We start from the raw sequence: 144,179 nt of genomic DNA, 5'->3' as shown, positions 1-144,179 counted from the left end.
GACACATACATGCTAAGTGTGCTCAATGCAGTACAACTCAGAAAGCAGCTCAATGCAATACTGACTCAGAAAGCTTGTCTTCATCAGTGCTCCCTGTCCTCTTGTGTTGCAGCTCTTAAATCTCTTTGACCAAAAGAGCTGACTGAATTCTGTTTCTCAATAAAAAATAGCTGGTATTGGATGGAAATTTAACAGAGATTGCTTCTCCTCTCTCTTTTTGTGTAAGAGGACACTACTCAGGATCACAGTGTTAAGATCTAAAGACTGGAATGCTCAAACCCAGTGTGGTTTGTGTAGGAGCACCTTAAAATTTGTGTGGGGTATCCCATAAAAGTTTGCTTTAATGTGTCATGCCAAAAACTGAATTAAAAATCAGGCAAGATGTATGGGAATGATGGTAAAGAAATGCTCCAAACTACGCTTTTCTTTTCAGCCGCCCTACCCTAGGGCTGGGCAACCCCATGGCTCCCACACTCATGTAAAATCTGCCACTCGAGACAGAAGCTCAGTTCTCACTGAAGTCAGCAAGGTCTTCTACAACCCTTCACAACCAGCACATGCCCATCGTCCGTCCCTCCCCTCAACCAGGTACACCATGCAGAGCACCCTTGAAGTGAACAGGAGTTTTGCCAAATTAAGATCTGCAGGTTCAAGCCCTGCTAGCTATAAATAATTAGCCTTAAAAATATCCTCACAACAAAATTCACTGCCTAAGGACTTGTAAATGCATGTGGTAGAAATAATTCTCTTGCTGCCTGTACAATGTGTTTCTTATTAGAGATCTCTCCTGACCCCAAGAGTGCCCACACTGTATTTCTCTCTCTCTCACGGACGCATGCGCACGTGTGCACACATACTCTGTTCATTTCTGGCAGCTGTAGCAGTAACAGCAGTTGTAGACATTTAGAGTATTTATTCATCCCCCATATGATGGGGAAGTCTTTGGGGTTTCAAACTCAGATCCTTTGCTCTCAGAGAGAGGAGAAATATATTAAAAAGAATGTTAGAAATTTGGCAAATATCACATCACAACATCAATCCAGACCCTCATCAGAGCGAAGCAAACAACAATGTGAAGATTTTATTAAAAGTACAAGAATGAAAAAAACTGTTTCCCACAACTGAGGAACCTAAAGCCAAGAATAAGCAAGCCTGAACTCTGGTTTTGCCTGCGGTAATGAGCTGTTCCTCCCTTGGCGAACTGCAGATGACTGTTTGCTTCACCCTGCATTGCACTCCTTTCACTGAGAGTTGCCAGTGAAACAAGAGATTGCTCTGACCAAAAAAGAAAACATTTTCTTCAGTAGCCAATGAATCCTGATCCCCTCTCTGCCCCAGCTTTAGATGTTCTCTAAAGCAAAAATAACATTTCTATGGATGAATGCTTTTCCATGCGAGGTGTCTTCTGTTCAGTTTGCCACTACACGGTGGCTGTTCAGTTTCCACAAAGATGAAGCATTGCTTGATCTTAACTTTAACCAGTCCTGATCAGAACTAAAGGCAATTTATCAGCACAACTGGACGCAGAATAAGCACATGTACGTGACCGTGTTCTGGGTGCAGCCAGAACACAGCTCAAAACACTTTTTGAGGAGAAGTAAAATTCTTTCTGCTGTCATTTGGATTGTAATCACTGAGATCAGGCATAAGAGGGAGACGTGGTCACGTAAGAGGGCAATTCAGAGTTTAATTCCATTCTATTCTTAACTGAGGATAGCATGAGATCAGGATTTCCCCAAATGAAAATATGGAATAACTATTGGTTCCACTGAGGGTGCTTTGATTTATGCTGATGGAAACTAAACACTGTCTGGCCTTTGGGGCTTTAGCTTTTTAAAAGGACTTATTAAAGGGGTAGAATGCAGCACAAGAGAATTAAAAAAAAAAAAAAAAAAAAAAAAGACTCGAGTTCCCTGCTCTGGATAGCTTCAGCCCAAACAAGTTCTGGGATTGATGCTGAAGTCACAGAGGAAGCTTTCAGACCTGTGCTCTGCAAGAAGGCAGATTAGGTGATCACAGTGATTCCTTCTGGCTTTAACACCTCAAATCTATGAGATGAAACTATATAAACCAAGATAAACATTTTTTGAAAGATCCTTTGCCTGGTTCCTCTGTTTTCCTTTCTATTTCTGATTCATTCCCTTTGTCTCTGCTGTACTTTGTCTTTGCATGAAATTAAATGTTCCTCAGCTCATGAGGCAAGACTCTGGCTAATAATTCCCAGTAGAACTCCTTGGTGGATAATACTTATTTATCAAATTTGACATTGATTTGCAATTTTGACACTTGCAGCAATATGTTCTCTGCAGAAACAGCCACCTTTACGTTGTCTTCAGAGCTGGAGGGTGTTTAGAATCATTCTTCAGATGCAGTAAACCAAGCTCCTTATCCCACATGAGGATTTTACATAGAGCTTTGACTGCAAGTTTGAATCAGTTATATTAAACCTGAACATTTTTCAAGCAGACAAGTTTAAATTCCAGTGGAGCCAAAACATTTTTAGCTGTATAACAACCAGCTTTTAGCTCTCATAAATGTCATTTTCCTCCTGTCTACAGCATGTCACTAGATTCCCCCAGCATGAAATGAAACTGCTCCTAGAGAATGCTAACAGAGACACACAATACATTTTACCTCTTTGGACTCCTAGAGTTGTGCAGCAAGGGTAATTTGGGGGTACATTCCAATCTGTGGTGCTTATAAAGTAATTTTTCTTTGTCCTCAAGACCACGGTTGTCTCTCTGATGAGGTCAAAATGATGACTGGGATGGAAGGACTCCTGAGTGCAGATCTCACCTCCATCATAGATGGGGCTGATAATTCTAGACAGGTTATCAGGCTCCTAAAGGCCAAAATCAAAGAGAGAGTCTACAATGTTTTAACATCTACTACCAGTGGCTACTTTCAGCTCCCTCTGTTATTCCACACACTTCCTCTAGCTTTGTTCAGACTTGGACTCACTTCCTACCATGTAAATATATGACACACCTTTACAGAATCAACTGAGCATGGTTAAACCAAGGTAGTGCCTATGGCCTTCAACTGCATCTGGCTGTCTGCTGGCACCCCTTCCCCTACATATATGTATGGAGTCCCACATGCCAATAGTTCACACCAAGCACAGAGCAAAAACAACTAGCAAGATGATGAAAAAAGTTGTAAATTAGGACACCTATTCTGACAAATGCATGCCAAAGTAGATCCTAAACTTCACTGGCTGGGAATAAACAGATCTATGAGAAAATTAATGTAAAGGAATCTTAATCAGAATATTGCACTACTCTACTGGATGTAGTCAAAATTTATTTCCGAATTTACTGTCTGTAGCCTGAGCTAATAAGACCATGTTACCTCACAGTGAATTGATTACTTGGCTGAGTTTGAACTCATGCCTCACGGGCCCTTTTGGTGAGCTCTCAAGAGTGTTGCCCCAGATGTACTATCCAGTGTAACCCTATTAATGGAGAGTACACTATGATATATCAGAACAAGGCTCTAACTGTAGATGAAAAATCTGTTTGTGTCTACTAAATGCATGCAAGCAAATTCTGGTGATAAGACTATATAAGCTTCCAGGTGTAAATTCCCAGGAAAAAGATACTACGGTTTCTGAAACATTAATGATTGAAATCTTCTAGGCTCAGTTACTTTCCCAAAATCACTTGAAAGTTTAACCAAAATGTTAAGCAGCTTCTAGAACACAAGCATAATGAAAGCCTTTCCCAAACTTATTTTAGTTATTAAAATAGAGGAGGAACAGGAGATTTTTTACTAAATTAAAGGCAGTAAAATTTTGCACCAAAACAACGAAAAGAATTAAAGCTCTTCCTTGAACATGTGTACTACAGATCCTACATTTCTTGTCCTCTCCTCCAGTCAGGCCTTGAGACAGACAGGAAAAACAAAGTAAAAACATTCATATTAATAAAGCCACAAAGCACAATTGTTTATGGGCATGTAGCCAGTACCCACCTGCCATAACCTGGAACTGCACTATGCTCCCAGATAAGAATGTGAACCATGATCCAGTACAGTGCATGTCACAGACAGCTTTGGGGACAAACAAAATCCAGCATTTTTGCTCCTGTTTAAATCTTCAAATAAAAGAACACGGCTCCAAATTGGGGACATGGCTTTTTGCCCTGGCAGCTAGAGGGCTGGCTGGGTCACTGAGGAATTTAAGACCGTGTGAAGGTAATAGGCAACGTGAACAACCCTGGGACTCAGGCTGGACGCAGATGCTGATTCATCCCTTGGCAATGATTGTCCACGGAGCCTATAAGCAGCAGGGAAGCAGGGTAAGCAACACAGGGGAAATTATAAATACTTAAATATTCTACAGCGTTAGCCAGAGGATGTGAGTTATATTGATCTTGATGTCATGAAGTTCTAATTAGCCATTTCACATGTCACAGTGAGAACTATGAATTCAGGCAGACATATATTCACAACAATATTTTATTACACATCTCATGATTTTGCCCTGAGGGGGAAAAGAATTTCAGTGCAATTTCAGAACCACAGTGTACACATATGTAACACTGCCTCTGTGTCACCTCCTGATATTATTGTATCACCTTTCTACTGAGGGAGAGAAGCTCCTTTCAGAAACCACAAAACCACAACAGTCACTCTAAGATGTATGCAAGAGTTAAGATGAACATCTGATCCTTCAGATAACCAAGCAGGTAATACAACAACTATTAGATTTGACTGAAATGCTAGCTGAACGCTTTTGAGTCAACCGCATGGAAGAATTTCAGTGAGAAAAGGCACCTTAGTCAAGTGTGGAGTGGTATGTATCCTAAGAGGAGATGGGGTCCAGAACCTGACTCTGAGTCTCTGAGTTCCTAGAAACATAATTTTGTTCTCTAGGAAAAAGACAATTTCTAAGAAAACTTAATTTCAGATTTCTCCATCAAGAAATAAAAGCTTCGCTGTAGGGAAATTAGAAAAGGTTTGGCACAGGGTGAAGGGTAAGAAAACAAAGACACACTTTGTTCTCCCTTCTCTGACTATCCTTGAGCTTTTGTCAGTTGAAAACCAGCTAACTTTTTTTTGTTGTAATTCTTGCCAATTGAAACAGACCAGTGGATCTATGTGCAAGCATTACTTTCTGAGTAGAAATAACACTTCCACATGGAAATGAAATTATCTCAAAAAAGCCGTTCAAGATAAATAAAAGCTGCAATTAAGCCTTATTTCATTCTGGTGAAAAATCTTCATTTTTGACAAAAAGCTTTTACTTTCATTTAAAAGGTTTTCTAAGCAGCTCTGCCTACAGAAAATGTTTTACAGATCTGTTTCACAAATCAGCACGAGCCTTGCTAGGGCTCATCAGTGAGGCATGCACTACTTTGTCCAAAGCTATTACCCTCACCCAAAGCTTTCTGCCTCAGCTCTCAAGCTGATCGACTTGCAACCGCCTCATTTCATACTTGAATGCCTCATTTACACCAATGAAAACACATGAGAGCCATTTGTGTTGGCTCAAGTCATATTCTGCTCGGCACGAAAGAACCAAGGGCAATTTCACCATAGGCGTAACTGGCCACTGTGCCTACGAGATATCACGGGAGCTTCCGCCTGCGTTATTTCCAGCCCCACATGCTCCGCTGCTGCTCTGGCTGGGAAGCCCAGGCTTCCTGGTGCGGCTGCTTTGCTCTGAAAGTTTTGGTGTCTCCAGCAGGAGATCAGGGACAGATCGAACACACAGGATCCTCCTGCTGAGCAGAGAAAGGGCCAGGAAGCACCAAAAGGTCACTCCTCCGTAATGATTTGGGTGGGAAAAAGACTCTGCATACTTTCTCTGCAGTTATAAAAAGTCGGAAGAACAAAACGTAAAAGATATAAATGGAGTGGTTCACATGACAACAGCCAGAGCTTAGGTTAAGTGCCGAATTCTCAGTGCATAAAAAATGCCAGTCTTTATGAGGAATAACTGTCCCAGCCTAAGACCAGATGCTACCCAAAGAAATCCATGGCAGTGCTCTAGCAGTGCAAAACTGGTGCCGAAGTGTTAAGGGAGGTATTCTTTATTACCTAGGAGTCAGTAGCAGGGCTGAGAGGCTCTGCCTGAGATCCCTGAATTAATCCACCTACATCCACAGGTCACACAAAAGGCTTAGCTTTACAGATCTCAACTTCTAGCCATGTCAGAGACTGGGCTCGAAGCAGAGCATAGGAAGAACGTGAAATCAGATGGAGTGCTCTGAAAAATAGCTGCTCTCCATACCTCTGATGAATGGACAGATCGGTATCTTTTTTTCTCTGGTGAAAGAAATCATTCCTCAGCCAAGACAGGGATTGTAAACTTTGCTTAATTTGGCTCCTGCATAAGGTCATGCCACCATTCATTACCTTCCTCCCCTCTCTGCTCTGATATTTGCAAGCTCTCAAGCCTTCCTCTGTGACAGGGCTGGAAAGGAAGACACTCCACTGCAGCCTGAAACAGCTTCACACAACAGCCTTTGTCCTCCTTGGGTTGCCCTTTGGCACAAGAAGTCACATTACAATTGTCTCGTAGGTGGGAGAAATATGCAGGAAACACCTAAAGAAAATATCAGATTCTGTTTTTTTCTTTTCCGAGAGGTACAGGGAGGAGGAGGACTGTGAAATTCCCCAGTCAGACTAGTTGGAAATCACTTCAATATGCAGAAGACTGACTCTATTTTGAGGAATTAGCCAAGCACCATTTAACAAAATTTAGAATAACGGTGCATCTTCTGGTAATTTTTTTCTGTTACTGTTCACCAAGAATTTTTCTATTTTTTCTTATGACTTTTTTTCTCAGTGTTTCATACTGGTCACTAGCAGAAAGAAGAAATGGGACAAACTATTTGACAGAACTTATGAACTATTTCTATTTCCTATCTATTCGAGCAAAAGCCACCATCAGCCCTTAAAGGACATGTTGACACCTAGATGACGTTGGTGTGAGCTCAGCTTTGTAAATGACCGAAGAATCAAGGTTTAAATTGCTTCATAGGTAAGCACTTTCCTGAAGAGAGTCCCCTGTGTCTCAGTTTCCCACCTATTTAACAAACACAATAGACTTGCCACTTCACAAAAGCCTTTGGGCAAAGAGAATTATGTTGGTTCCCAAAGGGTGAGAGGGCCTTCTCCACCTGCTTCTTTGCATCCCTACAAGGAAGCAGAGGGAATCAGCCAGGTGACCAGTCATATTTTGAAGAAATGCAGGTTCATAGTGGTAGCACTGATAATAAATCCTCTCAGCCGCCCCTCTTTCCTATCAGCAACAGGCTTTCCTGGGACTTACAATGCACTGTGGCCCTTGCATGCCAAGCAAAATGAGGACCTGATTCTCAGCTGAGAACCATTTTGGTATGCTGTGATAATGACAAATAAACAAAAGATCAGTTTTAAGCCATGAAGCCAGATGCACAGAGCAATGCCATGAACAGCTGACTTCAGCTAGCTTCCTCCCAGAGCTGATGTGGGATGGGATATCGTCTTTTTGAGGTTGCGGATAGTGAACTCAGGAGGCAAAGACAAGCGAGATCTCTGCCTGGTGTTGGAAAGAAGTTAGGGAAAGTTAGAAAAGCAAACATTGTCTCCACAGAGAGAAGATAAGTAATGAGGACATCCACCTGAACTGAGTATTCACATTCATGTCTGAGGGGAACCTGAATCAACCCCCTAGATGCAAGTATTACCTAGTTTTGGAAGGCACTTGCCCCAGGATGCATGCCTCAAAAACACCCATTCTAAAGAGGGTGAACCAAAACTTGTGTTTGAGTTTCCAATGCTATGTGGTAGCAGAGAGAAATGCCAGACTCAAATTCTGAGCTTGATCCTCTTCCACAGATGAGATCCCTTAGGGAAAACTAGGAGTTCAGCTTGGTTGCTTATCCCATCATCTGTACTTAGCACAGTGGCCTAGAAACCACGACAAGCTTGGCTCCCCATTGGCACTGCAAGATTTCTGCTAGAGTTAACACTGGAAAGCAACCAGAAATGGCCACAAATCAAAACCACAAAGGGCCTGCTGCAAGTCTCACAGACCTTGGTTTTGTACTAAGCTAATAGCAGCATCACTGAAGCTATGTGTGATTTGTAGTCTGTAAGTGAGAACAGAAGCTGGCTGTCTGTGCAGAAAAGCTAAATCCCTTTAATTATTAAAACATATCCTATTGCTGTTGAAAGTCCCATTGCCATTGGAAAAAATACACTTGTAATAAATGTATGCTATACATCAAAGGCCTCTTTTATAAATAAAGCCCAGGGACTAAATTAATGTTTGATCTTTTATCTCAGAAACTTTTTAGAGTGGCAAATTTATCTGCTGTTTACATTTTTCCTCCTAATACAGCAATGAATTATTCTTGTTGAAAAGGGGAAACAATTTAATATAAATGGTTGGTGGGTCCTCTTCTGAAGCCAGTGGGAGATTTGGCTGAACAGGAAAGGCAGCAGCGGGTAGAAAAGCATTCCCACAGTCCCAAATGCATTTCACAGAGCATAGCACCCATGCAAGCCTGCCCCATACAGTCTCTCAGACGTGAACAAAGCTGGAGCCCTATTTCCAACATGTACAATGTTTTGGTTGTGAAGCAGCAGTTGTGCAGTTGCCTCTTATTTATTACATGTTACGAATTCATGGCTTATTTCCAAAGGAGCCAATGTCCCATATCACTATAAACACCAGAGCTGAGTATTTGCTTTTACTTTGGTAAAACCCTGCCTTGACATTGAACTGCGCAGAGATCTAGACACAAGAAGCTGAGGTTCCCAGCTCCCCTCCCAGCCAGTCAGCTAGGCAGCATTTCTGGCAAGCAGATCACAGTCAACTCTGCTAGCCCTAGAGCTATACTCAGCCACCTGGGTGGGCACGATTTGGCCACAAAGACCAGCGAGGACAGCTGGTGAGTGCTGTGCCTCCAGCAGTAGGGGCAGTAGGTACTACTTTTACTAGCTGCATCTGTCTTCCCGCACTCTTGCCTCCTCTGCCGGTAGCAGACATGCAGATTTTTGTCCCCGTGTCCCACGGTGGGTTCACAGGCTTCCTGCCATTGCTTCCTCTGCTGAAAGCAGGGTCTGTGCCTGCCCCATGCACCGCCTATTCTCCCCCAGGTCTGCTGGCAGAGTGGGATGGAGCCACAAGCATGGCCCACAGCCCCTGATGCCTCTGTGTGCTGTATCTCCCCACTCCATCCCAGCAGCCCTGGGCACAGAGCCAGGCTACGACTTTCCCTCCCACAGAGCACCACAGAGACCCAGCCAGAGCTGCATTTATGTAATGCTTCATAAACAGGACTAATCTAAATAAGCAATATGAACACAACATCTGCTACCCAGCCCTACCCATTGTTTTTATGGAGACCTTCAATCAGCAGCACCCCCACACAAATTCAAATTAGTGTAAGGATATTGACTGCACATTTCTGCTTGGACCATGTTTTACACTGCAAAGTTGCACGGCTGAAATAATAGACCCTCAGGGGCTGACAAGAGAAATATATTCCTGGAGGTCCCATGGGCCTTAAGCTCTGCACCTTCTTGCTTGCTTACAGCCCATTCCGCTCTTCTGATCACAGGGGAGGGACCCTGCCATGGCACTTTTCCAGGGTGTCCAAAGGGAAGATGCCATCTCTCCTCCACCCTCCCCATGCCCTTGGTGGAACCTCCAGGGCACCGTCCTGTACCTGGAGACTTCTGGAGTGTTCTGAATTTTGGCCATGCATACCCTATTCCCTCTATAGTTCTAGTATATCTTCCTGATGTGGTCTTTCAGTGAGGTCTGCTGGGAAGATCTCTAGCCATCACAAAATGCTTGCATCTGTCCCTGTTGTCTGCTCCATCCCTTTGTGGTGCTGGACTGGCACAAAGGAAATGGATCTAGGCTGAGGACTCACCTCCTGCTTGAGTGTTGCCTGACCCTCACCCTGCCTGAGCTGGATGAACTTGAAAGAACTATGAACTATAAACTATGAAAATATAGGCTATAAAAACACAAGGAGAAAATTATAAGTTACTTCTCCAAACAGTGAATCTCCCATCTAGCTATATCAGGCACTGATGGAGCTTTAAGGTAGGTTAAGTAAGCCACTTGAAAGCAAAGTGTCATATTTGGAGCAAGTATCAAGGGTCTCCAGAGAGTCAGAGGAGGACACAGGTACCTCCTCCAGAGTCTGTTCAGATTACTGATATCTGAGCAGACCTCACAGGACCTTTCTGGAGATGCTGGTCTCTCTCTTGTCTACAGAGCCTCAGTGACTGCCTTGGATTTTATGCCAATCACAGGGCTGAAGTTGGCAAAAAAAAATAATAATCCAAACACCTATTGTAGTGTGAGCCTTGCCAAGTAAATCTACCAGCTGTGGGTGGGGAAAGCCTGGAAAGAAATTCTATACCAGGTTTTAAGTACCATGAATATACTCCTTCAAACCAAACTCAGATATAATTGTTCTCCACTTAGGCCTTTCCACTCCACACTCATTCTTACAGTTGTTATTTATAAAACTCTGTTACTCCCTGCCTGATCAGATCTGCAGATGAGGAGACCCTCCTGTGTTCCTTTGCCAAATGTTCATACAGTTCTCGTCCCTGAACTTTCAAGTCATTCAGGCAATGTTTAATTCGATGTATAATAAACCCTGTTTTGACTGGCAGGGCATTGCACGTACCCCATGAGCTTTCCTGCTACCCATGGGGCTGAACTGAAAGAAAACCCACAATCTGAGCAGAAGAAACAAATGCAGAGATTGCTTTTGGGTAGCTGAGAGAGCAGGATCTATTTTGGGAGTAACTCAATGAGAAATATGTTTATGAGACTCAGGGGAGGAATAGAACTTATGTGTTATAAACCAAAATAGGTCTTTTACCCTATTCCTAAATACTGTGCACTTGAAGGCTGCTTTAGTGTGGAAACACATACAATCCTTGGAGACAAACCACAGGAATGAGAGTAAAAAGAAAAACAGAAGAGTTCTGCTCACCCACCCCTGTAGCAATATCCCTCTGAGATACCTAGTGCCTCAGGGCAATGGTTAGGAGATTGCCTAAAAGGACTTTGGTCAGGGGAAGAACCATGGCAGCGCAAATACTGCTGTGGGTTGAAATACAGACCTACAGGGCTGAGTTTTAACCAGAAGCAGTTGGTTCCTTGTGCTCCTAGTTTCCATGATTTCCAGGGTGGCTGCGGGCCACCTCCCACCCTACAAGAAACATGCAGGGACAGCTGCATGGCTCTGTCTTCTGGCAATCTGGCTATTAGCTATTTCAGCAGGCAGGCAGTGCAATGATTTATGATGCCAAATATTCACTAGAAAGAATACAGTGAGATCTTCATGAAAGAACCAGTGGCAAAAAGTTTCATTGTGGTTTTCATAAGAGGTGGGTTTTTAGCTTCCTTATTGGATTTGTAGCTCTCTGAAGCCTCACAAAGTAACAAACTGGTAATCCAAAGTATACATCCACATCGAGTCGACGCACATTCACATGTTCTACTCCATATTATTGAGATTACAGAGGCCTTGGTGCTAAGCTCTACATCACATATCCTCCTCTTATTCTAGACCACATCATGTCCTCAAAGGGATCTTTACAGCTACCAGCAAAATTAGATCAAATAGGTTGGACCTGCAAAAAAAGAGATTTTTTTTTTTTTAAATATTCTAATGACATTTTTTAAAATGAAAGATCTCATTTTGAAAATGCTGAAGCATTTCACATGTACATTTTAAAATTTTATTTAGGTCAGAGTTTATTTTCAAAATGGAAATTTTAATTTAAAATTACCTACACTTAAAAAAATATTTTAAAATTGAAAGGGTTTTAACAGGAGCAAGCTAACTCAAGAGCAACTTTGTTGAAGATAGATTTGAATTTTGCTGGAAATGAAAATATTTCCTTTTTCCCCCACTCTATCTGTTTACTAAACTCACAACAACTGCATAACTCAGTCTGCATTGAAAGATCCACTTGCTGCTCCAGCCCTAAGTGATATTCATCCTTCAGCTATCAGTGAGATTGGACATCTAACGAAGTCACACACAATTCAGAGAGTGAGGTCACAGCAGTCACACAGGATGTCATAGCTCATACCCAATCCTCTCTCTTTTCCATGCCTCCTTCCCCCAGGGGTAGCATAGCTATGGGGCGGAAATACACTGAATGCCAGAGATATGCAGAATACTGGGAAGGCCCTGATGGAACACTGGAATAGCCCCCAGTCGTAATAAAGGTTCCTTTCCATTGCCCCGATTATAGCCGTCATTGACATCAGGTCAATAAAAGCAGGAGCTGGACACCCTCCAAATCTGCTGAACAGACACCAAGATGCTGATTACAAGGGAGATGGCTCTTCATGGCTTCTGCTTCAGCAGGACAGAGGCAGCTGTGTGAAGGATCGCACAGAAGGGCCTTACAGCCCCAGAACTGCAGGAGTTTGCACTCTGAGGTCCCTCTCCAGGCCCATCAATTACCCTTCATTAGAGGGGTGATGATTCTATGCAAAGCTGATCTACCTCCTGGGAAAACCAGAGCTGCAGCAGTTCACTCCAGAATACATTTCCACTTTACTGCTCCACTTAGCCCCGCAGAACCAAGTACATAAAATCATTGCACTAGTGGGTTAGCTAGGCCAAAACCAGGCAACCTGGAGTCTATTCCTGCTCATGTACTGGCATAAGATCTGTCTATTAAGATTAAGGTAATCTTCTTGTGCAAAATGTTAGCCAGTTTGACTCTCAGATTCCAGGCGGATTGGCAGGGCAGGTGGCTGAAATGGAACATGCTTCCTTCATGGTAAAGTGGGCATATGTGAATTGGGCTTTCCATAATACAATAACCAAGGCACATTTTTACTGCCGCACTTTTCAAAGCAGAACCGCACTTAACCAGCAGATGCTCAAGTTAAGGAGCAGGAAACTGAGAGCAGCCCTGATATCCTAATTATAGGCTGCTGCCTCTCCCAGCTGGAATAGCCATGGAAGGCCCTGCAGGAAAACCAGCCACCCCACACACAGGGAGCTTGTCATCAGGGGCCAGCCAGTCCCGGGGCTGCCATTCCTGCTGTCATTCCCTGGCTGTATTAAAGAAGGCAGTCTCTGTCTGCTCCACTGTGTGCACTCTGCGCCGGGCTGCTGGCAAGTTACCAGTTGAAGCCGTGGTGGGAAAGCCTGAAATTCCTCCTTTCCATCTACATTTCCCCTTCAGTTTCTCATGCTCTCCAGACAGTCACTCCTACAGCTTTCCTTCCCTCTTGCCCCGACCTGCTCAGCACCCCAGCGAGGTGGTGACGGCACTCTGCCAGACATGCTGAACCTGAACGCGTCCCCGTCTTGCCCGGCAATCACCCAGGGAGGGAGGCAGTATTTATCACCACTCCATCGGCCGCTGCCAGACACTCTTGCCATTAAGATGTCAAAACAGGTTTCTCTTTGGAAATCCAACAGCCCTGCACACTTACCCTTGCCGGCAGCAGCTTCAGTTGGACATCTGTTCCCTTTCAACCTCACACGTGCACTTAAAATGCCGGTACTGTCCACTTCTTTGGGGGATTAGGCTCCTATTAAAGCTGCCTTCCGCATGATTCATTGTTATCTCCTGGTGTTGATCTGATTTATGGATTGGCCTGTGTTAATTAAGGTCATAAAATTGGGAGCGGGAAAAGGCTTCCAGCACTATGATGCTGTTTAATGTTGGGTTATTTTCCAGCCCCTATGTTGTTTTGCAGGGGATGAGAGATGGTGCAGCTGATGTCCTGTGGTCAGAATTGAGACTTCATTGGGACGAGCTCTCACTGCTCTCTCAGCCCTGGGAGAAGAGGCAAGTCATGAGGAAGGTGAAACCATCTCTGCTCAGCACTGATTCACAGACACCAATGAATTCATAGTCAAAGCTGTTATTATTCAGATTAGGCTTGTGTCTATAGTGTCAACTGAGATTGGAGCTCCATTGTGCTAGGCACTGCATAAGTAGCCTGTAAAGATTATCCCTGCCCCATGAAATTTTGCTGTCTGAGCATCAAAATAACCCAATGGGCACACTACAGTCTCCTCTGTGACTGCAGCTTAACAAAGACAGACCTGAGCCTACTTTGGCCAGCTCAGGAATGACCAGCCTGACCACTTCCCTCAGGACCCAGACATCAGCCCAGCTGCAGTGATGCTGTCCTGTCATTTCAACATACAATCTTTTTTTCACACATAGCTTCGCTCTTTCAGTTTGGAATTGGGGTTTTGGGGTTGGGGAGTTTTGGTGAAAAAAATCTTCAAAGCCCAGAAACTGTTGTAAAGAAAAAAATTACTAATGAGATTGATCTCTGAAACAGTACATGCACATTTGGCCTCATGCTATCTATGAAAATCAATTAAATAGGCAGATAAATACACACAAATCCAGTGTTACACATTTCTATTTGTAAACTTCTATGCTTCGTCTCATTAATTTGTTATGGTTTGTGAGTTCTTACACTTTCATGACAGTCCCTTCTCTTATTTTGTAACATACTTGCCCCCACCAGTAGTGCAAGTTTACCTTTGGCACATGAACCTGACTTCCCCAGAAAGGGCGATTTCTTTCTGTTTCACTTTCCTCTTCCATCCCATTTCATTACAAGGTTCCCACGAACCAGCTCAGAAATTTACTTGCTGTGGCCATATTAGCCACCAGGGACTTCATAAGCACACGCTTATTACACTTTTATATTAACATCAAACTTGGCCACTGTAAATCTGCTATGGCTCCACCATCAACTGCAGCAAAAATGTTCATTTGCTGCAAGCATGATGCTATTATATATATTTCCAGTGCTAGACAAAAATATTTCATATACCATAAAGAAAAATGAAAAGTGGTGCTAAATATTTCTATCTGAAATTTCAATTTTTAAAAAATCAAAAGCAACATATAAATAAACTTAATTCTTCTGTTAAGAGTTTGCAGACTTTATCAGAGGGATACTGCAGTAAGAAAAACTAAACCTGGTAAATTTTTCATCACATGAAGTCTTTATTTAAAGAATGCATATAAAAAAAAAAAGGTAAAATTTATAGCGTCCTTGAAGGAATTTCTGAGTGAGTTTCTGTGACCTTTGTTATGCATGAGGTCAGATCGATTATCATAATGGTCCCTTCTGGCCATGAGCTACAAATCTGTTAATTTTAGCTCAATATCCTCTTTCTCTGGGGGCTAAGCTAGCTGAAATGATATCACATTTTCCACTTTAGGACTGAAGACACACACACAGTCCCTACAGTTGAGCTGGCATGCAGTGCTGTACTATCAGACACTAACTTCTGTGTACATCTGAACCTTTATTCAGCTAGTTGATAAGTCACATTGTCCTCTTTGCATCATGAATTATTACTGATATCCTTGATGATCAAAATCAGACTGAGATATCCCTTCTTCTTCACCCTCCAAAAAATAGGGCATTTAAAAATGATTAAACATCCATTTTACTTCTGACACAAGTGTTTAAGTTCCTATTTTGGAGTTCCCCTTGTATTCTATTTACGTATTAGCACAGTTTACTTATGTATTTTAAGAGGACCTGAAATTCTCTCAGTCACCCCATCCCATAGGTGGAGCTTCAAAAAAAGTAAACAGATACAGTGATACTTAACAGTGCTGCAAAAAGCACTACAATTGTAGATTATCAGAAAATGGATTGAACAATCCTGCAACTAAGCACACCAATGTGTTTCATGGCAGCAAGGCTTCTCCATGGCGAAGTAAAAGCCACAAATTTCATTTCCAGATCCAGCCGTTCATATGATATAATGTTTTAAAAAGGCTCTTTTTCAACACAGATAATCCACCTGTAGTTAACTGAGAGCTGACTATTCCATTTCGGGCTCCTTAAGCTGAAATCAAAACATTTTGTCTTGGCCAGCCGAGCAGAAGTATTCTGCTTCAAGTCAGCCTAATGCTCCTTTGCTTTTGGCCCTGGTGCCTCCTGGCTGTTTCACAAAGGGGGGTGCAGCACACCTGAATGCCTTGCAGACTGCACCCCTCAGCCACTTTGAGATTTTTTTATTCCACGTATTTTCTAATGGTACTTTCTGTGGGAAACAAAAGAGTTATTTGGTCTCTTTCTCCCAACTTGGAATGAAAACTAATAGTGATATATGAGGATTTCCCTTGAGAGAAAACATCCAATTTTTGTACAGTGTCTATCCAAGATGTTGAACTTGGATAGAAGAAAGCTTTGGTGAAAGCAGAGAGGAGGTCTTTAGCCCAGGAAAAAATACATAATGTTTAATCCTGAGCAGTTCCCCAATCCACTCGTCCACAGGGACATCCAAAGAGCTGTGCTGGTGCAAAGGGAGAGGAAGACATGTTGGGGGCAGAAAAGTGTGGCATGAAGCCAGGGCAACTTATTCCAGCTCTCATGAAACTACAGCCTCAGAAAGGGAAGGTCAAAATGGGGTTTACAACAGAAATGCAGACACAATATGATGATGGGGAGACAATCTGCTCTCCATAATATTCTTATTATCCTAAGCAAACAGAAGATGAGAATGAAAAGTACCACGGGGTTGTTCTGTTGTGTTTGTGTAAGAATTCCATTTTAATTCACTTTCACCACTGCCTTCAAGTCAAAACTTTTTTAGAGCTACATTCTCATGTGAAACCTATATCCTGGCAATTTGAATCAAGATTGCCCCAGGTCAGACACCTGTAAAGCTGAGCTGCAACAGGAAAGAATGGCACTTTTGTATTAATAGGCAGGGGACAATTCAGAGTCATAGTTTTCCTGTTGGACCTCAGAAGTCAGAAAGAAAGACTTGTCATGCGATTACAAATGTCCACATCATTATGCAACTTCTTATGAACCTTCCCCCTTCACTTATCTCCAAACCCACTTGCAGAGAGGCAACTCAGAGAGACAGATTCCAGGGCAATTTGGCGTACAACAGATACATGCCAAATCTGTCTACAAACAAACACTTTTGTAGGTTTAATTAATTTTTAAGGACTTGCACTCCAGGTTCTTTGCCTTTCCCAGACTTTGGTCTCCAAGATTTGTCTGTGGCTTTGTCACTCAACTCTACAGTCAAGCAGGGGATTGGGAGGAGGAGGGAAGAGTCCAGTCATTTGCAGTTCATGCCAATATAGAAGTACTGTAGATGTCCTCAACACTGAGTAAAAACTTCATTTCATCCAAAAAAATCCCACAGCTAGTGCCTTGCCCTAACAGTTCACAATGCAAAACATGCTGTGGGTTCCTAACCACCTTCATCCTGACCAACCAACCCTTAGAGGATGCTCTTATATGTACCCACAGCCTCTAGATGTTTTGCCAGCTGAGATTAAGCATGCAGAAAGTAATCTTAGTGAGGTGTCTTTATAGCCCACACCATCCCTGACACCTGCGGTGAAAGATGGGAGACTTTGCTCACAAGCAGTAGCAGACGGATTAGAGTGGCTTCTTGGGTTACCCTTTTCCACCCTTCCACCCCCTTGTTCTCTCAGAGATTGCTGGCACTGCAGCATGGTTGGTTTAACTGCTCGTGAAACTCTTCCTGAACTATGACAGTTCACTGCCTGATGTCTTAAAGGCTTTTCCAGACGTGCTGGAAACAATCTCCAAGAGAGGGATGAGACAAATAGCTGAGAACAGCAATTTCACCGCCCATTCCAGCTGCCCCCATGGATGCCTGTGACTCAGCACCCTCAAGCTCTTCAGCTTTGCTCAGAGGCCAGGGTCTCCCAGCAGGTAGCTCAGCAGTGCTTGAGTTGGAAGAAGAGCAAACACCCACAGACCAGGCCTTGAACATGCCACCAGGAAGGGCAATTGGTGGCTCAGAGAAGTGCTAGTGACACCCTCGTTGTCCTGTATCTTCCAGCAAATAGCTAATGCTAATGCAGTGCAGGAGGCAGCTGCAGGGAGTTAGATGTTGCTGCTCTGTACATCTCTGCTGCTGCTGCAGCCTGGACAGTGTCTTCTCTTGCAAAAACCTGCTAGGATTCTCTGACCAATTCTGCTATGATTTACAGTAGAGCTGCTAATTCCCTGGAAATGCTAAAGAATTATAGATCCTAAGGCATAAATCATCTATCAACCTTCACTCAAACAAAATTGCTGTATATTATTATATAAGATGAAGCCCTATTATTTTCCTCATGCTGACTGCCCCTTAATTGAAATCCCTGATTGTTTTTTCCAGGCCCTTCTCCAGCCCGCCACCCAAAGATTAGCGATGCATGTAGTAATGTGTTGTTAACATGCAACAATGTGTGGTAGGGATTGCCCACAATTATTTCACCAATTCCCTCTGTGGTCTGGTCTTCTTATTGAAGCAAAACGGTCTTGCCAGACTTAATTGAAGTTAAATAAGAAGACTTTTTTCCAAGGGCCTGCCTCCACAAATTACAAATCATATACCTGACACTCAATTTCGCAGCCCATAATCACATTAGCAATGCCACTGAAGTGAACATTGCTCCTTGGGTGAGTAAGAGTTTCTCACATTAAAAAGTATTTCAGATTTGGTTATAGCTTAGGGTGGAGTCATTCTAAATTGGAAGTTTCATATGCCTAATCTTGTTCATAATTTTAGGGCAAAGTTCATCCTTTTAAGAAGCGATGCCAATAGTATATCAGATGAGTGTGGGCTTTCTGTTTAAAGAATGGAGCATTTCTAGTAACTTAATTCCACTGATATTTTATGATTACAATCCCAAGAACTGGTTTTGCAGCTGGCTTATTAGAAATTAAATACAACCAAAGCATCTCTGTAAGGTTGAGACTTTTAGGCTGCACTGCATGCCATGCATGCACACCTTCATGAGACACAATAGAAGACATACATGCTGAACAGACCAAGACAGAGTCGGTTCTGGCACCAAATACTATTTAACAGAATTCATGTCCATGCAAATGGTTAGGCTGGGATGTTCAAGCTGAATGGAAAGTTGTGAACCTTGTTTCCAGTATAACTTTCAGACACCAGTGTGTCCTAGGGCTACAGGGCTAGGGCTACAGTAGCCCCAGTAGTCCTCCTGTGCAACACCACTGCAAAGTCACACAAATAATGGGTCCTTTGGGATTTAGCATCTAGTTCTCTTGGGATCCTTTTATTATAGACAATGCTGAAATCAGTTCAGCCATCGTGGCCTATGTCAGTGACTGTATAGCTCTCCAGAAACAAAACCACAAGGTTTCAGACTCACTTGAGCCACAGAGATAGCCTGCACAATGAATGTCTGCATCACACATATCCACAACGTGTCAGAGCTGAAGGGGCCCTGGAGAGTCATGAAATTCTCCTAATCACACAGAAGTTTGACTTTTGATCTTAATCCCCATTTTCTTGGGCTGGATCTGCTTGCTTTCTGAGGCAGAAACCCAGCCCTGGCTCACTCTGAAGCTGGAACCAGGCCCCCATAGCGTGGTCTCTCTTTCAGCAGGAATTACACATTATGCTACAACTTTTGACACTCCCTGGGGCTTTGCAATGCTGACATCTTACGTAAGGTGCCCAGACATTCAAAAGAAAAGGGCTTTCCCCACGAAAGAGGTGGCCAGAATGGCCAGGTGGAGCTTTCAGAAAATCTACTACCAGGAATGTCCTTCCCACACCCCAAATGCCCCCCATAATACTGCAAACAATAAGTAAAAGTTTGCTTCCTATGAAGGATCTTTGAAAGTCCTTTGGGACTACAGTACAGATCAGGACAATATAAGCCTTTGGGATTGCAAGTTCAGGAAACATTGAAACAATGTTCAATTTTTTACTATTTTTTAATAAAATGAATTCCATATTGTATTGCAATACTTCTATGGGACTGCTCCTCAGTCACTCATGGCCCTTTGCACACCCTCTTCACCTTCCCTGGGGGCACCTGACATTTTTAACATCAGCAAATTTGAGCATGATTTATTCAGTCTCTTAAATATAGCACTTACCTAGTTATAAAATTCTTCCCCAATTCTTTTATATACAATAACCATTGTGCTTACGATGACTTAAGCCATGCGTATTATTTTTTAAAAGAATGATATTTACATGGAATGTTTAAGAAAAGAATTTCCCAGATTCCGGAAGTGGAACCTCCTTCAGAACAGGAAGGAAATCATTAATTTTTACCTTAAACCCAACAAGTGTAATGGTTTATTACCCAGAGGGAAAACAGCTAGAGAGTTTCTTTTCAACTTGATGAAGTGAGTGTTTATATTAAGAGACTGTTCTGAAGCTCCAGTGCCACCAGAGAGTGAATAACACCACTCAGATCATACCTCTAGCTCAAAACATTTTAGAGATGAAGTCAGTAATAGTTTGGGATGGGGGTTACACATGAGGCATAGTAAAAGACAGGGACTTGCTCAAAGCCACCTCAAAGGCCAGTAGCAAAACTGAGAACTGAACTCAAGACTCCAGTCCCTCTCTTCTACTGGTCTGACCACAATCCCTTCCTCACTTCTAAAGCCTCAGTCACAAAGTCTTTTTCTGTAGTGATTAATTCCTCCTTAATGGACAGGACTTTAGGGATGCATTCTATCATACTCCGAGGTTTTAGTACACTTTGTCCCTGGATTTTGAGCTCAATATAGGGAGATTTGAGGAGATTGCCAGTAACTCAGAATTTGACAGCATTTTGGAAAGTCCTCTTTAGAAACTGAGAGAAGAGAACAAAAAAGATCTACTGTCCTGCTGCAGCAAAATGGCTGTATGTTCAAATCTTTCATGTCTCCCAAGTGACTCAATTTATGGAAATGCCCAATGTGGATGTGCAGGGATTTGAGGAGGGTGATTAGAGAGTGTGTTTTCCCAAGTAATTTCTGAATCACTGTTCTTGCAAAGCTGAACTGCCCCAACTCCAACATAAATTAAGAGCAAAACCTCATTCCTCATCAGATCTACAGGATCCTGCCCAACATTAGGAGACTTATACCACTGCAAGTACCTTCTTTTGGCCAATAAAATCTTCAGTACTTGTGCTGTCAGTAATCATTCAATGTATGTGAGGACCATGACACCAACACTGATATCCTGGCCACGTAATGATCAGGGAAGTGCTGTCTAGCCCCCTTCCACATTCCTGCTGGTGATTCAGTTCCCTTAATACCCAGCTTTGCTGCACAACTTTGACAGTAAACAGGCTGTCCTGTTGTGTCCCAGAGGTGGGGCTGCATTTCAACAGTGGTGAAAGTAATTCCTCAACATAATTTTCTTTTATTTCCAAGCTTCAAAGCACTTTGAGATCCCTCAGAAGCTAGGGAGATATTACTCCTTCCATGGAATATTACTCCTTCTATAGACATGCACATACCCCTAGGACCAAAAGGCAAGCACAGGGGGAACTTCAGTCCTAGAGCTGAACTCCAGCTGCATTCATCACCTCATCTGTTATTCGATGGACTTTTGCCAATGGGCATTGTCAAAAGGGAAAAAAAAAATGGAGGGAGGAATTAAAAAAAAACTAACAACTTTCCAGCTAGTATTGTAAGGCTGTGAATTACATGCCATTTCCAAGAAAGGAGAAGTACAGATCTATTGAGCATGTGTTCCGTCTCGTTGGACATGGGGAAAGGTATGTCACTGTATGACTGGTTTTCCAGTATGAGCATTGCATTAATCAGTCAGGAGATCTGGGGTGCAGGGGAACTGCAGCGCCTTGAGCCATACCTTCTGCTCTGTCAAATCCACCCCTTAATGAGAATACAGCAAAAAGATAACCAGTAGAGAAGAAGATTTGATTTTGGGGTTTCCATCACATCCAGATATGTCAATGATTTTAAACGATCACCAGCTAACATGCATCAGTGAAAGCAAGCTCCATGCTGGCACTGATCCAATGCTGTGGGACATTTTGAGTGCCTCCACAAACACCCATTCACCTCTGGCAAGGAAAATGGGCCGCACAGCCCCTGATCACTAATCTCAACTCTCAGACATCACTTTTAGAGAAGTGTCGCCCTACCTTGAAAACAAAACTAAACTTAAAACTCAAACATTTTCATGAATGCTTGTATTCCCTAAAATGCCACCTTCTCAATCTTCTCTGTCCCTCATTTATTTCCCTTATTTAGTCACAGTTTTGCACTTCGTATCAGTGACAGCACCGCATTGGATCAGGCGATGGGTACATGTGTATGCAGTCGCAGGCAAGTGCCTGCACCCTGAACTGGATAAGATCAGAATTGCAGGACAGCAAAACTGTGTGTCCTGGACCTTCTGTACTGCAAAGGCAAAAATATCATTCATGTATCTTATAAAACCCTGGAGTCTGAGCTTCTGGAGCAATACATTTTATCTTCCTTGTTTCTGTGAAATAAGACGCAGCTACTGGGTATGTAGCTGAATCAGATATTGAAATCAATACCCTTGTTACAATTCGTCCTCTGTGGGATTAGGAGTTCTCAGAACTGGACACCAGCATGACACGGGCCAGCAATTGGGATGGGTCAGCTAACCTGCACTCTCTGTATTTCTAACATCTGTGATTCAGTGCAAATAAGATTCACTTTTCGTAAGAACAGACAGAATTTCCTCGTTTGCCACCGCTTACTGTTGGGCTTTAAGAGGCAGAGCACCTCCAGCATTTGTTCCTCAAAGGATCAGAGCTGCAGATCCTCTTCCAGTGACTCACAGCAACCTCCACCATCTCGGCCTGAAGTTTTGCAGAACACTAGGGACAGACATACCAGTGTGTGACTGGACACTGATTCAGAGTTTATGTCTGACCTCATTGTCAGAACTTGGGAAAAAGGGGGGAAAGTAGGAAGGGAGAACTGGATTGAAGTCAAAGTCATTAATATCCTTCTACTTGAAGAAGGAGTCCAGAGAGCAGAGGAAAGTAAGGTCAAATGTACATTAAAGTAGTGAGATATAATAGCCACCAGGCACAGCTGAAGTCACAGAGCAATACTTGCCTTCTTTTTCCCCCTCCAAACTGAAGAATTCTTGTCTAAGCAAAATTAAGTTTCTGGGAAGAGACTAATCTATATTTATGATCCTCTGTGCTGAGGCAGAATGAAGCAAGCTGCCAGATGCAGGGGGGAGGCAGCTGAAAGTGAGCTGCTCCAGGCCTTAGGGATATCAGTGCTACTGTGCCACAGTGGTGTCACAGCTGCACAAACTGCTGCTGCAAGCATGGTCACCTCTGGGCTCCCTGTGGTTTCCAGAGCGGCAGAACACCCTTGTGCACTACCGACCGAGATGTTTGGGAGCTCTGAACCCCTCTGCTGTACTTCTTCCCAGTTTGGGGGAGATAGGGTACTCGGTAAACAGAGACGACTCAAAATAAATGAGCAATCTTTCTAAAAGCTGCTCCTCATTCCCTGTTACTAAACCAAGAAGCCCCTTCCCAAACCACTGTCCAGATCTGACTCGTTGTGAAACCAGTGGGAAGAATGTCTGTGCTTTCACTGGCAGGTCCTTCAAAAACTACTGGGAAATACATTTTCATAAACATCCGCATTTTTCACAAATCTGGTAGGGACGTCTCCATCTAGTGGTCTGGCCAGGCAAGACAGGCTTACAGACTCCACGCTCCAGCTTGCTCTTCTGCACCGAGCAAACCCACTCTGTTTCAAGTGCTTTGGCTTCTCCAGCTGCACACTGATACAGCAACATTTCCCAAACTTCCAGGGGGTCCTGTTAATGTCAGAGAAAGGCCTGGAGATTCTTGGCTGGACACTCTGCTGTGAGCTGCAGCCCAGATTCCACCCACTCAGCTCAGCCAGAGCAGGAGGGGATCAAATTGTCATCTCAACATCTGTTTTGAATCCAGTAAGAGAGATGCTGTAGTGTCACACACACGCACACACATACATACACACACTCAAGTGCTTACAAATATCAGGCTGTGGTGACATTCAAGTGGTTTCAGGAGGTGGAGGTGTGAGTGAGGGGAAAATCTGGCTGTCTATCAATCCCTAATTGGCATTTACTTGTCTCTCCTCAACAGCAAGTATGGCAAATAACAGCAAGTAACAGCAAGCAACACCAACATTAATGCCTTTATCTTCTAAGCATCCCTAAGAGGCAAGGCAGTACTGTCAGCCTTACTTTACAGCTGGCGAACCAAAGGCTAAGACTAGCCAAAGTGAGTCAATCTAAGTCACACACAGGCCAGAGGCAGAATGAGGAGGTGAGTGTAAGTCCTTCACAGTTTAGCCCAGCCCACTTGCTGAATCCAGGCTTAGTGTCTCTCTCTGTAGCCTGGCAGAGGGTCCAGAATGAAGCTACATCCGAGTTTAAATACAGTAATACAGCTTAATTCCCCAAGCTTTGTGTAAGGTAGTATCTCAGCCAGGGGACACACTCAGACACACTCAACAGGAGATCTTTGTGTTTTCACCAAGTATGATGATGAATTGCCTGCTCAAAGGTAGATTTCACTCTGTGTGGCAGATGGTGAACAAGCCATAAAGATAGCTCACAAGAGTTGGGAGGGGAGTGGGGCTGGGTCCTCCTGCTGACCAGGCACAGTGCACTGCCAGCTGCAGGGGCTTGGCCCCAAACCGAGCATTTTGAGGGGCAGCCAAAAGGGGAGAGTGGAAATGGATGGAGAGGTACAGAAAATGGCAGGGACTTCACACAATGTAAGCAGACACATTTAGGATGGAAAAAGCAGCTCTAATCAAGTGGAACTCTGAATTTCCCTCTAGATACAGGGTATTAAAAATAATCCCAGCTGAACTTTACCCACCTCTCTCACAGCATCTCCCAGCTGCTTCAAAAATAAACAGCTCTGTCTGGGTGGAGCTGCAGCTACACATGTTTTTGAGCTCCCAACCTGAGTGCAGAGATGGTGAACAGAGTTTCCCTGGCCCAGCTGTCCAGGGGAGGTCAGCTATGTACACTTCGTGACTGCAAGGCCAACTGCCCCAAGGATAAGACACAGTGAAATGAAGGACTAGAAGGGCTCTGAGGCCACAAGCCTGCTCCCACAGTGTCACCACAAGCTGCTCCTCACAGACCTGCAGCCCCCCACCCTCACAGACACCCTCCTGCTCTGCAGCCGCTGTGCTCCCTGCCCCAGCACAGCCTTCATTCCCACCCAGCCTCAGGCTGGCCTCAGCCCAGCTCTGGTGAACACTTCATCCCTGTTTCCTCCTTCCCAGAAACCCACCACATGGACAGGCAGCCCCTGCTCCATTCCCAGGCACCGGCCCACCCTGCTCTGCACAGCACTTCCAGACAGCCCCCACCCACTTGCCAGCACTCACACCTCCCTGCTGTCCTCCATCTTATACCTCCCTCCTTCCCACATGCACACATTCCCACGAGCAGCCTCTGTGCCTCCAGTCTCATCCGCTTTTCCCCCCAAACCCCACTTTGTGATGCCACTTGACCTCAAAGCCACAGACCCCCAGCACACCACTCTTTTCTGAGATGTGTGGTCTTCTCCCCTCTTCCCAAGCCTGGGAGTCTGTGCAGGAACATTTTCAGGTAATCTTGTGTTTTTCCAACAATGCTGCCAGTGGCATCCCCTCTCACCATCCCACTCCAGCATCCACATGGGGCAGCACCTTGCCAGGTGCCTCAAGAAGAGGTGGTGTTAGACCTTCCCAGCATGCCAGGATATCACCTCTGTGTTACAGACTGCCAGGCAGCACACACACTGCGTTTTAAGAGGCTTTAGCAGAAGTTACACAAATTCCACTGCCCATGAGACTGTTTTTGCCCACAGGCTCTCCAAGCCTGGGACAAAAGTTTCACCACAAGGGCACGGGTGCCTGGTGGAATCAGGGCCAGGGTGGGCTGCAGGCTCACTGAAGACGCAGGACCTCTCAATTGCCATGTTTAACCACAAACAGTTTTCACAGAGTTTGCATCTCTCCTCTGGAGCTGGGCCAGCAGCAATTCTGGCAGCACTAGAGTTGGGGAACACAAAACCAAGGCTTTATCAGTGTCAGGGAAGAGGACACAGTTTTGGGTGTGAAACAATTACTGACTGGCTCTTGGGTTTTAAGTGGCTTATGTTGCGATATCTGCTTCTTTAAATTATCTGAAGTTAGTCAAGTATACAAAATTTCCTACATCAGGCTCCGCTGATCTTCAGACACCAGAAAGCTTTTCATTTTTGAACAAATTCTCTCCCAGGGACTGCAAGATCTAACAGTACCTGGCAGATGACAAATTAGCCCATCCCAGGCTGGAATGCTGTGCTCCATCACTTGTCTTTCTGTCCCCCTCTCAGTGTAAAGACCAGGATCCCTTCCACCCTTGAACCCTGCCAACTCCTAACACTGTACAGAAATCCCCAGGGGAGGTGGAAGCCACTGGCTCTGGCAGACTCCAAGTCTCTAGCAAGTTCCGAATTTTTGAAGGTGTTAACCTTATTTGAAAGGCGAAGCAAATAACAGGGCTAGTCTGTGGCAGAAATAATCAGACCGGGTGGGAATTACAGCTCCTTTTGGCGGGGCCACACTATCCGCTCTGCAACAAACCCTTTGTTAATCTCCCACCTATTTCCTGCAGCAGCATTAATTGTCGGGCGTTACTCGGAGGGAGGCAGCAGGCAGCGGCAGGCTTTCTCTTCTGACCCAGCAAGGGCCACCGCCACCTCCTGAGAGCACACCACGGTGCTTTGGAAAGCTCCTTTCTGAGGGACTTGGCCAAAGGAGTGTTTCCAATTCTGGCCACTCTATTTCAGGCAGAGCACGTACACCCACCCTGGGGTCACCTTTTTATGTTCCTCAAGTTCTGTTCAGGCAAATTCTCATTGACCACTGTCCTCTGGTCCTTCTCAGAGAGCAACTTAGCAATGCTCCGAGCTGTGCCAAGGCAGAGTAGCCCACGTCCTGCTCAGACGCAGACAGTTGCCAAGGCAGCCTCAGTGGGAGATGCAGCCATGTGCTCCCACCCACCCCATCTGCCATGGGTCCGCAGTGGGAAGCTCAGCGGGGGAACCCCCCAAAAGAGGCTGCAGTTGCTGTTCCTCCCAGGATGCCCATGAGCTGAGAGGAAAGGGAACAAGGCTGGGCACATTCCTGGTCCCAGAAGAGGTTTCCCCAGCATGGACATGGTGAGAACACAGCTGTGGTAGCAAGACTGTCCCAGCACAGGCATGCATAGAAGTGCCCGTCCTGGCACAGTTCTCCTTTGGTATTTTTAGAAATATCTTTCTGGCTTGAGTGAGGAGCTTTTCATGCGAGACGGACAGGGCATGGGAACAAAACAGGCATGCACATGAGAGAAAGCCCTCAGGCAACAATTGACAAGGGGTTTGGAGAACGTGACAGAGATTGAAAATCCAGCACTGGTGAGTTCATGAAGCAACAGAAAACCATCAGTAACAGTCAGCTCCTTCAAGTCCAAGGCCTCACACATGCTACTGAACCTGTCACTCCTGTCAGCTGTATTCTGACGTGACAAATCCAAATTTTTAACATACCACCGTGCTTTCCCCACCTTTCCTATACGGATTGCTCATTGTTCTCTCATTCCTCATGGCAGGCATTGCTCCTTGCAATGCAGATGTTAAAGAGTCACAGGTTTCCTGAAAACTGTAGCACAGACTGTGAAACTAAACAACACGTGCTGTACAATAAGTCATAAAGCATGTGTGAAAAAAAGTTGACAGAGAAGCTGTCATGGAAACCAGTGCTACCAGAGAGCGTGCAGCCACAGAGCTCCCATTAAAGGCTGCAAAGTTGAACACAAACACTAATCACCAAGGCAGAATATATTAAATTTACCCACATGCCCCATTCATTCTTCGCAGCAAGTTAGCTGAAAACTGCAACCATTTCCGCTAGCAGCACTGGATGGTAGTTAGTAGTAATTAAATTACCAGAAATCTTCTCATGGAGAAAATCCTTTCATCTTGTGTACCCTAGAAACTGTTTTTACTGACTAGGCATGGCTCTCTTCCCAGGATATGTCTGTTTAAAACGGGCTACATGTATTTCCCAGGTTTGGGTTATATTCTCCCACTTGATTGTCTCCCAGCTCCCCTCAGCAACAATACCCTGCAAGCCAGAAAAAGCTCAGGCTGGAAAAAGAAACATGGTGAAAGCAGATTAAGCTATTCAGGCAAGATAAAGAGACTGCAAACTACACAATACCCTGCAAGAATTACAGGTCTGTCCCACACCATGATCAAACCTGTGGTCCTTAGATACCCGCTAGAAGGAAGTAAGCGATCTAAAAATATTTGCATATATAGATACCTTTTAATATCCACCAGGCAGAGAAGGGCTGGAGGAACCTTTCCACTGACACTGACCTCTGTTATGAAGAAAAAGCCTCACAGCCTTTCCTCACTCCCCAGCCTGGCACGTTTCTCTGGTGGCCTCAGTGGCTGGGCTTCGGAGATGCATGTTGCACGTGCTGACAAAATGGGACACACTAGAATTCATCCCTGATGGCAGCGTTCACAGCAAGAGCAATGCTGAGCTGTCTGGTGTGCTCTGGATGGAGGCGCAGGATTCTGTTCATTCGCTCTGCTACTTGCTTCAAAAGATGTTGATGTATCCAAGGGCGAGAGCTGTGCATTTAGTGTGTTTTGTGTGCTCTCTCTTAGGGCCTGGTCTTTATCTCAGTGACTTCAGAGAGCTTCAGGATTGCACTGGTGCAGGCTGTGAGGAAAGCCAGCTTTTTCTGCTGACTGTACAAACATCTAGCGAGGCTTTTACTGACCTATAAAGGAAGTGTCTAGGTGAGAGTTGTCAAAAATAGGGCACCAGCAAACTTATTTCACCTTAGTTTTAATCCACCTAAATACCACAGTTTGAAAAGTTCATCTAGTACTGAGTTTATGGTTAAGGGATCTTATTTTGCTCAAGAGGATACAGAAAGAAAAACGGTGGAGGAGAAAATAAAAACCTGAAGAAGAAAAATTAGGACTGATTAAAAACTCCTGATGAAGAAAAATTAGGGCACGTTGAAAAATTTGTTGGAATTCTTTTTCTGGACATGTCAGATCCTCCTATTAGTGAAATTTTCAGAGTATATGAAAAATATGTGTTTTTTGTAGAAAACAGAGTGTTCGTTATAACCTTCTGACTGAAAAGAAAGTAATTCTGCCAGACGCTTCTGGCTAACCCTTCTTGGTTTATAGGTGAAAAGCAGACTTGTTTCAGAGGGAGATGCAAGAGAAAAAGGAAGGTTCAGGTAGAGAAGGGTACAATTACAATTTTACAAGAAAATATTTTAAAGTAGAGAATGCCTCACAACAAATGAGAAAGGAAGAAGGATATCCTGAAAAGGGGAAGAGAGCATAAAGCGTAAAATTAAAGCACAGATTCAGATTCGATGCAGTGCTTAAGACAAAGTCAGTGCTCTTTTAATGCAGGAGTCAGAATAAGGTCTTTGGCCAAGACTAAGGCCTGTTACACATATTCACTGCCTTCTTTAATGACAAGACCACATCCCATTTTTCCTACAATGCTGTTTAATGCACATACCTTGTTATTATGCTCCAGCCTATCAAACTACAATATGCACATTTTTTATGACACATAAAAGGTGAAAGCCTAGCTAACAGAGACGGCTATGTGACAGTAATGATGAGAAAAAGACAATACTTTCCATTAAACACTGAACCTTCAGTACACAAATGTCGAAGTGTGACACAAGATCAAGATGCAGCTCATCAGATTAGATGCAGTTTTCCCTTAGACTCACTGAAATCCCAAGTTCTGTTGCTGATTCCACATCAGCCTAGGTTTGTTTCTTCAAATGAAGGATGTGAATGACAAGGCTCCAAAGAAGTTCTTACCTCTTCATGTTCTCTTTCCCCACATGAGAAGATGGGAAAGTGGCTGTATTTCTGACATTTCCCATTCAAAGTTGAAATATTTCTACTGATGCTGCCAGGACCTATATGGACCAAGTCATTCTTACCTATGTCAATACAGCGGGACAAATTTACACCAATGGAACTTGTGATCCAAACTGACTCAGACCTCAACATTTTTTTCTATGAGAGAGATCTCAGAAATACCAGTTTTATCTCCCAAGCTTGACAAAAGCAGCTAAAAGGCTTTCCCATCACACTCAAAGTGAGAGCTGATAAGGCTCGAAATCCAGAAATTGCTTACTTTACAACTCTAAGTCCCTTTCAAGCTGACCTTCTGCCCTGAAAGCCTAAAACCCCTCACCAACAACTATATTTAGGCAATGAAAGAGTTGGAACATCTGGGAATAATAACAACTGTCTCACTTGGAAATGGCATTTATATACCATTGTCTAGAAAGCATCACCATGCTGCGAAAGCTTTGCAAAATCCACTTTGTAGATTTCAGACTGGAAAATTACCTGCCAGATAATTTTTGTGTCATCAGAGGTGATGAGTGACAATTACATGTAGGAATAATCAGTTATTAAAAAAAAAATCTTAAAACAAGGCTCAGCAATGTGATATGGAAAAAAAATCCTTTAAAAACATCCAAAACTTTCTTCAACCAGAATGTTTTTCATGATCTTTTGAAGATGTATTTCAACACTGCCCTTCCAGCACTGAAAATGCAAAGCCATCAACAATTGACCAACGCCTGAGAAAGAGGAAATCAAACTGATGGGTATTTTCACCTCCCAAGCTGAGCAGCATGTGAAAAAACAAACAAGCAGACTTCAGGATCTCATGGCACTTTCTTTTGATTGCTTCCTTTTAAGGGGGGCTGCAAAGTTAAATGGAGCTCTGGGTCAATATTAGCAGCGTTAGTTGTTTGTCCAGCCTGCTCTTCATCACAGCTTGCCTAGGGCTATGCATGTTCAATACATAAGCAAGCAAAATAACTAATCTCAGATAAAAGTTCTTTGTAGATATCCAGAAGTCTGTTGGTCCGCCCTCTGATTCCTTGAGAATCCCTAAATGCTTTGGTAGCTTTGAAAAATAATAATTAACATGTCTACTTCATACAGCCAGGGAAGAAGCAGCAAAGGTGGATCTGACTTAACACTAGACACTCAGGACTGTAAGCCAGGTGCAGACACTAGCTACTGGACCTCTAAATGACCCCAGTAAAGACCTTTTTGCCAGACTGTCCTGTACCAACAGTAGGTGATGATTTGCTGAAGCCAGTGGCTAAGCTTGTGGTGAAGTGCAGTAACAGCAGGTTACAGTTACACAGGACATCACATTCATTGGCTCTCTAATGTGAGGACATCCTTCTTCAGGTAGGTGCTAATAACTGTATCTGGGTAGACAGCCAGAGCAACCCAGGCAATTTCAGTTTGATGGATCAAGCCCAGCAAACATCTTCTTGCTGTGGCCAAGAGCTGAGGTACAGTCAAGAATTCATTTGCATCCAGACACTTCAGTTGAGTATTTAAAAGTATTTGATGTAACATGCTGATACATGTAGAGATATCCAGGACCAGAATCTGACCTCCATTTGAGGCCAATAACCCACTGTCTGTGGCTGAGATACTCACATAGTTTTACGTCTCCAGCTCTGCCTGCTTGCAGTCATATCAGTCCCATGTGATAATTAAACGCCTGTTACACTAGAGTACTAGTACTAATTCCTGCACTAGTAGGAACATCCTACATTTAGCGTCACAGCATCAACACAGACAGCCGTGTGAGAGTGTGGAACTTGTTAGCATCTGCAAAAGTCAACGCACAGGCACTTACATACCAATCTCCATCGGAGCAGAAAGTAAAGGCTGGGCTCCTAAGTCCAGCAGCATCTCCACACTAATAACTGGAATCAACCTCAAGGTCACTGTTAAGCTATGATCCAGTGACCGTCTGAGCTGCAAATCCCTTTAGTCTTTGTCATCATCACCCAATATTGTCAAGGGGTGTTTTTTGAACGGTCAGAGGTGAAGTCAGCACCACCCCTAGTCTTGGTCTTCTCTACTGGGTATTTGGAATTTAGTCAAGAATAAAGAACATTAGCCCAAGAAGACGCCCTGCAACTCCACCTCTCTCCCACTCCCCTGCACCCCACTTCCTCTTCCACATCCCCATAAACAGCAGCAAGTATGCAAGGGTAGGTAAAAGACTTTTTAGATAAGATTGCTTCCTCAAGGGGAACTCTGAAAGGAATCTGAAATACATTTTTTGCATGGAGCTTAAAAACAGCTGAAAAAAGCTGAAAAAGCAGCATCATCTGGACATCCCTGGTGTGCGCTGCAAGAAGCAGAGCCTGCAGGGGAAGGGCAGCTCACATACTACTGAACTGGTAGATCCAGGTCCACTCAGAAATGCTTGCTCTGCCTGCAATGTCACATTTCTTCTCCAGCTCACCTTGGTGACTGTGCAGTGTCTACATGCTTGTTACGTGCCTGGCAAGTGCTGAGGTCAGACTGAATTCCCACTGCCTCTCTGATTTCACCTCTAGGATCACTTAAAAATCCAAAGCTGTATCAAGTAGCATGCATTCTTTAATTTGAAAATTAACTTCTGGGGGACAAAAGGTGAAATAAAGTATGGAAGTAGGACAGGGAAAGGCAAAGGAAATTGCTTTACTGGAACGCATTTTATTAATTTTGGTACTGTCTCTTTTTCAGATGGCCAAATAATTGTCAAGGTGGTCTCAAATCCTGCAGAGGAGTTTGTGGAGACTTTAGTGATATGCACTTGTCACGACTCAGCCAGTCAACCCAAGGTTCCCAAGCGTCAGCCTCTAAGCCAACAGGACACTTCATGACTCCACTAACAAAACCAATAATTAGAATTACAGAGAGTGACAGCTATGAAAAATAAACAGCAACAAAGATTAAAGACTTCATAGTTGCCCAACCAATAGGAGCCAAAGTTTATGTACTCAGTTTAAAAAAGACCTCTTCATGCTCCCCTGTGGTCTTCTGGCAATTTGATTTAATTTAGTCTGTCCCTCCAACAAATAATTTTTAAATTAGAAGAAAAGGGGAAAGAAAAAGAAAAAAAAAGACCAACCTAAACACTGCAGTGCATTTGTCCAGTTCTCAAGCTTGTTTGATTACAGCTCTCTAGCTTCCAGGAAATCCTGGAAAGCTTTAAAAGCCATACTGTTACTGGGTCTACGAATTCTTCTCTTTTGCAGATGTCTGTCCCTTTCCTTATATCCCAATAGGGCTCACCACTTCCGGTCACAGTCAGCTAGGAAGATGGGAGTCTCTTGTCCCTGTAGGAACTGACTATAAGCATATACGTGGCCAATATGTATAGGCATACAGGTGGGGCAGGAAAAGCTATTGCTGGTCCTGTCCCCAGCACCACTAAAGAAGTAAAAGGAGGATTTAAACACACACTTTGAACTCAAACACTGGAGCCCTTATTGCTTTTAGCAACTGTTACACACAGGTCAACTAACACTGTTTGTCTCTGGCCCTCTTTTTTGGGCACTTGGACTTGCCTTCCCCTGTTCTGTATATTCTTTGATCAGGCAAATCACCTGACAGTTCAAAGGACTTTATCTTTTTCTTTTTTTCCTGCTTTTTGTAGCGTGAAACCTTCATCTTACTCCTCTGCAGAGATCTCCCCCAGTTCTCCTTCAGTCCTGATCATGCCAAGGGGAATCTGCAAAGCTAGACATAAAACTTCAGCTTTCCTCTCTGCTGCCCTTCAGGGTTACAGCCCTAACTTGCCTTTCTCCAGCCCAAGTCTGCACCAATTCTAGCATGCACTGAAATCTGCTGAAAGGAGGTGCAACTCAAAGAGATAGAAAGAAGCAGGAGAACAGATGTCACCTTGACAAGCACACAAATCTCTGTAGCTAAACATCACAAGCTGCAGTATGAAATTAAGCTCTCCAGACATGTTCTCAAACTGGAGGCTTACACCAGCCTCAAATCACACAGGCTGGACTGCATGTGAGTGCTTGGTGCCAGAGCACTGAGCTCCTTCAGCACCACGGGGTGTGCTGGCCTGCAGCTACAGACGAGATCTGTGAGCTGAACGCCATCTTTTAGTCAACATTACCTAAAGATTTTGAGTTACTGAATTTTCTTCTCAGGTGCTTCCTTCCAGACAGGTGTTTGTCAACAACTCATCCCATGCTCTCTGAAGCCAGCAGAAAGGTTAACAGGCACAGGGCCAGACCTCAGCACTGCAGCACTAGCTTTATATTTTCATGGAGCAAATTGCATAGTCAGTTTCATCCTCCTCCCAGCTGTATTTTACATTATACAAACAAAACACCTGTCACATAGAGCTGGATCAAAAAGTTTAATCTATCTGCACTCACCCAGGTCCTCCTCCTTTAGCTTTTAAAACACCTATTGGTACACCATTGTCCACTACATATTGAAAATTCCTGATCTATTTTGAGAGCAATGTCAAATGCTACTTGTACTATTCGTTTGAGAGAAGGAACGTCTAGTGCAATGAATATGAGGAAGTAAATTTCAGACATGAAAACCCTGAATGATTTATTGTGTCCTGAATAGGAACAAGTATTACCTGCGTGACTTTCTAGAAAAATTGTGGTATTTAAATAATTCTTCATTTTATGCTGGAATATAGTTTTCATACTTTTTCTTACCCCTTCCTGCCAAGTAGGTTCTTCCCTACTCCCTCCTTTCTCTCTATTCGTTGTACCAATGGTGATTTCGCAAGCTTGCTTGTGAGGTTCTTAATTTTAGAGCCATGTTTTTCATATGAGACCTTTCTGTTGTTTATATTCTAGTAACTTCTTCCACTTAACACTGGGGGTTTATATGATGAAAGAACAACAAAATACAATTCAAAAAACGTTAATGCTGTTGGCTATCTCTCTTGTGGAACAAACACTCCCACTTTCTAGATAAATCAGCAGTACTCAGAAGACATACTGCTTCCATGCCAGCACACACACGACTACACACAACTACACTTTATATAACGGACCCAACCCTTGTGTGTGGCCAGTTTGTGACCAGCACAGACTCAGCAGTGGCTCTAGGGATTCTCACCATACCTTGATTCTTACAAATTCACCTTCCTGATCCATTCAGTCAATGTTTCATATAAACAGATTTCAGCCTCTGATCTGTTTGTCTTCTGAATTACAGAGCATTGTCATAGCTACACAGTGCAGAAACCAAGAAGAAAACTATGAGAAAAGTTACCAAAGCTTATTTGGCAAGGATGTCAAAGCAAACAAGGCTATACTTTAAAAAAAATATGGTTTCCTTTTACCATAAAAACAGGACTTCGGTATTTATATTGCCACCAAAGCAACTCCAGTAGCACAGCGACTGTAGAGCTTTGATGGGACATTGATTTAATAAATAAAATATCTCAATAAAACAACACCATTTCCTGAAACACCTGTTCTTGTCTGCTTCCTGTCCAAGTTTTGGCGTGATTGACTCTTGCTTGGCATTGAGGTCTGATGAGATCAAAACCCAAAGCAATATGTTGAGAATTAAAGGGAGAAGTCAACCAACATCATCAGAAGCCCTAAATTCTCATTCAGGTTGACACTGGTGGGCTGCATGCTCTTTGGAAGTAATTACTATATAGTTGTTGGCAAGGCACTTAAGAAATCACCTTTTGTCTTTCAATTCATTTTTATGAAGAAAATAACCAGACAAAGAATGACCTTCAGTTGTTCAAGTCACTTATCTTTTTCTAGATTAAAATGGAATAAAAAGTGAAACAGTCATTTTTGCGGTACTTCGAAGGCTGCTCCATGCAGCAAAAATCAATGCTAACATTTTGAGTCAGTATTACAAGAATCAAGTCCCTTGCTGTACTAATGACCTACAAGTAAGTATCACTTTATGTCCTTCATATATTATCTCCCTTACACCTAATCAATCCCACTGTGATCTCAATGTAATTTGTAGAATCCCTTATTATTTGCCAGTGGAAGGGGAGTGCCATAGTCTTTGGGGACTGCTCCATAAACCATAAGAATATGCATCAATTGGTAACATTTGGGGACTGTTGCAATAATTCTTTATAAATTCCACATTAATTGCTAGGCTGCTATTGACTATGCTGCATGCCAACAGTTCCCGGTAATAGGCTTCTTCACATGAGGAGTGAAAGAGATCTGGCAGTAAGTGGTAGGTAGTGTCAGTGGCTTTCCTGAGTAATTTCCTGAGTCCCTACAGAAAATGAACCTGTAAGACAGCTGCCTTAAAGTTCAAGAGGCATAATCAGACACAGATGTGAAACAAGGGCAGCTCTTTGGGCTCAGTGAGAGGAACACATCATTTTGAACACACTCCCCCATTGGTGGCTAATTAGTTCCAATAAAATTGGGTGTGCACTGTTTGTCAGGGCTCTGAAAAGCCATTCGCTCCCAGAACATAGATAACAGAACACTCTGCCTGGGCCACCTGTGCTTCATTGAGGCAAAACTGCTCACATTGAGATTATTTTTTTAAAGATGTCCTATAAAAAAAAATCTATTTAATGCTCATTGGAAGTATTTCCACCAGCCTTTCTAACTACATCATTCCCTCTCTGTCCACTACATAGAGCCCCATCCTGCTGCTGTGATGTGTCTGGATTTGCAAAGGCCAGTCATAGCTGAGATATGTGAGCCTAAGTCCAGGTTTTCTGAAAAGCCACCTCCACCTCTTCCAGTGACAGAGCATTGCAGTCAAGTCAAAAAGCCTTAGAAGATGAAGCACCCATTAGTGGGCACCACTAAATGCCAGGAAGTAATAACCTTTGTGCAGGTCAGCTGTTCTCCAATGAAAGCCACCTGGAAGAGCAGTAGAGGAGAGGCTCAGGTAGACAGAATATGCAGCATCTTATTTACAAGGCCGCTGCTCTCAGAAAATACTGCTTATGACCTCATATGGAGTCTCTGTAAGCAATTCAAGTGTCTGAGATGGGTATACCAGAATGTTGCAGTTTTGCATGAAGTTGATAATTTGCTTTAACTGAGGTGTTTCTTATTTTGCCTTATTTTTTTTTCCATCCATAATTAAAAGGAGCTAAGATTTTGCCTAAGACTTGTTACATCAAGAGAGACGAACCCCTTGACTACAAAGAATGATGCATTGGTCTGTTTGCAAGGACACATTGTTACTTTGACTCTAGTACTGTGAGCAGATTGAAGACGCTTACATAATATTTACAGAATGATTTACCCCTTGGAAAAATCCCTGAATTAATCCTGTAATGCTTCCCCTTTTTGTGAATCTTAAAGATAATTGCTTTGACATAAATCAGTAAAAATGGATTTCTTACTAGAATAATCATAACCTTGAATGAATATAAATAATTAGTATTTGGAGAAGAGATGGATCTTACGTGTTTTGCTCTTGTTCAGTGAGCACATTTTTCTGCAGCATTTCACCTCCTCCCCTTCATGAGGAAGCCTGTAAGTGCAGGGTGGGATTTATTTTGCTGGGCTTTATTCATCAAGCCAAGGCACTGTTCAAGCCCAGTACACTGACAGTCTGATCTTTTCACTGTAGACATAAATAAGAACAGAAGCTGCTGGCCCTCTCTTTAATCAATACTGCAGTCCCTGAGAAGGCTAGAAGCCAGCCAGGAGAGAAGCTGTGGTCATTGCAGGTCATGGTTGTATTCGCCTTCTGGCTTTCTTCCAAAGTAATACCTTTTCTTGGACTAGAGTTTATTTTGCATTCTGAAAATATTCTCAACAACACCATTTCCCTTTTCAAGTTATTTTTTGCACAGCCCTTTGGGAAACACTGCAGCATGCTGGCCAGCATGTGTGCGTGAGTGCGTGCATGCCTGGGTCTCACACCACCGCCCGGGACAGCCCCAGAGCGTCCCCAACAGCTTATGACCTCCGCAACCTCTATTAAGTCTTGAGTGGTTGCTCAGTTTCTAGGCAGCTGCAAATGTAACTAGTGTCAATAGAAACAAATACTGGTTTAGTAGACCTGCGCCTAAAGTGTGTCTTGCCCTCTCACTCAAAACTATATCTTTTTTTTCAAACACCATATACATCACATTGTCAAGTTAAACCATGCAGGATACCTGTCCTAGTGATTGAAAGAGAAGCAACCACAGTACCAACACCCTGCTGACATTTAGGCTGGGCCTGTCTGGCCTTTCTGATACTGTTCTCTGTTCACGGAGATCACATACACCTTAGCCAAGGTCCTCTCCTGGAGGTCAAAATGTAGATATCATGAATGCAGTTGCAGAAAAGACCCACATTCCCACCTGGCATCCTCTGATCTCAGATCTCCAGTTCAGTTTTCATAGCTCCACTCATGCTGAAGCCCAAGAAGATCCAGTTTGCATCGCATTCCTGTAGCTTCCAGTTCTGACACCAGACTTAGTAAGCAGTCTCAAATCTTCCACTTCTTCATTTAGGAAATGGAAGATTAAACAGCACTTTTGTTCCCCCAGCAACAAAAACACAGGGCATTTCCTTCAGCCCCATGCTTTAGTTTTCAAGAGGATGTTTACCCACACACTGCCAGAGCTAATGATGTACTGCAAGTTTGAGGACTTCTCATGAACCAACCATAGGATGAACTCCAGGAGCAGATTGCAACCGCATTGTGTTTCTGAAGGTGAAGAATGGCTCAGTGAGTAGGAGCAAAGGGGGTTGATTAATCTTACTTAAAAACTACATAGCTTACTTGTCCCTACAGAGTATTTCTGTTGTACCAGAAAAATAGCAGTTTGAAACATACAAGACATCCCATTCTGTATTTAAAAATGCCTCTCTATATTCTTTCTCTCTCAGTCACCTTGGGGCTAGATCAGGCAATGCTTTCCATGAGTGCTGGACTGAATGTAAAAAGTCAGGGCTGCTGCCTTAGCCACTGACTCCTGTTTCCCTTTTAGAAAATAAATAAAAAGGATGAGCAGGGATTAGCAGGGTCACTGTGGTACCTGTTCAGTATTCTACTGTTGGAAAATGTAGTTTTCTTGAATTTTAGATTTTTTTGTTGGAAAAAGACATCAGTAGAATTGACTCTGGGGAGAGGAGGGAAGCATGGAGGAAGTCAAGGAGAAACATTTCACTTCAAAAACTTCCTTGTATCCACTCAGTTCCTCATATCCCCATTTTCTCTAACAGACCACACCAACCTCTCAGATGTCTCTTAATTTACTTGTAATCAGAGGCAGTGTGAGCTGCATCTTCCTTTATTCTTCCTTGTTGAAATGACCTCTTTAATGCAAAGCTAGGAAGTATGGCTGAACATTTCTTTATATTTCCCTGGTGGTTTATGTGCATAGCACTAGTCTGAGTCACTGTACTGAAGAAGGAGAGCACAGCCTCCCCCACCAGTTCAGGACACTGCGTGGTCTCTACATCTGTGTCACAGGTGTCAGTATTAGAGGCATTTCTCTGGACACGACTCTTGTTCCAGTCTGCTTTCAGCTGCAGCTCACTTCTGTTTTATTTCTGCTTTCAACTCTACCTTAAACATGAACTCACACACAACATGATTTCCAAACAACTGTGTAGCGAGTGAATGTGCTTGGTTGTTTAGCTGTTCAGAGTGTCCCAGCTGGGCCAGACCAAAGGAAAAGACAATAACAATATCATCAAATGAGCCACACAATATTACCACACCGCTTCGAGTGAGGCCATCCTTATCAGAATAGGCAAGTCCCAATAACAGATTTAATTGCCTATGTCTGTGGGCAGCTTCTCAACAATATTAGAAACCTTTTGGTTTTCTTCCCAAAGAGTGGGTGGACAAAGTGAGAAAAATATAATTTCAGGAAACAAATCTTCAGGACCACCACAGAATGTGTGATCTGTTAAGCTTTCCGAAATGAACACCTTCCACAGCATGTATAATTCACTAGCCATTATACACACTCTGCAGAAAAAAAAATCTCCCCCACCATGCAGAACACCCACAGATAAATGCCGTGCCTCCTTCACTTCCCACCCTCCCTGTGTCTGCATCTGCACCGTGCTGCACAGGGAGCAGGGGAAAGGGCCACTACATAAGTGAAAGTGTCACACTTCTACTTGTGTGGAGCAGCTGGGACTTCTCAGGATCTCAGGAACAGTCAATTCCTTTTGCTTTATACCTATTTCTTGAGCCACTGCTTTAACCAAGTGTACAGTAGAAGGTGGCCTTACTGTGATAGTTGCTTTCCCACAGCACTCCTAAAGCTCCTCTGCTTAGATTGATGTTCCTTCTGTTAAATAAATATAACAGCCTGCACCTCTAATGGTGACTAAGCCATGGTTGGTTTGTGTTTAGTAGAAGTTTAGCTCTTGACAAATGGAAATGGTCAGATAATTATACATCTGAACTGGAGAGTAATGCAATGCTAAACGGCTTAATGAGATGGAGGAAAGCAAGCTCTGCTTAACCATTGTTTTTGCAGGTCTGATAATATCTATAACTCATCTAAATAACTGGCAGATAGATGATCTATAGCAGCCGAGTAATTCTGCCCATTCCCACCTGGACAGTAAAAACTCTTGATGATTAAACAAAATGTCTGTATCTGTTGGTGGCAATAAATCCTTGTGTGTTGACACAGGATCTGACCTAGCAGAATCCATGGAGACCAGAGACGTTCTATGCTGGCTAGATCCCACCATGTCAAACTGTGGTTGGGCTGGCAAGACAAGTAGCTACAACATTATCCTTGATGAAGTGGAGGTGGCAGAAAATAAAATGTTAGCCTCTGAGCATTTGCTGCTATTGCTTATATACAGCTTTCTAGAGGGTAGAGTTGTGTAGCCTCTTTGGCCTGACTGTGTCAGCCATCGTATGAAGTTCTGTCAAGACTGAGACTTACAGAAAGACAGATGTGCCCCCATACCCCACAACTGTCTTCCAGTGTGAGGAGCTTTTAGACTGTTGAGTAAAACATGAGAAATAAGTATGTCAGAGAAAAACAAAACCACTCTGACTTTAGTGAAGCCTCATCGTTATGGCTACCACCCACTCAGCTTCAGAGAAATAAACACTGCAAAGTGGACACACAGCCTCCAGTACCCAGACACTGACGGGGTGCTCTGGAATGTATTAAAACTTTTTGACAAAGAACAGCAACACCAGTTAACTTGTAAGGGTAACAGCAAAAATACACAGAGCTAAGCACTGGTCTTAGGTGCTGCTAAGACAACCAGAGCTGGGGTTCCCTTTCTGGCACCGATGCAATATTTAGAAAAATGCTGCTGTTAGATGCAACTCCAAGTCGGCTGTCAACACCATCTAGCTTCTGGCCTACACACTGTTGCTAACACCTGCCTCTGAACAGATGATCTGAGCCACCATAAACTCTTTTGAATGTAGATAGTGACCAAGCTCATGTCTCAGATCCATCTGCAGTTACAGTTAACAGAACCACTAACGTGCCAATTGTGCTAAGAGAAGGGTTTACCATTAGCAAGGTTCCAGGCTTTGGATTCTTTCAGGACACATGACTGATGCTCCCTAACATGGAAATCATAACACAAGCAAGACTTGACATTGTAGAGAATTTCCCCTCTTCACCTCAATAAACTTGTATTCTTGGTCTTTGAATCATTCCAATTACTTCTCGAACATCACCAGAGAATCAGGTGGATGCAAATATTCTGGGCATGAAAATAAGTAGACAACACCTTGGAGAGGAAAACAAGAGAAACAATTTTATTTCATTGTGATCTATTACTTTTGCAGACAGATGGAAACTAAGCTACAAATCTAAATGCCTCTTCTGAGTTTATCAGTTGACACAGGCTACAAGGACCAGAAACAGCTACAAAACCCAAGATATTCTTGATAAGAACTTTCACTATTGGCCATTGAGTTAAAAAAAAAAAATCAACAGTCTGTATTCATCTAGCAGCCTCAGAACAGCCACTGGAGAAGCCCATTCCAGAGTTAAAACAGTGTAATCCAACCATCTTCATTTGCTCCCACACATGCTGTTCAAAGCAAGGCTTTTCCTGTTCTCAGGAGCACATAACTTTACTTTCACAGTGGAAGGACAAAACACCATGGATTTGATGTGCACTCCCAACATGTTATTATTTGTTTTGAAGAAAAATGTGCACAAGAAACCTCAAGCACTTCTTCAATAGATTGCAACTCTGTTCTCTCTGCATCTGGTTTACACTTGCTTTCATTCCAACTTAGTTGAAGTTAAGCCTCCTGGTTATTAACTGGAACAAATTGCTCTCATGTTCCCTTCAGCTCAGTAATCAGGGAAAGATTTCATACCCATAAAAATGCATTAGATCGTTGTGATAACACTTTTGGGGGAAGGGGAGGTAATAAGAAACTCCTGACAGCTTGAATACATTGGATACTTTCTCTTGGGCTAACTCGGGAAGATGTGCTCCGCACCTCCAATAGAGTGACTCAAGCTAGTGCCGTCCACATAAACCAACAACAAAGCATAAAGAAACTTTCCGACATACTTCCTAGCCCTGCATTAAACAGGTCCTTTTGACAAGGAAGAGTAAAGGAAGGACGTTGCAGCTCACGTGCCCTTGATTATAAGCAAATCAAGAGACAGCTGGGAAGTTAATCTCAGATGTAGCATTTGGAGAGCATTGCCCTGATGCAACACATCTCTTCCTTGTGCTATACTGCCTTACTGTAAGCAGCTGTGAGTCCTTTGAAATACTGCTTTCCTAAGGGTGATGTACACAGAAAATAGGTAGCTATTTGAAGCACATATCGGTATGCTTTAACTCCAAAAAGGCACAAAACCTATGCCTGGGCTGTTCCATGTAACCACATGCAAGACTGGAGCCCAGAGACCGCTCCTGCAGCACACACGTCAGGTGGAATTTTGCTGTCAACCTCAGGGCTAGCAAGATCAGGTTCCTAAAGGCTCCAGCAATTTCCTCAGCAAACTAAACTGATCTCTGGTCTCACTGTTGCTGAAAGAGTGAAAGGGTCTTGCTGACCCTCTCCACTGATAATTTTCACCTACATTAGTAAACTGAATCAGATCACAGACAGGCACAACTAGCAGCAGAGTTGGCAGAAGAAAGGGGGTGGGATGACACAGCCAGGCGCAAGAGCAGGAGATACACACATTATCTCTCAACAAAAGCATGTTAACCAAAACACTGTCAGAGAAGACTTCATGAAATGAGGTAAAACTGAGGAGCAGTTGCATAATGGCAGTGTAAGACCAGGCTTCTGATGGGAAAAAAAAAAAAAAAAGAAAATACAGTAGCAAAATACTCTTGTATTCCTTAGGCCAGACAGCTGAGTGGCTGTGGAACAGACTGGACCAGCTTGCTCATCTACCAAGTCTGCATTTAGCTGACCCACCTCATCCAACGGCCACAGCACCAGCACTGCTCACACAGCGAGGGTGCAAACGTCCAGTCAGCAGCAAAGGGGTGCACAACAGCCCCCTGTTCACCCACTGCACAGCTGTCAAGTAGCTTTAAATCAGCTGTGAACCTCTGTCTGCAATACAAAGGTCCCAAGTGCCAGGAAGGAACTATTTTGCTCTGATTTACCTACCAGCTGGTTGTATTAGTTTGTCACAATTTAAGGCTTCGGGGACTTTAAGAGCATGCTGTGTTTCTAGTAGATAGCATGTTTAAGAACATGCTCTGTTCCTATTTAGTCCTAGGTCATTATTGTGTAATTTAAGAATCGTAAGTTGTCAGGCTGCCAGCAGCCCACTGTACATGGGGGATGATGTTGTTTATTGTTTAACCATTGTTTAATTTTAAATAAATCTTAATTGCAAATGGAAAAAAATCTGCCCAATCAATCAGGCCAGGTCTGTTCTGAAGAGAGTTTCCAAAGCCTGTTCTGAGTTTAATAATTGGGTAGTTCAACACAGTCCAAAAAAAATTTACTGGAATTAACAATAACAAAGGGCTTGCTTCAAGCAGTTACCAAACTCCCACTCAAGACTGAAAATCAGCGGGAGAGCACCATCTATTGGCCAGAAAAAAATGCTGTATTGCTATTTTTTCGCTTTCTATAACTCACAGCCAAATGCACCTCCACCTTAGCTGAAGGCAGGATCTCCTGCCAGCAGTTCCTCTTGCTATGCACAGCAGGGAATGCCCAGGTACCACACAGCCCTGCAGTGAGCAGGAAGGCTCTCGAACCCATTACACACCTATAGACCCCAGGCAGGGGCAGCTCTTTTACATTTAGGGCGGAAATTTTGGCTTGAACATATGTGACTCAAGGGCCAGCTGCTGACAGGAGGACAGTCCAGGCAGTCCCAGTGCTTTATTTCAGTGTCATTTTCCCCCCCGCCAATGACCTCTAGGTTTGGTGAATTCATGGATCAACTAAGCTACTGGTGCTTTCTGATTCTGGCTTTAGGCAATCACCGACCCCTCACCTAAAGGTCTACCTGTTACAGGAGCAGCATCCCAGACCCATGAAACCAATGTCAAATTGGCACATTGCCATTGTCTCTGCATGGTGCTGAGCAAATTCGTCAGCCCCTTGGTCCCTTTCTCCCCATGCACTCAATAGCACTTTCCTGTATGTCTCAGTACAGAAGGGGCAGGAAAGGACTAGCCTACATCAGTGTCTGTATTTTTGTGACATTCCATCAACAGACCCACAGAATACACAGAAAGTTATTTCTGACTGCAGAATTCCGTTTCTGAGGCTTCCTACTCCAATCTGGTCTTATCTTTAGACTATCTCTAAATGCCTAAGTTTAGCTTTCAAGGGTTGGCCTATAAATCCTACTTTTAACTGCAAAACACAGCTCCCTGGGGAACACTTTTATTAGAGCTAGCTAACACTTTTGGCCAGAGAAGCAGGAAAGAAATCTTAAGTAGCTTTTCACTACTTTTTGCCTAATTGCCATTTGCTTTTATTAGAAACACCATGAAGGCATAAAAATGAAGTTAATGCTGTCCTTGCATGCAGGGAGGCTGGCCCAGGCTGGGTCCAACAATGCAGGTCACCACCATACTCCGTGGCACTGGTGCTCTTCTGGAAGAGCTCCTTAGAAGTCAAATAGCTTGAAAAGTCTTACTCAGTGTCCACCTCCAGCAAGGTCAGAGGGACCTGGCTGTGTACAAACAAGAGAGAAGCACAGTCCCACAGCCAGGCACTGCTGCAGGTAACTCAAGTTTGGTTTCCCAAAGCAACACCAGCAGTTCAGATCCTGCCTGGCCATGAGAAAGGCTCTGAACTGCCCAAGCAGCGAGTCACAAAGGGACTGTCTCCACCACATGTACATCTCTGGAGCAATTTCACACCCAGTAGTTTTCCAGATACTTTTTGCAGAAGCTGTACAGAGTAAAGTTGGATAAACAAAAGTTATTAGCAATAACTGTGAACTAAACTATTGGTGATATCAGTGAATTAAATAGCCAGTACAGACTGTGTTTTGGTTTGAACTAAAATGGAAATTTCCTGTGAAACAGAAGAGCTGTTCTGGTCAAACCTGAGTATGTAATATGTATTTTTTCTAGAAATAAATCAGGGGGGGTTTTGTTTTGTTTTGGTTTAGGTTTGGGTTGTTTGTTTTTTTAGGGGGGGGGGGAGTAAGAAGTGAAGAGTGGCAGTTCATAGATAAATTCTGAGTGGATACAAACATCAAACTTCAGAGCAACCAAAATCTGGATCCCAATCAGAACATCTCAGCCCAAACCAAACACTGGCTGAGAAAGTAAATTTAAACAGTGGCAACAACTGCAGTCCCAACATCTCTGGAAATGTCTGCCTACCATAGCAAATTTCCTGATCTAAAAATGCAGGATGAAACAATACAAAACTAACTGGATTTCATGGGAGGGAAGGGCATCCTCGTCTGTCAGAGCTCTTCCCCATGATCTCCATTCAAATTGGCCCAGGATACAGTAAGGGATGCAGCAGCACAGAAATAGAAAGGCGGGCTGTGGTAAACTGCAACAAGGGCTCAAATAAATCAGTGCCAATAACCTAATTTCTTCTGTGGAGTAGAGAGAAGGTAATTAAATCAGAAGCAAAAAATTATAGCTGACAAATAGCTTGATACAATTAGGATAAAAATAAATCAGCCTGTTAGTTACTCCAAAAGAGGCAGGCGAAGAAATCTCCAGCAGACAGCACCCTGTCTGAGCTGCTTAAGTGGGATTCCCCTGGGAGACAGCCAGCAGGCCTAAGGTGTCAGAGCCCAGAGCACAAATTGGAAAATAATGAAGCTGGTCTGCTGCAATTGCTATAGAGGTGACAGCGCTGCAAAACAAAGGGATTCTGGAGCCTGAATAAGGGCAGTGGGAGAGATCAGCTTGCACATACGGCAAGGGGTTGGGTTACATGTAATTGCTCCTGTGAAGAGTGGGTGGTTTGCAAGTGTTATGACAGCTGCGGAGCAGAGGATGTCTCTGCTATGAGACAATACAAAGCTGGACCAGAAAACAGGGAGGAACAAGTCACCAAACTCTAACACAGGGCAAGTACTTTGTCCCAAGGCACTTGTGGGGACTCCGGGAGCAGATAAGTTTATCAGCACTTACACTCATCCATTCTTCCCTCCCTGCCTCCAAGGAGCACAGGGCAGCTCTACATAGACAAAGAAATAAACTGCAGGGTAGCTAATGGGTCCGTTCACTGCACAAATCCATGCATTAACCATATGAATGGAACTTTCTTCTCACAACTTGCAGGGCAGGGCTGGGGGACAGTGATTTTTCAGTCTAGGTCTACCATCTTTATCTGGTTTTCATCCTCATCACTTGAAGGCAAAAAGCTTTAATTGCATGTTCTTAACATGACAGGTTGTCTTGACATTCTAATCTGTATTCAGAAGTTCTTGGAACTGCACAGCTAATTACAACATGATTTTAACCTTTAAATGACTAATACACAACCTCACCTTTAACTCCGTCTTTACACCTTTTATCTAGCAATGCATTTGGCAATCAGTCCCTCTTGCCCACACTTTCTGTTTAAGAGACTTAATACGAATGAGCCAGCAGCAGGACAGCTAGCCCATTCCTACACTAACAGCTCCCATGCACACAACAGCTAGCCTTAAGTCTTGCTGCTTTTAAAAAACTCTGTATCTGCACACCAGTTTGGGTGCAGTGCTCACAAAGCATCCCCTCGTGCCCCAATAAACTGGGCACTAGTGCCTTGTAAATGCACACTCAGCGAGCCTGGTATGCTGCTTACAGCCAAAACACGAGTGTGTTCCTGGGCTCCAGCAGCCCAACCGGCCAGAGTGCTCCGCTGGCACTGCCGCTACCGCCGGCTCTGCAGCCAGCCCCGCCGTGCCTCTGCACCATCCCCATCCAGCAGGACCCTGTGGGTGCTGGTTTCTTCCCCGCTGGCATCATCATCCAAAATCCTTTGGAAATGCTTCACAATGGATGAGTTTGTGGTGCAAGCAGGGTGCATATTCCCTTTCTGATTTTATTCCACTGAATACTATTTTGCCTGTGTAGTGGTGGATCTCCTAAACCTAATTAGGGAACCACCTGGTTTTCCTGTTCTGGGGAAACTGACAAGTGAAAAAGAGACTTGAACAAAGTGGGGAAAAGTTGCCTGGAGAGCAGGACAGCTGTTAGACTTCCCTCTGCCAGAAGGAGCTGGACAGCATTTTTAACACAGAGAGAAAGATGGAACTCCAGCTTAACAGCTTGATTTTGCCTCTGCAGCAACAAATGTTCTTCTGCAGTGTTTTCCACACCAGGTCTTGCCATGGAAATGAAATGGGGACCCTACCCACCCACCTTCCTGCCCTAGTGCCCAGGATTCCCAACACTTGACACCTGTCTGTCCATTTCCTACATGCCACTGTTTGGCCAGCTTTTGTTCATCCCCCCTCCCGAGCCTTGTGGTCATTTCCCCAAGGATATAAGCTCATTACAAACCTCAGTTACAGAGCCCACTTTAGCTCAGTTTGGACAGACCCAAGTGTTTTCAGCACAGAAGGCTTCTCATTTCAGTCCTGGGGGAACCTGCCTACACAACCACTGCCACTAAACTAGGCGAGGCAGGTTGTGCCTCTAAGGCTTGGGCCCATGTGGGAGCATCATTGAGCTGCATGTCCTGGGCAGAAGCTTGAAATGTGATTCTCCAAGAGGAGGTGCAGTCCTTCCATTGACTGACAGTCATGTCTGCCATACTGAAGGCACTATCCCCTTCCCTTGATCAGAGTGAGGGTGGCTTGGGCCAGACAGATCCACTGAGCTCTGAAAGTAAGGCACAGAAAAGTTCTGGGGAAAGAACCAGCAGGAAAGGAGCACTAAAAGGATAAAGAGGCTGTATATCTGTCTCACTTCAACACATATTTCTTTAAAAAAACAAGACCAGCTATATCTGCCTCACATCCTGAAAGAATAGCTCTCAGTTCTGCTGATGCACTTTCAGCTGGACCCTGCTGAGAGCTGTCTTTGATGCAGAGTAAAACCATGCCCAGTGCATCACAAACTTCAACTGTGCCAGGAAATCTAGGAGTAAAACTGAGAACACTGCTGCAGAAATCCAGTATCTCTCCTTCCACTTCTCCCTGTCCTTGCAGAAAGGGCAGAGAGCTAGCACAGTGCTTTGGTGCAAAGGGAGACAAAGCAGCACACCAAGCCATTGCTGTTGAGTGTGCAAGAGAAGAGGCGCTTTTGCATCAGGTCACTCATGCACATGCTGCGTGGAAGGGGAGGTGACCAGGGGACCTGCAGGCTGAGGGCCACAGCTTTACACTTTGGTGGCCACTTCTTCCCCTCCAGGCCCCTCATTATTCAATTGCACTATGGGCGCTCGCAACAGTATAGGAAAAGCCTGTCTGACCCTTAGTGAGGAAAAATACTTCTGCCTGTGGTTTAGCAGATACATGAATAGCATTTTCAGCAGAGAGAATCAGGCTCTTTGGTCAGTTGTCACTCCCATTTAGTTCTCTGAGAGTTTACCTGAGTAAAAGTAGAGAAAGTCAGCCCTTCCACTGTAACCCAGTAAACACAAACCACGGGCAGAATCTGGCCCTGCTAAGCTCCACAGGAGCATTGTCACTGATTTTGCTCAGGTCACAATTCCACACAGTTTTCTATCGAGAGAGGAAAGGGAAGCACCCCCCCCCCAACTCCTACCCCTTCCCCCCATTCTCGCTAGTGCTTGCACATTCTCCAAATCTACTGCACAATTTGCACATGAGATTCTTTATTATTTTTCTTTTCCTATAGTAGCGCAAATTTAACATGCAACAACCTTGGCCTTTTAGATGTCAGATATGACTCATGAGATAGACACTGGCTTTACTGATTAATCTTACTTACGCACATGTCTTATTTCTCCCCTATGACTTGCCAAGAGCATTTATTTCTGCTACACTAGGAACAAAATCTCAGCTATGTCTCCGAAGCATTACATATTGCAGACTCTGTCTCTTTGGCCCTCTGCATTAATTTTCTTCAAATGACACCAAGGGGCCAATATGTTAAGTTTCCACTATTGGTCTGACAAAATTTTGGCTTCTATTTATAATCATTTGTGTAAAAAGCATCAGTTTGGGTTAGCTTAGACCTATTGTGGAGGGAATTGCTATAGCACAGATCATTCCAAAATTGCTTTCACTTTCTGTATTTGCTGAGGTTTGTGTTTTTGTTTTGTGTAAATTGTAGCAGGGATACTGACAACTCTCTGACATGCAATTGAAAGTTTACACTGGAAGCCTCTATTAATCCTAAGTTTGTCTCCTGTCCTTTTTAAGAGGGTTTCTTCATAGATTTCAGTATTGATCTTACCCTAATTATTGGAGTTGATTCACAGCTGTATGACTCCATGTCCTGCTGGCACAACGGTCTAAAATCAGATGAAAACTACAAGCAGCAATACACAAGATGCAACAAGGACAATTCCAATTACATACTAGGGATAGAGAATTCTGAGCCCCTCTGCTCCAGTGTTTGTCTATCCTTACTCTTCTTTCCCTGCACCATCCAGATAGAAAAATGGAAGATTACTCCTTAGACAGTATTTTCCCAGGTTTGGGTATATCATAGTTGTACGTGACCCCTGCTACAGGGCTTCTGATGTTTCTTTAAGCTGACTTAACTGTAATAAATTTAGCTGTCATTAAGTTCTTTGATATTTAGTCTAAATTTTGTTTTTCAATGTTATCATGATACTTCTAAATATAAATGAATGCTGTCCCCAGCTACTCTACAGGAAGGACTGTGAAGTAGTGTATCTTCATCCAAAACATGCAGAGAACACAAAGGTTTGCCTAACAGCCAGAGGTCTAGGGTGGATCCCACTCAATCAAAACAAAAATCCCCTCTTCCCTACGTGGTTGTCCATGGATATGTCAAAAGAATGCTTGCAAGCTTCCTTTTGAGGAGATATGAGCTCCTAGATCAGCTTGTTCATCTTGTGGACTCTTCCAGGACAATTCCCTAGGACCACTCCTGGGAGAAACTTGAAAGCATCCTGAACACTGGCAAAGTCATACTGGTGTCAGCGGCCTACCCACAGACATCTTTGCTCCAGCCTTTCCTTACAGTGCATACACGGTGCTGCCATCTATTCTCATCCAGAGGTTATGGGAGCCCAGTGCTCCCTACATGTGCCGAACAGCAGTGGTATTGTTTCGCAGTAAGACACATGCTTCCAGGAGTATCAACCAGCCTGCATGGTGGTAGGGGAAAAGCTACACCATGACACCTTTCCCTGATGCAGAAAGGATGCAAATAATCCATCACATAAAATGCTTGGGCTCTGTAAACTAATCCTAGATCTACTTCATATTATTCTTACAGCAAGACATAGGAATAAGGAAGAAGTGTGCCAACATCATGAATGGACTGAGCAAAGACATTTATTTGAATGCAGAACTTAAAGGCTCACAGCTCCTACTATGTGCCTGAAAAAATGCATAGCAATAGCTTTTGTATTTATTATACCTGAAAAAAGGTATTGCTCTGCTTTGCCACACCTAGCCACGTGGCAAAATACAAACCACAGCTTCTACATCCTAGACGTATACACCATATACCCTACTTGTAGCAGGCATTAAACTCAATAAGTGTAGGTTAAAATCATGGAACTAGTCACTGAGGAATCTCGATCTGAAGTTTTGGCTTTTGTTTGCCTCACAAGTAACTAAGAAAATAAACTAATGAGTTAACTGTTTGGTCCATGTTTGGAAAAAATACTGTGTGATATATACAGCAAGAGAATATAGCTAACCAGAACTATCTCTTGCAAAAACAGCATGGACAGAGTCCCAAACACTTCTTCTCTTCCTCTTTCTAGCTACACTGTAATCATATTTGGCAGCTTCTGGAATTTAGGAAATATAAGTTATATATGTGTGCTTATGAAAAGCCCAACAAATATTTGCAACCTTAACTTCATCTTGCTGTAATGAAAAGCCTCTTAGCAGAGGCTCTATAGAGCCTGGATCTGCTCCAGTGAAGTCTATGGAAGGTTGCTTATGGATTTCAACCTTTTAGGCTCAAATCTAAAATGATTCATTCACACAAAGAGCCTCAGTGAAGCCAAATAACTAGGCTTAGCCTAGGCTGCCCTGAGATATTTTATTACAGATGAAACCAATTCCCTTTGAAGATAAGGGAATGCTTTAGTTGATTGACTCTTTTTGCTTTTGGCTAGATCTATGTAAATCTGGACTAATGCCACTGACTTCATAAGAACAATTCCCCAGATTTACAGTGATGTCACCAGGATCAGCATACAAGCCTGGGTTGATTGAAAATGAGTACTGAACCCTTTAATTGAAACTGAATCATAAAGTAACCAGTGGGAAGATATTTTCTCAATTGCACTTGTGATTATTTTTAATTTGTAGTTAATTATTAATGTAGCTATTAAACTCTAAGAATTCACATAAATCACTATAATTTATGTGAGGAACTGACCATACCTAATTAACTCCAATTGTTGCTTATTAATTATTTTTTTCTGGGTAACCAAGGACCCTAATGTTACAGGGCGAGCCTGAAAGTCTAGTCTGTTTTGCTAATATATAGATATTTTGGATTTCTAGCGTATCTAAAGTCCCTCAACTCGAATATATCCAAAGTGAGATGCAAGGAGAATCACATTTTTTCTTAGGTAGTTTCAATGCTTTGCTTCCAAAATATCTGAATTTTGGACAAAAATGAACCAAAAACACACATGTAAAGAGAAAACCTCAGGCATAAAAATTCCATATTCTTCAAAAGTCTTTTCTCCTCAGAGAAATGCATTTTTGAGATATCTTTTCTCCACAATATTCAGAATGCCAAAGCATTACGCCAACGGTGAGTACATTAGGATTATGCCATACTTTTAAAATGTTATTTAATGTAACATTAAGAAATCACTTGAGTTCCTGGCAAAGTCTACTCATTCCTTTATAAATGTTTAAGGCTCAGAGGGACCATTATCATAATCTAGTCTGATCTTCTGCTAAACAAACAGCCAAGCACTGAGAGGAAATATACTGTGGATATCGTTAGTAGTGAGGCTTTGCATACCCGGTCTGGACATGGAAGACTCCATGGTGCCACCTGGAAGTTGCACTGTTCTTCTAGTCTCAACCTACCGGGCTAAATTTGTGGAAATTTTCAAGGTAAATTTATTTACTCAGCCATTTTAAGAAATTACATGATACAGAGCTAGGATTATACAACAGCAGAGCCACTTCGTCGATGATCTTCACCTTTTCACCCCACTCTAACTTGCATCTGATACTGCCTAGCATTAGATCATGGCCTCTGGAGGAGGATGGAGGTATGGTACCTTTTTAACCTCCCAACATAGGTAGTTAAACCCCTACAATGAATAAGTTCCCTCACTGATGCTCACCTTGGGTCACCAAGACACAGAAAGCAGGCTGCAGGGGCATTACTATTTCATCGGTGATGTCCATAGCCAGGACATTTATCCAGATCCTATTTCATCCTCCAACAGGCTGCTTGCCTCAGAAGATGTCATAGGGTCAGGAGATCTGGACAAAAGTTCAGAGCTTAGAAGAAGGAAAACGCCAGCCTCAGAATAGGTCACAGAGGGGTGGTGTCAAACATATCATGGCACAGACAACAGCAAGCCACTGTAAAGCCGCAGCAGGGAAGATGCTTTCCTGTTATTCCTGGAACTGGTATTCTGGGTCTTATTGGTAATCCCATGCTTTACAATGGTCTGATCAGCCTCTTGGACTCATCTTTCTAACTCCCACCTTATGCTCCTGGGTCTGTTTCAAACAGTCCAACTAAAATTATTTTCTTGGCCTGTTATTTGACAATGTCACATACACCAAATCTGAGCCAAAGGCAGATCCAGTTCAGGCTATGGCTCAGGTTTGGGTTTAAATTAAAAAAAAATGCTTGCGCTTTGAACAGATAGAACATTAACAAGTAACAACAATATAATAGCCTGTAATAACAAGTTTACTTTGCGAGAATACAGTCACAGATGAGTCAAAAGAAGAAACTAATCCCCCGGGTGATATGGTTTTAGGATGAATACAGTATGAAATCAGTCAGATCTTCAGAGATATGCAAACCGATCCAAAATGCAGTAGGACTTTTTTGGCACCAAGCTTCCAACTTTGACTTCATCCTAATAAAAATCAGTTGTGTATATTTTTGTATCTTTCTCCTAACTTAATAACTGATTTCAACCAATTTAAAGAGCAAAACCTTCCCAAACTACCAAAGTTCAGGGGCCTCTATTTTTGCAGCTCAAACATTTTTACTAAGACATCTCCTACTTTGTGACATTTTAATTATTCACAGCACCAGCACTCTGCAAGTAGAACATGCTGTGTATTCTCCATTCACTCATTCATTAGTTTTAATTAAACCCTTTAATTTTATTTATGCTGTCACGGACTGATTAACAGTTTGCAGCAGAAAGCAGGAAGCCTTAAACAGCACCTTGAGAAATATTCCTTGCTCTAAACAGAGATCTGCTGTAATAACTACAAATCTGCAGGATTCTGTTCTGAAGGGCAAAAAGGAACCACATCAGCAGCTTTCCCAACACAATATTCTTTTAGCTGTTTAACAAAACATATCTCAAGGCCTTTGGTGAGAATCACTGATGATGAGGTGTCCAAGGGATTTAGCAGAATGAAAGCGCAGACAGACACTGTGAAAGTTCCTTTATTAGCAGTACATGGCTGAGCTAGAGCAGCATGACGCAATAGGAATAGAGGACCAAGTCCCACTTCAGCAGAGACTCAGGACATTTTAAGTGTTGCCAAAAGGACAAAAGGTGCTACCTGGAACTTGTTAAAGGATAAATTCATGGAACAGCTTAAGTGACTCTAAACAAGGTCTTGATAGCTCTAACGTACACATTTTATTATTCTTGTAAATTCCTACCACCCAGTTGAAGTGTCTGTAACTTGTGCAATCTGACAACAGACTTTCTATCTCTCAAGACCTTCATCACAGTGATCTTGGAGCACCTGGGCTCATCAGCATGTATGCTATACCTCACTTTAATTCAAAGATTTGAACCCACTCAAAACAGCCACTCATATATCTCTGCACCACTCTGCTCAGCAATTAATTCTTGTCCTCAGATTTCATTACAGCCCTTCCCTCACTCTTCACATTGGTTCTTTCCTCTCTGGTCCCCCTCCATACATTTCCTTCTCACAACTTTTCTGTACCCATCTGCACATCTCAGCTCTGACTCTCTTGCTCCCTCAACAGTGTTTCATCCCTCCCTTTCCCTGCTAGGTGTAGCTGTTGTGCTCACCATCTGATGCAAAGCAGATATAAGTCTAGGAGTAAACAAAAAATAAGCATCTCTGTTGAACAGAGGTCATTGAAATATTTGGGCAGGATACCAAGAGCTCTCATGCCCTTTCTCCTACCCCACTTCCCTTCTCCATGAACCACCTTTACTCCTGACTATAAGCAGTGGGGCAAAGAATAAGTAATCATACTCCTTCTCCCCCTTTTTTGGAATTAACTTTCAGGATTTTAAGCTACCTGGTCCCTACTTTAGAAATGTAACTTCCAGCTCTCTGCTCAGTACAATATTTGCTTTATACAACTCTACGTTACTGTCAACCGATGTGGAGTCCTCAAATTTTTCTAAGGTATTTTTGTGCAAACTAGCAAAGTGCAGCTTATAGACATGGAAGCCATCCTACCATGAATGAGGGAGCTATGCATTATCTATCCCTTACACGGTACAGGATCCATGCTGCAACAGGAGGAGCCAAGGGCTAGACAAGGAGAGGGAAAGCCTCCTCAGGGACCACAACCATCCCTACACAGCCACCATCATTAAGTCAATTCCTATTATTCAGCTTATAGGCTTGCAATTAGGGAGAAATAAACACAGAGTGAGGCACTGACATTTCATCTTTCTGGCCTCTGCTTTGAGTACAAACTGAGGCCAGACAGGGAAATCTGTTTGAGTGTGTCGGTCTAAAGTGAACTAAAACAACACAACACTTTATCCTTTGGCACAGCCTTCAAACTTTGCTCACATATGAATTCAGCAAGGAGCTATTTATAGAGGCTGAACTACCTCCAGGTCCTGTGCATAAGGTTGTCCCAGGAGAGCTCAGCTAAGACAAATCAGAGCAGCGCACACTGAATCTGCCTGCCTCATCAGAAAGGTTGAATTTCACTCTGTCCAAGAGCATTCTGGGCAACAAATGAGGCCTCCCATAATGTATTCCAATAAAAACAGAGGCTTTTAAAAGAAATCAGTGTTTCGTTCCCTTCCAAGACACATACAGTGTCCTAAATGGTGCTATTTTAGAAGCCTTTGTGGTTTCTTTTAGGCGATGCCTCCCTCTAGTGTTAAAACATGCAAGTGGCTGCTACCAGGTCTCTGTCAGCCCAGTTTTTGAGGAGGTGAAAGATTTTCAAGTATTTGAACGTTCATATGCTTCTCTTCCTGGCACCATCTGACAGTTCAAACACAGTCTTGGCATGACTCTGTCAGCGAGCTCTAGGAATCGCCATCCGTGCCAGTCACTGCAAGGAGACCAAGCACTGGTGTCGGCAGGTAAGAAAGCAGCAGCCCACAGCTGCCTGGGTAAGATGGCAGCAGAAGATCCTGGTTTTGGGATACAAGGGCCAGAGCCTCGTCAGAAGCTTCCCGCTGAACAGCTATGAAGTACACAAAATGTGAAAGGCTTGTTTGCAAAGGCTCAATAAACTTCCAGGTTCAACTTCCCTCTTTGCCTGCAGGAGACTGATGCAGTTGCTCTGGCAACATGCTATTACATGCTTACTCACTACTTAAAACTAGTATCTATTTGTTTGCTTTTTTTATGGGGCCTTAAAAAGTGCTGTGTAAATAGAGCTGTAAAACATAAATAGCAGAGATGTGAAGCAATTATTTGGCTGCAAGCTCAGGAACAGTCCTCTAAGAGCTGTAGCAGATTCAGGTAGGAAGTCAATTATTTTTCCTCTGCAGAAACACGCACACCAAATAAGCACAAACACAGAGCTTTCCTAAAAATTTGGTATTGTCATGAACTTCCTTACGTGTGAGTCTTAGTCCAGCAATATCTGTTGGAAATATAAAAGGTGAGCAATCTAACCACAGCAAAGTAGTGGGAGAATCCTTCACTTCTGGAATTTGTTCCCATTTGCAGTCATGATTTTTCCAGCCTAATAGTGCATTAGTAGTAGATTTCTGCATTTAATTTCCTAAATGCACCACAGCAGGGAGAGAGAAAAAAAATAAAGAAAAAAACCCACAACAACAACAAAACACTAGTTTTATTTATCTGCAATATAAAAACTACTGCTTGCCAACTACAGAATTATTTCCAAAGAGCTTAACATCTCTCTTAAGTTGATATATTAGCTTTATTATGCTGGTGTGGCTCTGAGAGATACTTGCCACTCTGGTGGTACAAAGAGATACAGATGCTTTATTACTGTGGATGGAATTCCCATTTCTGCCAATGCTGCCAGCAATTCTGCCCTCCCGAGATGTAACGCAACCCCTAAATCATTTATTATCTATTTTCATCACAACTTCACAGTTTCAGCATTTTGTTTTAAAAGTGTCAGTGTGTCTCAGTGTATAGCATTTTCACCACCAGCACAGAAACCTCCTAGGGTGTTGGCTCAGGCCCACAGCTGATACTTCATCAGGAAAGGATGGAAAAGTAGAGAAACAGAATTGATATGCACTAAAATCTGCCACTGCCATTTGTTTTTTAACAGAACAGTGCTGCCTATAGGCACTAGGACACTCCATTTCTGACTAACTGACCCCTCTAGTATAGTGTTGGGATTTTCAGCTTCTAAACCGGCCTCAGGCAGGACAAGTGTACCCAGCTGATCAGCTCAGCCTCAAAAGCACCATTTCTAGGAATAGCCATAGCACAGGGAAACATAAAACTGCTTAGGGAATTTTTAGGTGGAACTTGAAGTATCCATCCCATTGCAGACCTCTAAGCAGGTAAAGTTTGTTCTCCTGAAATTCGGTCTCAAGATTTTACAAAGTTGCATTTGATGCTTCTTCCAAAATTCCATTGGAGTCTTTCCCTCCACCATGTTTAACTGGACAGACCCTTATCTAAACACCTTTTTTTAAAGGTAGTGTGTTTCAGACTACTTGAAACATGGGGTTTTTTCATAACAAGGGGAATTAGCCCCTAGAACAGTCTAAGCCATGTAGTAGATTTTCTACTGTTCACTGTAGTCACATCAAAATATGACTCGTTGCTAAGCCATCTGTGCTACCTCAGCTCCAAGACACATGCCTGATGTAGGAGTTACTGAGTGAGAATTTTTGCTCTGTGTCACACAAGAGGTCAGAAAAAATGATCTAATGGCCCCATCTGGCCTTAAGCTCTATGAACCTATGAATAAATGAAAATCTTAGGCCTAAGCACTTTGGGACAAGGAGCATCTTTAAATATTTAGCAAAGTACTGAGTCTGCTGGGACTGCTCCATAAGTAAGAGTAGCAGTCACATGCCTGAGGCTCAGCCATCTCAGGTCACCTCAATGCAAGTCAACACTTGTCTGATGAGAGCTCCAAAGACAATGTTCAAATTCTGGGGTCACTCGACCTTGAAAATGTAGCGGTTCAGATTACTTTTTTCTTAACCGGTCAGCCTGAGCCTCTCTGTGTGGTTGGCCAGTTGCAATCAGTCATAGCTCGTGTACAGGATTTCCTCAGAACAAAATCCTTAAATATGTTTGGTCAAGAAGTCCTTCCTTAGTCTCCAGTTTGGCAAAATAGATACTAAAACCTGTGGAGGAAAGGCCTAATTGAAAAAGCAAGACTAAAGAGTTGGCCAACTGTCAGCAGAGCACACCCTTAACAGCACAACGGGGCCACTGAAGGGCTTGAGAGAACCATCCCCTGCTAGGAACCAGGACTTGTACATGGCAGGTTACTACTGGGTACACCAAGTACAGCACTGCAATATGTTTCCCATAGAATTCCCAGGTCATGACTCTTTAGAGTAGGAAACTGAATAAAAATGATAGACTAAAAATTAAACCACTGCCCCTTTCTCCCTCGTCACTGACAATAATTTACAGAACCTGATTTTTCATTACCCAATTCAGAGTCACAGAAACAAATTGCTTCCTTTCCAAGTTGTTATTCTATCTGAGCTTCCTTGGAAGCCTGTTTGTATTTCCTCACACCTCTCCAGAACTGACAGCTGAGCTCTCAGCTGCTGCTTTACACGTTCTGCCAGGATCCTTTCGGGTAATCCCGTAAGGCTGATAGAAAGGGAAGACATCCACGCAGTTTAATTTCCCAGTCTTGCTAGTTCAAGTAAAAGAGCATAACTACTGCATGTCAAAAGCTGCCAGAACCAGCTCCAGCAAGGATTTAGTGTCATCACTAATGCTTGCATGCAAGGGGGGTGAGGGCTCTGGATGCATTAACAACATAAAAAAAACAACCAAACAAACAACACTTAACCAAACAAGCAGAACTAGTTCTGCCCAGGAAACCACACTGTTAGTGATTTAGCAGAGTAGCTGCACCACAGCTAGCAGTCATCTACATGCAGAAAAAAATTAAAGAAAATTAAGGTAAACGCAATGAAATACTGCGAGAAACACAGATGCATGGGGCTCTGTCAGTGACTATGTGAAAGGATCAGAAGCCATGTGTGTATGTAGCTGTGAGCAGACTTCGACTTTTGGTAAATTTTCTCTTTGAAAATGACCGCACTGAAACTATAACTTCAAAATCATTCTGGTTTTTAATACAGATTTTTTACTTTTACAGCTTTTGTAATGGACAGCACCAGGCAATAGCTGAGGCTGGAACAGATCAAAGCCATAGATGTTACCTGCTTAAGCAAAATTATGTGTTGATGTAGAAGAGGTAAAGAAAGGTATAGTGTTGGAAATGCAAGTACAGACCACCACAGAACTACCTTCAAATCTATCCTTGCTATGACTTTAATGAAGCCACATTGATATTCAGCTGCTGGGAGACCTGGCTTCAGTAGACTTTGGTTGAACAGTCTTTATTCACACCACGTGGGAGCCTGACCCAGCTTGCAACAGATGAGTTGCACAATAGGCTTATACATCATTCCCAGTGTATATGGTGTTTCACAGAAGACATTGATCAGTCTCTGCCTGAAGGTCCTCCCACATTTTTATATCATGGTTTCAGAACACTCCAGCGAAGATCATCTTCAGTCCCTGATATCCCGCATATACATAGCACAACAGGGATCTTTATGAGCAAGCTTTACCAGGGACATTTGGAGTCACAGTCAGGATACCATTTAAACTGTTTTGTTCTGCAAGTAGCTACCTTGAAACAATAGTATTTAATGTTGGATTATAGTCTCTTTCTTCTGGACTTAATACTGACCATCTCCCACATTAGTAATCTGTTAACCCATAGAAGTCTGCTTCTAAGGAGGATAAGGAAATCTTCACTCATTCTCCTCTCAAGCTTGGGAAAGAAGCACCCCTTCCTTTGAAAACTCATACCAAATAATACAAAGCTCTTTTTTTTTTTTTTTTTTTTTTTCTGGGACAACTTATTTTTCCCCTCATCAATCAGTTTCTGGAAAACTGAGCCTACCCCTCAGTTTAGTTTTGGCAACGGCTTTGTGTTGCTCTGTCCTTAAATACTCCCTGGTTGCTGCCTTTCTCACTCTGCTGAAAGACTTTGCACTCCACATTTTCAACTGTTTCAGCAATTACAAAGCATTGTTGCTTGTATTTAAAACACGGCAACAAAGGTTACAAATAAGCCTCCAGCCTCCTCATTCTAGTCATTAAATACTAAGTAAAGGATATTTGCAGAAATAACAAATTTCAGAGCAAAGGAAACAAAAAAAGAGCATATCAACTAAGTACTGTTTTATTTGTCTGATGACCTTTTGGTTCTTGTCCTTACAGAGCTAAGAGGAGCAGTTCTGTGTTTTCTTGAGATTCCCAGACATTGGGGGCTGGAGGGAATAAGGGAACAGAAGGGAAAGCAACATCTTCAGTCAAAGACCTGTAATGGTAGTTCACAATAAACCCAGGCCACCAACAATTCTGAGTCCTTAATTCTCACACCAGCAGATGTTAAAGGAAATGGTGTAACATGACATGGAAAACTTGGTAGGATACAGTATTTTACTAAAACTATCAGTGGTGGTGATTTATGAGAAAAAGTAACAGAACTCCTACACTTGGAGCAAGTGTGTATGAATTCTGTGTGTGTGTTAGGTATGCCACAAATTTGGGAAAACAAAGTTTCAATGATGTTTGAAATACTTGAATCGCTGGGTACTTCATTCATGAACAGTGTTCTGCTGCAGCAATGTGGGCTCCATCAATGTGCTGTAGGAACAGAGTTGAGAAAATGTGAGACAATCAATGTCTAGAGAGACTAGGACATTCCCGGTACAACAGAGATATGGGGCTATCAGAGACAGTCCAGCAAAAGACCACTAAGATCAGTAGGGACTGGACCATCTCACCTGTAAGGAAAGGCTGAAAAGAGCCGGGACTGTATATCCTAAAGAAGGTGAGGAAGATCTCATCAATGTGTACAAATATCTAAAGGCAGGGTGTAAAGAAGGCAAAGCCCAAAATCTAATAACAGTTATCATCTTTCCCTATACGCCCTAGCCTGCATCCTTAAACTGTCATGATTAACACATTACATCTAATCATACAGAAACAACATCTCTGCTATTCCTCTGTTAAACAACTGTAACATTTCTGCATAGTTACAATCATAGTCTTCTACATGCAGGGTGACTAATCAGTAGGACCTGGGATTTCTTTGGATCAAAGGTGCACTATAAATGTACTATCATTACTGGACAAGCTTGCTTTCTCTCTTGGTCTGTAGCATTTTGTTGAAATTAAGTGTGAGAAGAGCAAGATATCATGACTGTCACTTATTTACATATGCTTTGTCTCCACTGCTGGATAATTTACAAAACAATAATACATCTTTTTAAATCTGCGTCTTGTTTCGAGCCAATCACTGCAAAAAGATGACATTAAGAAGATACAGAGCAGGACAACTAAAAAGCAGTTGAAGTAAGCAACTCTGTGGTCAAACTGAATCACAGTGTCCCCTTAAGCCAAGAGTTAAACTCTACCTGCATCACCATTTAATTAGCATAACATTTCCAAATATATTCTGCTCTGTATTTACCCTGTCACAGCAGGCCCAAGGCTGTCAGCCAGTAAATTCAGTTCTGCTGCCCAAAGGAGGACGAGCAGGGTCAGGACTCTCAGGCTACTGGAATGGAGAGACAGAAAGGGCGAGAAGGCAGAAAAAACAAAAGTAGCCCTGGAGAAAATCTAATTTTCTGCTTTAATCACTAACAGAGAACTAGGGAGGCAATATAAATGGATGCAGAAAAGAAAGTGCTGCTGCAGAGCCCAGCAGGCAGAGCCACAGTCCCTAAAATACTGCTCCCCTCACTGATTGCTTACTAAGCCTATAAGCAATCCCGCTGCTCAACCCCACGCTGCGTAGCATCCTTCTGGTTTTTTTCTTTCCCCTTGGAGGAACTTTGATGCACTCAAATTACACGATTTGCACAACAAGGTTTGGCTTTTTAAGTCCTGGGCTAATTTTGCAAACACTATATCATGTTTCCTTTCCCACGCCTTTCGAAGGACAATTACTTGACATTAAAGCCTTTTGTCGAGGGGGAAAACTGAACTTCTGAAGTGGTTCCTCCGCAGCTCTGCTGTACGGGCACCGCTGCCGAAACCACCGACCCGTGCCGGGCGGCTGTGCAAGCGGCCCCCGCCCAGCCCGTGCGCTGCCAGGTGAAGCCGCGTTATCGCGGCAGCCCGACGGGAAAGGGCTCGGGAACCGCCGGGCACGGCCGCCCACCCCACCGCCGGACCCCGGCGCAGCCGCCCCGGGCAGGGCGCGCGCCGCACAACGCATGCGCAGCTGCGACGGGCACGGCCGCTGAGGAAGTGACGCATGGCCGCTCGGCGTGGGCGGGCAGGGGAGCGGCGGTGCCGAGGGTCCGCGGAGCCCGGCAGCGAGGTGAGCCCCGCGCCGGCTCCGCTCCTCTGCCAGCGGCCGCCCCCGCCCGGCGCGGGCAGAGGCCCGGGGGGAGGCGGTGGCGCCCGGAGCCGCTCGCGTTTCCATGCCGGCCTGGCCTTTTTGCCAGCCGCGGCGGGCTGCCTTCGGCCGGCGGTGCGGCCCCGGCGCTGCCCGCTCCGGGCGGGCTGGCAGCGGGAGGCGCTGCAGCGCGGGACCCCGGGGGCCGGTGTAGGCGGGGGGTGGATGGGCCCGGGGGTCCGCAGGGGAACCGGCCGGAGCGCGGCGTTGCCATGGTACCTGTTGTCCGAATGCAGGGCCGGACCCGTTGCATGCGCCTTCGGAGCTGATGGAAGAAACGTGTGAGCCGGGACCGAGAGGCGGCTGCTGGAGCCCCCCTGCCCTATTAGTGACTTCCTGCAAGTTAATAACACGTGTTTGTCCCCGAAGTTGATAAAAATACACATCCTTTCAGAAGACAGTCTCACCCTCCAAACAATAGCAGCTCCGGGCTGGCCGTGGTAAGTCCAGTGTCAGTTTCCTAACAACTGAGGGGTTTAAGCGCTACTTCAGAGCTGAATTGTCAAACTAAAGCCTACAGCCAGCTGTTCTCATTAGTGCTTTCACTGGCAAGTTTTGGATGTGTTAAGTTGTACATGTTTTTGTTTGTTGTAGTCCACTGGAGCATGACCATTGTACACACAAGACTGAGTGCACTCTCTGGCAAGGAGAGTAATTTTTACAGGTTGTGTTATTTTTCTTGATATCAGCGTCTTCCAGGAGTATTCTATATAGTTGTCTTTAAGAAGTTTTAGCCACTTTTTCCTTTTGATTGAGGAAATTAGTGTGGGGAGGGCTCATGGAGGAGTAGACTATTAGGTGTTTTGAAACAAGAATTTCTCATAAGCAAAACAACAAGCATGTTTCTTTACTTTTATTTGGGCACAGTCTTTGTGAAGAACTTTGGGTGAATGTTCTTATGATGATGTGATTCTTCTTTGTTGCCTTTGAGCAGAGGATGCCAACAGACAATAGCCACCTGCCAGACAGTATCCAAGAACAAGACCCTGTTACTTCTGCAAGCAATGATTGTCAGCATAATGCTGAGGAATTGGGAACTGAACAAGAAAATGGCGTTTGTAACAGTGACCTGGGCGACAGTATTAGAACTCCCAACTCTGACAGCCTGTCTCCGACTTCCATGGCTGTTCCTTTGGAGGTGCCCAGGAGAGGACAACCCCTTTTACAGATCAACAGGCAGCAGATTCAGTCCGTCTCATATAGTGCACAGGCTGCTGAGCTCAAAGGTTTAGGAGTTGATGTCTATGACCAAGATGTATTGGAGCAAGGAGTTCTTCAACAAGTAGATAATGCAATTAATGAAGCTAATAAAGCAGCAAAAATAGCTGATGCAGAGAAAGAGTATCAATCCATGCTGGATGACTTAAGGTAAATTTTGTCCTTTCTTACTGTTCCTTTCTGTTATTGACTAATGAGGCTTGGTGTCACATGTTTTTAAAAGCTGAAAGACAAAAAAGATGTTTTGAAAGCACTAGATCACATGTACTCTTCGGAGTCACTCACCTTTTAGAAAAGGAGAAAATATTTTTCACATCAGAGTAATGCTTCATTGTTCTTATTTGACTAATTCAGTCATGCATCAAGGCAGTAGAGGACAGTGCATCTCCTTTTTTTCTGCTTTGTCTCCTACCTTACCAAGATGCGTGTGTTTTCTAGCTGTGAAGAACTGCATTATACTCTATTATTTGAAGTTATAGTCAGAAAAAGTGCCACTTTTTCAAGTCTGTATGCTTCATGGGGTTATCTGCTTCTGGTTATTTGCTTTCTGTAACGTGGATGGCTCCATATAATGTGTGACAACCAAAACAACCTTATCACAAGTGCTTGTATGAAGTACTTAGTGACACCTTAAACAAATGCTTAATTAACATGGTATATTGATAGTGGAAGACTTTGAGGGGTAGGAGCTGCAACTCTTTTGAGTTTTGATCTTTGATCTCCCCCTTTCTGTTTCTAGTCTTGTAGAGTTACTGTGTGAACCTCTTCTGTATAAGATGTAATGTGCAAGTCTGAAAGTTGGTTTTGGACAAAATTAGCAGAGATATAGCTGGCTTGCTGAGCAGAGGGACTAATACAAGGAAAGACATATGAGTAGAACATGATTAGAGCTGGTTGAAGTCCTGTAACATGGTGAATGCATGACAAGAGGTAGAATCAGGCAAGAAATGTTTTTTGAGTAGTTGGCACAGAGTTCATGGTAGAAGATGGATGATTCTATAATATACATACAAATTTAAGCAGAAGGAGGAGAATAAAAAATGGTCGAGGTTAAATCCTGTTTAAATTCCGTGGTCCTGTTAGATAAAGCTTTGTGGAAGAGGATAGTAGCAGTATGTGTCAAGAGACCCTAGGGCCAAGGAGGCAAGAGCTGAAAGGTATGAGGTGTGCAAGAGGATTATGTACTTCAGAGCAACAAAACAAAAGACTGAGAAAGTGATGGGATGGTTCATAAGTGTTGAAAGAGAATGGAGAAGTGAAGATGGCAGCGATAGGTGGGGAGCTGGTAGAATACATCTCCTAGGAGAACAGTAGTAGAATCCAGATTAGTGCTGAAGAGAAATATGGCCTGATAATTTTCTCCCTGACAGTTGCAGAGATTTCTGTAGTACTTTTCTTTGCATGTGAGGGGAATAATGTCTGCTTTGCAGGTGTTGTAAAGAGTTTTCTTTGTTTTTCATAATACTTTGGGATGCTAATTTGTTTATCCTTATGAAATATTCTGAATCAACAAAGCTAGATCTGTTGCTTCTGATGGTGGGGCAGTGCCTCCTTTTTTGCAAATGAATTCAACAGCAGAAGCAGATGAAATTATGTGGTTCAACCTGAATTTCATGTTGTGTATGGAAACTTCCTTATATAATGGCATTCAAACTATTAAAACAGTTTTAGGAAATGGAAATGCGATTTCTGATTTTAATTTTTGGTTTGTGTTTTGTTTACTTTGACTAATAAAAGCAACCACTATCACTTGCTTATTATAATCATCAGACTTGTAACTTTTGAGTACTAAATATTGAACTGGTTTGTTCAGTTTCCTTGCCTTTGGAATTTTAGTATTAGCAAAATTTTGTTTAAAAATATTTTATGATGTACAACTTTTGAAAGTGTTTAGCTTTTCCAGGGTTATCTAAACATAAGATGCTTATTTAGAAACTTACCTTTGGATGTTTTTAAGTCTTACCTTAAGTCTCTTGGAATTTCTAAATTGTCTGAATTGAGAATGTGCGTGCCATTTTTCTTTTTAGAATTGACTAGTACATTGCAATCTTCTTGTTTTTCAGATCATGTACAACATCTCTGAAACAAATAGATAAAATTATTGAGCAACTTTCACCTCAAGCTGCTGACAACAAAAATATAAGCAGGAAACTAGATTCTGTAAAACGACAAAAATATAACAAGGTGATTTGATTACGTTGATTTCCTGCTGAAAATACTTAGCTTGTGCTTTGGCTTAAGGTTTGGATTCTGTGATACAATTCTTGCTTAATTATATAGTTCAGAGTCAGTCTACAGTTGCTGTTCCTTCTGTTTTAGATGGTGTAATTTTCTACCAAAACATGTAAATGTGAAAGTGAGACCTTTTTTTTTTTTTTTTTTTTTTAATTCTAATTTTTAGAACAAGCTGTAGAACTGAAGTTCCAGGATCTCCTTGGAAGACTGATTTGCATTATTTTAATTAAATCCTTCCCAGTAGTATTTGGACAATTAGCAAAGCATTGTTAGGGCATGATTCAATAGTTGACTTACATCTTGCCTCTCATGGTCTTCATTCCGTACCTTCCTTTCCTTAATCCTCTTTCATTGTCTGTATAATTCTTGTACCAGTACACATCATTCCTTTCTGTGAGCCATTTTAACTCACTGATTAGGCAGAAACTGCTCCAGCTTTTTTCTGCCGGAGTAGTAATTTAAAGGAGCCTGTAGAATAGTCTAGCAGGCATCAAGGTGATAGACCCATACAGCTGGGAATCAGAAGGGGACTTGAGAAAACTGAAAGTTCTCCTGGTCAGGAATGTAGCACTTTGATCAGCTTGCCAGCTGATGGAAATGCACCTTAGTATTTTCTCTAATTATAAACCTGGCTGAAAAACTTATTGTCCTTTGCCCTTGGACACTTCTTCCCAGCCTCAGGCCATTTGCCACTCACTCACTCTTTTTAACGTCGATCCTTTCAGCACTTGGATAACACAGTGCTCACAATTTGGCCCGTCAAGTACTGTCCGCCCTCAAGTGAGGGGGACACTACTGAATAGTAGCACAGGATTAAGAACAAGTGACTGGAGGTAGTGGGAAGAAATGCATTAAACCAGACTTACCACTACAGAGTGATTATGTACTTGGACACTATATTTTGCTTTGTTTTCATATTACTTGAAGTAATTTACGTAAGTGTAAGTTGCAGAGGAAGTTCAAACCTCATTGCGAATTCATTGTTAGTTGTCTCTTAACAATCCTCAAAGTGTAAGTCTAAATTCCTGCATGAAAACTATAATCTGTAAAAGTCCTAATAGCCTCAGGAGTGTTTTGGGGGCTGTTTGGAGGTAGGCAGGGTATTTAAAGCTGGTCTTGAGCTACTTTTTGCATAGAGAAGTGCCTTTTAGTACTCTTCCTTTTGTAGTATTAAAAAAATAGTTAAAGAAGACTGAAATCTTCCATTATTGAGACAAATGGGAAATTAATGACTGGTACAAGAAAGCTGTTCCCTTAGACCTGTCATACAGGGAGTGTTTTATGATAAAAAGTACCCCGGCAGCAAGGATAATAGTGCATACACAGGAGATAATCTTTTGTACCATACATGAATGTACTTACCCTTTGTGGTTTTTAAAAGTGCTGCATGAAGACATGAGCAGGCTAGTGAACCATTGTTCACCAAAAAGAAAAAAAAAATTCTCATGTTCCATTAACTTGATTTTTATTGAAGTATGTACCTCTCTAGGTAAGGAAATTCCAAAAAGTTGAGTTAAAAATCTGGAAAGTTATATTGCTTGTCTATTTGTTTTACTGGTCAGAATGTTTTGTTTCATAAATAAAAGTAACACCACCAAGGAATCACAACATCACCAGTAAATACATGGTTGAGGATATAACATGCAGGTAAAAGGTGTAATGGAAGAGCTAGCTATGAGTTATTTTCATAGCAGTAATGAGCTATACTTGTTATAGCATCTGTAATGTTGATTTTTTTTTTTAATTTATTTTTTTAAAGTAATTTTACTTTATCGTTTTTGCTGTTCAATTAGCTGTGACCACTTCTGAATTGTGTACAAACATATTAGAATGATGGACTGATTTACAGTTTCAGTTTCTTTCTCCCAAAATTTCTGGGATGATAAAATTATTTTAAAATCTTATTGCTGTTTGTAGTGGCTTATTAACCATCAACCCAGTCTTGCGAATCATGAACAAGTATTTTGGTGTTCTCTGTGCATTTCACTAATCTATTTCATGGATTTCCTTCACTAGAATCAACACATTCATAAAATGATCTCAAAAGGTGTACATCAAAATGTGTAATGTGCATGTGAAATTTGTGTCTATAAACAGTCTGATCTTACTGTTTGCATATTGTAAGATGATTGTACACACAATAATGTGTGCTTGTGGGTTGGAGCCTTACAGTTACTGTGGTGACATTTTTTGTGCTTTTTTTGTTGCAAAGGTGATACTGTGAACATTGGAATATGAGATTCTGGTGGAAAATACTGCAAATGTAGTAGTTTAAGTATTTTTAAAAAGGATAGCAAACTTATGAACCAGATTAAAAATTAAAATATGTATCTACTTGTCATTCAAGGAGCAACAGCTGAAGAAGATCAAAGCAAAACAGAAGCGTCTCCAAGCAATTCTTAGTGGAACAGAGATTCTCAATAAAGTACATGAGATTGAATTCGAGGAAGATGAAGGTATGGGAGGAGGCTGAAAGTTCAGTTCTACTTAGATGTAATGCCTTTTTTGTTTTAAGCTAGTTTGCAAGATCTTTGTCAGCAAGGAAATAAATTTCAGTGGTTTGCTTTCAAAGAGAGAGTTAAGAACGCTTATTCTCTGCACCTGCAGAATTGCGGATCTTGGCACATTCATGTGGGATGTTTTACAAAACGGATGTTAATCCATGTTCAGCTCAGTAGGGATGGCTGAGGCACATTAGAGTATTGGGCTTAATAAATTGGAAATACTAACATTTTTTCACAGCTAATTTGATAAAGATGACTAACATCGTGATTGAATTACATTTTATACACTGGATGCTATCAATCAGCATTAACAAAATTGTTTTTTCTTACTGTTGGGAAGTATCACTGGAAATGGAAGGGGGAACTGCTTCTCTTTTTCAGGCTGCACTGTGGGGTAAAAAAGAAAAGGAAAAAAAAGAAGTCATCTTCCAAAGCAAGATATTTATTCTCTCAGTGTTTCACTAGGTGTTCTCTCTCACTGCTGTCTGCAGTTTGCAAACCGAGCTTGGGTTTTGTAACTCCAGCTTGGCTGTGTCTTGGCCACAGTCACTAATCTGCAGTATTCTGCAGGGCAAGTTTGGACCCCATTGACATCTGTACATCACCTTTGGGTTTTATTGTTGTTTGCAGAGGTATAAAATCTTTGTGCTATTTGTCCATTGTAGATGTGGCTGGGGTGGACTCCAGATCTCACAAAGCTCATGCTTTTCTCCTGCTTCAACAAAACTTACAGGAATCAAAAACCTTAGTAAACTTTTCTTAGTAGAAAAGCATCTTTAATCCTTTCTATTTGCATCAGTTTATGCAGTAGAACTGAGGCACCTAGTGTGATGAAATGTAACTCAGAAGTGAATGGAGCCCTAGACAGAAGAAATGGAGTTGTGCAGTTCCAGTAGTTTGGGAAACTGGGGAGATGGAAAGGAAGGAGTTTTGTGCCTGTTGCATCATCATTACTTGTTAAACATGGTTTGGTGACAAGTACAGTTCTTTAAATTGGACCATATACAGTAGCATGCCATGCTGGCAATTCTGGTACAGCTATTTTTAAATTTTGGGCCCTGATAACAGACTTAGGGCTGGAATTCCCCTTCAGCTTCTAGAATTCAAGAGTTTTTCCCTTCTCTTTGTTTTCAACCACCAGTTATAGTTTCTGTTAATATGTACAGTAGCTTTGTATGCAGTTTAAATGAAGTGCTCTTTAGTGGCAATGTACTGTGCAGCCAATCTGACTTTTAAAGTCATAATCTTAGTATTGTAGAGTAGGAAAATGAGTTTTATTTTCTTTTTTTTTTTTTTTTATTTGAAACATGAGGGAAGACAATCTTCTATGTGTTTTGTAGGATTTGCACCTGTCCTGGAATGATAATGGGAATGTCAAATTTCAAGCTTATGAGCAGGACTCAGAAATCAATAATAAAAATAGAAATGGACAATGTTGCTGCATATGGGAACACAGTGGTTTCTTCCACTGAAGATGGTGACATGGGTTGAATTGGCAGCATAGGGAGCACATTAGAGTTCATGTGCCATGGGGAATATAATTTTGTGGTAGTTCTTGTTGCTGTCTGTCGTTTCAGAAATACTTGCATTTTGATAGTATGTGTAATATTTCCTGTATGAAATTTGAGAAGTAGTTTGAAGTAAAAGTTGGTCTGACTTTTTGGCTTTCTCTTCTGTTTGGTTTTGCCTTTTCTGACCTTCAAGTATTATGTGTGATGATAATTTGGACTTTCAAGTTGTTTATGAAAACTGAACTGAATGCACATAAAGCTTGGTGGGGGGTGGGGAAGAACCAAAACAAAACACCGTTGTTCCTATGTTTGAGTTACTCAGAAGGTGCTAAAGGCATGCTGGATGTTCTGACTTTTGTTGTAGAACCTGGTCCATCGTGTCTTGGCAGTATGCTTATGCCTGTTCAGGAAACAGAATGGGAAGAGCTCATTCGTACTGGCCAGATGACTCCATTTGGAACTACAATACCTCAGAAGCCAGAGAGGAAGACACGGCGATTAATGCTGAATGAAGTATCTGACTTTGAGAAGTACTTAGCAGACCAAGCTAAGCTGTCATCTGAAAGAAAGAAGTTATCTCTTCACAAAGGAGCAAAGAAGAAAGCACAAGCCAAAATTGTCCAGTCCATAGCTTCTGCATCTACTATAAAGGAAAAAGGGGGTAAAGCCCTGTCAAAAACAGATAAGCGCTTAAAAAAACACATGAGAAAACTTCAGAAGCATGCCCTTCAGATTCAATCAAAGGCAGAGATTCCAAAAGAAAAGAAATATCTTGAGGCCAAGAAGTTCAGGCATGAACAGGAGGATGATAGTGGGGAGTCTGAGTATGTACCTGATGAGGAGCTCTTTTATCCAGAAGCAGCAGCAGAAGAGGAAGAGCATGCATCTTCTCATGGTGAGAATGATTCTGATTATGAACTCAGGAATTTGTCAAGAAAAAGAAAATATTCAGCGAAGAGAGATTTTAAAGAAGCTGAAGATGATGCTGACTTCTTTCCAAGCTCTGAGGAAGAAGAGCATACACTGGGGAAGCGCAAGGGAAAGAGATGGAGAGACGATGGAGATGAAGACTATTATAAACAGAGACTAAGGTTAGTCCTAGATTTTTTTTTTTGGTAACATTAACAAATGATGTTGAACACGCAAAGGGCGATGTCTGTAATACACCGCTAGGACCTGAAGTAAGGAAAACAAGACAGGATGATCATAGCTGCTCTGTTTCACAGTGATATTCCTCTATTTGTTCTTGATGAGAGTGAGAGTAAAAGCATCCTTATCTAAAGACATAGTGGCAATGCTGGTAGTGGCATTTTCTGTTGCTATGATGACCAAAGGTTGTAAACTGAGTGAGGTTTCTAAGGAAAACCAGCATCTTCTATTAAATAAACTACTATGTTAGGTAGGAAAATACATCTAAGAACACAAGTCATTTTTCAAAATGGCAGATGAAACACCTTGTGCTTATCTGCGATTTATGAAATTTGTATCACCTGTGTGTTGGTGATCTCTCTGTAGCTACAGTGTGCTGTTGAGATGTTTCCTCTACTGATACCATAGGTGTTGAGCTCCTAACAATTAGACTGAGCAATGTTTCCATTTTCACAACTACCTGGAAAACATCTGGAAGGGACAACAAAGTGACATATAATTTATTAAGCTGTTAAAATGCTGACTAGATGTGCCAGTAAGTTAAGAGACATGTCTGCACACACTGGGAATCAAAAGATCAAGATCACTAAAATGGTTGGGTTTGTTTGCTTTAATTGTTCTCTAACCACTGGCATATTTTCTGTTTTCTAGTGTGCGTTGAGCTTTATATAATGAACTTCAGCTTGTTGATAGCATGCTTGCTTTTAATTAATTACCTTTAGTGAATGCCTTTCAAGCAGTTTTATAGTCCTCTGGAAAATCGTGGGTTCCAACTTGAAAACAGCTGCCTTAGAGTGAAAGGAAGAGTAGATATTAGGGCTGTCAGTGAAGAGTGGTTGATGCAGTGATAAGGCCTGGCACAGGAACTTGGTTAGTGCTTGGGAGACTCGACTTTTACCCTTCTATGGAAATATAAAAGCTTACAGATTTAAATGAAGCTGTATCAGAGAAGAGGTCAAGAAGTAGAGGTATAAACACCATCTCTTCCTGTGGTGAGAGCCTGAGCTGCTGTGGAGGAAGAGGTATCTTCTGTCAGTAGAGGTACTCATGGCTATAGAGTTACTGGTAACAAAACCTCAGGTGGGAAGAGCCCAACTTCACGTTCACATCCGAGGTTACAAAGGCAGGTCAGGAGCTGATATGAGACAATAGGTTTGCAATCCCAGGGTGCTGCTTCTCAAAGTTAAAGCATAGTTTATTGCTCTTGAATAGAAGATTTTGGTGAGAGGCTAATCTGAACAATGTCCAAAGGGTCAAAAAGAAATGTGTGTTTTATTGGATGCATTAACAAAAATTAATTGTACTTAAATGGTAAAATATTTACTATTTTATTGAATAAAACTGTAATCTTCACGTTTAAATTAGACCAATATTAAATCATTTTTAATTCAGTGTTTTCATCAAGAGTAATTTATTTTGATTGAAAGTTTTAATATGACTCAGTTTAAATTCATTCGAACACGTTTTTTAATAATGTTAAGATTGTGACAATTTATCCTTAGCGAAGTCATATCATAGACTACATTTCTTTTGGTTACTAAAGTTACAATAAAAGCCTAAATGAATTTTAGAAATATCAATAACTGTAATTGCTACCAAAACACTACATCTCTTAAAAATTTCATAGCTACAGTTATTGTGGCTGTTAAGCTGCAGCTGTCCACATTGACGTTTTTATGCTGACACCCTCAGGTAATCTTCATTATGGGAAATGCCATGAGAAAATAAAATGTAGTGAATTAAGAAACATATTAAGAATGCTATAGAAATGCTGTCATTTGCTTACATTTATGTCTTGTTTCATGTCAGTTTTACTTTTGAATGCAAACAAATGGGTGAGATTATGGTATATTTTACCCCTGAGAGAAACAAGGGAGAATCCTTTAGGATTACTTTAGTCTTCTGAACATGTAGTCTTGTGCTTTGTGCCAAATACAGTCCTACACTCTTTAAGATTGAAAATTACTTTCCTTTACATTAAAACTTTTCAGAGATGGGACTTGAAGAGATTGGTCTGTGCCAAGGGGAAAATATGATGATGTTGTTAAAGCATGATAATTAGCTAACTGCAGAGCTGCAAAGCATCTCTAGAACAAGAGACAGTTTTCTCAACAGGATCTGGTGTTTTATGCAGCAAACAGGGCAGACAGATCACGCAGCTCTTCCCTTTCCCCCTTGTTCCCCCTTGTTCCCCCTTGTTCCCCCTTGTTCCCCCTTGTTCCCCCTTGTTCCCCCTTGTTCCCCCTTGTTCCCCCTTGTTCCCCCTTGTTCCCCCTCCTTGGCTACTTGCCATGGTAGGCCTAGTCAATCAAAGCAAGATGTGATCAGTGGAACTGAAAAAGTTAGCTATACAGAACTCAGCTCACACTCTCAGTAATTTCAGGTTTTTTCCCATGCATGGGTCTTGGTTTTCTCTGGTTACTGTTGCTGAAGCCATGTTGCTGTGCAGACACACAGGGGAAAAATCTTCTGTTCTGGAAAGGTTAACAGCTAAGGTGAATCATAGCTTGTAAAAATAATAAACCGTAGCAAGGAACATCAGCATTATGGAGAGTAAATAAGTAGGATAGTGTCAAGCATCTAAAAGGAAGGTTTAAAATTCAGCTAAAAGTAGCTCATCGTCATGGCCTGCTCTCCTTCATACTGGCTGTTAACCAGCTGAACCCAGGGGATTAGGTAATCTGGGGTGATGCTGAGGGTCTCAGAGACTTGATCCCCATCAACAGCTGTGTTACCTGTGTGTCTTGTCATACTTGACTGTGACCACCTTGGTCTAGAAGTATTCAAAATTGGTGCTGGTGGAATCTTAACCTGTTGCCTCCTGCACAGTAAAATGGTCAAGTCATGGCAGAGCCAGTTTCTTTGAAGACTTTGGAATGAGTGAAAATGCACCTGTTTTCAGCTTCTTTTATAATACCTAGGATGACAAAAGTAACTTTGTATGCAGATTCAATTAATAGGAAATAAACCTCTTCTGCGTTCTCAACAAGCGAACTGCTGCACTGTTTTGTGCTATTCTCAAGACTTTGCAGATACGGAAACTGCAACTTATAAAGATTTTTTTGCATGTTAATCAAAATTTTCCTTTGTGTGTATGTAACGATTGGACTTCGTGATCTTAAAGGTCTTTTCCAATCTAAATGATTCTATGATTCTACTCAAAGCATAAGTATAACCAAGTAACTTTTACTGCTTACAATATATGTAGTTAATGTATTACATTATTGACATCACTAATACAGTATCTGCATACGGTAATAGCTTGGAGTCCAAACGAAACAAAAAATCAGCAGTCTTATGGTTACTATTCCCATAGCAGTTGTCAGGATGTGTCTACCTGCTGCTTCAAAAAGGAATTGCATGTCATGTTATGGGAGATAAGTGCCATATCTGTGTTTTCTTGTGTATTCTATATAGTTTGAGGAGTACAGTTGTTTGAATAGCTCTTCGTTCAATTGCTGTGAAGTGCTCAGAGGCAAGGCTAGGAAAGCTGCTTCTTTCCGTGTCTCCTAAGTGACATCCAAGCAGCTGAGTAGCTGGAAGCTGTGGCTATCAATGCACAAAGTGGTTGATACAAAGAAACAAACAAACAAAAGATTGCTTAAAAATAAGTTATTTTTCTCCAGTCAGGCTCTCTTTGATGTATCCGAGTCACTGAATCTCTTGATGTTTGAGTTATAAAGTAAAAAAGGATTAAATGCTACCTTTCCTGAAAGATAGTTTCTTGGAGCATCCTAACTGCTCTTTAAAATGGCAAAAGTAAGACACAAATGAAGATGTATTTTTGCTCACTTGCTGAGTACACCTTTCATTTTAAGCTCAAGTGTGTAATTGTCCACATCAGTCTTAATTTACTTATGGAGACTTGTGGTACTAACTGCATGTATTTCATCTGTTAGGACATACCAATTAAATCCACCCATATAGAACATAAAAAGTTAGATCAGAAAAGTAATGCTGAATGCTTCAATTTAGCAAATTAGAATAATCTGTAAGGGATTCTTAGCTGTATAAAATAGAAAGGATATTGTGCTTCACAAATGCAAACTATATTAAACACTTGGCTTGGTTTCTGACTGTATTTAAAAAAAAAATTCAAATTGTGTTCATTACTGTTTGGGATGCAGAATTTCTTTCTAGGGTATTGCAATAAGTGGGAAATGGGCTTAGTATCTGAATACTTCCTTATATTAAGAAAGATTTAATTGTATGATATATGGCTTTCATACTGTACTTTCAGGATAAAATTGTATTCATGTCAGTGACCATGGACAACATAAAATCGATTTCTCAAAGGTCATGCTTTTGTTTTCAAGAGACCTTGGTGATGTTGTAAAACCTGCATTTTCTGACTGTCTAGGTGTACTAATGATGTTAAATTGAGGTGTGTTAGAAATATGTTGCCCAAATGGTCAATGTGTTACTCTGTAGTTAAATATGAGCTACTGCTGTTTCTACCTCTAGAGAAACGTACAAGACCAGAGTGACCAACTCACTGATCTGGTCTAGCAAATCATGTTCGTCTTCCCATTGCTTCATCCATTTAGATATTTACACTTTTTAAAATCAAATAATGAAGTTTTAGTGTAGAGTGTCTTAATACAGTGTCTTACATTAGGTTCACAGCCTTTCAAAGATCAATCTAGCTTCTTCACACTTTGAAAGTTGTTAGTGGTAACAACGAATTGTTGCTTATTCATAAAATCAGTAATTGAGAGCGAAAAGCCTCCAGGCCTTTGGAAGAGATGTAGTAGCAGAGCCTTCAATACTACAACTTGTGTGATTATATCCTTCAGTGAAGTAACAGATACATTGTGTATAAGATAAACTTTTCTTTAGTAAAATTAAGTACAGGATTTATCAGTTCAAATTCTAGACATATCTATTTTCCTAGAGATCTAATAATTTTAGGAGAAATCCCAACATTGATCACACTTCTTGCAGAAAATATAGAGGTGACTTGCCTAAATTTCTGGCCAGCTACGAGTTAATCTCAGAAACGTTTGTTCTTGGTTACTTCTGGATCACTTTTTCTAACGCACACCAGAGGGCAGTCTGTTCCTTCCCAGGGGAGGCTGAAGCTCCGGTCTTGGATAGTGGCGATTCATATTGCAATACAGAATCAGAAGCAAACTCTTGTACAAATTATTGCCCTATTTTTGAGTTTAATATGGATTCTATATCTAGCTGTCACTTTGGAAGCTTTGTAATCTACAATTGTTTTGATTTTAGTGTGGTAAATAAGAGTTTGCTTCCTTGCTTTGAGTCATCATAACCTGGTCAGATAAAATAATCAAGTTCTGACCTGTCTCAGTTCCAGTAATGACACAGTCTGAAGCAGTGGCTGTCAGCATTTGTCAGTTTTAATTGTTGATCGTTTTCTGGAACTCAGAAAAATAATTGACCATCTGTGCCTGATAGCACAACATTGTAGTACTGAACAAAAATAAATGCATTTCTGTGCTGTGCCTCTAGAATGTATCATAACTGCCTCCTAGCCGCCAGAGCATGAATGTTATTTTCCTAAATCAAACATTTAACAGACTGCTAGTCTAAGATAGAGATTTCCATTCCCATGTTAGGAGATAGATATAGATATATATCTATGTATATAGATATGTATATAGATATATATATGTGTGTGTGTGTATATATATATATATAAAAAAAAGTATCTGTGGGGAAAACTTTGACACGTTTTATATTTTTAGTAAGTTCTTTTTTTACTACTTAACTGGATACATTATTTCATATAATGAAATAACAACAGTCCAATAATAAACTTTAGCAACTCATCAGTTTTTAATCAGAAAACTGAAGATTATGCTTGTCTGTCTTGGTTTTTTTTTCTCCCGCATATGCTGCTTTTTCTCTCAATCGTGATTTTTGCTTCTGAAGACTTTCTGACTTAAGAGATCAAAGTATATTCCAGTGAAGCTGTGTCTCTAAACCTATCCAGCATTGTGTCAGTGCAATTGGTTTTGGCAGTTATTGTAACTTGTGTCTATTTGGAGATGGTGGAGCTTATTTTCCCTTAGTAAGACAATATCACAGTTCAAAGTTTGTAACTGTTTCTGTAAAGGCAGGTTGTAGGTGTTTTCTTAAAAGATACTGGTGAAAAGCTGATCTAGAAGCCTGGTATAATTGGTGTTCTTTCATGAGAAAGGGTAGATGTTTGTGTTGTTTGTATATGAAGTGTTGAACTTATTCCCTGTTCTTTTGTTCCTAACACAAGGGGGTTTTTAAACAAATTTGTCAGAGATGCAGAAACCTTTAAGTGAAGGTTTCAACAAGTTCCACTGAAGTGAGTGGTCAGGAAGACAAGAGAAACTCTATTAATGCTGCCACTGGAGAAGACACAGCTTGAGCTTAACCCTTGTTATGAATTTGCAGATCGCATGAAAGATGTTTTTGAATGACCTAACAGCAAGAAGAGTCTTTTTTAGTGTTTTCACCTTATTTCATACCATAGAATGCAGAATAGTGTTGTTAGGAAGGTGGGCATCATTGGTTTAATTGCCCCAAGGACTGCTAAAGTAGTTAAAAATACAACGGAAACACTAGACCTTCATTGCCTGCATTTTTTTGTTTTAATTCACTGATGTGTTCAAGATAGAAAACGTGAATCAAATTTGATTTTTAAATGGTTTTAGCTGAGAGGACTTTTCTCTAGTGGAGAAGGCACTTCTCATATCAGGCTGGAAGGAGTTTTGGTTCTGTACGTGACATTGGGCCAGTCATGTCTGCTCTGAACACGACTGTGCTCAGGTAGCAGCGTGACTGAAGTCTTAAAAAACTTGGAGCAACACCTGAGATATTCTATAGTGTCTGTGGCTTTGTTTGCCACATTCAAAGTGCAAAATGTCAGAGATGGTGTCTGTCTTACAGGCAGTTGTTTGAGACAAATTTTAACAGTGACTTCTATCTCCCTCCTTTTGGCTAGTTGGGTCGGGATATAAATCAAGATAATGGAACTGTTTGTTTCTGTAGCTGATGATATTGTCAACTTTGGGTGAGAAATTAACTAACGTTTTTATGATTGTGCTGCTTTTTCATGACATGGATAAAATTGGGCTGGTATGTTTGAAAACATAAGGCACTCAACCCATAAGCTTAAAACACATTGGATTGTATGTAGCAAGGCTGAATATAAAATACAGTTTGCATGTCAGCCTCTAGATGCTTGAAAGCAATGGAAAGCTTTACAGAAAAATCAAGATAAAATTTTAAAAAAGAGAGAGGAAGATGTGAATAGCCTCATGTTTTCAAATAGTTCAGAAATCTTTTTTCCCCAGATTATGGAGTGCGCTTTGGGGAAGGAGGTTAAGGGTTTTGTTTTGTTTTTTAGAACTCTGTTAATCCGTTATCCTGCCTTTTTTTTTTTTTTTTTTCTGTTACAGAGGCAACCTAAGCTAAAAATAAGAGGTTTGTGTAATGGGTAAACGATAACATGTTACCAGGACAGAAACTGGTCAGTCACTCACCTGTGATGTTTGTCATTCAGAAACTGGAGGTGTACTGGAAAGCAGTTGCAAGCTGTGAAGTCCTCTGCCCAGTTACTGCAGGACAGTTCCAGAGTGCATTCTACAGGGTTTTTCAATGTAGAGTTAAAAGACTGGACAGATGAATTTTCCAGCATCTCATTCGGGAGGCTGTTTGTCACTTAATGCAGTAGATTTCAGTGCTAGGTGACTTAACTTTTTTTTGGTCTGAATTTGCTTCTTAGCATCCTGTTGCTGCTATTTATAGTTATTTGGTACCTGAAGAATTTTAGTCTGTCTTATATTTCAGATACTTCTAGATATGATCAGGTTTCCTCCTTCAGCCTTTTGTGAGATGAAATATAACTGCTTTTGCACTGCATCTAGAACATTAAAGTAAGGATGGTTTTCATCTCTTCTGTAGCTTGCCAATAACGGTAGGGATTTTGTCACTTTATACACTGCATTCAGTGTGCCTGCAGTGGATGGCACTTTCATGGGAGAATTCCAGCAAAAAACAGATTGTCAGTGAAGTGCTGTTGGCTGGTTAGCACATACTCAGCTAGCAGTAGCATACACTTTACTATTGCAGGTAGATGGTTTTGGGTCACTAAAACACAAGTCCATAATTTCCTTGGATGTTGAGATCCTTAGGTACTTTCCAAAAGGGGGAGGAACAATGGGTAGGAAGGTAATTCTCTAGCCTGCCTGGGGTCCAAATGAGATTGAATTCATGCAGACCATGAATCGCTCTAATTTCAAAACCTAAAAAAACCTTATTTCCCAAATGATGACTGCTTAACAGATTTAAAGCACATCACCCCAAATATGGTGATGTTTCTGAGTCATCTGTTAAGATTATATATTGCTGCACATTTCTCTAGGTGAAAGAAGTTATTTAAGTATTTTGTTATATTAATAAAATAGCTTTGGAATACCTAAGCTTTATTGATATGGTTTTGGTGTGGGGTTTTGTGGAGTTTTAGGAATTTAAGGTAGCCAGACTTTCTTGATGATGTTAACTGTTGATTCCATTGTATTAGTATTTCTGTCTATATAAAATATAACTAGCTATCAAACTCTGAAGGCTTTATAACTAAATAGTCAGGAGGACGTACACCTATATATCAGATATTTTGAGCATTTACTTGCATAATTCTGTCCTCCAAAGGATTACTATTTAAATCATGATATCGAATAATGCATTTTTGTTGGGTTTTTACCTGGTCTAAAATTTAGTGTAGTTTTGTATAGTATCTTTTCTGTACAATAATTGAATCTCGACTCCTTGTTTTGTCACTCTAGGAGGTGGCAAAAAGAACATTCAAAGGACAAAGAACATCAAACAGCAGAGGAACTTTCTGAAGAAAGTGATGCTGAATTTGAAGAGGGTTTCAAAGTACCAGGATTTCTATTCAAAAAGCTTTTTAAGTATGTATTATGTACTTTATTTTAATATCATGCTGCTGTATGCTGTTAATAATAGTAGTAACAGTCATGGTGATTTCTGGATGCCTTGCTGTAACTTTTACTTCAGTGAATGATGCCTCAACTTTTACTTCAGTTGTTTCTGTAGGATTGTTTCTTTTAAAAAGGCTCCAGGGTCAAGCCTCAAAGAAACTAATTTATTACACGCACAAACTACAGTTCCGTGAAAATATGGATGATAACTGGCTGATGTGAATATTGTGAATATGTGTTAGCTAAACTATGAATTGAGAAGCTCTCCTTGTCTATTATTGTAAATGCTTTCTCTTACTGACAAGTGCTTTCTCTTAATTCAAGTGTGGAGTGGTAGCATAACTTTACTTTGAAGAATAAGGTGTTGGCAAGTTGTGATAAATGAAAACAAGAAATATAGGTGTTTTTGTGACTGGGTGGAGTAAGTGAAATTTTCTGCCAGCAAAAAAATATATGCAACTTTAAATAACTACCTAGTCTACTCAAAGTAACTATTTGTAGTTCTTATTACAAAATAGTCTTGAATATTTTGACCCGTAAAATTTTAAAATATGGAGAGTGCATTCTTAATTCCTTTAGTAGATGGAAAACACTCTACAACTCATTCTTCCTCAACATTGGACACTTTTAAGATTCAGCTGGGCAGGGTGCTGGGCCATCTTGTCTAGACTATATTTTTGCCAAGAAAGGTTCGACCAGGTGATCCTTGTGGTCCCCTCCAACCTGGTATTCTATGATTGTATGATTCATTCCTTGCCGTTTAATGCTGGATTGCAGATTTGGGTATGACTGCTTTCTGTTTCAGCACTTTGAGGCCATGGTGCCGAGTGACACACTCAAGTTCATGTCAAAAACCTGTTTACAGAAGGCAGTCCAAACAAGCTAGCAGCTCACAAGTTAACTTCGTCCATAATCTCCCCTTAACTTTCATGCATAATAGGCTTGAATCAATTTTTGTTGGCAGCATTTCACACAGCAGGAAGAACATCTCTTTCAAAAGCTAACTCTCTAAAATCTTATAATTAGTGTAGTAGAAAGCCCTGGTTTATAACGAGTGTGCGTGGTATCCCTTTCAACAGGACCACTTAGTCTTAACCTCAAAGAAATTATTACTCTTGTCGTGCAGTTCCTCGGAAGGAAAGCACTAGCTCTGAAATGGAATTGAATTAATGACTTGGTTGCCAGGACCATACACAGCCAATATGCGGTCTCCAGTTGTTTATCTGAAGGTACTGCAGAAGTAATCATCCTGAGAACGGATGTGTGGTCTGAGCAACCCAAAGGGAATTGAAATAAGGCAGACAACTAAAAATTAATCTTAGAGATATCAGCCTCACTAATGAAGGGTATCCCTGCAAGCATGAGTCAGTTGGCAAAACTTCCTAAGTGGTTAGAAAGATCAATTGAGTTGAATGATTCGTCTGACTTAAATGCTAAAATCTCTGATGTAGGAAGGCCCATAGTCAATAGGCATTAAACTTTGAGTTCTGAGCAGTATAGTACAAAACATGGAAGTATATTGACCTAAGGAGGTGTACAAGAGTATCCTGTAAGTGATATTCCTGCAGAGTTGAATTGCAAAGAAGTTAGCTAACACTAGAAATAGCAGACCCTTAAGTTCATTCTTTGGTAAGCCTGTTAAAGTGAACAGTCTGTTTCTTCCCTTTATACTTGTCTGCTTTGAGGAACATCCAGCAAGAATACCATTGGTGCTCCTGTGTCACAAAACCAAACATAGCAAGCAAGACTGACTTGCAAGCGTTGCATTACACAGTCTGCACTTAGCCTGAGAGAATGCTGTTTGTATAAACAAGAAACCAGGTTTCTTCATCATTTGCTTTCAGTGTGAGATTTCCCCAATACATCTGAAATGCAATTGTTTCGGCAGCAATGCAGCTCATCTCTGCTAGCTATTGCGATGAATTTTGAGGGATGCATCACAGCATGATTGCTAATGTGAAATACAGTCTAAACACTAACTGTTTTGGAAGGCCAGGCAACATTTTGATTTTACTTCTACAGGATTTTTGGAGTAGTAAAAATCAAACCAAAAAAAAGGTGCAATGAAAACATGAGATTAAAGAAAACTTATTATCTTTTGAATGTAACCATAAAAAAAATACTGGGATGGGATTTTTTTTTTCCTTTAACTTTTGCATAGTTGCAAGTTTTGCATGTTTATATGATTACATAAAGAAAGCACCTGCATCCTTTCCATTTTTAAATAAGCTTGGAACAGAAGTTTTCACAAACTTAATTCTCTACTGTGAAACTTTCTCAGGAGAAGGGTGGAAAGGGAGAAAGATGCTTTTAAGCACTGGCTGTAATCCTAAGAAGTAATACAAAATAATATCAGGAAGTTGTTGTATGATTGTCTTCTGAAGAGACATGCTGGATGTTAGTCTGGAAGAGCAGCTTCTGACTGGAATTAGGGTTCTCTCCAATTCTTTAAGATTTCCATCAGAAAATGTTTTGCCTTCATAAACTGTAGTAATGGTAGTGTCTTAACCCAATTGTAGCTAATCCTGCAAGCGATTTCATAGTTGTTTTTAGACTGCTGCATTGTTAAGGTGAATGAATTTCTATTAAAGGGGTTTTTTAAGGGCTTCTTTGTATAATGCATTTGAGACAGCAGGTAGCATGATGTCTGAACCATTAGATGTGTTCTTTGATCATCGTTTTCTAACTACTCAAGCTGATTGTCTCCATTTAGCATTCTCTAAATCCATACAGAACTCATCATAAATTGATTTTTAATAGTACTTTGTAGACACTAGTGTCATTAACTGCCAGTATTCCTAGATATTGTTTGTTCAAAGAATGAAACAGGATTTTGAAATGCACAAAAGTCAGTGCCGTAAAATGAATAATCCCTATTTTACAAAAACAAAAGTGTTTTGCTCTTTGCTGTGCTCTGCACTCCAGGAGTACATGCTGTCAAGAAAACGATATCAGTAACCTTCTTCTTCCTTTAAGTTACAAGACACAGAAGTGCTGAAATGTGTATTTTATTCCTTTTTTTAAAATTGTGATTTAAATATACTGTTTCTTCATTTCTTTCTGTTCTGTTTTCAATTTAACCCACACACATGGCGTGTTATTATTACTGGTCTCTCTATTCCATATAATTATAAAAAAGCATGTCCTAAAGTGATTCTCAGTCCAGTGTCTTGTCTCCACCTTTTTAGCTTGGTTTTGTAAATCTTGCTTTCCAGTCTAATCTATTTTACATTGTTGCTTACACAATTTCCAGTGAATAACTGGGAGTAGAAACTGCCCTGATCCTCTCTTGTAATAATGCTCTGCTGCATCCCATTCACTGGAATAGTTTCTATTGTTTTGCCTTCCAAAACATTTTGCCTTGATGGCTTTCTTCTACATTGAAAGAGACTAAATGTTATTAAATGAATTTATGTAAAAGGAAAGCATGCTTTGGCAGATGTGATCAGTTTTCACAGTGGAATATGAAGTGCGTGCCCCTTAGAAGTCAAGCTTTTGGTTCAGTTCAAGGTATATGTTCCAAGTAATATAATTTACTAGACCCTTACATGTCCTCTTTTCTGAAAAGGTAATGCTTTGTTAAAAGTAGCTTTCCAAGTTGCTTTTAGCACTTAAAATATACATGAAATAAAATACCCTCTAATTACCGTGACTATCAGTTTAATTAGAAATGTTTTAGTGTTGCATAAAGAATGAAAGTCACATGTAATGTCTGAGTGCATCAAAAATGTATGACCTAGTAAATACAGCACTCATGTAAAACACACATCCAGCATGTTACTGTAACTAGTATAAGAACCTTGCCAGATGATTAATTCATGAGTACTTTCTGTTACGATTCGTGTTATCAAGCATTTGCCATCTTCTTTTTCCTTGTTTTAGGTACCAGCAGACAGGTGTTAGGTGGCTCTGGGAATTGCACTGCCAGCAGGCAGGAGGAATTCTGGGAGATGAGATGGGATTGGGCAAGACCATCCAGATAATTGCCTTCTTGGCAGGTCTGAGCTACAGCAAGATCAGGACTCGTGGTTCAAATTACAGGCAAGTGCTCCTCTGCAGACTGTCAGTCTGTGGCGCTCGATTAATATTTCATCAGATGTATTGCTGGTGGAGGAGGGTCCTGTGAATTATTAATGACATTTCAATTACAATATTCCTTTAATTCTTTTAGTGGGGGACATCAAAGGAAAAATTTTACGAGACAATGGAGCTGTAGGGCAGGAAAAATTAAACATGTAACACTTTTAATGAATTCCAGGCATTGATGCTTCATTTTGCAGATGAGCCGCACTAGATATTTTGGGTCAATACGGTGTCTAAGGTTAGCTTCCACAAATGGATTGTTTACAAACTCAATTACATTAATATCAGTAGTTTACACAATATGGAATTTTAAATTAGATGTAATACCTTTTGTTCCATTTATTAAATTTTACATTAAAATATTTGTTCTGGCAAGCCACCAGGTAAATGCTTTACAGGAAGTAGCAAGCTGATTTGCAATGAAACTTAGAGTTTCTGATCGGCAGGGAATTATCCTTGCCAAAAAAATAGTAGTAATAGTAAAAACAGTAACTTACACAGAGAAATTTCTATCTGCTATTTCGTCGTTGCTTTTCAAAACTATTTTAGAGTGACTGGCCTTTCTTACAAGATCTTTTATGCTTTTTTGTTTCTGAACAATGCTTTAAAATTCCTTCTTCGTAGATGAAATTACCAGAAAAGATACTTGTTGGTGTCCTTGGATTTACAAATGCATGCATGAATAGTACTTGATTCTTCTAGTTGACCTGTTGACCTGATGTAAATTACTACATGCAATTAAGCACATATAATATAGAGTTATATTTAAATTATGTTCAGCATATACATGAGTTGTAAAATAATGCTTTAAAGAGAAAAATATTGCTGTCTTTTCTCCAGTTACTGCCTACTGTAGCCTTTATATAAAAAATGTCCACGTCCTCCATCACTCAGGCCAGCTGATGTACTTCGATATGGCTGCCTGATTTAAGGAATGCTACTATATAGATTATTTTGTGTAGGTATTTTCCCTGACGCAGTTAGAGGACCACTGAGTTGATGGAAATCCTTCAGGAACATTTCTTGACATTTTTACAGAGTTACAGCTTAAGACTTAAGATATGGCAGTGAAACTACAATAAAACTTTGAAAAGGCCAAAATGTAATTGCACACCTAAGTTGCAGTGTTCTTTCTGCATGTAAGATAATGTGTTTAGCTTGAATTTTTTTTTTTTTTTTTGGCTGGTGCATGCTATTAAATCCATCATGACAGTAATTCCATGGGATGAAACAAGGTTTATTTTTTTTCATGAAACTAACTGTGATTTTGCTTGTGTGCTGTAAGGCAGGGGGTGTAAACAACTTGATCTTTGCCTAGTCAAGTATTTTCCCCATCTGCATTCTGAACTAGGACAGCAGTAACACCAGCTAGTTGGCTTCCATCTGAAAGCCATGTAGTCTAGTAAGCAGAAGACCTTCTGGTCAGTCTGGCTGAGAAGCAGGCATTAAGAGTGGCCATAGTTGTGTGGTCGGCATGTTTAAATGGCTTCCAGCCTGGCCCGTATCTCGTTACCTTGACGTGTAGATGGAGCTAGTGTACTGCTGCAGGGGTCTGGCACTACGGACTTTCCCAGCCTCAGCTGGTCTTCTGTAAAATGGAGATACTACAGTCATTCCTGTGCAGAATTGAACAGAACATTGTGTTTGGAGGCACTTGAGTATCAAGACAATAGGGTTATTTTTGTTGACGTTCAAAACATTCAGCTTTATTTTCTATCAGTGAAATTTTCTGTAAAAGTTATTTAAAATAAGGTAAGTAGAAATTTCCTTTTGTAAACCACCTCAGATTCCAATGTTTTTCTGATTTTGAAGGAGCCTGAAGACTAGCTGAATTAAGGAACTAATTGTCACAGGGAGTATAACTATTACAAAATATGGCTCAATAACTGTTAAAAGTGAGACAATACAGCTGGAGAAAGCCAAATGTCATGTGAGGTATCAGTAGAAGTGTTGCAGCTATGGTGATGTAAGGATATAAGGGAAGAAAGATTTATGGAGGGGGAAAGGTCTTGTGTTAGACAAGCTGGAACAAGCAACAGCTTTCAGACTAATGGTCCCTTCACAAGAAAAAAAAAGCAGCAGCAAACTTCAAGTAACTCATCTCTAGCCTGTATCTAGGTTGAAATCTGTTGTTGAAATCTTTTGAAGGGTTTGTGGGTCCACAAATTTGCTTATTTGCAAATACCTAGTTTTGTTTAAAAAAGATGTTATCTTTCACTACAGACTTGGCTTCGTTAGTTGAGAGATCAGATGAGAAGCTATGCCATAAAGTTTATACACTGATTATTTACTCATCCGTGCTCTTCAAGATACAGAGATATAATCATACAGATTAAACATTAAGGCTCAATCTCTACAACAAGTGGCAGGGAGATTAATTTCTATGGTGTTACATAAATAAAAATCCATTGTCCCAGAAAATTGGTATTGCTCTTGCTGCCCTGTTCCTTTATTTTTCCTTGAATTTAGTTGTCATTTCAGTTTCATTTTGAAGGCATGATATACCAGTGCTTGGCAATAGAGTTGGTTATAATGCAACATATTTTCCTCTGCTACTTTTTTGAGTACTTAAAGATTAGAAGTATAGTGTGACTACAGCTTCCTTTTGCTTGGTAGTAAGTTGCAAGAGTAGATCTTATTTGCAATTCTAATCACATCCAATTAAATAAGAACTAATAAAGGATACTTGCTGTGAATTTGGGTTTTATAAACCAGAAGCAACAGAAGAAGAAAGAGATTTGTTTATATTGTCATACATTGACCATAAGCTATTAATACAATGCAACTGTAAAAAGGGACAGAGAGTGCTTACTGACAATATATTTGGGGCAGGAATAGGGCAGTATTAGTATCCTGGTACAAGGTGCCAGTAAGACTTTGGTCTGAAATGTTATTACTGTCACCTCTGTTCAAGGAAAACAAATATAAATTGGATGGGCAGCAGAGCAAATCTGTTGCAATGATTAGGAGAATGAAGGATGCCTCCTAAGTGTAGTAAACAAGTGTGTGGTTTGTTTTGTGAAATGGCACAGAATGAAAGAAGTTACATTACACTTTTATATAAATAAATAAAAGCTCACAAGAGAAGAGTAAAATATTGGCTCGTAGAAAGTGGCTAAAGCCAGACACACAAGAGATTTTGCACAACTGAGTGGAGGGGGAGTGGATTTTCTGAAAATTGATTGAAGGAAGTGTGAACTCTGTGTAAGCTGAGTGGAGAGAAGAAAAAAGGCAAACAAACAAGGGGGAAAAAAAAAAAACCAAACCACCCACCAGATAAACCCAGCATGTCAGCTTGTTTGATACAGACCAAGGAAATAAACAGAAGTAATTTCTTACTGCCCATGAAGAATGAGAAACTAATGTGTTCTGGGAAGGCTGGGTTTTTTCGCTATAGATATTTTTAAGAGCAATTGGCTTTTTTGCTACAGATACTTTAAAGAGTGGTTGTTTGGATTCATATTATAGTATAGTTGAAGCTATTTTTTGCATCTCCAACTTCTAACTTCCTTTGGATCGCTGGGAGTTTTTTAATTAGACTATGTAAGGTTGTTATATATTTTCATAATAAAAGAGATAAGCAACATCCAGGTTGTCATTCTGCATATGTATAAGCTTTTAATAAAGAATATTATTTCTTAATGTCAGCAGTTTCTGAAGGCATTAACAGTTTAAAGTAGGGTATTGCTGGTGTCTAGGAAATCCTTCTTTATTTTTATATGCGTGTGACCTTGAATGTATATAGTGTTCTTTTGAATTGTTTCTTTATCAACACTTGAACAGTGGCCAGACACAGGTCAGTATGTGATATCTGTAGCTATTGCCTTTGTTTGCGAAGTTATTTTATTCTGGTTTATAAAGAGCAAATATATTTGAAAAATAACTACTTGTAACCACTACTTAGTATATTTCCTATATGATTGTTGATATTTGCTTGTGATTGGTAATATTTCATGTTTGGATCTTGTGTAAGAGATTTTTCTCTTCTTAACCTAAAGAGTAGCTCTGAACTTAATATGCACAAAGACTTTGTTTCAAATGTCCTCAGTAATTCTCAGAAACAATCGTATGATTATGAATAAGAAAATTATTAGTCATTTTAAGCTCAGCTCAGACCTCAGCTTCCATGGGTGATATATTCAGCTGCTTTAGAGTCCTTGTCTTATCTGTAAATTATGGTGATAATAGCAAACTGTATTACCAATGTGAAGAAGAACACCTGTGCAAAAGTCCATTTGTGAGACTCTAGCTACACATTCCTTTTAATAGAAGTAATAAAATAGTTGTTTGTTAATGACTTCTTTTTGCTCATAGAAACAGCAGTCACCCAAACCTGATTTGAATTACCACAGGAGGAAGTTCTCTTATGCCTTATTGTTTGGAGGTTTTCTATTTCTGTGTTTGTCTTGATAGATGCATCCATTAACTGTTCAGTGGATAGGTTCTTATAGCAGTACCCCTTTCATCTTCCTTTAAAAAACACAATTCCAGAAAAACAAAGTGCCACTTAATTTCCATAGCTTTCATATTCCAGTTGAACTATAAAGTGTGTCATTTTAATGTGTGTGTATTAATGAGCCATTTAATATAGAGTATTTATTTTGTGTTAAAGGTTTGTTTTTTGTTTTGTTTGTTTTGTTTTGTGGGGTTTTTTTGTTTTTGTTTTGTTTTTTGTTTTGTTTTCTTGAATACTGTATTTTAGGTACCAGGGATTGGGCCCAACAGTGATCGTTTGTCCAGCTACTGTGATGCATCAGTGGGTAAAAGAATTCCACACTTGGTGGCCCCCATTTAGAGTCGCAATTCTCCATGAAACTGGTTCTTACACCGACAAAAAGGTAATGGTTGACATCCATTTTATAATTCCAGAAGTTTTTCTTTTTCTTTCTCTTTTTTTCTTGTGCTAGCCAAAAAAGACACTCTCCTGTTCCTGAATGTTTCTGTGCAACCTTGTGTTCTTTCTCTGTTTTAAAAGAACAAAAAATTCAGTGTCTTGTATAGATTTGATAGGAAACTGCACAAAAAGGGGACACATGGAGTACATTTATGTTATGATACAGACTAATGTTGCCTGAACAAATTAAACATAGTAGCAGGGTTCTTGCTTGAGCTTTGCTTGTACTGTAGTCCATGTGAGGAGTTAATGACTAGGCTGCTTGTACACCAGTTTTATGCTTCTAGTACTGGTGAATTCTCTCCTCGCACTTTCATGCATCAGTATGTTATTGATCTAGTATTTAATACATTTTGCTTGCACCAGCAATTCTCTTCATTTGGTCAGTATGTCAGTTAATATCACCTGGTCTCATTTTCTTTAATGACAATGTTACTTTGTTGGTTTGCTTTTTTAAAGCAGTGCCTTTTCTGTCTCTTAATTTTCTTGGCCAGTCTCTTAATATACTTGTTCTTTTTCCATTTCTTAAGTTGACAAGCCTGACTTGTCCGAAGTTTCAGTCCTTGGTACCTTGCAGGAACGAAACAAGGAAAACTTAAATTTTTGTTTTCCCCTGGCCTCATATTTCAGAAGCTTAAGTGGATTTTCAGGATTCAGCAAAGCATTTTTAATTTTCTGTTTAAGTATTTATTGAATTTCTTGTAATAATATCAAAATGTTATGGTGCTTTATTGCACTTGATTAAACGTATTCTAAGGTAATTGATGTAGTTACAGTCCATGGCAAAAAAGGAACAGCACACTCTACTGTGCTAATAGCTTCCTGTTGTTCAATTAACTCAGTATGTTTTGAAGCCCTAAAAGTCTTTTGATCTCAATAACATGCTCGCATGTCTTCCTAAATTAAGTTGTATGTGCTTATTTGGGGGTATTTGTTAATTAATGCACTTGACAGACTGGCTCAAATTTTTCCATCTGCAGGAATAGTCAGGTTTCAGGACTTCACCTTCCATTGTCCTCCCACAAATGTATGCTCAACACCTTAAGATTAAGGAATTTGGATACCATATGATCTTTTTAGAGAGATTCAGTTCTCTTAATTCTGCTCTAATGCCTCATCTTCTGAGAGCTGCAACAATATGCTCTGAACAAGTGTCACTTGCTGATGTGGTCTCCACCTCATGCACGTTTTTTTTCCTAGATGCCTCTTAATCAGAGAAGAGCAATGTTATGACTACAGTAAAAAACACCACAAAAAACCCACCTGTGAAGTCAGCTTTTAGTTTAAACAAGGTACAGCACTTGTGGCTAAGTATGTCCTGTGGTGCTGTCTTATGCTATTAACCTCCTACTGTGGTTTACACTCAAATCTGATGTAGCTTAAAGTGACTTGTAAATATCAAGTGCTCTGAGACCTCTAAGGATCAGAGAAAATAAAGTAAATACTCTTATTTATGATATATAGCAGAAGATAAGTGGGAGAAAACTCTGTAAGTGTAGGAAAAAAAGCCTTCTGTACAAAGAGCTTGTCCTATTGTTTCAAAGCTCCTCATGGCGTGTGAGCATTTGTAAATCATAGAATGTAAGAGTCAACATGAACTTTGATTATCTTGGTTTAACATATCACATATGGAAGGAGGCTGTATCTTTTTAAGATCAAGGCTGAACTTTCAATTTCTTGATCTTTAGAATAGGTATCACTGAGCTTAACAATTCTTTCTGGTGGTAATCGTATACCACTTGTAAAACCGTGACTTTACATTCCCTTATTCTGGGTCAAATGCTGGACACTCAATGCAGCCCTCAAAAGCAGTTGTCAGTTTGTGATGCTTGCACCTGTGGAACCATTGATTTGAAAATGACTTTGCACACTGAAGACTTTAAACCTTCTACCCTCACAGTAGAATATGCAATCTACATGTAAATAAAATAAGCTTCAGAGGTTACAGTTATTGGCATGACTGTGTATGGAACCTCTGTTTTCACCAAAGGCTCTATTTCTGAGTCAAGGACCAAATTCAGATAAACATAGTATTATGGCACAAGAAGTAGCATTCTTGTTAAATATATAGTGAGTGCTTTAGCTCTTTTTATTGCAACTTCTACATTATTAAATATTGTAATGTGTTCTTTTGAAACCTCTTCATGGTACCATTTAGATTGTTTTGTTGGGGGCAGGGAAATAATAAAGAGGTTTTATAGGTTGAATGTATGGATCTCTGGTCTTAATGGTTGGTTGTGAGATAGTGGTAAGCCTGCTGAAGAATGCGTTTTTGATTCACAAGTGATACATGCTTGTGTAAGTGACTAGCTATTATCTCTGTAAGTTCACACTTGCCTTAAAGGTACCTGAATGTTTAGAGAATTTCATAGTTATCACTAGTGTAGTTCTTTAAGTTCAGTCCTAACATACATATTTCTGTTTAAGAAAATTACCATTTTTAATACATAATGTTCAAGAGGACCTGAACTCTTCTATAATATTTTTAAAGACTACTTCATACCAAAAAAAGAGAAACCTTATTTCTGTAAGCATCAGTTAAAAAAATTGTTCTGTTTTTGTGGCTTCAAAAACAAAATTGTAGCTACAGAGGGGTACCAACAGGCGAAAAACCCATTTGCTTAGAGGTGTGTCCTTAGAATAAAATCATAAATGTTTTAGCCTTAAGAAATGGTGCTTATCAAAAATCTTTCAGTCTTTGTACTTTGCATGTGTCCCAGTGAAGACAAAGCAACACAGTCAACTTATCACCCTAAGTTAGGAGACAACACTTTCCTTTAATTGTAAAGGCCTGAAATACTGTCCTGAACAGAACTACAAGGTCAGAATTACTCAATCTACTCGCATTTCCTCTATTCATTAGCATCTTTTAAAGGCAACAGCTCAGAATTTCAAAGCCAGATAACTTCTGTGTAATCGTTTGGCATTAGTAGGATTTTTCTCAAGCTGATTTTTTTTTTCAGTTTAACAGTGCACGACCCGAACTACTTTATTAAAGTGTATTTCCTGATTAAAAGAAAAAAAAATAACCTGAATCTAACCAAACAGGAATTGTGAATTAAAAAATACATGATAAATAGCACGAATTTTGAAATGCCACATCCTCAAAGCAGTGTGTATCCAATATTAAATCTGTTATCATATTTTTAAAACATTTACAATTATTTCAAGAGCAGCAACTAAAGTGAAGGCAGCTTCTGAGAAAGTACCAAATGCAGTAAAATCAGAGTTAATAAGTGATGTAGTGTGAGTTGATAAAATTGTGTTGTTGTATTTCTTCATTGTCAGCAGAAATCCTTGTTTATTAAAAATTTAGCTTGAAGGAAACTTTAATTAATTACAGGTTCAGTAAATCCTGACTAGGATTCTGCTGTGGTGTGTTTACAGTGAATGGCCTTCATGTGCCTGTGTTTCACTTCTGTTCTCTGCTACCTGACAACGTGATTTATGGCTGTTGTTTTGTGCTAGTCCACTGTTTGCCCTCTAGGAGGGATTGGTCTCCTGAGCCTCCATAATAACAGCAGCACTTTCACAAAACATCTTTTAATGACAAGAGTGCAGCATTCTGTAAGTCAGGCTAATTGCAGACATACCCTATTAATTGCAAAAACTAGAAGAGGTTACATATTTTACAAGCTTTTAATTTGAAATCGCCCGAGATGATTTGTCTTAAGTGTTTGGGTAGAGATGTCTACAATATTCTATGATAAGCCATTGCTGAGACTCTAGAACACGGTTGCAGGCTATGGACAATGTACCAGGTAGAATTAAGCTTTGGATGTCCACACCTACCTAGAAATCCTACTGTCATACAAATTGTTCCAGAGTTCACATATTCTCTTGAGAATCATGATGTCAACATTAAATAACGTGTTATGATTTTAGGAGGGGATGATAATCAGAAAGCAGAAATCCTTGAATAGTTAAACACAGAAGAGCTTTTTGAATCTTGGGGTATGTCAGCAAGAAATTTTACAGCAAGAGGTCTTGGACTTTTAACACCATCTGAGTATTTGAGATGGATTTTTCCCTTTTGTTTTTGTTGGTTTTATTTTGGGTTTATTTGTTTCATTTGTTTGGGTGTGCTTGGGTTTTGTTTGTTTGTTTTTTCTTTTTATTCTTAAAGGCACTTCTAGTAATAAGGGTATTGTCTTTCCTTTGGCAAATTCTGTGGTGGTTCTACCATTTTTTTTTTTCCTTTTACATTGGATATATTAGTTTCATCCAGAATCACCTCCCAGTCCTTCATCTTCAGTTTAAGTCTTCTAGATTTGTATGTGGAGGGTAAATGCAAGAAAGATGAGTCTTGAATACTGTGAATGCTGTGGGAGGTGATATAGATTGTCCCAGCCCTACATGATTTACAGCTATAAATGCCAGTAAAAACTTGGGGAAAGGATATAGCTTACAAGAGAAGCACAAAATTTGAATATTAATAACAAATATATTAATCCTATTAATGAGAAAGGTGGGACAGAATTTAGGATTAACCAAATAGACTTTTGCGACTGTTTTTCAGTTTTTCACTTGTTTAATTTTCCTCTAATGTTCTAGATCTTGCATGCAGTACATAAAGCTGAGTATGTGAGGTGAATATAGGAGAACTTGAAGGAATCAGTTACTTTAATCAAATTTAATGTTTGTGTTTCAGACATTGCCTTAAAAAAAGTTTCCTTCTGATCCAGAGTTCAGATCAAATTCTGATGTTATACCACAGCATTCAAGAGTGCTTCATTTTTTTACAGATGAGCTAAGAATCATGTAATTGAGGTCTTGCCTATGCTTATTGTCTTTGCAAAGTAAATTATATATCTGCTTTTTCAAAACTTTCTGTACACCCTTTGGACAACAAACCTGGGGTTGAGTAGGTCTGAGTTTTCTATCTCACTGTTACTCACAACGTGTGCCTTTTGCTTTTAGGTGAAACTAATCCGTGAAATTGCTTCATGCCATGGAATTTTAATTACATCTTATTCATACATTCGACTGATGCAGGATAACATCCACAGATATGACTGGCATTATGTGATTCTGGATGAGGGTCACAAAATCCGAAATCCAAATGCTGCAGTCACACTTGCATGCAAGCAGGTACTTTATACAAAATAAAAGCAATATTTGAAGGGCTTGGGGGAAGGTTCCAAAATCTAGTAGCCTGTATTACTTTATCATAAAAATACACATTTGTCCATTAATAAAGAATAAAAGCATAAATCACAATGGACTGTATTTGACTATATAATTTACTTAACATTTTTAATGAGTTTACATCAGTAAATTTACAGAAGTATGGTAGAGAAAAAAAATCAGAAATGTTAAATAATTGTGTAGTAATTTGTCATTAGGGATGAATGTCAGATTGCTAGTGTTCATCTTCTGGTAACAGTTTATGGAAAATATATTGCAGAAAGCTGTTAATTTCAGGAATATGGGGCCACATATTGACTAGACAATGCCCTCAGGCACATGGTGTGAACTGTGGGGTTGTTATATGCAGGGACAGTAGTTGGACTCGATGATCCTTGTGGGTCCCTTCCAACTCAAGACATTCTATGGTTCTATTCTATGAAAATGAGAATTCATTGATGGTGAAATTGAATATTCTTTGAGGCAGAAGGCAGGCTACACCATGATCCATTAAAATAACTTTATTTTGGTTTTGTGGTTTTTGTTAATAGTTCCGCACACCCCATCGAATCATCTTGTCTGGCTCGCCTATGCAAAATAACCTAAAGGAGCTCTGGTCCCTGTTTGACTTTATATTCCCAGGGAAACTAGGAACACTGCCTGTGTTCATGGAGCAATTTTCTGTTCCGATAACCATGGGAGGTTATGCCAACGCCTCTCCTGTTCAGGTAAACGCATCAAAATATTCACTTTGCTTGAAAGAAACTTACGTTGTTTCAAAACTGACTTTTAAATGTACCTCATACTGTGTGTTCTAGACACTAACCCAAAAGTGAGTTGCATGTGCGTTTTACTGCTGCATATGTGAAAAGAACTGTTCAACCAAATGAGACCATTTCATTTGTACGAGAGTATAGCTTATACACAAAATTTTCTTGTCAAAAGCCCTAAAACTTAAATCATTAGAAGTATTCTCTGATATTAAGTAAAGATAAGCAGGTTGGGGTGGTAGCTGACTGATCTCATATTGTGGTGTATTTAAATAGAATTTTCCTGTTTGATGTTAAGCTTTGTCAAATTATGCAATAGAGGAATCCTTAAATCCAAACAAGAGCTAAAATAGGTATTGGAAGTCTAACAGTAGATAAAATTTTATTTTGAAAGCAAAAAATAATTGTAATATTATTTTGAATAAGTATGTCTAGTAATCTTTGCGGTTTTGGTTCTCAGTATGTATGACTTTTTAAACATTTTTCAAATTAGCTGATAAATTATCAGCATAATAATCTGCAGACTAAGTTCCATATAAATGCTAGTAAACTTGTAACCTTTTAAATATTATTTGTAATGTTTTGCACACATTTCTAAAGTGACAGCCAGTTTGGGGGGTTTTTTGGTGTGTTTGTTTGTTGGGGTTTTTTAACATATCAATTATTTATTAAATTCTTAGTTTTGCTTTAAGATAAATGAAGGTATTTTTAGCCATTATGTACAGTTAATACCCATCTCACACATCAATTACCCATTATAGAACCATATGCTCCATTTAAGGCCAGAGTGACCTTTCGCTTCTGTGATCATGGGGATTTTCTGGTACTGATTTTTTTTAATAGTCTCAAGCGGGCACTAATCTTCACTTATTGTCTGGTAACCACCATTGCTGCAGGCTTCTTTTTTGATCTTCAGTATATGTATTAGCAGTTTTTCATGTGGATTTTGGTTCTGTGCAAGTTTATTCTCACTTCCTTGATTGGTTTCTAAAAGAAATCTCATTTTTAGTCTCTTTTAAATTCCACTAAATTAGGAAAGATAAATTAGTGGTATCTGAGGAAGACTTAATTATTCAATGTTATTGCTGCTAACATGAATTTTGTTGCAATTCATATTGTGTTGAATATGTAACTGTAGATCCACATAAATCATAAACCATCTCATTTTATTAGGTTTTTCCTATTACTAATTATGGAATTTTGCTTGTTGCTAAAATTAATAGCAAGAACCAAAATACAACTTTTGCTTTTTCTTCATTCTCCAGGTTAAAACTGCATACAAATGTGCCTGTGTGTTACGGGACACCATAAACCCCTACTTGCTGCGAAGAATGAAGGCTGATGTGAAAATGAGCCTTTCACTTCCAGATAAAAATGAACAGGTTTGCTTATCTTTACTTTTACGTCTGAGCTCTCTCCCTGCCCAAAACCAATCCTTCATGGACATTTGGAAATAATTTGTGCTAATAGCAGATGAAATGCTGTTTTAACTAAAGATAAGATGCAGAGCTTTCAAGTTGTGGCTTCTTTTCACCTGTTTTCTGACTATTAAATGGTCATAGTCTTGCAGGGTCTATACAAATACACTCTCATCTAACAAATACAGGATGTATGAAGTACAGTCAGGTCTGCTTAATACTGTCCTCTGAGGTCAGAGGTGAATACAAATGAAATGTCTGTGGAGTGTTTCCAATGGTGCATCTCTTGGATGCTTTAACATTGTTTCCTGCTGTGAAAAAGGTTAATTTGGGCAGCAAATAGTAGAGGAAATACTTGATGGCAGTTGTTCATACTGCAGGCTATCTGAGCCTGCATGTTCCAATCAATTTCTAAAATATTAGCTTTTTAATCTAAAACTTTCTTGCTCTACAAAGAAATGGGGTATTTTTTGGGAAACATTTTGATTCAAAGTAGAGGAGGTTGAAAGGATTATTTAAACAACTGAAAATCCTACAAATACTCATTTGTAGTAACTATTAGATTCTTCTGTCACTCAGGCTTTGGTGCTTCAGGCTTTTTTGTCCTCTCCTCTCTCGTTTCTGTCTCCTCCCTCTAAAAAGGAAGTAGTTGTGCTAGTCTTTGTAACACAGTGCTGGAAGGTACATAATAAATGAGTAGGATATACCCAATTTCTGCTGTGCAGTCTAATTATTTTTTTAATCAAATTTTGAATTTCTACATACTTTAGAGTCTGGACTATATACTCTAAAGAATGCAATCATAAACAGATTAAACAAACTTGATTTTTGTTCTTGTCAGTCACAGGGAACTACGTAAGTTTGACTTACAGCATAATGTTGGGTGTTTTGCAGGATGTGAGGAAGTGACTTTGTTCCATTTTAGCCCATCAAACCATCTGAAAAATCATTATATGCTCACACGCAAAGGCTAATGACAGAACAGATTACATGCGCTGATCTAGTTTTCCCATGAGGTACTAAGAATTTGTAAGTTGTAAGGGACATAACAGACACAATGGAAAGCATTTCCTATAAAAATAGCTTTGAGAAAATGCTAACATGGCACAGTTGCTCATTAAAACTGGAAAATGGCAGCACTTTGAAAAGTAAAGCAAGTCGAGGGGAAAAATTAACAGCTGGAAAAGGGCACAAAAAACCTCATGAAACCCATCTAATGATTATGTTCATTCTCTAAAATTCTAAGTTTTTTCTTACTAATTATTTCTATGCAGTATCTTTTAACTTAGTATTTCAGTATGTCAGACATCTGTGAAGCTTCATTGTAGCACATTGTAAAACTTTAAAATGCACTGTATTTGGAGTTTACAGGTGGGGTTTGAGTGATTCATTTGTTTGTTTTGGTAGGTCCTCTTTTGCCGTTTGACAGATGAGCAGCGTCAAGTCTATCAAAATTTCATCAACTCTAAAGAAGTTTACGAAATTCTTAACGGAGACATGCAGGTTGGCATTAATTAAGGTTAATGGCAGGTAGACTTTGATGGATAATCATGGACTAACCTTTGCATTCTTCTAGCTGGATTCTGAGCAGAAAGGGAAGCAACACCCTGATCTCAGTTCTGCTTTTGTGGATGTTTTGCCCTCCCATTTTAGCTGCAAGATACAGATGTGTTGTTTGTAAGAAAAAGAATATTTCTTGGTTATAATGCATAATTCACCACAAGTTTACTTGTCTTGTGAACTGTGAAATCCCTTCTCCGCTCAACCCTGGTGCCTCCAGTTAGTTGCATAGTCAGTACAGCTGTGTATCTTGTAGTGCCATACAAAGCAGATCTCGACCTTATCACTGTTTTGATCTATTTTTCCAGGTGTCACACAGGTATAGTGGCCAAGTTTTTTCAAATGCCTAGCAATTTTAGTTATCCCAATGAAAATTATTTTAAGGAGCTCGATCTTCAAGAGATGCCTTGTACAAGACTATCCGCAGAAATTTCTCTATCGTGTTACAGAATGGGCTATCATGTTATGAAAATATTGAACAGTAAATGTCATTGCTTTTATTAGATGTTTTGTGATGACAGCAGTGAATCCCAGCTGAAAAACAAAAACCCCATTCTACAAATAAACTATGAATTATGAGCAGGCTCATCCAACTTGTTGTGACAGAAGATGGAGGGATTTGCTGTGCTAGTTCATTTTTGAGTGCCCATTATATTAGAAGAATAAATAACACTTGTAATATTATTGAATTAATAACTGAACAGAACCCTTGTAACATGGCATCGAAAGTGGTAATTTTCAGCTTCACATGTTTGTTCAGATATGTTTTGTCGTCTTTGTTACTGTGCATTCTGGTGGGTATATTTGCTGTCCTCAAAGTCTTAAGCTGCCTGCTAACATGGTGGGGATTGGAAGGAGGAACACAATAATTTCAAGTCATGAATTTGGTGGAATTTTTCCTTTTGAGTAGGAAAAAACTGACTATGAGTTACAGCTAGGGACTGCTTTTGCTAATGTGGAAATTGTTGCAGAATTCTCTTAGTATTGTCACAAGAAGAGGCTCACAAGAACGTATAATTTCATTGACCTTCTCTTTTTCTGATTTTTCCCTAAAACTTTCCATGAAACAAGTATTGGTATCCATTGGCTTCTCTAAAGAACAAACTACTATTAACAACAAATTGATGATGACTGGATTAATTCATTGCTGTTTATTTTTCTCAACCACAACACACATAAACACAGGTATTTGTCAAGAAAATAAAAATATTTTTCTTCTGCGTTCTTTAGCTTTTCTCAGGACTAGTAGCTTTGAGAAAGATTTGCAACCACCCTGACCTCTTCTCTGGTGGTCCGAGAATTTTGAAGGGTGTACCAGATGCTGAAGTGGAGGAAGCAGATCAGTTTGGATATTGGAAACGTTCTGGAAAAATGATAGTGGTAGAATCCTTGCTGAAAATATGGCACAAGCAAGGTCACAGAGTGTTGTTTTTTACTCAGTCAAGACAGGTAAGATGAGCTTATTGGTTTTAGTTTTAGCTGTTACTAAAACTAAAAAAGTGTGTGTGTGTGTGTCCCAACAAGACTTGTAATTAGAACAACTTTTTATAGTGTCCTGCTCAGAAAATTAACATCTTGTTGAAAAAAATACCAAAATGACTTTGGAAATAAGTTCCCAAGCTCAATAAGCTTTGCTGGAATGACAGTGTGTTGTGGCAGTGTTTCCCAAATTCAATATACTGTGTCAAAGCTTCTATCAATTCTACCCATATAATACTAGGCTGAAGCGGTGGTGATGTATTTATTGTCACTACTGTGTGGTTTCAGGATAGAATTGTTAGTCAGTTTGCTCACTTGGTTTAGTGCATGTGCACATCTAATCCTCAGAATTGTATGCTTTGGGCCAGTAGCACAGACAGTGACCTTAATTTGTTTTCCCTTGTGTATTCATGATTTTGTCCTACTTCCATGGATTCCCTGGAGTGCTGCAACATTTACCTGGGTAATTGTCTTGAGAGCATGGCTCTGGACTTCCCAAACCAAGCACAAACATTCCACTCTTGCATTCAGCAGTGAAATAACTATTATTTCCCCCCCGCAGCAAATCGCATAAGTTTAATGAATTTTCTGCCCATTTAAGATTCACAAGTTTTTGGTTGTTATCTTGTTTGTTTGATTGGCACTGCAGTTAGTACCAGAAATTCTTATTACTTGATTGGACAGTTGCTTAGTCTTCACATCTGGATTTCATTAATTTTCTTCTGTCACAACAGATGCTGCAGATATTTGAAGTCTTTGTGAGAGACAGAAACTATTCCTACCTCAGGATGGATGGCACCACAACAATAGCTTCGAGACAGCCCCTTGTAACAAGATTTAATGAGGTGAGGTGTTGCATCCCACGCACTAACTCCTGTTAGCGAGTATGGTTGAGTTCTTGCATTCCTTTTTTTATCTGTTTCTAAATATACTACTTCAGGTTTGAGACACAAAACTGGGAAGGTCAGTCAAATGAAACAACTTTCTTTGCAAGGGAAAAAAAAAAAATTTTTTTTCACACTTGAGTTGGGTTTTCTGCTAAGAAAAAAATTGCGGTTGAAAAGGAGTAAAAGAAATTTTATTGGACAACAGTAATTGAAATTTAGATCAAACTACTTTTGTCAAGAGATATTAGACAAACAAGGAAACTTATTCCTTCTCTTGGCTGCCTTTTGCATCTTTGCAAATAATACAGGTTAAAGAATCCATGAAATAAAAAAAGTCATCTTGTACTTCGGTAATTCTTGCTTTAGTAAATTCTCTCTTGTGTTATAGGACAAATCCATATTTATTTTCCTTCTGACAACTCGTGTTGGTGGCATTGGAGTTAACTTGACTGGTGCTGACCGGGTTATTATTTATGATCCTGACTGGAATCCCAGTACAGATACACAGGTGAGTTTGATTCATTACATTCCATTCACCAGCTAAGCTGAAATAAAACTGAAGATAGAATAACATTTATCTCCTCAAATAGTGTTAAAACACTCTGTTGCTTTTCCCTAAGTTGCTGTTCCCAGCAATGGTCACTTAGGGTGCAGTTCCACATTATGATTACTCTTGTGGCAAAGCCAATTTAAGTGGTTCCCACCACATCCCCTTTATGCTGTTAGACCTTACCACTCTTCAATATTGTCAATTTATATAGTCTGTTTAGAGTGTAGCCAAACAAACAGTTGAAATGGCCTTTTTTTTTTTTCTCAATAAATACACACACAAACTAGGTGCTTCTGAAGAGAGAGAACAGCTGTGCAAGCTCTTGAATAGATATGACTGTTCATGGTTGCAATGCAAGATAACCAAAGGAGAACAAATGTTGCTTAAATTGGCTTTGTCACTAAATAATTATATGTAGCTACACCCTTAGAAGCTGCTGTTAAGCCTATACCTTAAAGTAGTTGTTTATCTGATGCTGTGATGATACTCTGGGTTTTCAGATCCCTTAACAGTATATGGGGCATACACGTTTGAGAGAAAAGAACTGGTCTTAATGGAAATCCTACATCACTCTGACATCTGCAAATGTGTAATCTGACCTAGAGTGGTCTGTTTTAGCTGTTGGTTCAAAATGCTTGTAGGAAAACTTTAAGTTAAGAGAAAGAACAAAAGTTCAAAGAAAATGTGTGTATTAAAGCTCTGTTGTGAAATGGATCCCTTTTGGAATAAGTCTATATAAAGTGCAGATCCTAGATATGAGTTCTAATTTTAAAATAACTTATTTTTTTGAGGTTTTTTGCATAAATTTCGTGGTACAATTGGAGACTTGCCTTTTTACATATGTAAACTTTCTAAATTGTTTTCTTCCCCTTCTGAGTTAGTTGTCCTAATGCTGTAGAAATACCACAGCTGTGTAACTTCTTGAACTATTTGTTAAATATCCTAACTAGGTTTGAAACAGCGGTATGGATAGCTCACTGTCAAACGCGTCTAAGAGGCTAATGTCCAGTAACCAAACCTGTTGTATTCCAGGCTCGGGAACGTGCTTGGAGAATAGGCCAAAAGAAGCAGGTGACCGTGTACAGGCTTCTCACTGCAGGTACTATTGAAGAGAAGATCTACCACAGGTCAGTCACAACAGTGCCTTGGATGCAGCTGTATGCTCAAGAAAATGTAGTGAATCCGAGGTGGTGTAACAGTGACATACCTGTGCATGTGCACACATGGCTTGTAAACGCCAATCTTGGTCCTGATGGGCACATCACGGAAAACTTTTTAAAACTTCTGCTTAGAAATGGGCCTTTTTCTAATATCAGACTCCCAGCTGCTGGGCTGTGCTGCCGCCTCTCTAGCTCCAAGACCCACATGCTAAATATACCTCATCAATCTATTCCAGCAGCTGTGTCCAGCACATCCAAGAATTCCCTGTAAATGTGAGAATATCAGGCATAGACAGGAAAAAACTAGCCCCTTACTCAGAACATAAGACTCAACAAGTTTTTTATATTGTCCTCAGGATATATAAAGATGTGTGTGGTACATACATCCATTTACTACTCTGCAAGCCCAATTTGATTTTATTCCCAAATCATTCCAAGGTGAGACAATTAAATCCTAAGAAACACCAGTCATATTCATGTTATTTATTCCAAAATGTAGCTAAAGCTTAAAGTGCTTGCATTTCAAAATCATTGAAATATTTTTGTTTTGCTTTCCCACTCAGCTTCCTCAGTAATTAGCTTCACTCACATGAATTTCAAATGTGAATGTACATGGGAATCCTCTGTCTAGGCATCACTCTTTAGAACTGGAATATCCTCTTTGAAAATGCAGATGAATGAAAAGCTCTAAATAATGAAATACCAGCACCTGTTGAATGCCTTTTTTTGAATCTGTTTTACCACATGGACACAAAACATCCGCTGCTGCTTGGCTTGCGTCCCTCTGGCATATTTCTGTTTGAACAACACTGACCACATCAAGGAAGTGGGCTCTAAAGGTCAAGACAGCCAGCAGAAATTCATTTCTTTCCAGAACACTGCAATGGACTTCAAATTTTAAGCAAGTTGTCTTTTCTCTTTGCCTGTGTTTTCTGCCCTGCGGATATGTTTTCTGCCCTGCAGATCATCCTTGCAGGAAGCAATGAAGCTCGGTCAATTCTTACAAAATTTGAAGTCTTCTGATGGGTGCACTACAGTAGCTGGCACCTGTATTTAAACTCAGTTTTTGCCAAAAATAGTTTCCCTGCTTAATGCCAGTAGAGCCAAAACCATGATAAAAACACTTATTGAGAACTGATTTCCAGTTCTGTTTAGGGCTGTATTTTTTTGTGCAAGAAAATAGTGCCTAGGACTTGCAGTCAAAAGCTATGTGGTACAAACATGGCATAAAAATGTATTTACCAATAGTAGAAGACTTTTTGCAGCTTAGTTCTCCCCCAGATTTGTTCCTTTCAGTCCTCTACAGATGGGCTTTTTTTCCCCTTTCCTCTCAACAAGTCTGATTTCCCTTTTCAGTGATTGTCATCCAGTCATCACCATCAGACTGAGCTGCTGCTGCTTTTGATTCCTCTAACCCATTGAGCCATTAAAATGTTGTCATTTTAACAAGCTCTTGTTTTTCTTTCAAGAAGCTTTCTGATAGTTTAATTGTAATATATGCAAGCTTTTCAATTTAATGGACAAAAAAGAAGTGTAGCTGTGAAGTTATTTATTGCTTAGTTAAGGGATGCCTCATAGGACATTTCAGGATGGTGGTTACCTGTTGTGTTATGGAGTTGTTGCAAAACAGTAAATCCCTGTGTTTAACAATTTAGTTGGTTGTTTGAAAGTTACTAACTCAAGATTGTCTTTTGGAAACTAACATCATCTTCCCACTGCTTAATTGTTCTGCAGGGTAACGTTTGTGCTTATACAGTTTTCTGTTTAAGTAGTGTATTCAGTACTTAAACAGAGCTAGACATTGTTTCACTCACAAAGTACTTTTTTTTTCTTTTTTAGACAAATCTTCAAACAGTTTTTAACAAACAGAGTGCTGAAAGACCCTAAGCAGAGGCGCTTTTTCAAATCCAATGATCTTTATGAACTTTTTACTCTGAGCAGCCCAGATGTGTCTCAGGGGACAGAAACAAGTGCAATTTTTGCAGGTACCCATTTTTTTCTGTGTTTAAAAGAGAAAATATTTGAAGTGTTTGATAAATGGTTACTAATTTCGTTCGTCCCACAGGTACTGGTTCAGATGTTCAAGTCCCAAAACGCCAATTGAAACGAAAACTTGAAAAGCCACCTGACAATGACACCTCTAAAGGTGATCTCCATCTTACAGAAAGCAGCTCACCAAAGTACAGCAAGTCATCCGATTCCTACTCAACCACACATGTGGCAAATTCTTCTAAAGCAGTAGAAACAAGTGAGGAAACCAAAGGAAATTTGGAAACCTTTGACCAAAATGGCTATGCAAAAGATAATGCACAAGCTGCTACTAATATAAATTCACTGAATACAAGCAAGGAGGAAAGCTTGGAAAGAGCTGAAAAATGCATGTCCCAGTCATTGCCAGGTGATGCAGGGTCTTCAGAGAGTGGCAAATGTCTGAACACTGTGCTGGCTGATGAAGTACATGGAGCAGCAAATGCAACTGTCAAGGGAGACTTCAGCCTTACATGTGGTGCAGCTGGCCCTTGGGAAGAGCAGGTTGCTAAAGCTGACGATGGGCAATTAGATAATAATCATTATAAGTGTACCTCAAAAACAAAGCACAGGGTGGATATGTTGTCACATAAGAGCCACAAAGATAAGTCTAAGAAGAAACATCATAAAGATGCCAAATTTGAAGGAGAACGCATTCCTCATCTAGTGAAACAGAAGCAATACAGAAAAGAGAACAGCGAAGAGAAGGAGGAAGACTCCAAGAAAAGTGATGATTACGTCTTGGAGAAACTTTTCAGGAAATCAGGTAACTGATGCTGTTTGGTTTTTCAACAGTCAGACTGTTTAAACAGAGGTATATAAAACTTATGCAAGTGAGGGAAGGAGCAGTTGTGTTACTCTGTTCATTAGAACTACAATGCAAAATGTGTTCTATCTATTGTGTTACTATAGTGAAACATTAAAATGTTAATTATTGAAATGCTTTGTTTATGAATGTGCTGATTACCTTGGCACAAACATTTGAAAGAGATCTGCAGCCTTCCAGAAGCACTTCTGGATATAGAAGTGATGTAGTGTTTCTTCTGGAAACCAACCTTCATTTACACAAGGGTTTCACTTCTGTCCTGTCCATAACAGTAGAAATGATTGATTTACCCACATAATTGCAGAGTCTCGTGAATAATGACCTCATCAGCACAGCAGAAGTGGTTTGTTGTCAAATTGATTGCTTACCTGATAGAAGGGGTTTCTCTGGTTAGAAATTACTGTACTGAAGTCCTGAATATAATAAACCTGAAAAAGGAAAAATGTGATTGTGGCATTCACTTAAATGATTAATATTTAATTTTACAGATAACCATGTAGATTAATGCATGTTCTCCTTCACCTTTTCTTGTATCTTCTGGTTTTTAGGGGTACACAGTGTTATGAAGCATGATGCCATTATGGAAGCTTCCAGTGCAGATTATGTGCTGGTGGAAGCAGAAGCAAACAGAGTGGCCCAGGATGCCTTGAGAGCCTTAAAAGTCTCTCGACAGCGTTGTTTAGGAGCTGCTTCTGGTGTGCCAACCTGGACAGGCACAAGTGGGCTTTCAGGTGCACCATCAGGAATAAAGTAAGTTCAGTTCTCACACTGCTTCTCCAAAAATGGAAGAGTTCTTTAGGATGCTGTGGATTTATCTTTTTTTTGCACTGGGTATTTGCAGTAACATGTACCAAAGTGGAGGTTCATGTTTTATATTTCTTAAAAACATGGAGGCATATCACAAGCCTAGGAAGTCCATTCTGAAGTACAAAGAAAGCATTATTGTTGCACAGCAGAGGAGAGACAGTTTGGCAAAGGGCTCTTGAGAACCCTAAAATGCAGTCAGTGTCTTTGGCAAAACTATCCTAATCATTTCGAGAAGGATGTTTTATGACATTAAGTCTTTTGTGGGTTTTTAGGAGTCGGTTTGGTCGAAAAAGAAACCCCATGCTGCTTTCTTCACATTCCACTTGTGTGTCACCTGCGAAGAAGTGCAAGGTAAAAGACATAAGCTAATGTTTCTCTTTTAATAGTTGATATATATGAAATGTTCTGATTTATACTGTAGATGTGTCTCATACCCATTTGTCATATGATCATGTAGAATTCTGGAATTTTTAGGCACCCATGAATTTGATTTTTCATGTTTTGACATAGCATCTTGATGAAGTCTAATTAGTAGCAGCAGTCAGAACTTGCAACATGGTCTGGTTATCTGTCTCACGACCAGCAATGCTTTTCGTTTAAGTTCTAAAGTTGAGAACAGGGCATACTACCTCTTTATTGTGTATTTCAGATTACTAGCTTCTGAGTGTTCGTGTTTGTTTGCTTAAGCCTAAACAACAGGAAGATTTCGTTTAACAGATTCTGTGGACCTCAGAATCTACCTTTATCCATAGTCTGTATGTTCATTTGCAGGATGCAGATACAATAAAGAGAGAAGATGTAAAGAAGAGTAGTTCCAATGGACACTTTGATGGAAAATCTGGAGAATCATCATCCGGTGCACTGGACTCTTCATCATTATTAGCTAAGATGAGAGCAAGAAACCACCTTACTTTATCACAACAGACAGGGAATGAAAGAGATGAGAATCATCACCAAGCACCCACCCCAGCCCCAGGTTCAACTGAATACGATGAACTGCTTGTGGATCTGCGTAACTTCGTAGCATTCGGGGCCCGCGTGGACGGCGAGGCGAGCACCCAGGAACTGCTGCACGAATTTGAGTCCAAACTGACTGTGGCGCAGTCCTCCGTCTTTAGAGAACTTCTCCGCAATGTCTGCACCTTCCATAGGAGGCCAAATGGTGAAGGTGTCTGGAAGCTAAAGCCAGAATTCCACTGACCTTTGTCTAGGAAAGGCACCCGTCAGCCCCCACTCTCCTTTCAGAGACTTAGTGTTTGTCTTTTAAAACAAGGAATTATTTTGTATTCATGATTTAGTAGTTGACTTGAGCAGTCAGTGGCACAGCGCTTCCTGCAGGCTCAGAGCTAACTTAATTTCTGATTTACACTATTTATATGAAAGTGCCATCTACCTCACAGATGAAACAATACAAAGTATCAGCACCTTTTCTTTAAAAGAAATGTTAATATAAATGGGACGAAGAATACGTACTGACTTTTTATTGCAATAAGAACCATGGATGTTGCTGTGGGTTGTAAGACTTTTATTTGATTTCTGTGAAATTCCAAGGACTTCTTCCTCAATTTTCTGTATGTTACTTGAATTGTCATGGGCCACACAGTGTACCATCAAAAAAAAAAAATTTATAGTGGTCAGCATGAGAGATTCACTTATACCAACAAGTGCATCTAAATCATTGTATGACACTTTGATCAGCAGTGAGAATTTTATTTTAATGTTGGTGCTTTCGTTGTTGCCAGCATCTAGCACATGCAGTGTAACTTACATCAGTAATTAACTTGGAAAATAATTTTACTGCCACGGAGGTTTAATCACAAAAAATTGAAAGCCTGGCAGGATATTGAGGTGACTGACAGTTGATAATTATGGAAAAATTATTATATTACGGAAAACCCATTTACACCATAATCATCAATTTGTTTATAGTCCCTTACACCACTGGCAATTGCTTGGTACAATATTTCTTACCACTGAGGTGACAGTAACTGTTCCATTTGTCACAGGTTGCGGACTGGTAATTGAAGACTGTTAGAGAAGTTCCCATGAAATGTTCATGGGTCTCACTTTAATTGATGTCAAAAACTTCCCAGTTCCCTGTTAGCACTTAAAATTTTATAGCTTGGCAAAGACTGAGGTGTTAGTTGGTCAAAGGAGGAATGGTTTCACTGTATTTTGCTAAACATAATCACTTTTGGCCAGAGACATAATAGGAGCACTTACAGAAGTTACAGGTCATACCTATTCTGTAGATAGAGCGAATCTCAGAACTTGTCTGACTGTCAGGAAGACTATTACCCATTTTCTTCCAAGGAAGAAAGGATTGGATTATTTGTAGCAAACGTGCGTACTACATTGGGTCTGTCTTCAAAATACTAGTGTGCAACATAAGGAAATCTTAAGCGGGGTTGAAAACTGATAGATTTTGAGAAGAAAACCACATTCTTGCAGCAACATGAAATTACCGTTTGGCTTAAATGAGGAGCAGTTAAATATGCCTAATGTCCTTCCTATCTCTAAGCTACTGAGAAAAAGTAAAGCTGAGCTACTTTCAGTTTTTTGTTCAATGTGAAAGTATCTTATTTACTTCAAATGAAAGTACAAATGTTGAAAGATGAATGATGAAGCAAGAGTACAAACTGTTCCTTTGTTCTTGTAACGGACCTCTTTGAGATACTTCTAATGGTTTTTCCTCTTGTTTTTGCCTAGTCCTAATGGATCTTTAGAGATTTACAAAAAATGGTGCCTCACTGTTTCAATAACTGGCCAGTTGGCTTTTCACAGACTGGAGTTGGAGACGACACACAGTCCAAGAATCTGTTTCTTTTCATCATTTTATTTGAAAGTGGGACTGTCGCACCTTTTCCTGACATCTCTTTTTCTGATCCCATTTATATTACCTTATATTCCCTTTTTCAAGAGAAAGATGAAACCAAGAATCTCAGCTGCAATTACAAAGCACTTCAAAAATTGTAGATCTTTTGATATTACTTAAAATGGATCAGTAAAAGAGTGAACACAAACCAATGTTGCTCTTCTCAACAAAGCTATAGGGAATTTTATTTGGTTTTGGGTGTCATGCCTGCTTGCATCCCAATGCCCTGGGAACAAACCAGGAATTCAACTGTCAGCAAAGCTGCCGTTGTCACCTTAGCTGTCAGTACTGGTGTCCTGTTCTATTTACTGCTTCCAGTCTTAGAGACATAGTTCCTGCAAAGGAAGTTTGCAGCTTCTCACTAATCTGTTAATGTAAATTGACTTGCATGTGCTTTTTATAAATCCTTGGCTTGTATGGTCTTATTAAAAAAGCAAAAACAAAGTCTGTTCTAGAAGTCGTCTTTGGGGGGTGGGAGAAACAACAGGGTGGGGGAGCCATCTTTTGCTGTATAGTGTGGCTCTGACTAAATGATTCATATTTAAGTATATTTCAATTTTTTATAGAACTTCAAATTATGCGTTCTAGCTACTAGATTTTTTTTCCAGTACTAGCTTTTGTTTAAAAAGTTTAAAAGACTGAATGAATATAATACTAAAAAATATATTTTTAAGTATTTCATCTCGAAAGTGTATGTGATTAAAGGTCTACAGACTGATTTATAGGGAAAAGTTGTTTTGGAATATAATGTAGCTGCTATGCATTTTAAAGTAGAAGAGTTATTTCAGAATAATCCTACTTTTATTCCATAAAGCATTATCTGATTTGTTTGTTTGTTTGTTTAGCTTTACCTATGTAAAGTTAATTCCTTTCACATATTCAAAGAATATCTTAAACAATTCCTGACTAATGATGTTGCTTAGTCAAGCATGTTTACCATTGAATAGTTTATAAATACATCGTATTTTGAAAAGCTTGTATTTTAGCCTTCTCAGCTTCCAAGTATTCAATGCTGCATTTGGTAGTTGGCTACTTTGTGCGTGATTCCAAAAATCACTCATCTGGAATGCCTGTGTTTTTATATTTGGTTTTCTTACTCAGTAAAAGGGGGATAAAGAACAATCAAAATACAGATGTTAGTTTAGGAATCAAGGTGGAAAAAAATATAAATCTTAATAAGGAAAGACATTTCAGCATAAAACAGTGAGTATAATCCTCAAAAAAGAAGTTTACCCCAAGAACTCCTGAAAATTTCTTTCCTGTAAAGGTGCTAAAAGCTGAGCACCACGCTACACCAAAAATGTTGTGCCAATGTAGGTGATGGGACCTACTACCCACACAGCTCGGTAGACAAATGCAGTTGAACAAAAACCTAGAAAGCTAAATAGCAAATACTTGGATTGTTCTGTAAGCAGTTATGGGGACTGTGTACACTGTTTGGGTAAAACGTGCTGCCTTGGTATTTTCACAGCAGAAGTTAAAACTTAACGTAATTGTTCTGTCTGGTTTTAAACCATATTTGTAAAGAGGGAGGTAAAAAAAACCCTCTTTGTTTATTGTTTCTCTCCCCCCATCCTGTCCTTTTATATTCTTCCAAGTGTTTATTCTGCTGTGTTCATCCTTTTGCTGAAAACTTAAGTCTTCTATAGCCAACCCTGGTCTAGCCAACCTCTGGTATAAAAGCTAAATCCTGACCTAGAGAAAAGAGATTCCACTAAATGTTGTAGGTATTTAACTCTTCTGAACAATGATGACCCACCACAAAAGAAATGTTAGCAAGATGCTGAATGGATAGATTGATAGCAATGGTGATTAAAAATGGAGAGGGGTATTTTTAAATCCATAACTCCATACTGTAGTTCAGCCTCTTCTCAAAGGGCTACACCATGTGGAGAACTGAGTCTACTACAGCTAATAGATGTTATACTCCCAAGTAAAGCTATAGAGAATTGGGCTTTTATATTTGTAAGTTTTGGCTTCAGATGATGGTCACCTATAGACAGTTGTACTCAAGTCACAAAGTCACCTTTGCTTTTGATTCTGAGATTGCTAAACTTGGCTAATTTTGACTCACTTCTAGTAGTGCAGTTATCTGCCTTTCAAGAAGATACAACAGAAGGGACAAGACTTTCTAAAGGACTCGATGGGATTTTTGTTGTTGTTTGTAAAATCCTTCAGCACTTCCCTTCTTTGAGCTACTGAGTCATTAGGATTGAGAAGGTTCCAGTTCCTCAGCTGTTGTAAATGCAGTTCCACTGACATGGATGGGCTGATGCTGTTCCTCCAGGACCCAGCCTTCTTCAGAAACAAAACCCGTCTTATCTGGGATGCTGCACATACATGATGAAACAGCCACAGAACATTTAGCCTTTCTCCGGTTTCTGTCTGCTTATTGATACTGCTGTACGGAAAGGACAATTAGAGGTGAGTTATGTTCCTGAAGAGGGATAGCCTATTGCACAAGGCTTGTTGATTCTCACAAAGAATGATCTTTTGGGCTCCATTTTTGACTGAACTCCAGAGACAGTTTAAAGCATGCTTTTCAAAAACTGTGGATATAGGTGATGGCAATGATTTTAGTAGCCATATGAAGAGACCTTTGTGTCTTGTATCCTAGTTAAAGTTACGTATGAAAGTGCACTTGGTTATACTGATGTTAGTTTGGAATTGAATCATGCCTTTTTTCCTCATCTACCAATTAACCTGGTTTGGTAGTGAATGAACACTGCTAGGGTCTGTAATGCCCCATCACTAGTACGTAAGTAAAAAGTTCTTCACAGAGGGAGAATGTTTTGCATTTGCTAAGACTGAGCAGATACACAGAATCTGTTCAGTAAACAATGATACTACTATGTAACTGTGAAAATGAGGGGAATCCCCATAACAGCATTGGTGGGGAGGGAGGGAGGGAATTTTCCAATAAAATGTTACACGTTGAGCTCTGTTAAAAAAAAAAAAAAAATCCACATATAATGATATACCATACTTTCTCAGTGACAAAGATGTCCAGGCAGGTGTCACATAACTAGAAAAATCAGTGTGAAAGCTATTGTTACAGGATGTATCCTTCAGGGAAAGCTGTCACAGGAAGCAATAATTTAAGCAATTAATTTGACAAAACAGTCTTGGAGAAAATAGTAACTTGACTTACGTTCTTTCAAAAGGGCAACACTTTTCTCCAACATAAAATAGTTTCCTTTTTAAAATAAGGAACTGGGTAGATGAATAATAAAAAGAGTAGGTTAATATCTGACTTGCATTCTTTTTGCATGCTGCTGTGATTCCTATGTCAGGTCTCATAATAAGAGTTTAAGAAGTTTTCTCTCTTGGAGGGTGGAGGTGTTGAGGAACCACCATATCTCAGTGGTTCAGCAAGGAAGGACAATGCTGTCTCTCTTGTGCTGGTGGTGGCTGTGCTTTCTCAAATTATACATAAAGTTGACGAAAAGATTAAATGTGAAGAGACCTTGTAGGAGCTTTATCCAAACGTGGCTTATTCCCAATATATATGGACCAAATAATTACTTAAACCGTGAGGAAAGAATTAAGTTAATCTACCTGTTTGGTCTTTTAGCAGCTGGGAGATTTGGATTCTCCTGCTATAACCCTCTGGGTGACTTCAGATGTGGTACTACACTGCCTGCTGCATTGGTTTCCCCATCTGACAGATGCAGTCTTTGGGGGAAGGCAAGAAATCTTTCAAGTCCTTTGGAAATGCTTCAGGAAATGATAGCACAGTACAAGGAAGCCCTAGTTGGAAAAATAGAGGTAACATGGCATCTTATTGTCTAGATCATTAACTCAGCAACTGTAGTTTAAACAAAACTATCGTACAAAATTGCTGAGAGTCCAGTTTTTGAAGGGCTTGAGCAGGGCACATGTCTTGGAGTCAGATGTGCCGGCAAGTCTGCACTTGGGAGTCTTTCTCCTCTGGGAGAGGTACTTATATATTAGATACATGGTAAAAACACTCTCTGCAACTTATGGCCATTTATAATTTCCCTGTTCCAACATTCAAGCTGAATGCTGAATATACGCTTATTAACTCAGTGGCTTTCTCCATCTACCCAGCTCTCAAGGGATCGCTGTTCTAGGCTCTGCAGTGATGTCATGGTGTCACTGACGTGGTACAGTCCCGTTCCTTCAGCTGAGACTTAAAAGATGAAGCTTTCCTTTTTTCCTTTTTTCTTAACTTTTGTTAGTGACCCTGGTTTTGCTGCTTCTATTATCATTAAAAGTGAAGAGAAGTCTGACATCTTTCACACAAGGGTCATTCTGCTTTGCTTTTTTTTAAATGAGTTTAAGATAGCTACTATGAAGTGAGTGGAATACTTTGTGTTCTTGCTCCCTGCCTGCAAAAGCCACCGTGAAGACTGCAGTTCATCATTGCTTTGTTCAGGGAAGAGAAAACTCCTCTTTTTTTCCAGAAAGAAGGGATCCGGTTTGAGTCACTAAACTGGGACCTACAGAACCTGCACAGAGAGTGTACAGAGAAGTCTCAGGCAGCTGTGTTGAGAAAGAAGTAACTTCCAGCCTGCTCTGTCTGCTAGTTTCTTGTTGATTGCGCTAATATGAAATTAACAGAAGGGAGAATATATTCTGAGCTGAGGTCTTTGTTTCTGAATGGCAGGGTGGGACTTGCATTTAAGTCCAAAGTTGCCAAGGTTCTAAACTGCACAATGAAGGCTCCCAAGAAAATTTTGTTCTGCCCACTAATGATGCCATGTGATTACCATGCTTTTTCAATATTGCCGTCCCATATTAATTATAATGGCATCAAAGATGATGTGACAGGTCACATAATAAATGCCACCATTCTTACCCACAAGTTATACCTGAAAGTCAGATGATTTTTAACTCTTCAGACCCTCCAAGCTGTTTATCTGGTCATTTAAGAGAGGGAGAAGGAAAAGCAATGCCAATGCTGAACTCTTTAGAGAATCCACCTGAAATTTTAAGTTATTAACTTTCTATCATAGTTCCCTACAGATTCCCTGATTTTCCTGGGCTCCCAAAGCCACACTACTCACAACATGTAAGTTGAGGGAATCTATTTATATTGTACAGAACAGGGAGGCTGAAGCCTTCCACTAATTGCAAACCACTATGTAGTATCATCAGTGGAGCTATGACCAACTCCTGCACATGGCTTACATAAGTGGTGAGTCATACAGTCTTACAAAAGAACAGGGAGCAAGGCTTTCATTATGTTGTTTGCCTAATCAGAAATATGAAAATAAAAGAACACAGCACTCAGTGGGTTACGTTTGGCTAACTGTAGGCTGGAATTTCTGCAGTTGTACTACTATGATTGAGGCATTTCATTGTTTGTGGTCCCAGATTATATTAAACAGAGAGGATTTTTTTTCATAAATCTTTGCCTCTGGGGCAGAGTTAAGGTTGTTTTGGAACCCTTGCTATGTGTTTCCAGACATTAATGTCTGGAAGCAGCACCACAGGAGTAGAAATGGAGGTATATGCCTAGAGAGGATACTAGGAATAAATGAAGAGGCCCAAGGGTAGGGTAGGGTTTGTGAGGACAAGCATGTGAAGAAGCAGTGGAGTGAAAGCAAAGCTTTTAGGATGGCTGAAAAACAGTCTAGTGATTATTTCTCATATCTTACCAGTATCTTTCCATGCTCTCAGGCAGATACTTGAATGGATATTACTTTATCAAGCAATGTTGTTAGCCATGAACTGAGATACTTACAGCCCTTAGAAGATAACTGGAGAGTTTTGAGGATCAAAGTTTTCTGTAGCTTTATGTGCAGCAACACTGCTTTTTGCACTGGTCTGATTAACCCATCACTGCTTCTCATTTTGCTCCATCAGTCCTCTGCACCTCATGTGGCAAACTGGATCAGCACGGTTATCTCCTGGTGAAAAAAAACATAGCAATAATAACTATCCTTTTTTTTTTTTTTCCAAACATGTGGCTACAATAGCTGAAGGCCGGAACGAGTCACACTAGGAGGAAGTCTGGATCTGAAGAGCCCTGTGGCCGAGTGCCCTAGAAACTTCAGCTTTAGAGCAGCCAAAGGTGAGTGCTTTGTGTCTAAGCTGTTTGAACAATTCAGATTAAACCTTTTTTTTTATTATTTTTTTTTTCAAATGGCTAATTTAGGAGTGTGTGGAGCTGTAGCCTGTTTGTCATCACCTCATTCCCCTATGGGGTCACATGCTAGCTCAGTGCAAGTACTCCTGTCTAACATAGTGTGCCTAAGAGGAGGAACCAGAGGACGTTTCTGTCTGCCTGGAAAGGTAACACAGGTCCACGTGGCAGAAGCAGAACAGGCACTGCTGCGTGAACATCAGGAATGTATAATTGCTCCTCAGTAAGTTGCCAGACTGTCTTATAAAGGACTAGTAGGCAGAATGCTTAGAGTTTGGAAATCGCTTCATCAACCAAAGCAGGGAGGCGGGGAGGAGTCAAGTTACAGAAAACTCGTTCAGTGTGGGAATTATTTAAGCTTTAAAATATCTTTTCAGAATGTGTACACCTCCCCCCATCCCTAATTACTTAGACGGATGGTTGCTCTTGCAGCACTGCAACAGCAGAAACCCGGATTCTGTCCCTAAACCCTGACCCTGGGCAGCTGTAAGGCCGGAGTTAGAGACTCGTGTGACCACGGGCTCCGTCCTGCAGCACGGCCGAGCCCCCGGTACCCGGGCCCACGCCTGGGGAACTCTGTGGGCTGTGAAGCTGGAAGACACCGAGAGGCTCATGCTCATTTTCAAGTGTACTTTTTATTGCTATGACAATGACAGGAAACAGCACCTGTGATCGGCAATCCCCAAATCAAAGCTTTTTAAAAAATAATAATAATTAGATTTTTGAAAGTGCGGTTTTCTTTGCAGACACGTGCCTTCTCCTGAAACCAACAGCCGCTCCCGGCTCACTCTCCCCGCGGCTCAGCCCCGGGCCCCGACCGGCGGCCGCTCTGATGTTAACGAGCGAGCGCGATGCCCCATTGAGCCTTCAAGGGACCTTAGTGGCCCGGGCGAGGCGCGGCCGCCCACCCCCGAGGCAAGCGGCCATCGGGGCTGAGCACCCTGCCCAGCGCTCCGCGCCCTCAGCCTCGGCGGGCCGGGGCCGGCGGACGGGCCGCTGCCCACTCAGCGCAGCGCGGTCACAGCCGCGGCGCGGGGCACCTGCGGCCGCCTCCCCGAGCGAGCGCCGCCGGCTATGGCGGCCCGCCGGCTGGGGCTGGGGCTGTGGCTGGGGCTGGCCTGGCTGCTGAGCCTGCCGGCGGCCAGCGGCCTGCCCCTGGCTCCCGGCCCGCGGGACGAGGTCCTGGCCGCGGCGTTGCAGCGGCTGCGGGAGGTCTTCGACATCGAGGAGCTGCCGCCCGACGTCCTGCCCCGCAAGAAGCCGCCGCAGTTCATGGTGGATCTCTTCAACAAGGTGGCCGACGCCAACGGCATCACCCGCGCTCCGGGGCTGCTGGAGGGCGACGTGGTGCGCAGCTTTGAGGACCGAGGTGGGCCGAGGGCGCGTTCCCCGCAGCCGAGCAGGGGCGGCGTTTCCCCAGCCGGGGAGCGGCCACCGACCCCGCTGCCGGGCCCCCGCGCCCCCCGCTTCGCGTCCCCCCGCAGGTCCGAGCGGACCCCGCGGCTGCCGTGGAACACGCGGGGGTGCAGCTTGTTCTGCGGGGTCTCGCCGCCTTGCTAACGAAGGCTCTTTTGCAGTTCACGCGGACCAGTACCACTTCTACTTCGACATCAGCGTGATGGAGAAGGGCGAGCAGATGCTGAAAGCCGAGTTCAGGGTCTTCAAGCTGAAGAGGACACGTGTATCTAGAAGGTCAGACGTGAAACACTTTTGCAAAGTAAGTGGGGAAATTATCTGTCAGTTAAACACTTACTTGTGCTTTCATTGATAATAATACTGAAAATGAGGAGTGCAACCGTTTAGTACGTAAACCTCCTTTGTTTTTATTTAATTGTCGTCCTCGCCTTTTCTTTGCCTGCAGCGTGCAAAGAAGTAGATGCAAGGGTTTGGCCCTGGCCATGGCAGTGAGCTCTCCCTAAAGATACCTATGTCAGACCTACCTCAAACTATACTGTACTTTTCTGGGGTTTGAGATGTTTTCCAAGACAAATTTTAATTTATCTGCTTGAGGTACTCTAAAAAAATAATAATAGAAATCAGAGATTCATAGGAAAATAGGGCAGGTGAGGACTCTGATATTGAGTGTATCTGTGCCTTTGGTAAAAGGCTGGGTTGGGCTTTTTGCAAACCTGAAGGCAAAGATGTGGAGAAACCAAAAACTTTTGTGGTATCACATATTCAAAACAAAAAGCAAAGGAACGGTCAGGATATCTTCCTGTAGTATCAAAAAGTCCAATATCCTGCCTTTGAACACAACTAGAAACAGATGTATGTAGCGATACTAGTTTTTCTATTAAACTGTCCACAACCTACTTTTTGCCTGGTCTAGAATGACAGTACAGTTTTACAGCTATGGTGTGGCAGAAGTGTGCGTAATCTTCATCCTCCTTGTTTTGCTGAAAGAACAATTGGTTTCATTTCTTATTGTTTTGTTGTATTGCTCTCGTCAAGGTGGAAGTGTATGAGCTCTTGGAGAGTGGAAGTAAGCCACAAAAAAACCATCTAATTGCATCAAGATTATTGTCCCTGTACACAGAAGGCTGGGAAGTATTCAACGTCACGCAGACAGTAAGCAGATAATTTTGACTTAATTTTAATTTGAAATCTCTTAAAATGACAGCTCAGAACTCCAGTATTGCCCATATGCTGGGTTTTGTGGTCTATTCAAACTGAAGGACAGCAGCAGAGAGAGAAGCTTTCTCTCTACACTCAAACATACACCTGGTGCTACCTGAATTAGAGGACAAGTGACTATATGCTGCTAGCAGCACTGGCATGATGAGGATTGAGTAACCTCATATCAGGAGGAGCATTGGGCCAAGTATGTCATTGTGATTAAAACATGTTAGTCCTTAGGCTTACTAGAGGAGATGGCATTGATTGTGTGCTAAGAGTAGGTTTTCATTTCTCATTTCATTTTCATTTCATTTCACTTCATTTCTTTTTTTTTTTTTTTTTTTTTGGTGATGTTACTACAGAGCAAATGTGCAGGGTGTTTTAACGTTGTGTTTCTGGTATTTACCATAGTTGGATTGTTTTTCATCTAATTTCATCTGTAGACTTCTTTATTTGTTAGTTTCAATATTTGCTTTGCAAATATCCTTGTTTTGTAAATACTCTTAAACTATAACAGTATGTGAATGCTCTTCCATAGGGGAAAAAAAAAAAGTGTTTTAAAACATACAGTTTCTTGTGTTTAAATCTGTACTCTCAGACAGTGTTTTTTGTTACCTAAGCTTTGTGATCAGACTGAACAGTGTGCTTGAATGGTTGGTTGAGTTGCATCTTAAGTCATGATAGCCCTGCTTGAGAATGGCCTGGTCTTATCTATCAGTCTGTAATTATAACAATTAGATAAAGTAAATTTGCTTAATTACGAGTTAGTTTCTTCAAATGTCATGTTTGTTAGATTGGAATGAGTTTTAATGGTATGGAAAGTCTAAGGAGTTCATATTATTCTGTTATTAAGATTGTTATGAAAAATAAATTCCTGGCTGAAGTTAGAGAGGATTTATTTCAATGTTAATTTTAACTCCTAGACTATTATATTCACTAGTAAATTTTCTGAAATTAATTATCTTCCTGTAAATGTAGCTTTGGGGAACACATGATATTTTGTATTTTTAAATGTTGTATTACTGCTTTAAATATTAAACTCAGTTGAGTCTCATCTATACAGTTACCTCACTTCTGTCATAATATGTGTTCTTACACTCTTATAGCATGTTTGTTGCCTGTTTCCTTTTCCTAATATAAACATTTCTTAATCGTAATGCTGCAATAAGAATATTGAAACAATATTTTTTAATTTCCCTGTCATTACCAGGTTTCCAAGTGGGTTGGAGACAGCAGATCCAACCATGGCTTCTTGATAACTACAACACATGTATTCAACAATAGAGTTGAGCACAACCTGGTTAAGTTTGCTAAGAGCCAGGGCACTTTGCAGGAGAGTAGAAATGCTCTCCTTGTCCTCTTCACCAACAGTAACAAACGGAAATCTTCCAACTTTGTAACCTCTTCCACAAGTAAGTTCACATGAGAGCAGCAGCTCTGTTTTATAATATTAACTCCCTCTTCATCTTCTGTTACCTTCTGCTGCCTCATGTGTACCTAATCTCAGTATTTACTTGCAGTTTTGAACAGGTTTGAAGTTCAGCTTTGTCACTGATCAGAGTTTGATTTGATAGTTCTTACTAGTAGGTCACCAGCATCCTAAGTTGCCTCTCCGCTCAGAATAATATTGTTTGCAGGAAATATTCAAAAAGCCTAGGGGGAATCTGGTTTATTTTGTTTGCAAAGGGGTAGGAGTTGTATTTTAAAAAAAATACTATTATGTTATTTTAAATTACTATTTATGGTATTTTTGTGATGGTGCAGTTTGCATGAAAATTGTAGATTAGGTTTAGGCTAAAAAAACTCAGTGACCTGGAAAACTTTGTGAAAATGCTAGTAAAGCAACTGTAAGTAGAGTTATTAAGTGCAGTTTTCAAGAGTGGAAGAGGTTGTTAAATAAGCAATTTAAACCTCTCTGTCCTTGGCTTGGTTTTTAAGCACCTATTTAACTCCAGCGACTAATTAGCATTGTGACTAAAGGCTGCTTTCATCAGAGACAACGCCCTCATCTCTTAAATTACAAAACACAGTGTTTTACCTTTCTCACTGGTCTTCCAGTAAAACCAGCTAAGGCTGGATTTCAGAACCTGATAAATGCAAAGAGCAAAAGCTAGGAGGAGGGACAAAAACGATTCTATTTTAGGTTTGCAAGGCTTTCTGCTAAACAGTTGCATTTGCATATTAGAAAGAAACTAGGTAGGACTTGCATCAATACTAAGAAGTAGGTGGTGAAATTGATTAAAAACAAGAATGAGGCTGGCCTGTTTTTTTTTTCCAAAGAAAATTTTTATAATGAAATCCTAGATCCCAATTTAATGAGCATCAAGCTCTACATGGAATACTGTGGCAGGATTGAGAAATTGATACTCTTTTCTCAAGAAAGAAACTGCCTAGACCTGCCTGTTGTTTGTGGTTAGTGAATCTGTGCAGATTGTTCTACCAGCCTGTGTATCAGTGGTTTTCAGCCTCTGGGCCTTGAGGTCTCCATGGACATTTGTCAAGGCTTCTCAGAAGATACTTTAAGAAAGCAAATCTATTGTCAGTAAGCTTCATGCTCTAGCAGAGTTCCATAAACCTGGTGGTAATTTTTTCAGATGCCAAAATTGAAAAATATTTTTTTAAATACTACTTTACAGGAACATACTGTGTTTTGCAAGTGAATGAGTAGAATTCCTGGTAGGAGAATACTGGAGAGAGAAAAAGGCTGTGATCTCCACCCTCTGTTAGCACTGCTCAGTGTGATGCTTGTTGTAGCAGTGGCTGTATAAAGACTGTTAATACTATTCTGACCAGATTCAGCCCTGAAAAGGGCCTTTGGAGTTCACAGAATGTATTTAGTACATCACTGAGCTTTTTCCTTACATCTCTGCTGAGTCAGGGTCTTTAAGATCACAAAGTGAAGCGTAAGATTTGGCAGTTTTTGAAATATGGCTGAAATGGCAGTTGAATGCACACCCCTTCTGCTACTTTTACAGTTTAAGTGTCATTTTTAAATCTACTCTGAAGACTTTGATGTAGATTTATGGAATAGACTTTCATGCAGAATACCGTACTCAGGAACCAAATTTCTTTTGAGAAAAATTAACACACAACTTCCTTTCAGAACCAGAGATGGACCCTGCCAAAAACGATGCACCAGGTGTGCCTCATGAAACTCCAATCGTTGAAAGCAGCAATGCAGGCATGAGCAGGAGACCTCGAGCTGCTGCAATCCCCCCTGCCAAAAGCCAGGTAATAGCATGTCATCGAAGGGAACTCTACGTTGACTTCCGTGCTATTGGCTGGTCAGGATGGATTATTTACCCAAGTGGATACAATGCATTTTATTGCAGAGGATCCTGTTTCTTCCCTTTGGGAGAAAGTCTAAATGCAACAAACCATGCTGCGGTTCAGTCCATAGTCCACACACTTAAACTGTCTCAAGATGTCAGCACGCCCTGCTGTGTGCCAGATGAATTGAAGTCCCTCAATCTTCTTTACTTTGATGACAAAGAGAATGTGGTCCTTAAAAATTATAAAGACATGGTGGCAACGAGGTGTGGTTGTCATTAGTAAGACCCTATTTTGTCTGGATTTGCCATGCACCTGGATTCATTTCCTCATTTGCCACTGAAGATACCAAGGAAGACATCATTTCAGTTTACAGTGCAGGAGAGCCAGAAACTCAGCTGTGCTTCAGATCCTTATCCCCTCACCATGGCCACGTGGAAAGGTGTTTAAGTCTGGCTTTCGAAGAACCATGGGATTCTGGAGGGTATGCTGACCTGCATGGAAAGGTCTTTGAGGAACTTGCTACATGAAGAATTTGAAACACTTTAAAATGAACATTCAAATTAAGGTCTTGTTCAGCATATTGAGGCTCAGAATTTCCTATGAATTCATAGGAAGTGGTATTCTGCCTCACTTCAGGATGGAATGCAGGTCTTTTAGTAACAACAACCTTATTCAGTTTTGACTGCATGATCCAGGGAGGATGTACACACCAACATAGAGCTTTCAGGATAAGTGTTTGCCCAGAGCTAATCTCAGAGGCCTCTACCGTCTGCAGATCATGTATTACCCAGAAAGGCATTTCTTTCACCTGTTCGTTATGCAGCCCTACTAAATGCAGACAGAGACCTGCCTCTATGTCCCCCCAGGACTTGCTAGCCAATCCAAGGGAACACATAAGTCAGTATTTGTCTGGGAATCAGCAAACTTGACTTTTGACTCAGGCCTGCGCATCCGTATGACGAAGGGTCAGCCAGTCCCCCTCTCTGTAAAATCATTCTCTTCCACTGTGTTCTGCTGTGGTTGTTGGGCTCTGCGACAGAAAAAATTCCTTTGTGTGTTTATACAGTGGCTGTACAGTGGCATCCTAAACTTGGGTCAGAATCTCCATAGTTTAGCAGGAAGAAAGAAGACCACTAAGCTTTGGAGGTCTGTGAGAACATACTGGATGCTGGCCTGGTCCTGTATCTGAGCCAAGTTTGATGGAAGGTTCCCACTGATTCCTTTCCATTCTACCTTGGAGAACAGGACGTGGAGTTAGAAGGGGACCCCTGTGGTCTTTTAGTCTTGCTACAATTTAATGCAGGTAACCAGCCCATTGCAGTTCCTCAGTCAACTCATTGAGTTGTAACTTCAGCCTGGTTAGGTTTCTTGTCTCCATTAATCCTTGAAGGAGACTACCTACTCACAGAATGTGACATCTCTTGTGGGTAGAAACTTCATGGAGATTTTTTTACTCCAATAAGATTTTAAAAAAATTATGTAAATGTTTTTCTTTCTGTAAATATTTATATCTGTAAGAAATTTATTTTATTTAAAACCAAAAATCTTGAAGTATATTAACTTAATCTGTAATATAAAATGTTACTTTTCAAATAAATGTAATGTAACATCAGTCTGGTTTTTTTTTTGTTTTATTTGAGCCTCCTTCCTAGAGTCATGAATCAAATACTTTCCCACAAGAGAGGATATTCCCAGTGGCTTCTGTGGGCACTGTATCAAGTCCTCTGACTCCATGTCAGAGTATTATGGATAAACAGAATAAATGTGTTTCCCTTCAGGGAGAATCCAGTAATTATTCCTGAAATGAAACTTGCATTGAAGCTTCTTGTAACTCACTTGGGTTAGGTGTAGAGATTAAAGCCCTTGAGGTTGGTCACATGTGGTACTTGTAACAAAGCCTACCTTGTGGAGTTCCTAAACTTCTCGTACCTGAGGTGGTTTCAGTTTTCTTGGAGTGTAAGGCCTTATTTTCATGTATGTCGTAATATCTTGGGATGCCATCATTAAAATTTCACTAGGTTAGAAAGCCAAGACAAAAGAAATACCATTATTCACAGATGCAATATATGGATGAGAAGACTGTGCCCCATGTATGTAGGCCAAGCACATGCTTAACTGAACCACGGTGTGGAATGGGTGGAATAGAGGAGTGAGTCTGAGCAAGACAAGAATTTATAAAGAAAGCATGGCATATGTGGGTCAGTGTGGAGAGAAGGGTTTTCTCCTGCTTAGTTTTTTCTCTGGAAGGCTGCAGAGGCTCTTGTAGAGGCTCTTGTAAGTATTGGCAGAGCTGTGACACTCTGATGTCAGAACAGCTCCAAGAGCAGGTCTTGCTGCTCGGAGCAGCATTTGAGGCAAAGGAGTTGGTGCTCAGTCCAGGCTGGAACAGGCAGTGGAGTGTTCATGCAGCTCATTTCTGTTAGTGGCAGAAGGTTTGATTCCCCCAAGCCGAGGAAACAGGCTGTAATGGGACTCCTGTATCTCTATCCAGCAGACCACTTGTTGAACTGATGGTGTGTGAGCTGTACGGCACAGTCACAGGGACACCAGTATGACTGAATGTTTCAAACCTGTTGTATACACCCAGCATGGCAGAACAAGTGTTCATCCTTTCTGCAGAACAGCCTGTTGTCGCCATGCTGACCATACTGCCTCGTGTTCAGAATTCCCAGACAAGCAGCCAAAATCTTCCTCCACCTACGTAAAACTTCTGTACAGCTGGGAAAAACAAAACAAAAAACCACGATGTTTTGTTCTTGCTATATGATCACTCTGGTGAAGTAGAATAAGTCTGGTAGTAGGCTGGTGCTAACTGCTGCATCAGCCGCACCCAGCCATTGGATTCAGTGCCATTGGCAAAGGGACTTTGGAGAGCATAAAGGGTCATAATCTCACTTTAGTGGTTTGTTTTCTAGGCTGCTGTTTTGCACTTTTCTTTTCCACTGCAGAAGTATTTGTGGTGTTCCTTGTAGGAACCACACCTTGGGAGTGGGAAAATGTACCTATAGTGAGAGTCCAGACAAGGTCATTTCTGAATGGTAACTTCAGCTAATGTTATCTATGCTTCTTTTGGTAGGGGCCCTAAGAACTGAAGCCACAAGTTTTCACTGCCAAATAATGCTGGGAGAAGGACTGCATTTGGAACGGACTGGCTGAGGCAGGTTCTGTGTCCAACACACTCTGGTCTTCTGTCTGTGATGTGACAGATGCTTCTAGCACTATGTATCAGCTGCATCCTTCACTGCTCATCTCAGAGAATTGTCTATTTTTTTCCAGGATTTCTTAATGGCTTTCTTCTTATTTCAGAAGCCAGGAAGGAAAAAAAGAGGAAAAATTTCTATTGAACAGCAAATATGACTAATAAATAAATGATGGGCACACTGATTATTAGCCAACATAGTGTTGCCCTACAATAGGTGAAATATGCACAGTCAGGCTAGGATCACTCAGTAGTTTTGCACACATTAAATTATTTTTTCTGCACCACTCAACATAGTCTCATTATGCCCCATTAAATCCTCATAATTAAAACAAAATATATTGGAATTGTTTATCCTGGACTTTGTAGGGAAATGAGATTCATAATAATGCCAAGGGAAAAAATTTACACTACACCAGAACTTGTAATTAGAATAACAATTAAGGATAAGTATGCTTTTTTTAAAAAAAAATTCGTTAACTGAAATACGTAAGAATTCCAAAATAAGAAATGCTACACTTTGGAGTCTTGGTTTAATCAGAATGTCATATTTTTAGGTGGCATACCGAAAAGAAAGAGCTGAGATTTTGGAGGGAATAGGGGTAGTCTTCAGCATGGGCAGTCTGGAAAATGATTGTTGCCTCAGATTGTGTGTTGTTATACCATGTTGCATCACAACAGCAGAAATAGAAAACAAAGCTGGCAGCGAACCTCATTGTGATAAATACTGTACCAAGCCCAAGGAGGAGGACACTTGGCCCTGAAGATCTCTCCTTCTGAAGAGCAGAAACAAAAATTAATGACTGCAGATTTTATACTCAGGGTGACGCCAACACACTAGAGACTGAAATTCAGAGGTAAACAGAGTAATAACCCCACATTAAAGGACTGAGAGCCTTGCAGCATCTCTCCCCTGCCTCCAGCTCCACACATCACCAAGGGTGCAGACACCGCAGGCATGGGGATGCCTGTGCCAGCTCAGCTGGTGGCTGGAAGCAGAGCACCCTGTTAGCTGTTCACAGTGATGCCTCTGTACAGCACTCAGCTCTGCAACTCAGGGTCTGCTGGCTTGGATCTCTGGCAGCTCATGGGTCTCTGCATCATCTCCATAGCATGGGATTGGTGTGATTCTCCTCTGGTAAATAACACACCTTGCATCTTTTACCCACAGGTACATGGAAAGCAGCATTTCAGAGGCAAAAAGACTCGATGTCTAGGAAGAGAATCCAACCCCATGGTAAAGCTGTAGGGTTATGTGCAATCCCATGATAGTTTGGCCTGGGTTTGGAACTGAAGAGATCCAGGTACACGAGGTATGTGCAGTCACAATCATCATTGCATAAGGTGGGCAGAGCACTAAACCTGGTCCTGACAACACTGCAGTGGGATGGTGGTGTGATCTGAGTATGTTGTGGGGGAGAGCTAATGGTAAAGAACAGTAATCCACAAGAGATCAGACTTCCACGGTCTCCTGTTTGTAGAAATGTTTGTTTTAAGGGGTTTCTGTGATGCTCCTGTCATGAGTTATAGATGATGGGAAGGTGCTTCTTGGCACTGAAGCAGGGGGAGGGATATGCCGGGGATGTCCTGAGGTGGGTAAAGCGTAAGGGATGGGCTTGGGGAAATCGATCTGGGATGGTTTCCTTTGTGAGGGGGGAGATAACTTAAATGTGCCTGCCCTGAGGAAGCTGGAGCACAGCAGTGCTGTAAGCAGCTGAAAAGCCTCTGCTCTATTCTGTCTGCTCTGCAGGCTTGAAAGTTTTGTTCAGTATGAGGCATCCAGTTAGGAATGCTTTGAGTTGTTTCCAGACTGCCTGGGGTAGTTACTATGGTTCATGTAGGAAATGGGGCATTTATGTGCTTTACTTGGAAGACCCATGGAGGATAGTATTTGATTCATAGCCCTGGAACTTGTCTCCTGAAAAAGAGAGAAGCTGGGTGCCTATCATAAGTCCCAAGGCTTTCCCACAGATACCAAACCCTCCAGATTGTCTCCAGTCCCTTTAAAATCACACATGCAGGTTCTTTCTTATGCGTACCCATGGGCACATGCATTCATGTTCAGGGACAACCTCCCTCCTGGTTCATCCCAAACTGCTTCCCGAAGGATGGTGCTACTTACTGTAATGGAGGTGAAGTGCTGTGGGCTAACTGGAGAGCATTGCCACATCCAGAGGGTGCGTTTCAATGGCTTTGTGCAAAAGTATGTCACACCTAGTCCATGTCTCCCCTTCTGGCATTGAGCATAGCTCACCTCCAAAGAGAGCAGTTAGCGGGTGTGAATTGACCTTTGGCGAATGAGACAATTGTGCCTTAAAGCAGCTAATTAGATGTTTTCTTTCTTCATACTGGTTTTATTGCTAGAAGACATTCATAGAATAAGAGGGACTGCTAACTTGCTGTTGTCACAAAGTTGTGTGCAGCTACAGATTTATGCAGATACTAACTGCCCTAATTCAGAACTAGATCACAGCCTGTCTTGGTTCTGGAAAACAAAAGTTGTAGGTTTTGCCTGTAAGTGGGAAAATGACCTGTTACTGAGAAGTGATTGGCCTAACTGAAACGGTGATCTGGTGACTCTGTAAATCCAGGCTGCATTACACAAAGTGGCATTGCAGCATAAATCCCAGTACACTGGTTCAGATTTGCTCACAAAAATCTTGCTTGGTTAACTGTCAGGTTAAACGAAGTTACCAGGCGGCATAAAACCAGTGTGTGTACTAAAAAATCAGTACAGACTCTACCGTTTTCCATGCAGGAATCAACTGTTTGTCCATGTCAAATTTTCTGCTGAATGTGCTGAGCCAGTGCTGGTGGCCAGGGAACTGTGTCCTTAAAAGGGGTAGACAAAAATAAGTATAATCTCCCCAAAACTTGTCTAAAATTTGCTGGGGTTAAATCAAGCTAAACATTGAGCCAGCTTTCCTGACAGTGAAAGCCCTACAGGTGAAAGTGCTGCTGGGAATAAACAATCACAATTTTCAGAACAAACAGTGAATTCTGGGTCACAACTGCTACTCCTTATCTGCAGGGCTCCCCAGTAACCTAAGGAGTCAGCCACTGGCATATCCCGAAAGATGGGGTTGTTCCCTCTCAGGGAACTTTCTAAAGGTGGCATTTAGTTTTAACGCTGGATTTTGACAGAGTTTTTATGCTTCTTTTGTCACAAAGATCTTGTCTTGATAAAGAAAATTTCAAAACCTCACATTTATTTTAAGATTATGACAATGCAAAAGCATTTCAAAATTCTCTAATGTTTCTCTGGAAATTCACAGTTCCTGAGTGAACCTGTTTACATTTAGATATTAACCTGGAAAGTTCACACATGTTGGCTCAATATCTGCATAGATTACAAACTGAAAGTAGTTGATTTATTTTCATATGGCATTGTAAAACTATACAAAACATTGCTTTCTACTTTTCTGGTGGAAAATGGGTCAGCAGGTAACTAACATATACTTATCATTTCTGAGCTGTCTTGAGACTTCCTAGGATTATTTCTCCTAGATTATAATAAGCCCTTATTTCCAAATATAATTTATAATTATTATTGCTGCAACAATCTTTCTGTTTCACAAGGGTACATTGTCACAGATGCTGCATTTTCAGCTGTTTTTACAGGTTCGAGTCCTATTACCAGCTGTAGTGACTTCTACAAACATGAGGTTTTGATCTGGACTGCTTCTTGTGTGAATGGGCTGGCAGGTGGCTGAGACTTAGAGAAAATGGGGCTGAGATTCACTTCATCCAACTTCAGGTACCGACAACACAGACACCAACATGTGATCAAATTAATCCCACCCCAAGTGGCTTACCTGGAGTCCTACAAGAGCCTGGTAGTTTTAGAGCTGGACCCCAAGACTAACCTCCTGCTGACAGAACAGTGATGATAGGCAGTCACCAAGTGACATTTTCAAACTGTCCTGAGAGCTTCGGGAGCCAAAAATTGCTGTACAGATGGATGGGAGTCCAAGGCTGCAGCACACTTGCCGTTTCCAGCTGCCCACCAGCTCCCTCCCCTGGAGGCTGCTGCCGCTGCTGATGTGCTGTGCTTGAGGTGGATCCATGGCCACTGAAGTCACCATCTGGCTACTCATATTGGTTTATACATGCAACAGCTCAGAAGCTGTTTCAAAAGCCGCAGTCTTTGGTAAATGGACAGGACAGAACATGGTCGCACACCAGGACACCAGCTGCCTCTGTAGTTCAACACCTTCCAGCCTCACTGCTTTCCTGTACTGTGCAGGAATGGGCAGAAATATTTCTCCCCATTGCATGTGAATTTTCAGGATCAAGCACTCAAATCAGCTTTCAAATTTTTGCATGCCAAAAAGCTAAAAGAAAAAGTTTGCTCAAAGTAATTTCAGAGTTCCATAATATTTTATTCTGATTTCAACAACATAATTTTACATTTATAATATGAAGTTATTTTAGGGTTTTAGTCATTACTGGTGCCTTTTGAACATTTTGAAACAAAATGTCAAAAGGGCAGGTGTGTTTGGTTTGTTGGTTTTGTTTGTTGGTTGGTTTTCTGTGAACAGCTTCACTGTTCAAAGCTCAAGATTTAATTTTTTAAAAGAAAATAGTTCAAATATTCTGAAGATGTTCATTCTCGTTCTGGGCAGCAAAAGATATGTGTTCTGAGACTTGTGATTGCAACTCAAATGTGCGTATAAAATGTGAATGTAAACTTTGAAAGTGTAAATGTAACTTGCCTAAGGACAGGCTAAGAAAAAAACCTAATTTTAAAAAAAATATATTCAAATGAAGGTTTGAATGTTGGAAATCCTAAATAACTCCAGATAATGCCAGCAGGGTTCTCTGCTCCCATCTCGCGAGGCAGCAAAAACAAACTGATTAATAGCATGACCATGGCTCTTCCACTTCTCCTGTTGTTTCTTGGATGACAGCTCATGAATGTATCACTTGCTGCTTGAGCAAGACCAGCCTTAGGTATAACAAGTCCATCAGCTGCCCAGAGCTCTGTGCTCCTCAATGCCACCCGACATTTTCTTCTTCACCACACACTGTCATGAGATCAGCAGTTTGTGGTAACTCCTGTATGCTGTTTGTCTGTACAGAAGTCATCAAGGTAGTTTATGCATGTTTCATCGATAGGTAAGTGACCTTTCAAGTTCCATGTGTGATAACCTGTTCCTGTTCAAAGTCCTGTCTCAAGCCTTCCCAACTTATTTCACCAAATATTTCAAGGTGCCTGTGACAGGAAGAGGACCTGTATTTTAAGGTAAGAAAATGGGACAGAGGGCACAGGAAATGTTGCAGGGAGGGTTTTGTGGTTCTGGTTTAAGAAAATATGTTGAGAAAGATAAGCTTCATTTAGCTGGAGGTGAAAGGCTGAAAGGTAATATGGATAGTCTCTGAAGTTGATTTTTTTTTTTTTTAGAATGCTTTAGGACTCTGCCCTAAATTTTGCATGACCCTTATTGCCTTGTTCTTCAGCTTGAAGAATGAATTATGATTTCCTCCTTTCCTTCATTCATGTAATATTCAGCTTGCTTAAATTGTTCCATCTCATTGTCTGAATCAACAAATCTCTGAACATCAGTGAACACCATTATCGGTGTTTCAGTAATGCCTTTCATTAGAAATACTCTATCACGGAGCATCCAGATCCTTGGAAATAACTTCAGAGGGATTTGGATGGAGAAAGGCCTAGTCCTGGTTTCCCATTGAATCAAACTTTTTCTCACTCTTACAGCTGCTTCCTTGGAAGTCTTTTCTTACAAATCTTGGTTAGAAGACTCATTTTAGTGGGAAAGAGCACATCTGAGAAGAAGCATCTTTATATGACATCTACATGAAAGAAAAACCAAAACCAACAAAAACCCAACAGACAATCCCCCTGAAAACCAGTGTTGTTTTGCTTCAACAAATCCTGTCATGGTCCCAGCCTGCACTCTGAGTCACTTCAAATGGAAAGGTGACCAGGCATAGGCCTAGTCAAGGCACAGCTCCAGGTAGAGAGCTGTTCCTACTGAATAAGCCTCTGGCAGACTAATTGTCTTGTGCTACTGGGGAAGAACACCTCTTGTGCTCCATGGAGAGGGAAGGAAAAGTATGGTTTTTGGGCTGTCTTCTGCATGTTCATGCAGTTCTGGTCATAGGACTATAGTCCTGGTCAGCTCTGAAAGGAAAGACATTTTTCTCAGACACAGAACTATATGGCAGAAGGGAGAGGAGACATCTGTGTATCTAATTGAAACTTGGTGTGACCTGGGTTGAATGAGTATAATACTTGTGGGGACATAACCCTAACGGCTTGTGGGATCGGGTTTGGCACACTGCATGACTTCTTACTGGTATGTAATTTAAGCTAATATCCTTCCCTTTCCAAGCACTTCCTCTGCCATGTCCTGGAACTTCTGTACAAATCTGTTGGTTGCTCAGCCTTTGATTAGAGACTTCCCTCTTCTGTGTTGCATGTTCCCATATCTAAGGTTATATAATTTCAGTGCAGACAGCAGGTATCAAATGAGAAAAAATTATATCCAGTATATGCAGTTCCCATTTAAGAAAAAAAAAAAAAAAAAGCCTTACTTTCATTACAAGTGTGACTAGGAATGTAAAAGTTCCATTACCAGAATGCATTTGCTTTGTACATTTTAAACCTGCTGTAGCTATATAACAGGCACATGCAGTTGGGTCTAATTGCTGCTTTCCAGCTTGGCCTAATTGATGCCCTGATTTGCAGTCACCTACCTCTATGAGCCCATGTTTCATTACATTTTATCCATGCTCCTGAAATCCTAAAATCCCCATGGGGAGAAATAGATTACAGCAATCCAGAGCTTTTGTGTGTGAACTGACAGTTCTCTATCCCTTGTACTTTTGTCCATCTACACATGAACAATGAAAATACAGTAGGTTTACAAAGAAATGTGTTAATTACATCAAAATACTCCTAATTTAGGCAAGCATAACTCCTTCGGAACTCACTGGGAGTTTTACTTGAACTCTGAATAAAAACTGCAGTGGTATAAAATCAGATCAGAGAGATTTTCATAACCTAATTGGGATGTTTGTATTACAAAACTCTGTTATTCTCAGTCTCTGTTCACAATTACAATGAAAAAGTTCTTTGCTGAAGAATGTGTCAGTATTTTCTATGGAAAATGATTAACAAAAAATAAAGCTTTTGAAATATGCAAACCTCATGGTTCTAGCTTTAAATAAGCATTTCAGTCATCATAAAAAACCTCTCTAATGTCTCCTGCAGCTTTGATTTCAAACACGTCACATTCTTCATTAAAGCAATCATTGTTAAAACAGAGGGACATAAAGCAACATAGGATTTATTCCTTCATTAAACTGATGATCCGTATATGAAGCCAATTAACATTATGAGTCTGGTGAACATCAAGTGTAAAGAGGTTACAGAAAATTAAAAGCAGTCACCTTGGTCTTTAGATAAAGAAAGAACACTTTTACATTATAAATTATAAGAGTGTCCAAGCGGGACAAATCGGCAAATTTGGTTAATTGGAAAATACATTTTATTGCACATGAATTAGGGTAAAATAACCTTTTAGCTGCTAGTCTTTTTTGTGGTCAGGTATTGGGAATCACGGGAAAGGAAGTGTTTGGACGTGGAAAGGCAAGAGAGCCATTTCATCAAACTTCAGTCATTCAGACTTTCTTGAGTTTTTCAAATGATCTCCTCAAAGCTGAGTACTCTCAAGGAAAACATCCATTCAGTGATTTTTCTCATCAGTTCAGTTCTAGATTTTATTGTAATGGGAGAAAAATGAGAAGAGGTGTGTTTGCGTGTGCTGCACAAGAAGAGTTTTGCTTTAAGACAGACACAGTCAGCAAAACGTCTATCCAGAATTATATTTGCTTGGACCTTTCCTTGCAGACCTAGTAACTAATACTGACATAGTAGCAGTACTAATAATTAATAGTAATAATGAATGTATGTGAGAGAGACCTTAAGGACTTTGCATAAAAAGGGACTTTTTTTTTTTTTTTTCTGAAATATTGCAGCTCTGCTCTGTATGTCTTTTCAAGCTTCAGCTTGTTTTGAATGCTTGCCTTCGGTAGCTAGATGCGAGGAACTACCAGAGAAATATTAGCCATGATCTAAAACAGCTTACTGGTTTGGTTTTTGGGTTGGTTTGGTGTTTTGGTTTGGGTTTTTTGGTTTGGTTTTGGGTTTTTTTGTTTTTCTCCCTGTCGTCCCAGCTTTGCAGGAAAGTGCCTGCAGAAGGGGGACATGTAGGGACCCGAGAACAGCCCTGGCAGCAGTGTTACCCCAGGGAAGGTGCTGACCCAGCGCTACAGCCCAGCGCGCCGGGCCGGGCGGGGCCGGGGGTGCCGGAGGGCGCGGAGCGGCGGGCGCTCTCCGTGGTGCTGAAACGCGCCGCTGCCGCTGCCCCTAGGCTGAGGCCGCCCGAGAACGCCACCCAAGACTGCGAAGCACTAACTTTTAATTATGTCAGCCCCACATTTCGTGTATTAAAATTAAACATGCACCGAAATGGCGAGGGGTGGGGGATTATATATTGCTTAGTTATCTCCTTGTGTTGCAGCTGCTGCTCCTACAGAGAAAGTTCAGCCTCGCTCGGCTCAGAGTCCTTCTGTTTCTATTTAAAAAGCAGCGGCTTGGAGCGCTTCCCCGTGCTCCATTTCACCTTCTCTGCCTTCTGCAATACGCTGAACTTGCAGGCTTCAAACTGCTGGGGAAAGTGAGTCTTGGAGCCAAACAACAATGCAACCCCCTGACTAGTGCAAGGCCTGAGAGTGCCATAATGAAGTTATTATTATTTTATTAGGGGTTCTTATGATAAAACACTCTCTCTTACTCTCTTCTTGATGTCAGAGAAAAAGGGAAGGGCACATCTGTCTCTGTGCAAAGGGGTCCTGCAGTACTGGCCCTGTGTGGATTTCAAAACTCGGGATGGAGAGGCTGGCAGGAGAGATTCAGACAGTACCTCTGGGTTATGTTCTTGTTTCTAAGGTTAATTGACCTAAAGCTTGTGCTGCTATTTTAAGGAATGCAGTCAGATTCAGAACACTGGCCTTGCATCTTGCACAGTTCTGTAAAAGCCGTCTCAATTCTTAGTATATCTTGCTGTTCAGAGACTTGCCTGGATGATAAGTCAATATCTGTTGTCAAACAGTGATATCCCTAAAAGTGTTTATGTATGTGTATACATGTAAATGTATACATATGTTTATAAATATATATATTTAAACACGTTTGAATGCAGCTTTCTAAATCTATAACTAGTATGCTAAAATTATAGGTGAATGTATAAGATTAAATCAGATCAAATCAATTTGGATCTAGGATACAATTAATTTTTGCCTTGCTTCGATAAAATAATGCTTTATAGGACTGGAACATAATCTCAGCTTGGTTATACGTAAGGCGAATTTCCTCATCTGTGCCTAGTATGAAAGGCAGATAGACCAGGTGATATTTCTAAGGCTTATTAGTGTTTATTTAATGAGATCATATACACAGAGTAACTTTCCAAAGACATTGTCTCTTCAAAATCTCTATCTATTCCTGCACCTGTATTATCTGTATCCACCTCCTTTGCTCTGGTATGAACAAGCTATGTCTTTAAACTCCCATCAGATCTAAGAGAGCCTGTGTAGATTTGCTCACCTTTCTTGCACAGAACATTACAATGTTTATAAAATATTAAATTTGTGTAGTCTGCCGGAGAAGCAATTGTTCCAAAATAAAATCAGCAGTCTAGACGAAACATAGACACCAGAACTTATCAACAGTTGTCTGACTTACATCTTCTGATGCATCTTGAGTGGGTCATAATACCAACTTTATTTTCAGTGGTGCATAAATTAATTACACGCATTTAATAACCAAAATATCATTATATTCCCCCTTTAATATCATAAAGGCTTTACGCCAGGGAAGCACTTAATGTGCAGGGGGCCATAACAGGCTATTATCCTTGTGTAATGCTATTACAGAACCAATTATGCACCATTATACTTGCTTTTTTGCAGTTTATGTGATTTGATCCAATCCCGCGCCCCTGACTTGAAAATTTCATCTGGGTACTTTAAAGTCTAATTTTCACCCGGGCTGAGGCAAGGGCCATCTCTCTCCGCTGAGCCTATGTCTCGGATGCATTTTAAAAGTAATTGCAAAGGGTCCCGCCGCATATCATTTGCAGACGGGAAGCAAACATAAATCCAGAGACCCCTCGCTGTGAACAAAATCAAACTTTGCCGTGGTACGATCGCTTGGAAAGGAGAGGCATGTGCAGAGCGGCCCCCCAAAACCCATCCGGCGGCAATCAGCCGGCGCTTTGTCAGCGGCGGGGTCCAGGCGGTGAGGCAGGGCTGGCACGGTGGGACACGGCACAGCACGGCGGGGCCTCCCCGGCCCCGCAGCCCGGGGTAGCCCAGAGCAGGGGGGACGGCGGCCGCCGGGGGCCGCCGAGCCCCGCAGCACGAACATTGAGAAAATAATGAGATTTTGTTGCTGCTGTTCACATTCCTGGTGTTTGCTGAGAAATGACGGGTTTTTTCTTTTCATCCTTTTTTTTTTTTTTTTTTTTTTTTCCCCTCCTTCCCTGCTTTGCACACCACGTGGGCCATTTGTAGGGCCCAATAGACCTATCCAAGTTACTCACTGTAGACAGCGCTGGAAATAATCAGATTAAGGCCAATTATGCGTGAGATTATAAAGGCAAGTGCTGAGAGGCAGAGCATGCTGTAGACAGATATAAAGACATCTGGCCACTTCCAGAACTCCACAGAGCCCTTCTGTCTCTGCAGCCAACAACTCACGGTGCCTTATTCCAGCGCAAAATATTCCCAGATCTTACTGGTGATTTTTACTTCTGTTCGGTTTAGGTATGGATTACTATTTTTATTTGCCTTCTGGATTTTTTAATATGACTACATATAAATTTCAATTTTTTTTTCTTGCCGAGGACATTGTTTTCCAACCCAAACACTGTTCCCAATTTGCTGGATGCTTTGAAAAGAAGACAGCGTTTAGGTTTTATTGCTGTTTCGTTTAGGTAGATTAATTTAGATTTTTTAAAAAAAACGTTCATTCTTGACTATAAGCATTTTTTTCTTTAGGTAATTATTTGCTCCGGATGGGAATATCTGAGATAACTCGGTAGGTAGGTAGATAAGTAGATAGATAGATTACTGAATGGATAGATAGTTAGATGATTGGTAGGTAGAGAGGTAGATAGATAGATAGATAATCTGCTATTTGGGGGAAAAAATTAAAAAAAAGAAAGAAGGAAAGAAGGAGAGAAAGAAAGAAAGGGAAAAAAAGACAAAGAGAAGCAACGAAGTTTTACTCATTCTGATTACCGTGCACCTACCACGGAGTTTTCTGCCTTTGGCTTTTTCAGTCCGTTGCACAGTGTTAGACACTACTTTATCTTCTTCCTCTGGGATGGAATCTAGGGTTATCAATGAGTTTCTCTAGGTGATTTCTTCTGGTTATTGACCTATTATGTTCTTTCCCTTTCTCTGTCTTCAGGTCATCGGGAGACACCTCTGCGGTGCGTGGCGGTGCCTGGCTGGGGAGCTGGTGCCGGTGTGTCGGTGCGGAGGGTGCGCGGAAGCCCCGCGACCCGCGGGCTGGCCCCGGCCCCGGCCGCCGTCGGCCTCGCAGCGGCGGGCAGCGGGCGCCCGCTCAGCCGCAGGGCCATGTTCTACTTCCACTGCCCCCCGCAGCTAGAGGGTGAGTGTTGTCGCACGGAGACGTGTAAGTACAAGAGCTGAACTTCGAGGTGCGGGGAGTGTGTGCGCTGGGGCTGGAGGGAGAAACTGTGGTCTGACTTGCTCCAAGAGCCGGCACTTTTGATTGTCGAGGTACATATATGTGCTGAGATAAGGTGCAGGTCTATAGAGACAGCGAAATGTAAAATCGCATCATCTTTTTCCTTGAGAAAACATAGCCTTATCCCCCCTCCCCGCGCCCAGCTTTCCCCTCTTGTAACAGGATGGAAAGAAGAATTGCGTGATTTTTTTTTAATTTGATTCCTGTTGGAAAGGCCTTGTTTTTACACCCCCACCCCCGTCATTTTGCCACCTGCCTCCCCTCTGTGAATAGCGATCCCGCAGTTGAGCCTCAGGCTACGAAAGAGATGCTTTTCTCCCCTCCCAGCACAGATGTTGGTGTCATGGCTATAATCGGGACACTTTCAGGACGTGGTCACGCCTCCTCCCTCCAGCCAAAGGGACCGCATAAATCTTTAATGGTATTTTACAAACATTCTGCGGGAGGATGGGAAAAGACGGGGCACGACTGGAAAAAAAAGCGTAAAATAAATATTTGGGAGGATTATTTTCTTTGTGTTATTGATCTGAGGTTTTTTGTTTATTGATTTTGTTTGTTTATTTATTTATTTTTTTTAATGGCAACCTTCGGGATTTACCCCGTCACACCCGCATATGCCCAGGTCCCTCTGCACCCGCTCTCTCCAGCCAGGGCTTGTAGCGCAGGGAGCAGCCCCGGAGCCTCGGCCGCGCAACTCCAGCTCCGGGCGGGCTATCCTGCCGTGCCCGGGCAGTGCCGGCGCTCGCCGCAGCTGCACGGCGAGGGAAGCGGCCCGTTCCGCAAAATACCCTGCCCACCCACACTGGTCCTTGCTTGTGCATCACCCAGCGAGCAAGGGGCTTTCCTCGCTGTAGCGCTGCCAGAAAGAGGTGGTCCAGCGGTTTCACCCTCCGCCGCGGAAGGGTTATCCCCCATTTAAGCACGGCGGGGACCCAGGGCCGGCGGACCCAGGCCGGTCCGCGCATTGTTTCGGCTGGACAATTGGCTCCCCAAAATTGTCCCCGGCCTGGCCGGAGAGCCGGAATGGTAAAGGCAGTGCCAAGGGTCTCTCCGTACCCCGCTAGCCTGCCCTGCCGCCTCCGCCTGTGACACCGAGCGCTGGGCAGGCTTTGTTCGTTAGTTTCTGGCAGACAGCTTTGGAAACATGGGCTTGTTTGTTTGCTTGTTTGTTTCTCCCGTGGCAGTTTGGGGCTGGTGCCTGGTTTTGGCGGCCCGAGCAGGGGAGCGGTCCCCGCGGGCTTCAGCCTCTCCCGGCGTGGGCAGCAGCGAGCGGGGAGGTGGCCGGTCTGCCCTGTAAAGGGTGAAACCACCCAGCGTAGAGAATCCCAAGTGAAAACAAACAACACTCCCTCCTCGCCAAAAAATACCCCACCCAAAATCCGAAGAAGCGGCAACAGATTGCCCTTTTCGGCAAGGTTTTTCGGTTGGTGCCGGCACTCGGGGAAGCCCGGCGGTGCCGGAGGGAAGTGGCCGGGCTCTCGGGGTCGCCGGGACTGTATTTTATGCTTTGATAAGCATCTTCCAGGGCCTCAGCGAGACGTCCGCCTGTGCGAGGCTGGGGCTGGGGGCCGCGTTTATCTTCAAAATGATGCTGCAAGATGATCGGCGACCTCCAGTCCTAGTGCCTCAAGGCGGAGCCCGCCCGGGACGCTCCACTGGGCAGGTCTGCCAGGAGGGTCCTGGAGACACTCAACAACTTTTCTGTCCCGTGGTTTTCTGTTATTTTCGTTTTGGTTTAGGTTTTGGGAGTTTAGTGTTTGGTTGTGGTTTGTTTTTTTTTTTCTTTGTTAGTTTGGTCGGGTCTTTTTTTTTCTTTTTTTTACACCCGATTTTGTCAGCCAACAGAAAGAGAGCGAGGCAGAGCAGTTCAGCCAGGGCATCAGTGACGTGTAACTGGGGGAACAGCGAAGGCCGGGGTCTGTTCCACGGGAGGTGGTTTGCATCCCGCCGGACGGTCTGACCTTTCCCGGCCTCCGACCAGGGACAAACTCCCAGTGCCTCAGTCTCCTCCTCGGGCCCCCTGAAAGCCCCTATTGGGGAAAGGCAGGTGCTCCCTCCTCCAGCCCCGCTGCCGAGTTCAGCCGTGACCGAGCCCCACGAGCGCTCCCGCCGCCCCCGGTGCTCGACGCTATACGAAACCCTGTTTTGGCGGCTCGCCTCCAGGGATGAGGGCGAGCACAAGGGGGGCGGCTCGGCCGCTGCTCGGAGGGTTTGTGGGATAGTGGAGAAAAAAATGCCAACGGCCCCAGTCCTGCTCCTTCCAGGCACGGGGACTCCCCCTTGCTCTCTCGGCAGACAGGCAGGGCTTTTAAGAGCTCGAGCTGCCGTCACCACGCCTAGGTCAAAGCCTCGTGTCTTCGTCCTTTTAATGCGCAAATGGCCCGATACACACCCTTTCCCGGGGCGGGCAAGCTCTCACCGGCTGGTGAGCTCAGGTCCGCAGGACCCCCAGGTAACGGCAGGACCTCCCAGACCGGTGGGGCTCCCGCTGGTCGGGTGGCTCCCGTGGTGCTTCCGAGGCCGGCCAAGGTGCTCGGGGTTCCGCGCCCCGCGGAGACGGGGCAGCGTCCCCCAGCCCGCTCCGTCCTGCTCCCGAACGGCTACGAGTCCCCGGCCACGCTGGGGGGGGCCTGGCTCCCGGCCTTTTGCCCCCAAGCGGCGCGCAGCGGGGGCTGCGGCTCCGCGCTCCACGGCTTCTAACGCGGCTCTCCGCCCGCAGGCGCGGCCCCCTTCGGAGGTCACTCCACCGGCGACTTTGACGATGGATTCCTGCGAAGGAAGCAGCGCCGTAACCGCACTACCTTCACCCTGCAGCAGGTAGGAGCCTGCTCCTCTCTGCCCCCTGACCTGCACTCCGATTGCCCCTTGCCTGCCTTCTGCACGTCCCGCACCGCCCGGCTCTCTGCCCGGCCCGCGGCCGGGGACGGCCCCGCTTTCCCGTCCCTCGCTGAAACCTCCCTGGGGCAGCTGGACAGGCGCCCCCCGAGACGGCCTCTCCCCGGCCTGCACCCCGCCCCGGGCCGTGTCCTGCCCCTCACAGGTGTTTGCTCTCCTTCCCTCCACCAGCTCGAGGCACTGGAAGCAGTTTTCGCTCAAACCCACTACCCTGATGTGTTCACTAGGGAAGAGCTGGCTATGAAAATCAACCTCACGGAAGCCAGGGTGCAGGTAAACATCCTGGGGAATTACTTAACTCTCGGGTATTGAAACTGGCAAACTTCTTTTTTTTTTTTTTTTTTGACATCATGACTGCCGAGTGCACATTTGGCCAAAGAACGCAAATGAAGACGATCTGTCATTTTCATGATGCACTTTAATAACATCAACATAATGTGGAATATTAGATTAGGTTGATTAATCGGTCATTCATAATTAACTAGTGATAATGTTCTACACTAATTTGTCCGCGTCTCCAAGGTACTAAATTACATCAATGCACATCCATTTTCTTGCTTTTGGAGGGGGTGTGTGTGTGGAGAGAAGAGCTGAGGCGTGATTCTCCAAAGGAACTATGACCACTGTCAAGCAATGGGGATAGTCAACTGCAGGGAGCCCAGATGCTAGGAAGGAATCTGCACCTCTTCAACTTTTCTCCCTTTTGCCTTCTTTCTAAACAGTTAATTTAGACCGCTAAAGAGCCTGCAGAGCAATTCCTACACCTTTAATATAATGTAATAAATACCCTTGGCCACGACTACTGTCTTTCCATCCTCACTCTTTCCCATGCCTGCCTGCCTGCCTTCTTTCCTTCCTTTCCCCCAACTTTTTTTTTTTTTCCTTTTTCCCCCTTTTCCTTTGATCCAGGTGTTTGTTTTTCCATATCCATTCAGAGATTAACTTCATGTGTGTACAAGCTCTACTAAGAACAGCAGTCCTGTAGTTGTCAGAGATGGATCCCTATAACTCTGCAGGCATCCAGAACAGAGTTGCAAGCCATTTTTTGAACACAATTATGTATTCATTTTATTTATGGGGCTTTTCTGCACACTGTTTTTGTATTTTTTTTTTATTTAGATGCTTGGGGTTAAGACTATGCAAAGATCTAATTGTAGGAAATATAATAGCTTGCCTTTTGTTCCCTAGGGTCATGTTAGTATCTCTTAAAACCCAATGGCTGAAGAGAGATAATGGAATTCACTGCAGTAAATTGGGGATTGTAAACACATTATTTCTCCTATAATCAGATTACACGATCCTGATTATTAAATCTGAACATGAATCATTGGTCATATGTGGGCAAATTAAACGGATTATTATTTGGAAATGAAAATCTCCTTTTGCCACTGCATTGTAGGTACTGGCTTGAAAAAAATAATAAAAAAATGCCATTTTGGCTATTGGTGCCTAAAGACTGAACTGCAAATTGAGATAAATGGGACAATTATTGAGCATTCAGAAGTGGAAGATCATAACTTCTTCCTGAAAGGTGCAAGGGTGAGATAGGGGTGGTGACAATTAGATTGCTGAGGACTGGTGTTTAGCCTTGTTGTTGGCTATTATGCAAACAGACAATAGATGCAAGCATTTGTTTAGCCTGCTTTCATGCAGGGACATGGGGAAACACAGAGGATGGGAGATATGTTTACATTTATACCCCTTGCTCATTCAAATATGATTAATGTGCTATAAAGCAGAGTCTTAATCGAAGATGATGTTGTCAAACAATAACTAAATAGGGAAATAAACGACTTCATCATGCTCTTTCCTCAGAAGCAGGAGAACTGTCAGTGCAAAGTCATTAAAATATGATAATGAAAAATAGCTCAATTAAATGTTGTTATAGCTGTGACCTTCATTCAATTAAGACACAAGAAAGTGTCTGCATTTTGCTTTGCATTTAACTGCTCTAAATTTAGAATACAGATAAAATCATTATTCAACGTTTGCTGATACATGCAATTAAAAGGCAGCTAACTAAAATGGAGTTGTAGAAGGAGAATAATAATAACAATCTTGCCTATACTTGAAGTCATGTATTAAAATGTGAATTTCCTGACCTCAAGGGAGGCTTGGTGTTTTCCACCTCAAATAAGGTGCTTTCAGAGCATCAGCCCCAAGGTAAATGGAAAAACAAAAAGTGGTTGGGCTAAAAGTCAGGGGATAAAATCAAGAACATGAATATTTGTGTTGCATTACAGGGAAAAATTACTTTTGGAAACTGGTGTGAATAATATTACCACCCTTTGAGTCCTCTAAATGCAGACTGGACAAATACATCAGAGGAGTAACAGCAAGTATCAGTCCTCTCCAGAAAATGGGCTAATACATATCTTTTAATTTTGAAAATGCAACGGCTCATTTAAAGATGTACATATGGTTTTGCCAGAATGCTTAGACATGTATTTAAGTACTTCCCTACAAAGAAGGTTTTTAGACTTGTTAAAACATAGAAGTCAGTGAGAATTAAATGTGTGCATAAAGGCAAGCACACATTTAAATGTTTCACTAACTGGCACAGTAACATTGGAGCTTTGGAGCTTTTTTTTTTTTTTTTTTTCTTTTTTTTCTTTTTTTTTTTTTTTAACATGCCTTTTCAGTGACTTCAGGCAGTCTGACTTGTTTTCCAGATACAGAAATATTCCAGATACAAATTGAGGCTCAAGTAAGTTACTAATGGGGACACAAAATAAGAGGTATATTTTAGCCAAGCTTCTTAATGACTGCTTTCATTAGAGTAACAATTTATAAACATTTTTCTTGCTTCACATTTGGCAAAACATGGTATTCAGCCTGGATTGCTCTCCTGCTCCAGGTGTGGTTCCAAAACCGAAGAGCTAAATGGAGGAAAACAGAGAGGGGCACTTCTGACCAAGAGGGCTCTAAGGAAACAATGGCTGAGGTGACGCCTCCTGCGAGGAATTTAAATTCCCCTTCTCCAGCAGATCAGACCAGGAATAAAAAAGAGAGTCTGGAGATCCAACAAAGGTAAGAGTGATATATGTTATCAACTGCCTCTCTTTGTAGCAAGTGTGCATTATATGTATGTACAAACATACAGAATTGCCTCCTGCTAAGCCTTGACTTACACAGTACCATCTTCAGGTACAGCTCAGATCATCAGAAGATGGACTGTCTCTCGTGCATCTCACTGCTCACTGTGACGATGCTGAGAAGCTGGTGGCTGTGGGAGGCTAATGTTATTCAGACTTTGTCCCATCTAGTTGGACACTGAGATACCAACATGTCTGTGTGCATGCACATAAGCTGTCTTTGGAATCAGCTAGTTCCAGTTTTGTAAGTAAGTTGTTTTCCCTTCTCCATCAGCTTGAGTCGAGCAGTGGGTCCTACAGGACCTTTCTTTCCTTCCTGTCTGCCGGGGACTCTTCTCAACACAGCCACCTATGCACAAGCTTTATCCCATGTCGCGTCTCTAAAAGGTAGGTGACTTTAACTTCAGGGATAAGTTCAAAGAGCAGCTCTTTCAAGATAAGCAGCCTGTTGAGAAGCCTTTGGGAAATGATGGATCCTTCTTTCTGTTATGATTGACAGCGATTACACTGGCCAATGCTGCAGGTACAGGAGTGAGTGTCCTGTTGTAAACTAGCATGGTTTGTGGTGAAGCTCCTTCATTTTACTCAGACAGTTAGTTTTAGTGACGTCAGGGTTTGTCTCAAGCAAGGCAGGTAGGGTTTGCTTGAGTAGAATTTTCTTTGCTTGTGCCTTTTTTTTTGAGAGAATCAAATTTATACTAATAAATTAGTTATACCATCCTTTTGCATTATTCATTACCTGGCACTGTTGCTCATGCCTTGTCCGCTCTTTGCATGTGGTTTCCTTTGTAGTACATCTCTGCACACCACCAGACCTTTCTCTTCTTGAACAGTAGGTCCCCTTTGAGAACCTGAATAAAGTGTGTGCATGGGAACAGGGAGGATACAAAGTAATTCCTCATTACCTGGGACTCAGGCTTCAGAAAGAGTACATCCAGTGCCCATATCCTTTTCAGTTCCCAAAAAGCATCAATATGCATCTTTTAAAAATAAATCACCAGCTGATCCATTAGCCATTCCTAGTCTAACCATTTATAAGACTAAGGGTGTAAGCAGGATGAATTCAATTTATAGATTTATAGAATGTAAAGCCTCATAGTACTGCCAAGCACAAAGTGGCACATACATTTACTCTGTGCTCCAGTGTGGTGCAATAATTTGTGAGGAAAATTTCCCAGTTTCAGACCCTCCACTACAAGCACAATTGTCCTGTAATACCTTTCACTCTGTTCTCTGGCATGCCTCAAGCTCTTTGTATTTCCAGTTAAATCAAAATCACCAAGATATATTCCTGAAGCGAATGCTTGGAACTGCTGAGTTTTGCATTAAGTCCAGCGTCCTGTCCCCTGTCGTCCCACCTGTCTTTCCAAAAAAGCTGAAGCCAGACACACCATACATCTACTGCTATTTTGATAAGTGTTGGACCTGTGATTTTGAATCAAGAAAAGCCATACAGGTGTGACCCGAACCCTAAAACTTAAACAATGTCTGTCAACCTAAACTGTGTAAGTGAGCAGCAGCTGTTGGACTGCATGAGTCCTCATGCGCTCTGCCCTGTGACCACGAGGTCTTGGGGCAGAGACTTTCAACTTCTCCCATTGGGCAGGAACAGCCTCTATGGAGTAGGTACAGGTGAAATTCTTCAGGCAGAAAGATTGTTCATTGATAAATGTAGTTCCAGGCAGGTTGAAAGGTGTGGAAACGTGGTTGTGTTCAGTGAAAAATTTTGGACGGTAGTAAGGAATGTTTTTTTTTTCCTTAAAATTTACATATAAGCATTTTCAAAATTAAATGCATTGGTACATTGTTCTCACTTGTTTCATGTTTAAATTTAGCTAATTTTTAAGAAAAATAACCCAAATAAACAAAAGCCAAGCAAAACAAAATAAAAATTAATTTAAAAAAATTGTCAGGAGGGTTTTCTTAGTTTTGTTTATTTGGAAGACTTCTAGATACTATTTTCTGTTATTTTACGGCTCAGCCACTAAACTGAGAAATTAATAATTTGCTTCTTTTTACTTGGTACCAGCTTTATGACACAGGGGCAGGAAATATCCTATTCCTGAATTTCTTGTGATGTTACTTATTAGATAGTCAGTTGCCCAGGCTAAAAGGCAGTGTCCCTGAAAAATTAGTCCCAAATATAAATATAGATTTTTGAAATAATTTGTATAGGGATGATCAGTTATCAGATGAATGCATATTCTCTTGATGTTATCAGCTACACCTGCAATTCATTTCTGAAATGCTCTGTTTATATTTCCTGCCTGGCACTAGAAATCTCCAGATACATGGCAGGGGGTGAGCATAAGGTAGTATATTTTGATTTTTAAGAAATCCAGTTACAGATTTGTATTTTTGATTTTAAGAAATCCAGTTACAGATTTGCATATCTGCATATCCACCTACCCAGAGCTTCGTGGAGCTGGCTGTGCTTGTCGGCATGTTGTTATACTTGCAAGGAGCTGGCAGACTGAGCTGCTGCTTTGAGGGGAGGTCTTTTTCCACAGCTAGGTCTCCGTAACGTCAAATTTTGGCCTTGAAGTCAAGGTGGAAGAGCTTGTTGTTCTATAAGGTGGCAAATTTTATTTATACAAGCAGAGAATAATTGCAGCATGTTTCTTGTGGTATTTATATATAGAGGATTGTCTCCTCTTTTCTTGGCTCATCTCTGCAAGTTCCTTTTTCCCTGTTTCTCCAAGAGCAATTCACTTGGGCTAGGGTAGGGGCTGTGCACAGCAGACCTTGAGCTTCAGTCTCATTAATTGGCAGTGATGAACAGGATGGTCTCTAGAGGTTCTGAGTGGACCAAAAGTATCAGAGGCCTGATTCTTTTTCTTTGGTATGGAAACACCAGGTGAATGATGGTTCATCTAAACCAATGTATTTGAGAGCACAGCTGAGCTCACATGTCAGTCTGGAGGAAGAGACAATGGTTGTGGGAAGGAAGGAAAGGACACACAGAGACATAGTGTTCACAAAACTTTTATATGACTTTCCTCGTCTTGCTCAATTC

The 144,179-nt window shown here is 41.2% G+C and overlaps 3 protein-coding genes across 3 annotated transcripts in view; all 3 read left to right on the top strand.

Moving 5' to 3' along the window:
• Positions 1 to 61,988: 61,988 nt before the first annotated feature.
• Positions 61,989 to 108,555, top strand: ERCC6 (ERCC excision repair 6, chromatin remodeling factor). The gene is made up of 22 exons (XM_065639376.1): positions 61,989 to 62,066; positions 62,381 to 62,584; positions 63,079 to 63,512; positions 65,426 to 65,546; positions 67,945 to 68,053; positions 69,977 to 70,703; positions 79,548 to 79,673; positions 83,586 to 83,744; positions 88,489 to 88,624; positions 93,601 to 93,771; positions 94,359 to 94,535; positions 95,843 to 95,959; positions 97,403 to 97,498; positions 98,786 to 99,004; positions 99,769 to 99,879; positions 100,310 to 100,429; positions 101,504 to 101,598; positions 103,471 to 103,616; positions 103,697 to 104,425; positions 105,034 to 105,235; positions 105,565 to 105,643; positions 106,064 to 108,555. Exons 3-22 carry the CDS (start codon positions 63,082 to 63,084, stop codon positions 106,490 to 106,492), a joined length of 4,500 nt encoding a protein of 1,499 aa, XP_065495448.1. The 5' UTR covers positions 61,989 to 62,066; positions 62,381 to 62,584; positions 63,079 to 63,081; the 3' UTR covers positions 106,493 to 108,555.
• A 6,798-nt stretch (positions 108,556 to 115,353) lies between these two features.
• LOC135991117 (bone morphogenetic protein 2-like) lies at positions 115,354 to 120,447 on the top strand. The gene is made up of 5 exons (XM_065639399.1): positions 115,354 to 115,648; positions 115,857 to 115,996; positions 116,731 to 116,847; positions 118,106 to 118,307; positions 119,999 to 120,447. The coding sequence occupies exons 1-5, from the start codon at positions 115,354 to 115,356 to the stop codon at positions 120,445 to 120,447; spliced, it is 1,203 nt and encodes a 400-aa protein (XP_065495471.1).
• Positions 120,448 to 135,040: 14,593 nt separating this feature from the next.
• The window catches only part of DRGX (dorsal root ganglia homeobox), a 16,837-nt gene continuing 7,698 nt past the window's right edge, over positions 135,041 to 144,179 (top strand). Inside the window, exons 1-5 of the mRNA XM_065638482.1 lie at positions 135,041 to 135,074; positions 137,893 to 137,990; positions 138,240 to 138,341; positions 140,926 to 141,098; positions 141,438 to 141,550. Of these exons, the coding sequence (XP_065494554.1) occupies positions 135,041 to 135,074; positions 137,893 to 137,990; positions 138,240 to 138,341; positions 140,926 to 141,098; positions 141,438 to 141,550 (520 nt within the window). The remainder of the gene's footprint in view (positions 135,075 to 137,892; positions 137,991 to 138,239; positions 138,342 to 140,925; positions 141,099 to 141,437; positions 141,551 to 144,179) is intronic.

The sequence above is a fragment of the Caloenas nicobarica genome, chromosome 7 (genome assembly GCF_036013445.1).
Source record: "Caloenas nicobarica isolate bCalNic1 chromosome 7, bCalNic1.hap1, whole genome shotgun sequence".
Lineage (NCBI taxonomy): Eukaryota > Metazoa > Chordata > Aves > Columbiformes > Columbidae > Caloenas > Caloenas nicobarica.
The sequence above is the reverse complement of the archived record's forward strand: the minus strand, read 5'-3'. Positions and strand labels throughout refer to the sequence as shown.

What these genes read in the sequence shown, in the direction of transcription:
- LOC135991117 (XM_065639399.1), top strand. Translation starts at nt 115,354, where the DNA reads ATGGCGGCCCGCCGGCTGGGGCTGGGGCTGTGGCTGGGGCTGGCCTGG. An exon ending in TATTCAACGTCACGCAGACA is followed by an intron (nt 116,848 to 118,105) that starts GTAAGCAGATAA and finishes TGTCATTACCAG; the next exon opens with GTTTCCAAGTGGGTTGGAGA. An exon ending in CTTTGTAACCTCTTCCACAA is followed by an intron (nt 118,308 to 119,998) that starts GTAAGTTCACAT and finishes ACTTCCTTTCAG; the next exon opens with AACCAGAGATGGACCCTGCC.
- ERCC6 (XM_065639376.1), top strand. Translation starts at nt 63,082, where the DNA reads ATGCCAACAGACAATAGCCACCTGCCAGACAGTATCCAAGAACAAGAC. An exon ending in TCCATGCTGGATGACTTAAG is followed by an intron (nt 63,513 to 65,425) that starts GTAAATTTTGTC and finishes CTTGTTTTTCAG; the next exon opens with ATCATGTACAACATCTCTGA. An exon ending in TTTTTACTCAGTCAAGACAG is followed by an intron (nt 99,005 to 99,768) that starts GTAAGATGAGCT and finishes CTGTCACAACAG; the next exon opens with ATGCTGCAGATATTTGAAGT.